This window comes from Carex rostrata, chromosome 5 (genome assembly GCF_964058835.1).
Source record: "Carex rostrata chromosome 5, lpCarRost1.2, whole genome shotgun sequence".
NCBI lineage: Eukaryota > Viridiplantae > Streptophyta > Magnoliopsida > Poales > Cyperaceae > Carex > Carex rostrata.
In genome coordinates, this window is record NC_135922.1 from 4,945,032 (window position 1) to 5,089,210 (window position 144,179).

At 32.4% G+C, this 144,179-nt stretch overlaps 8 protein-coding genes and 2 pseudogenes across 10 annotated transcripts; 4 read left to right on the plus strand and 6 right to left on the minus strand.

Annotated features, from left to right (window-relative positions):
* Positions 1–2,852: 2,852 nt before the first annotated feature.
* Positions 2,853–6,039, minus strand: LOC144553740 (protein FAR1-RELATED SEQUENCE 5-like). Its single transcript, XM_078301944.1, has 2 exons — positions 5,639–6,039; positions 2,853–4,989 (listed from the first exon to the last, which is right to left on the minus strand). The coding sequence occupies exon 2, from the start codon at positions 4,434–4,436 to the stop codon at positions 2,853–2,855; it is 1,584 nt and encodes a 527-aa protein (XP_078158070.1). The 5' UTR covers positions 4,437–4,989; positions 5,639–6,039.
* Positions 4,464–4,985, minus strand: LOC144553741 (protein FAR1-RELATED SEQUENCE 5-like). Its single transcript, XM_078301945.1, has one exon. The coding sequence runs from the start codon at positions 4,983–4,985 to the stop codon at positions 4,464–4,466; it is 522 nt and encodes a 173-aa protein (XP_078158071.1).
* A 9,644-nt stretch (positions 6,040–15,683) lies between the features above and the next one.
* LOC144553702 (putative beta-D-xylosidase 7) lies at positions 15,684–19,373 on the minus strand. Its single transcript, XM_078301911.1, has 6 exons — positions 19,053–19,373; positions 18,604–18,903; positions 17,897–18,066; positions 17,665–17,762; positions 16,466–17,233; positions 15,684–16,380 (listed from the first exon to the last, which is right to left on the minus strand). The coding sequence occupies exons 3-6, from the start codon at positions 17,986–17,988 to the stop codon at positions 15,770–15,772; spliced, it is 1,569 nt and encodes a 522-aa protein (XP_078158037.1). The 5' UTR covers positions 17,989–18,066; positions 18,604–18,903; positions 19,053–19,373; the 3' UTR covers positions 15,684–15,769.
* Positions 19,374–22,715: 3,342 nt separating this feature from the next.
* LOC144553742 (putative beta-D-xylosidase 7) lies at positions 22,716–25,892 on the minus strand (annotated as a pseudogene). Its single transcript, XR_013511451.1, has 5 exons — positions 25,838–25,892; positions 25,476–25,497; positions 24,932–25,023; positions 23,542–24,318; positions 22,716–23,435 (listed from the first exon to the last, which is right to left on the minus strand). The product of XR_013511451.1 is annotated as a putative beta-D-xylosidase 7 (transcript).
* Positions 25,893–34,073: 8,181 nt separating this feature from the next.
* On the plus strand, positions 34,074–46,978 carry LOC144554169 (putative disease resistance RPP13-like protein 3). The gene is made up of 4 exons (XM_078302439.1): positions 34,074–34,437; positions 34,703–35,076; positions 41,197–41,946; positions 45,542–46,978. The coding sequence occupies exons 1-4, from the start codon at positions 34,192–34,194 to the stop codon at positions 46,755–46,757; spliced, it is 2,586 nt and encodes an 861-aa protein (XP_078158565.1). The 5' UTR covers positions 34,074–34,191; the 3' UTR covers positions 46,758–46,978.
* An 11,246-nt stretch (positions 46,979–58,224) lies between these two features.
* LOC144553744 (disease resistance protein RPP13-like) lies at positions 58,225–64,792 on the plus strand. Its single transcript, XM_078301946.1, has 4 exons — positions 58,225–58,534; positions 58,821–59,194; positions 62,377–63,126; positions 63,580–64,792. Exons 1-4 carry the CDS (start codon positions 58,289–58,291, stop codon positions 64,790–64,792), a joined length of 2,583 nt encoding a protein of 860 aa, XP_078158072.1. The 5' UTR covers positions 58,225–58,288.
* Positions 64,793–70,677: 5,885 nt separating this feature from the next.
* Positions 70,678–71,431, plus strand: LOC144553745 (late embryogenesis abundant protein Lea5-D-like). Its single transcript, XM_078301947.1, has 2 exons — positions 70,678–70,751; positions 71,197–71,431. The coding sequence occupies exons 1-2, from the start codon at positions 70,678–70,680 to the stop codon at positions 71,429–71,431; spliced, it is 309 nt and encodes a 102-aa protein (XP_078158073.1).
* A 17,696-nt stretch (positions 71,432–89,127) lies between these two features.
* LOC144553746 (CASP-like protein 5B3 pseudogene) lies at positions 89,128–90,541 on the plus strand (annotated as a pseudogene). The gene is made up of 3 exons (XR_013511452.1): positions 89,128–89,258; positions 89,788–89,935; positions 90,341–90,541. The product of XR_013511452.1 is annotated as a CASP-like protein 5B3 pseudogene (transcript).
* Positions 90,542–129,112: 38,571 nt separating this feature from the next.
* On the minus strand, positions 129,113–129,839 carry LOC144554588 (uncharacterized protein At5g01610-like). The gene has a single exon (XM_078302898.1). It carries the CDS (start codon positions 129,777–129,779, stop codon positions 129,249–129,251), a length of 531 nt encoding a protein of 176 aa, XP_078159024.1. The 5' UTR covers positions 129,780–129,839; the 3' UTR covers positions 129,113–129,248.
* Positions 129,840–139,290: 9,451 nt separating this feature from the next.
* Positions 139,291–141,752, minus strand: LOC144553747 (protein neprosin-like). The gene is made up of 6 exons (XM_078301949.1): positions 141,663–141,752; positions 141,466–141,579; positions 140,779–140,943; positions 140,491–140,544; positions 139,829–139,972; positions 139,291–139,644 (listed from the first exon to the last, which is right to left on the minus strand). The coding sequence occupies exons 1-6, from the start codon at positions 141,750–141,752 to the stop codon at positions 139,291–139,293; spliced, it is 921 nt and encodes a 306-aa protein (XP_078158075.1).
* Between the last annotated feature and the right edge of the window lie 2,427 nt (positions 141,753–144,179).

Sequence of the window (144,179 nt, forward strand, 5' to 3'; positions counted from 1 at the left end):
TATCATGTTCAATGATTTGAATCGACTGTTTGGACTTTGAAAATGTATAGTGTAACCTGGTGTCACCAAAAAAGAGTGTAGACGTGGTTCTCTCCTCTCTCTCTCTCTCTCTATATATATATAGAGAGAGAGAGAGAAATAAGAGTTGGGCTATTATACTTCATGAAGTAAATGACATATTTTACTTCATGCTCATATTTTCGTTTTTGAAGTCCAGAAAATCAATTAAAATTGTTCAACATGATCTCTATAAAGCTTGGTGACAAAAGTTTACATGTTTTACAATTTTTTTACTATATATATATATTTTTTTTAATTTTTTTTTTCATAAAATTATGGATCATAAATAACAACAATTTAAAAATTTCTAAAGAAATAGTAAAAAAAATTCAAAATATGTAAAATTTGGTCCCAATCATAATTCAATATGGAGATTAACTTGAACGGTTTAGATTGACGTTTTAAATTTCAAAATCGCAGAATAAAATAAAACACTCGCTTTACTTCATGAAGCACCATAACCAACTATATATATATATATATATATAGATATGAGGTGGGCTACGGTGAGTTGCGAAGTAAAGCGACTATTTTACTTCACGCTCATATTTTGCCATTTTAAAGTTCAAAACGTCGATCCGAACCGTTCATCTTGTTTTCTATATTGAAATGTGCTTGGAGACCAAATTTTACATTTTTTGGAATTTTTTTACTATTTATTAAGCAATTTTGAAAGTCGCTGATCTAATGGTCCAGAAAATTGTACTGTTTTTTACTGTTCACAGCAAAACATCAATTTTCAAAAATGCTTAATAAATAGTAAAAAAATTCCAAAAAATGTAAAATTTGGTCTCCAAGCACATTTCAATATGGATTAAACATCTAACTGTTCGGATCGGTCGTTTGAACTTTCAAAATAAAAATACGGCGTGAAGTAGAAACGCGTTTTACTTCGCAACTCACCGTAGCCCATCTCATATATATATATATATATATAGAGTATGGCTAACATGCTTCCTCTAGAACTTCAGCAATATGCTTCTAACACTTTAAACCGTCGGATTCGTTATTAGATTCGTGCTGGATGATCTGAAAATGTGCGGAACGGAGAGCGCTAACAGACCCCGTTATCTTTGCAGCAAAATCCAAAATGGTCTTTTAGGTTTCTCCGCTTCTGTTTTTCTCCCTTGGGTTTCTCTCTCTTCTACTCCAGCTGCCGCTCTTGCTCTCCCTCCGCGGCTCTCTTTGCTCGTGCTCCCACCTGCACGGCTCCATCTCTCTCTGTGCGCGCACCCATCTCCTCTGCTCTTGAACCACTGAAGGTATATTTCGTCTCGCGAGCGTTCGACCGATTCCAGTCCGTGGACTCGCGTAGCCCTCGCTGTCCTCTCTCTCCATCCCTTGGTAAGGTCGTCGTCTCTCTCTCTCTATCTATCTGAGTAATCTACTGAAATGTGAAAACCTAGATATGGTTTTCCTCTTTAATTCAATTGCAAGCCAGATTAGTTGAAAATAGTAATAATTATGTGCATAATTGAGAGCTCATTTATTATTGCAAAATTAAGACCAATTTGGTCTCTATCTACAAAATTGGTTCGCACCTCACAGCCAAATTAAGAGTATTTTGGCCTTTATCTCAGTTTTGGTTCTTTCTTTAATTATTTGAAATATAGGGAACTTGGTTATTATTGAAAAATTGGGAGCTCAGTTTTACTCTTTCTATTCGAATTTTACTCACTGCTGTGTGACAGATTTGCACAAAATGGGTTAGCGTCTCTCTCTCTATGCCAATTTTGTGCATTTGAATACTTTAATTTTGTGTTAAAATGCTGGTTAAAATGGGCAATCATATTCCTAGTGCAAGGGTATTTATTGCATTTTTTGCATTGCTTTTTTTTAATTACTTTTTAGTAAATAGATGCTTATTCTGAAAATTAAGAGGTATAGCTAAAGTCATTTGTATAGTTTCGAGTAAAATTGGTTTTATGAAAATTTTGCTATGGGAAATTGGATGCTGCTGATATGTGTAACTGTATTTTTTTTACTCTTTTTTTGTTTCTTTTCCTTTTTATAATGAGACTAGGGTTGTAATTTTTTATATTGTTTATGCAAAGAAATAGAAACAGGTTACTGTGGTGTATGTTTTTCATGTATTGTTGTTATGCTTGATGAAAAAAGAAATTGGTGTTTGTTGTTTCAACTCTTGCTGCTTGTTGTTTATGCAAAGAAAAATCAAATGGATGCTTGTTAGAAGAGGCGCTAGGAAGAGGAGATGAGAGGCGCAAGGAAGAGGCAGAGCTTATTAGAACATCTTGTAATTTATTTGTACAAAAACTTGTAAATTAATTTATGCAATGGCTATATGTACAACTGGAAGCAAAGATGAAATAATAAATGCTTTTGACAGTATGTTTCTCTTCAATTGTAATTTTTATACATGGTACTAATTCTGCAGAACAACACCATTGAAAATTACAATAGCAAAACAACAAAAGTACCAATTATGCATCAATTCCATTATTTCAAAATATTAAAAGACATTATGTATTCTGATACAACAAATCAAAATACACAATTATGAAAGCCGATATTTGTACTCTTACTTGATCAAAGAATGAGTGCTCACATAAATTTCCAACATAAATTTCATATATATTTAACAAACGAGCTCGCCTTGATTCTTATTACACTTACCTATACGAGATCACCTAATTTTTCAGCAAAGCACATTTCAATTTAACCCAATTTCATTCAAACTAGTTTAAACGGACACCAGACAGTATAAATGAGCAAGTAACGTAAAGCCATTTCAGCACAAGGTATATGCATACAAAGTCTCACATTCAACAATTTCAACATAAATTGAACAAAACAATACATTTTCTTTGTGTAGGAGTATCTCGGGAAATTCTTTGATTGCTTTTTGTTGCATCACCTACGAGCTCATCCAATTTTGTGCAAACCATTTCATACGTCGCATGATCTTTGAGTGCCTCCTTAGAAAGTATTTGCCATCGTTGGGTTAGGGCATTAAGCATGACAGAATCTAGGTTTATGCCTTCTATGCTTCTATCATTTGTACCTCTCTTTACGCTTGCATTAGCATCACGGGTCCATCTTTTTAAGATGTAGTGTTTAGGAAGGAATGACTCTATTGATGTTAATCGCATCACCTCTAGTGCATGTGAACATAAAACACCCTTAAATAGAAACATTTTGCAATCGCAATCAGCCTTGCCATTTGCTTTGTCTATGCAAACCATGCGATTCGGTTTATACCATTTGTATTTTGCCTTTGCCTTTGCTGGACGTACTTCATATAGCTTGTCCTTCTCCACCTCATGAATTCGCAACCCTCCACATTTCTTTAATTCAGCCTTAAAATGAGAGAACATGTTGCGAGTGTACACTCGTCGCGCTTCAGCCTCTATTGGATCGGTAGTTGACAATTGTGGGATCTCATTCAATGTTCGAATGTCCTCATCACTCTCTCTCTCGTAGACACCTTGAACCATCTTTTCAAACTTTGTTGCAAAATCGTACAAAGAAGTATTGGAGTCCATCCAGATCTTTGTTACGACATTAATGCTCTCACTTCGTTGTGTAGTTGACATCCCAGCACAAAAAGTCTCACGAAAATAAGCAGGGGCCCATTCGGCACGTTTGTCGAACATCACTTTTAGGTGCTTGTTACCCTCCATTTTATATTTCTTAACAAAAGCAATCCAATTTGCTTCAAAGTCTTCAATCGACCAGCTATAAGTAATGAGATCAGAAAATTCATCTTTGAAGCCATTTACCACCCCATAGATCACCCCCAATTGCTCCTTAGCCTTAATCATCACATGCCACAAACAACACCTATGAATAGTGTCAACACCAAACACTTTCTCTATCGCTGCCTTCATCGATGGGCATTGGTCTGTGAATATGGACTTTGGCTTCCTACCACCCATCGCTTGCAACCATGTAGTAAACAACCAATAAAAAGTTGTCTTCTTCTCATCTCTAATTAGGGCACAACCAAAAAATATTGATTGCCGGTGATGGTTAACACCAATGAAAGGTCCCATGGGCATACTATACTTGTTGGTCTGGTAGGTTGTATCAAACACGATAACATCACCGAACTCTTGATATGCCCTTCTCGACCGACCATCTACCCAGAATATGTTTCTCACAGCCTTATCCTCATCGGGCTCTATATCGAATAAAAAATCGGGATCATCTTGTTGCCTTCGCCTGAAGTAGTCAATCAACGCATTCGCATCCACCCCTACCAATTTTTTCTTCGCCTTCCCAATTTGGTTGTTCACATCTTTTTTACTGTAATGAAGGTTCTCTCTGCCTCCTGCCTTCGCTGCTAGATACTCCCTAATTTTGGCAGTTCCAACATTTTGCTCATTTAGTAACTCAATATCTACCCTCTCTTTCATAGAAATTTGTTTGTGCGAACGAAGGTGTCACTTCTTCGAAGGAGTGTTTTGAACAAATGCATGGTTATGTTCCTTGTAGAAAGTTGATACCCTCCATTTCCCATCCTCATGCAACCTCACGGTGCACGAAGCCTTGCAACCACATCGATGAAGAGATGTTTGCTTTTCAGGTGTTTTCACAATTGTATCACTAACCGACTCCAATGGCTCTTCCATTTGCCTCTTTTTTCCTTTAGCAAACCCTTGTTTGGAACAAACCAGCCTAACTGAAGTTATTACCCCTTTCACATTCTTGTTGAAGGTATTCATACGGATACTAAATCCAGTTATGAAGCCATATGTGTTGTAAAAATCATAAGCCATTTGTTTACTAGAGAATTCCATGCCTACATAAGGTTCCATGCTTCCCTCTTCTAAAGGAACGACAGATTCCATAAGGTTACACACTTCTCGGTCTCCCCACTCATCCGCTTCAGGTACGACAGATTCTAATGTGTCCATTAAATGTTCTTCCAAATCAGTCATCTCATCTACCTCTAAAGCATCCATTTATCTACAAAAGAAGTGATCTAATAAGCATAATTAAACAATTATTTAATTGCTGCAAAAAGAACACCAGAAATTGGAAAAAATAAGAAAAATTGGACCAATTTAAATAGAAAGAATACAAATCTGTTTGTAAACAGCAAGCATAAAAACATACAAATAAATCTGTTCAAATTTTGGGAGAGCAACAAGTGAATTTTCAATTAATCAAAGGTTCAGCACATGAGGAAAATAATATCGTGAATTGGTTAATGGTTCCAATTTCAATGCATATGGTACATACCAATTTTAAATTTTAATTGAAGACCAAACTTAACCAAATTAGCATATCAGAAAGCTACAGCCACGAAATCTCATAACACATGGAAATTAATTTTAATAAAGAAAAGATAATTTAACTGAAATAGATTTTTTTTTGGTAGGATTGTACTGCTAAGTTTGTTTTTTTTTTTGGATCAATTTTTCCATCAATAACATAGTTCTCTGACTGATTGAATAAAAATGAATTAGAGATATTTATAATAAGAGGTGCGACTCTAAAAGAGGCATTTCGATTTTTGTAAAATTATGGCTTTATTCAGATTTTTCTAAACAAAATTGAGGTGCGATTCTTAAAGAGGCGTTAATAATTTGAAGAATTTCCAAAAAAAGGTTACCTTGATTTTGATTCAGAGGTGCGATTTGAGGAAGAGACGGCAGACAGGAGGCGGGCTGTGAGCGATTGAGGCGCGAGGAAGAGGATCGACGAGAGTAGTGCGAAGTGATGCTGAGGCTGTGTGCGGCAAGATTCCAGGGGAAGGTCGCCAGTTTGAACGAGAGAGAGAGAGATTTCGAACGACAGGGAGAGTCGAACGAAAAGACAAGGCGGGAGGAGGGAGTCAATTCACTGAACCAAACCTAGTTTATCTAACGGAGCGACTTTTTAATTTCCTCCGTTATATCAAATTTGATCAGCGCTTGATGAAAAAGTGAATCTAAAAGGAAATCCAACGATCCAGACAGTTAGAAGCATATTGCTGAAGTTCTAGAGGAAGCATGTTAGCCATACTCTATATATATATATATATATATATATATATATATATGTTTGCCGACATATAGAAAGAAATAATGAATAAAAGAAGTATACTTTTCTTCCGGTACATATATATGGAAGACAAATATATGAAGATCTGAACATATTTTATTATCCAAATGAAAAGGATTCTTTCGGAAAATGGGAAGATAAACAATAATTTAATTGCTGCACATGCCATCACGCTCTAGCAGATATATATATATATATATATATATGTTTGCCGACATATAGAAAGAAATAATGAATAAAAGAAGTATACTTTTCTTCCGGTACATATGGAAGACAAATATATGGAGATCTCAACATAATTTATTATCCAAATGAAAAGGATTCTTTCGGAAAATGGGAAGGAAAACAATAATTAATTGCTGCACATGCCATCACGCTCTAGCAGATGTTATGTTAGAGATCATCTATCACTCCATCCTTTTCAAGCACGCCTCCGCTGTGTCAGATCTATCACTTTCGACCGTCTCAAAATTAGTGCTAAATGGATCTAGTTCTACTAAGTTTGTCTCTCTTTCTCATAAAGTAGCGAATTATTTGCAAAGAACAAAGCGTCATTAATGGTGAATTAGGTCAGTGCGTACTAAGTACTAAAAATGACATTTAAAAAAAAAATAGAGGTATATGAATGAATATTTCAACGTGTATGAATGAATACTTTATATCTTAGATATAAATAATTGCGTGATGAGATATTAATACTTGTACAATGGACAACTTGAAAGTATGTCATTATGTATCTTATTTGAAAGATACAATTGTATACAAAATATTTGTGGTTTTAGATTTACAAAATTCCTCATGGATAGTCAGAAATATTGATTAGTTTGAACAGAGAAAAAAAATCACCTCTAAAAATGTGGAAACGATGGATGAGTGATGTGTCCAGTTTTTATTTTTATACGCTTACACAACGAGGATGAATATTTTTTCGATGAGGTATGAATACTTACGTGACAAGATATGAATATTTATGCAATAGACAACTCGAAAGTATGTCATCATGGATGTCATTTGAAAAAGAAAATATTTTAGAAGTCGTTCATGGTTTTAGATTTGCAAATTTTCTCACAGATAGTCAGAAATATTGATTCGATTGAACGGAGACACAAAAACACTTCTAAAATCGTGTACAAGATAGGTGAGTGATATGTCCAATTTTTTTTTGAAATACTTTATATCTTAGGTATGAATACTTGATGTGTTACAAATAAATACTTAATGTATTATATATAAATACTTGCGCACGCCAGTTGTAAAATCTTTGAAATATTAAGCGGTCCCCAAATAGTAAGTGGTCCCCTAGGCAATTAGTAGTTAATCAAGTAATTAAGGATTTGGAGAAGAAATAAGGGAAAGTTACGGGAGATAGCTAGGTGCTCTCTAATTTAAAATGCACATTGTCTATGCAAAACAAAAAAAAAACAATCTTTTAAAAGCAAGTGATTATTTTTTATATATTATTTTAATCAAACAAAAATTATATATTAGAAAAAAGAAAAATTTTATTATTCTTTTAAAAACTGTGTCTATATATATGGATATTTTAAATGCGAGTTCTAATGATTTACCAATGTGTCTATATATATGGATCTTTTAAATGCGAATTTTGTATGATTGAGGCAAAAAAAATTGACGAGGGTTTTGAATATTTTTTGGGATAGTTATTTTTCGTGTTTTATTATTTCATATTAATAAAATTGGTAGCCCTACATTACTCTTTTAAAATATATAGGATAATGGAGAATATTTCATTACTTCAAATTTATATAGGCTAATTGATTAGATTTTAACCTTTTGTATTTGTTTCTTAATTTTATAGATATCTAATATAGAGGTGGAAGCACCACTTCCAAATAAAGTTAAATAAAATAAAACAAAACATGCACATTCAATCGTAAAGATCAAGCAGCATTTTCAAGGAAAATAAGAAAAAAAATACAGAGACGAAAAAACGTACCTGACAATCATAACAAGTGAAATAATTAATATCGTCTAATATTGAATAGTGATTAAAAAAATAAGATTATCATTTCGCTCAAGTCTATTTTTTTTTTTTCAATGCGAGAATAGACAAACACTTGTAAACTTGAATAGACACTTTTGATGTCTATATCACTGAAATTAACCTAGAAGTTTAAACTCTTCATAAACAAAGTCTTCATAAATTTTTGTTATTAACCCCTTCAGGAAATAATACCATGTTCTGTTTAGTGCCTTAATACCGCCTATCATGCTTTGGCCTCGAAATCCGTATTTAATTACATACAGCTAGTGACAAAGTAAGATGCATCACATGAAAATTTGTCAATATGCGTGTATTATTATTTGTTAAATACAGTTTATGAGAAAGTAACATGCTATATATATATGTAACAGTTCTTTTTATACTGCAGAATAAATTATGTTTAGTGCTTTAAAATCGCCGGGTATCATGCATTATTGATCTCGTAATCAGTATTTACTATTTAATTACAAACAGCTGATGAGAAAGTAACATGCATGCACCACATGAAAATTTGTTTATGCATGATTGTATTGGTTGCCGAGCATCATTACTTGATGAAAGGGGAATGTGTAAAATTTATGAGAAAGTAACATCCATACCATGGATTTTGTCTATATAGTGTTTTCATGGTGTGTGGACAATTCATTATTGTGATCTTGCGGATGCCACCAATCATGCCTTATTGTCTTTCTTGTTGAAATATTTCTTGTCAAAACGAGAACAAAATAAAATTTAGAACAAAGTTTATTATTATATTATATTTTAATTAACATATTTGATATGTGAAATTTTAGAATCTAAATATTTTGTTCTAATTGTATAATAACAAAAATATGTTCTAATTTTACAATTTTTGTTTGCGTAAAACCGGATGTATTATTCGAAATTACACTACTAAAAGTTATTTGTTCAAGTATTATATAATATTTAAAGTATAATGGTCAATTTTGATGGTTGAATCACTTGAATATGACTAAACAATTAATGGAAAACATCAATTATGCACAGGGGTAGATCTAAGGCTTTGCCAAAGATGACAAAGTCACCCCTATAATTTTAAAATTTTAATTATATATATAAGAATTTAATTGAACTTATATTTTTTAAACTTTTTGTCAGTATTGTAAATAATTGTATGCGGTTGCCGGATGGATGGGGTACCGCCAAGCGATTAATCGGTATGCGGCCGATTAATTGGAATTCTGCGGACAATTTAATATTTTTATTAAATTTATGTATATATATCATAATTTAAAAATAATTTATTTAACTCATTAAACTTATCAAATAAACTTAATTTAACATAGTTCTATAAACTTATATATGGATCATAAAAAATAATGATTTAAAAAATTCTAAAAAAATAAAAAAAATTCAAAATATGTAAAATTTGGTCCCCAATCATAATTCAATAGGGAGAATAACTTGAATGGTTTGGATTGACATTTTAGACTTTGAAATTATAGAATATGAGTGTGAAATAAAACACTCGCTTTATTTCATGAAGCATTGTAGTCCAACTCTCTCTCTCTCTCTATATATATATAGAGAGAGAGAGAGATATATATGCTAATGTGCTTTTAGTAGCATATGGGTTGAAATGCACACGGTTCAAATTTGAAATTTTGAAATCCAAAAAGTCGATCTGAACAGTTCATCTTGTTCTCCATATTAATATGTGCTTGGATACCAAATTTTACATTTTTATGAATTGTTTTACTATTTATTAAGCCACTTTGAAAATCGCTGATCCAACGGTTTTACTGTTTTGTTAAGCCACCGTTGGATCAACAATTTTCAAAGTGGCTTAATAAATAGTAAAAAAATCAGAAAAATGTAAAATTTGGTCTCAAAGTACATATTAATATGGAGAACAAGTTGAACGGTTCAGATCGACTTTTTGGATTTTGAAATTTCAAATTTGGACCGTGTGTATATATAGACATTAGCCTATCTCTATATATACACACACGTATGTATATGTTTGCCGACATATAAAAATAATAATGATTAAAAGCAGTTTACATTTCTTAAGGTACATATGTAGGGGTGCACAAAAAATTCGAGATTCGTGATTCGATTCGAGTTCGATTCGAAAAAGTTCGAAAAAAAATTCGATTCGAAAGTAGTTCGGTTCGAAATTAATTCAAACCAGTTCGATTCGAAATTAATTCAATTCGAATTCGAACCATGACAGGTTCGAATTGGTTCGGTTCGAAAAAAAATTAGGTTCGAAATGTTCTGCTGATTCCTTCACGAAATGTTCGCAAAACAGGGAGGCCCATTCCTTCACGAAATGTTCTGTTGATTAAATAATGAAGGATGAGTTGTTGTCGTTGGCATAAAGCCCAAAACGGAGGCCCAAAACGGAAATAAATGAGTTAATACTCGGCGTGGGGCGCCTCAAAACTTAGAAACCGGAATTTAGTCCCACATCTATGAAAGAATAGTCAGTAGGCGCTGGAGTGCCTATAAAAGAAGACGGAAAGCAGTTGGTTTAGTCCCATGCACTTTTGAACTCAAATAATGGGTCTGGACTCAAATAGTGGGTTTGGATTGAAATATTTTTTGGATCTGAACTCAAATAATGGTTTGGATCCGACTCAATTTCGAATTAATTTCGAATCAAATCGAACTAGTTCGAATTATATCGAACCGAATTCGAATTGGTTGGTTAGGTTTGAAATCTATATCAATTTCGAACTAGATTCGGTTCGAAATAATTTCGAATTCGAATTCGAACTAGGCCTAATTCGATTTGGTTCGGTTCGTTTGCAGCCCTATACATATGGAAGACAAATATGTCGAGATCTGAACATATTTTATTATCCAAATGAAAAGGATTCTATCGGAAAAAGGGAAAATAAACAATAATTTAATTGCTGCACATGCCATCACGTTCACATATGGATTGGAGGATAATATATTAGAAACAGTTAATGGCTTCACTACGGTCAAGATTTATAAAAAAAAACAGCGGATTTGGACAACTGCTACGACGCAACAAGCAAATACAATAGCATAGGAATTAGGAAGACTAAAAAATTTATGTCAGAAGTTAATCTTTCAATAAGTTATATTTTTTTGTATTTTGTGGATAATTCGCTGCAATAAGTTATAAATACCGTGTCTTTATTGATCCGGATAGTCGAATTTGTCTGATTTTTCTAACGGAGAATAGATGATTGATCTGATTTGGTACTTTTGATTTTTAATCTGACGGACAGGAGAGAGTTTACGACTTTAAGATTATTATTAGTTATGACTTGTGATAGGAATTATGCTAGTCAAAGCGCATAAGAGTGCAAAAAATTAATCAGAGTAACACATTTGCCAAGAATTAATTATTTCATTCTACGTCGGAGTCAGACTAACAGTAAACAGTGGGCAGTAAAAGTTCAGAGTAATTTTGTAAATCGGGTTTGAGATCCGACAATTTTTCATTAATCATGCATAAATCAGGCTTGATGTCTGAATCAGGGGTAGAAGATCTGAATTGTCATCTTGATAAAGTGATTTTTCATTAGTTACTGCAAAAAAAAAATTATAAATCAAGCCCCAAGTCTGGTTAAGAGGAGTCCCGCATCGTCTGCATTAACTCGAAAGAATATTTTTTGAGTTAATACATATCGATCATTTGATTATAAACAGAGTTCATTTAACTTCCGCCTAAAATATAGATGGATCTTTAATATTAGTGCGAATTAAATTCGCACTAATTTTAAAATTAATTGGACAGTCCAGATACATTAACTTAAAAGATTTCTTTTTGAGTTAATGCAGAGGATGCAAATTCCGGTTAAGAGATCCAAATGAATTATGCAAGATTTTAAGGGGAGGTGATCGGTGGAGAGTTAGTTAAATTCAGGCTTGAGTACATATATATCTTCTTCTTGGTTTTTTTTTACAACTTGTTCGTAGGCTCAAGATTTTGATTAACAAATCGTTGAGATATAAAAAAAACATTACATCTTTGTAAACAAAGAGAAAGTAATACAAGAATAACTGAAGTTGCCGCATCTATTCTAATTTGACAACTTGTTCCTCGGAATACATAGTTATCTAGCTCTATTACACCGTGATTCTGCCACTGTTGTGAAGTCAAAAGACATAAAAACAAATAAAAATTTAAATGCCTTCAGCTTTTTTGTCTTTAATCTGTCTTTACTCTTTAACTTTTTAATAACAAAAATTTAAAAATTTTATATGTTAAAATAAAAATATTAAATATGATCTATATTATTTTAATTTACATGCATTGATGCATATGAAAAATTATCACTTTTAACTTGACTTTCATTGAATTAATAAATGACAAAATCAATAATTATCCACATTACAATATTTTGTATGTTCTTAATAATAATATAAATCACACTTCACAGTTTTATTTTAATATTTAAGTTTTAAATATGAGTATATCTAACAAGTTTATGTTAATATTTACATTTTATATTTTAAGTTATTATAAAATATTAAAAGGTAAAAAATGAAAGCATTTTAAATTTGATTTAAAAAAAAAACTCTGCGGTGGTAATTATAACCCTAGTTCCACTATTACTCTCCATTAGTGTGATCAGAAGTGATAAAGTTGGTCAACTAATTAGCCGTTTAATCGATGATAGTGACTTAACTATTACAAACAAGAGTGTGTGGAAGGTTATTTACGAATAAAAACATCAAATCAGTTGATTTATCCGATTAATCATCTCTTTTTCATTTATACGGTTGATTAATAAGTCTTTTTTTTTTTACGTTTATCCGTTATGTTTTGTTCATCTGTATCTTTTGTAAATGACATTTTTATAAAATTTCATTAATAAATAAGGAAATGAGTTAAAATAAATTTGATGAGTTATATTAAGAGAAATGTTCTGGTATCCCGAGCCATCATACCCGAATGTGTTCCCCAAAAGTTTAATATAAAAAACTTCCAATGTTATCTAACTTCTATTTCCAGCGCTAATATCAAAACATTTAAAATATTTTACAATGCTACTTGTAAGCATGTAAACCTATGTATGAAAGCATTAAAATTCTAAATCTGCATAGTTTTAACTCCTTACTGCTTTTGTTTTCAAGCCAAAAACGAAAAGATTCATTTCACCCACTTTTTTTTTTCTCTGATCATTATAATTTATTTTCCCGATGATCCGTGATGAATTTTACGAATCTAAAAATATGAATGTTTTCTATTCGATTTTATCTTTCAAATAAGATCCATGAAGAAATACTTTTGAGTAATTTTAAAGTCATTTATTTTTTTTGAAAGTAAAACTCATGAGCACTTTAAATTTTCAAGTTTTTAAATCTCAGTCTACAACCATTAGAATTTTTAAGGCTTTGTACATGAGGTTTATATGTTTTGTAAATGCAGTGTTATTGTTGAGGTTTTATGCTTTGAAATGTTATTGTTGAGGTTTTAGTTCTTTGTACATGAGGTTTATATGTTTTGTAGATGAGCTTTGTAAATGCAGTGTAATTGTTGAGGTTTATATGCTTTGAAATGTTATTGTTGATGTTTTAATTCTTTGTACATGATGCTTATATGTTTTATTCTAGAGATTTAAAGTATTATTAATGAGGTTTATATGCTTGTGAACGGAGGTTTAAATTATTTTGAAGCAAAATAAAAAAAAACTAAAAGTCACAAAGATTTAAAGTGGTAAAAAAAATTACGACACAAATATAACTCGAAAGTTATTCTTCATGGATCTCATTTGAAAGAGAAAATCGGATAAAATCGTTCATATTTTTGGATTTGCAAAATTCATCACGGATCGTCGAGAAAATGGATGAGAATGATCAGAGAAAAAATAAAAAAAAAGTGGGTGAAAGGAATCTTTCCGTTTTGGCTTGAAAATAAAAGTAGTTAGGAGTTAAAACTATACAGATTTATAATTTTAATGGTTACAGACAGAGGTTTAAATGCTTGCGAGTAGCATTGTAAAATGTTATAAACATAACTTTAAATGTTTGGATATTAGCGCTAAAAATGGAAGTTAGATAACATTGAAAGTTTTTTTTGTTAAACTACTTAGGGGGACACGCTCGGAAATTTTGTTTGGTTACAATTATCAGGCTCCTTATATTAATTACTTTTTAATAAATTATGGGGGAATTTCACGTATACCCCTCAAAAACTTCAAAATTACGTATTTCCCCCTCTAAAGTTTGAAATTACGTATTTCTCACTCTAAACTTCAAAAACTCACAAATTTACCCATTTTTATTGTATTTTATATTAAAACTCATTCTAAAATCTTAAAATACTCATTTTACCCTTTATTAAAAGCATATAAAGCCCATCAAACTCAAATTTAAATCTAAAGGGTTCCTCTACCATTTGATCCGTGTTGATCTATGCATAGTGCTTCAATTTCGTGTTGATCTAGCATGCACGGATCTTAAAGCAATATTGATTGGTGCCCATCGCATTAAGATCGGTGCACGTCACATCAATATACGTGTGTGTTCGCATCAAGATTCGTGCTGATCTTGCGCACGCATATTTAAAAGCAATTTGGATAGTAGAAAAATTGTTCAGATTCAATTTTGAGTTTGATGGGCTTTATATGCTTTTAATAAAGGGTAAAATGGGTATTTTAAGATTTTAGAATGAGTTTTAATATAAAATATAATAAAATGGGTAAATTTGTGAGTTTTTGAAGTTTAGAGGGGAAAATACGTAATTTCAAACTTTAGAGGGGGAAATACGTAATTTTGAAGTTTTTGAGGGGTATACGTGAAATTCCCCCTAAATTATGAGTGTATTTACATAATTTTAATAAAAATGTAAATTTTTATTAATGAGCGGAGTACAGATTAATCGTTAGGCGTAACTCGTAAGCCGTCCGCTCGTCGACGAGCGCATACCGTTTACAACACTGCTCCCCGTATCTCCCTCCCAAGACGTACACCCCGATCAATCCTTCCAATCTTCGTCGCCGATCGTCTGAGCATGGTGCAATGGGTATCTTTCCTTTTAATAATCCCCATTTTCTTCGCTCTCTTCGTGCTGGAAGAGCGACTCACGCTTCCCTTGCACAATCTCAGGTGAAACTGGAGCCTCCAGTTCTCACCTTTTTATGCACATCAGTAACAGGAACCGCCTGCAGCTCCTCTCACCTCACTCGGTTTGATCAGAATCGAACCTTAGTTGATTTCTGTTATCCTTTCTATCACTGGACTGATTATAGAACCAGCTGCTGCAAATCTCCTTATAGATGATGAAACAATGCAATTAGTGTTAGTCAGTGCATCTTGTCTCAGGAGCGGCAGGTACTACCGGTTGATTTTTTCCCCTTTTTTGCCTTTATTAGCAATTACACTTGAGATACATAGGGAAGCCTTTGGAAAATGAATTCTTGATAGGACTTCTCATTGGTTTGTCTTGTTTAATGTAAATAAATAGGTAGTGTCAAATTCCTTGCTAGCAGGATGATACTTATATTTGTTTTTGTTTTTCAATATCATCATTAACTTATTCTTAATGGATAGAATTTTTTTTGTCATAATAAAGATTTCTGATCTACAGTTCTCACATGCATGGCATGCTCAGGGAAAGAGATAGGTGTATCTCCTAGCTAGATAAAGGGGGGAAGATGATGGAGAATATTTTCATGGAAAACCACTATTCAGTTAGAAAATTACAGTGTTCATTCATGCTTCCAAGATAAACAAATAACAATTGTTTCAATCCGAGATGGTAATCTCGAGTTCATCTTCCTCTACCATCAAGAAATGAGATCCCTTATCTATTACCCACTTACCATCTTCGGTTGCTCTGCTCAAGTGTTTGCACGGGCTAAACTCAAACTTAACATGCACAACTTCCCCTGCCTTTAGGTACACATTTTTAAAGTGAATCAATTGTTTTACGGGCCTTCCGTTTGATTCCGTTGGCCATCGTATAAACATCAAAACCGGGTGCCTTCCATCCATTGGTCCATGATTATTGACTCTAACCACCACTGGAAATGTTGAATTTTCACTTGCTTCTGATCCAATTTCTTCGATGCGGTAGAGATTGTAGTTCTTATCTATGTTTATTGTATTGAGATTGATGGTAGTCTTTGTGTGTAGCGGGTTGTCAGATTGGGTAACAATTTCATGGGAGTAGTTTGAGTAGCTGAGGCCATAACCAAATGGGAAGACAGTATAGCCTTTGTAGAATCGATAGGTTCGGCCAGGATAGCGACGATCTTTCGGGTATGTGGAGTTAGGCAGGTCAGCCCGCATTTGCATTATGTTCATGGGAACCCGTGTGAAATCTTGTGGATACCAAGTCACCGGCAGTTTTCCCCCTGAAATGACAATGAAAGACAGAGATTTAGTTTCTATTGTAGCTAACGAGAAACTAATTAATGATAAATGAAAAATTAAAATTACCTGGATTGTGTTCACCAAAGAGGATATGGGCAATGGCAGTCCCACCAGCCTGACCAGGGTAGCCGGCCCACAAAACAGCCCCAATCTTTGGATCAGATTTTACGAAATCAACATCAACTGGACCACCACATAACAGAACCAAAATCACTGGCTTCTTGGCCACTTTTGCAATACTTGTAATCAGGTCAACTTGCATCCCTGGTAGAACTAAATCAATTCGATCATGTCCCTCGGTCTCTTGACTCTGATCTAACCCCATAAATAAGACCACATAATCAACCGACCTTGCCAAATGGACTGCTTCATCAATTGAGCTAGAGTTACACGCAACATCCTGACACCCGGCCAAGTACCTTGTATCTTTTACATAACTTTGCAACCCCATAAGAGGAGTTACAATTTTGCAAGGTGGTCCTGCGTAATCACCGAGAAGTACGGTAAAATTGTTGGCATTTGGGCCTATTATGGCAAGTGACGACACTTGTGATTTCGATAGAGGAAGGAGGCTTTTTGAGTTCTTAAGTAGAACTATGCCATCTAGTGCCGCCTGGAGTGCTAGATTTTGGTGGTCCCGTGAGCACACTTGGTCTGATCGGATGCTACTGTATGGTTGGTGTCTGGTTGGGTTGCCATTAAAGAGACCTAGCCGCATCCTGACTGAGAAAAGGTTTTGTAGAGCCCGGTCTATATCTGCTTCTGTTAATATCCCTTGTTGAGTAGCATTGCGTGCAAACTTTTGCACGTAGTTGCCACAATTAACATCCATTCCTGGAAATTAAAGTACAAAATAATTTATTTTGTATTTTCATAATTTTTGAATAATATTTGCAAGACGTAACTTTAATTTTGTTTATACAACAACAGCTGCCTGAAGTTTTTGTTCTATATTTTTTGTTACTGTCTTGAACTTTCAGGTGGTAGAAATTCTAATTGGCATTGACATGAAATGGTTTTCCCATTTATTAATTGGTAGCTTCTACCCACAATAAAAAAAAAGACATGAAATGGTTTTCCTGTCAATTACTCTCTAGAAAACGAGAATTCTAGAACTGTAACATTATGCAGATTATATAACTTTTGGGTGCGTAAACAAGGATTCTAGAACTTAAAACATAAAATGGGTGATATATCAGTGGATTCTGGTAATTTTCCTGTCAATTACACTCTAGTCTCTAATTTCTTGTAGACTGCATGTATACCAGCTTTTAGAACATATGCTACTGCTTCCTCTGGTGTCTTGGAGTAGTTTTGAGCCTCATATATGTCTGCAACAGCATCACAATCTGAGGTAATGTATCTGGTATATATCAATAGAAGAAGTATCATTCCGAGCAGACAATTAAAATCTTGTCACTGAAATATATTTTAAATCATAGAAGCAGTTTCCATTTCAATTTAAATTAGATGACCATAGTAAAATTGAGTTATTACCCATTGAACTTCCATTGTCCCCTAGCTGTTTGAGTTAATAGTGTGTAATTAGCACAATTAGGCACACCATTAACTTGATTATATGAGCACATTATTCCGCTCGCATGTCCATCTTCGACACAACTTTTGAAGGGCGGCTGGAATGTGTCTTCTAAATCCTGAGCAGAAACCTACATTTCGGATTCAGAGGACGAATAAAATCAATTTAAACTTCCAATATTGTACTATGTTCTCATAATGATTTGGTACAACAAAGTTATAAGCCTCATGGGAGTCCAGAGGCGTAGCCAGGATAATTAGCAAGGTGGGACAAAAATTTTGGGTGAGGCATAATATTGTTAATATTTTAAAATATATTAAGTAAATTTTTATAATTTATCTGAGATGACATAGAAATGGAAGCATATTTTGAAAAAAAAAAATTCAGCAGTAGGCAAAATTTTAGAATTTTTTTAAGCTTAAGTATGCTTAAATAATTTTTTTAGAAAAAGGCAAAAAATAGAAGTATATTCCTTCAAAAAAAATTGAGCCAGTGGTAGACAAGTGCCCACCCGTGACTCCACTTGACTCCGCCCCTGATGGGAGTAGGGTTGGTGCAAAATGCTAGATAGTATACTAGAGGCCGTAGCATGTCATACCCTACCGGTCAAAATTACACATTATGTACTAACTTTGGGTACTCTATTTTATCCGTGAATTTCACTTACTACAGCATTGAAGGAGTCCCGGACTATGCCCTCCCAGTTTTCCAAATCATATGCCGTGAAGTGCTTGCAACAAGCCGAAGCTTGAAGAACATGTGGTGAATGACCGCCTTGGTATGGTTCGCCTTGCAATCCCTTGACATATGTGGCTGCATACTTGCTAGTAGTAAGTGGGTCTTCACCAGGCGTCTCTTGGCCTCGACCCCATCTTGGGTCTCGAAATATGTTAATATTAGGTGACCAGAATGTCAGCCCCTCTGCCTGACCTGCATTATATAATGCCCGTGCCTCTATCCCTATAACCTTCAAATGTTAAAATGACAAAATTTGGTCAAAAATTTCCAAGAGGTTAGAAATTAGGTTAGGCAATTTACATGAATTTAAAGAAAAATTAACACAAAAATGTAAGTTTTCAGTAACCTAAGATATTGAGGAAATTTATATGACATCACCTGTCCAATTTGGTACCAGAGAAGTGGATTGAATGTGGCGGCTGTGAGAATGACTTGAGGGAAGCTTGCAGCAGCCTTTATCGGGCCATCAAAATGAATTCCCCTACCGCCACTTGAAACCCCGTGCAAAGACTCAGACCACCATTTATACCCCGGCACACCAAGCCTTTCAATTGGTGGGGCAACATCTACCAATTATGCAATTTTTTCGTCTAAGGTCAGACGAGACACGAGATCTTGTGTTCTCTGTTTGATGGAGAGAGTGGGTTTACAAAATGCATAGTTTTGGATTGACGGGTCTGACGGGTCACAAGCGAATGGTGGGTTGCCAGAAAAGACTAGCAATGGTGATTGAACAAACAGAGAGAAGAGAAGAATGAGTGGTGTGTGAAATCTCATGGCTAAATTCCTGTTGCAAAGGAAAGGTTTAGTGTGTAGATAAGTAATTATATTTATGTGTGCATGTGGGGGTGCTTATGCTAAAGGAAAGTGACAAAAGAGGAAGTTTTGATAAGGCTCAAGTTTCTAGTCATATACCCAATTTCTTTAATGAAATCATGGGCTGTCTGGTCATATACCCAATCAAGATTCTAGTCACATGCAATTTAGTGTGCTATGAGCAAATGGTTTTCTAGTGTATCGTCTTGGTTTTTACTACATTGGTTAGAAATTGGTGCAATTAAAGAAACTTCGTTTCCTGTCTTAATTCTTCTTTATAAGTTAAAGATTTAGTAGTCTTTAAATGTATAGGTTTCAAATTGAGTAATTAAATTAGAAAAGATTTACTAATTGAGTTTAAGAAAATATCTAACTTTGTGTATTTGTCGACGGCAAAACACATGGGTGGGTTGAATACCTCATCTCCAGTTTGTTACCTAATGTTGTAACTTCGAAGTGGTTATGTACTGTAGTTTAATTTGTCCATATATAATACCTGCTAAAGTGCCACGTCGTTTTGCCATCTACATTGTCTGTTACTGGAATAATGGAAGTATCAGATCAGAGAGCTGGTACTCTTGTAATAAATAAGAGGAATAATTGAACAAAAATTGGATAAAACAATATAATAAAAAATTGTAACAGTTCAGCGGAGAGTAGAGTGGAAAAAATGGCATGCCGCTCCGTCATGTAACAGCATGGTACGTGTGTCTTGCATTGTAACTATCTGCATGTTGTTCTATGGCACGTGTGTCCTGCATTGTAACTATCTGCATGTTGTGATCGGTTGTTGGTAAAAAAGACACAACATGAAAATTACTTTGATCACAATCAGTTATATTCTTAAAAACTCTAATCTATGTTACCCTGACACTCTTAGAAACCCATCGTACCCGTGTCCGACACGTATCCAACACCGACACGCCTCTGACACGGCCACGATACGTATCAAACACGCCAGCTGGCGTGTCGCCTTACGTGGCGTATCCTTAGTCCTTTGATACGGTCTCCGACACGCTTTGACTCGTCTGGATACGGCCTGGACACTGATCTGACACGGCCTGGTCTATAGCTACTCCCTGTGCACCGTGCCTGCTGTGGTCCATTGCTGTTCCTAGTGCTGCCAAAGTCATTAACCACTGCATTACTTTGCCTTTGATGTTATAATCTACTAGTGTTTATATTTAATGTATATCCAGGACTTTTGAAATTTAATTATATAATACAAGTGTTATTAAATTAATTATATAATATAATAGGCGTGTCGTGTCCTTAATTTTTGAAAATTCCTGTATCGCCGTACCAGTGTCGTATCCGACACGATATCCGGACCCGTATCCATGCAACATAGACTCTAATCAACTCTTTCCAACAGCCTAGTTTAGAATATCCATTTATAACACTAGTAAAGTGATAAGATTAGATGTGGCACCTTGATCAAGCATATCATACAATAGTTTCTCTACCCTGTCAGGTTCCCTCCTTTGCAAAGTGCATCCATAATTATATTGCAAGTCACTGTGTTAGACAATATTACCTTTGAAATCATCTCATTCAGCACCTTCTTAGGCTTTTCTATTTTGTTCATCTTGCAGAGCCATCTATAAGAGTAGAGTTGGACAGAATACGGCACGGAAAACGACATGTTTAGTCATGGCATGTGTTTTTTCCAAGGTTCTAAATAGCGTTTATTGCGTCATAGTGGGAAGTAAAAAAAAAAAGCTATAGCGAATAGCGTCGCTATAGCGAAAGCTATGCCACATAGCGTTTTTTTATTTTTATAAAAATTATATCATATATTTGTACTAAATATCAACATTATCTAAGTCTCATATAATAATAAATAACATCAAATTGATTAAAAAATTATAATATTCATATCGAACCAATACAAAGTCCAAATTGTGACTCAAAATATCCATAATAATACTAATATCATAAACTATCGATCTTTTTTCTATTCAAAATATATTCAGCATTATGACATAATCTATCTTTTTTCTATTTAAATTTCAAAATAACCTAGATATCATGGCATAATTAATTATCTTAATCTATTCAAAATATTCAAACTACCATATAGTAAGTATCATTTTATTACTTCAAGAAATATCTTAATATATTCAATCTGAGCCTTATTTAAAGCCCATATAAATTGAAAAGAAAAAAAAATAGCTCATGTTGCATAGCGCGCTGTAGTTTCCTTATTTAATTTCTTTTGATGGATCTCTCATTTAATAATTAATAGTTTACTATAAAACTTAGTACGTCAATTGCAAAAAAAAAAAATCATGGTTAAAATCCAATCTAAACCTTTATTTAAAAACCATATAAATTGAAAAAAAAAAAAAAAAACTCATGTTGCATAGCGCGCGCTATTTGCACTACACGCTATGCGCTATAGCGGACCGCTATTACCGCTATAGCGCCCGTAGCTCAAATAGCGCATTTTGATACCATAGCGTAGCGTTTAGGATCCAAAAACGCTATAGCGCGCTATTTTGAACACTGGTTTTTTCTAAGTTTCATTCTTCATTTTAATATTGCTAAGAATTATTCTACGTTTTGTTTTTAACTTTTCTGAATTTTTTTCAATATATAAATTTAAATTACAAAAAAAATAGTTAAATGTGATCAAATGTAGCTAATGTAGTTAATGTGAGTATGTGACCGGTAACGGCACGTTTGATCACAACATGTTTGATCACAATATGTTTAGTCACAACATAATTCACATGGCGTGACCATTCATGTGTTGTGACCATTCACGTGTCATGATCATCTCTCGACATTTTGTCACGACACGGGCACACGGCACAATACGTGAAAAATTAATTTGATCACGATACAACATGGCACGTGATCAAAGTTACAATATATTAGTCATGGCACAGTATGATTTCGACTCTAATGGAGAGGATGATTAAGAAAACGGATGGTCTTGTATTTTTTTTTTCTAAGAGCAGCGAAAGAACTAACCTCATGCTGTCATGCAGTTTCTTCAATGTGGATGTAGTTACTCACTATTATGTTAGTTTTGTTCGATAAATTATGGCAGGTTATCAACGGGAAAAAATAACATTTTTTCGTAAATTATCAATATTTAGGTGCGACTTAACTATCTGATGAGTGATATTCTTATTTTTTTAGACTTTATTTTCTCCGATGCTTTTCTTTCATTCGTGTGAAAGAATAATATCAAGTTGTAATTCAATGCTTGCAACTTTCAGAACAGTTTGAGGACAACATGTTAACGATTAGAAACAAAATTATCGTTTTATTGACATCATAAATAATTATTTGAATTACAGAATAATTTTCCACTTGGGGAATTTTTTTGAAAACCGTAAATGTTATCAGTAGTATACTCTGTAGCTATGTAGAATTGGGCTCTGTTCAAGCAACAGTGACCTCAACCTCATTTCCTTCAACCATCAAAAAATGTGATCCTTTGTCTATTACTCTCTTACCATCTGCAGTTGCTCTGCTCAAGTGATCGCACGGGCTAACTGCAAACTGGACTTGCGTTGTTTCCCCGGATTTGAGATGCACACTGTCGAACTCAATCAGTTGTTTCTTGGGTCTTCCCTCTGTTGCACTTGGCCAACGCATGAACAGCAAAACAGGGGTCCTTCCTTCCATTGGTCCATGATTTGTCACTTTTACAGCCGTGTTAAATTTCAACTTCTGGCATTCCGGTGACTTGTTATTAGCAGCTAGCTGATTGTAATCCCCCGAGGGTGACGGTGGTTTTTGCTTTGGAGGCAAACTCGTAAGAGTAGTTTGAGTAGCTGAGGCCATAACCAAATGGGAAAACTGTCTCACCTTGGTAGAATCGGTACGTTCTCCGAGGATATTTCGTAGCGGGGTTAGCTCGCATGTTCATGTTGGTCATTGGAATTGATGTGTAATCATGCGGATACCAAGTTACCGGCAATTTTCCTCCTGAAAATAAGAACACAAAAACAGAAAAAAAAAAAAAAAAAAATTTATGGAATTTGTGATTTTTCTTCCTTCCTTTATTGATGGAAATTAAATTTATAATGGCTACCTGGATTGTATTCTCCAAAGAGGATTTGAGCGATAGCTTGTGCACCGCCCTGACCAGGATAACCGGCCCACAATATAGCACCGATCTTTGGGTCCGTCTTTGCAAAAGAAATATCAACAGGGCCACCACAACAACAACACCAAGATGACCGGCTTCTTAGCCGCTTTTGCAACACTAGTGATCAACTCTTGTTGTGATCCCGGCAAAAGAAAATCAGTCCGGTCAAGATCTTCCCTCTCTTGTTCTAACGACAAAACCATGAATAAAACTACTTGATCGGCTGCGCTAGCTGCTTGCACTGCCTGATCAATCACTGCTGATTTGCATGCAGCACCATTGCACCCGGGCACATATTTTATGTCTTTTGCGTAGTTCTTAAGTGCATCTAAAGGGGTAGTGTTTATACACGGAGGGCCTTGGTAATTCCCAATGAGTACACTTGCATTTTTTGCATTAGGACCGATCACTGCAAGCGAGGTGACTTGCGTCTTAGAGAGGGGGAGGACTTTACCAGTGTTTTTCAGAAGAATGATGCCTTCCAATGCCGCTTGTAAGGCTAGGTCTTGGTGCGCTTGCGCACAAACATCATTTTTACCAAAGCTACCGTAATCTTTCTGTTTGAGTGGGTTACCATCAAAGAGACCCAGCCGCATCCTAGTCGCAAATTGGTTATGGATAGCGCGATCTATATCAGCTTCTGTTATCCTGTTATCATTTTCTTTGCCAAAGCCAATTTTGAAAAGTTCTGCAGATGGACCCCACAGTCGAGATCCATTCCTGCAAATTAATTCCAATCAATAAAACGGCAGGGGCACAGACTACAAAATTTTAAACTTAAAATGCATAACATGTGAGATTTTAAACTTAAAATGAGATTTGAACTCAAGTCTCCATAACCACAAAATAAAATATTAACCACTCAACTGCAAGTAAATATTTGACATTTCACGAGGAGGCCTTAAGCCCATAGTAGGAAAAATCGGTATCGGTATCGGGATCGGTCCCGGCCGATACCGATACGGGATCGGAGTATCGGATCGGGATCGGCTCAGGATCGGCTCAGAATCGGGTTTTTTTTTTCTTTTTTCTTTATGATTTGCTATGTGAGGATCGGCTCAGGATCGGATCGGGGCCGGCCGATACCGATACGGGATCGGAGTATCGGATCGGAATCGGCCGATTTTTCCTACTATGCTTAAGCCCTCAACCATATAAAATAAAATAATTTAAATTTCAGTATACATAATTAAAATTTTAAAATCATAAGGACTAAGCACTCCTATGAATGAACGTAGATCCGCCCATGTAAAACAGGGCTTCTCTCAAAAAAAAACTTTGCTGTCTGAAAATTGCTAAGGTGCATTATTTTTATTTTTCATTTAATTTATACCTGCTTTCAGAGCAACAGCAGTGGCATTTTCTGGTGTTTTAGCATACATTCGAGCCATAACCCCAATTGCATCACAATCCGAGGCAATGTATCTACACATAAATGGAAAATGAAATCACATATCGTAGTTAATAAACTTTTGAATATATATATATATATATATATGGGTCCGGCTAATTTGCTGCCGGCCCTTTTTCGTGTTTGTGATGTCCAAACAACAAATCTAAACTGTTAGATGTTTAATTTATATTATAATCTACTTGGAGACCAAATTTTACATTTTTTAAAATTTTTTTACTATTTATTAAGCTGGTTTGAAAATCGCTGATTTCAATGCTGCAGAAATTTACTAAAATCAACGGTTTTCAAACCAACTTAATAAATAGTAAAAAAATTCCAAACAATGTAAAATTTGGTCTCCAAGTAGATTATAATATAAATTAAATAACTAACGGTTTAGATTTGTTGTTTGGCCATCACAAACACAAAAAAGGGCCGGCAGCAAATTAGCCGGACCCTATATATATATATATATATATAGGACATTCCAATATCAGGAGCACTCCCTGAGAAACAAAACAAAAACAGAAAATGGACACTGCAATCAGTACAAACTAGTTATGTATAGATCCATCCAACTCAATTGATTTGAAGGTAACTATTTTCCTTTATGAAAAATTTACTGTCCTGAAAATTTATGAACGTCAATATTATAATATATAATTAGTCTTTTTTTTAGTACTTACCTTAAAAAATGTGAGCCTCAATTATTTAATTATGACATTTATGAGCTCTCCAAATCGAATGTGCTCGTTTGCTCAACATGATTTGTTTCGTTGTATAACAGGAGCATGGTTCAAGTAACATCTAGATTTATGGATGGTTCTATCGAATATTGCCGCATACATGATCTTCTACGGGATCTCGCTCTTAAAAAAGCCAAGGAGAACAACTTTCTCATGGTGTATTCACATCCAGATGATCAGCATAACTTGTGTATGGCGCGTCGTGTGGCAGTTCATAATTCAGATTGTGATGAACTCGTGATGAGCAAAAAAACTCCGCACTCTGTTGTGCTTCTGTGCTAAATGCATGCCAAATTGTTCCAAACAAAGGATGCTCAAAGTGGTAAGCATAGAAATCTTACCCCGTGCTACTAGCGAAATTAATTTCGAAATGTTTGAAGGATTGACTCAGTTAAGATACCTAGATTTACAAGGTAAAATGGTCAGTCGTGATAATAGATCCTCGGGGGAAATGATAGGCAACATGAAGTTTTTACAAACCGTTTCTACCAGGGCATGGGGAAATCATCAACTGCGGTTATCGTTATCAGGGCATAAAGCACTGAGGCATGTCACTGGATTTAGGGTCAAACTGAATTCGTCAGCAAAACTACCAAATTTGCAAACACTTGATCAGGTGATTTGCAACGAATCATGGGAAGGATCTTATGTACCCAATTTACGTACATTTGAATTAATACGCTATTCCTCTTCATGGGAGGCAGCTGATGCTTTCCTAATCACCTTAAAGAACCTGATCTCTCTCACACTCTATATAGATTTATCTTTTAATGGAAAATTAGATATGAGAGACTTCCCATTTTACTAGAATCTACAATCTCTCACTTTATGTTCTATTTCCGAAGAGTGGATTGACATGCCCATTGATATGCCTCCTCATCTCACTTATCTTTCCCTTTATTTCTTAAAATTCTGGCAAGACATAATGCCGGCACTGGAGAAGCTACAGTACCTCAAGGAGCTCTGGCTACGTGAGCTAGACACTAATGAAAAAATGTGTTGTTCGGCAAAAGGCTTCAGCCAGTTAGAACAACTGAGAATTGGTGATAATGACTCTCTAAAGGATTGGGAGATAGAGGAGGGGGCTATGCCCATCCTTAGAAAACTCGTTACTAAGTTGTCTAGAAATTGTTGTGTTCCTCAAGGACTACGTTACCTAACCAACCTTCAAGAATTGGTGTGGTGTGAGCAGCCCATTGACCCTGAACGTGCAAATGAGATCCGCAACTTACGCAAACATGTTCCTTCAATTGAGTTTCTATAGAATAGAGCCATGGACTCCAAGCGTCCAATTTCATATTTTTCATTGTTTTCTTGTAACTTTCTGTTTGTGTTCTTTATATTGTTAATTTAATTAGTGCAATTTTATGTATCGTTTGAGTACAATTTGTAAGTTGAGTTTTTATACAAAAACTTCTGCTCAAGCTTAAAGGAGTACATTAAAGCTGCTCAATTCATGTTCAAGATTCATCTTTCGATATTTCGTATGTTGTTCAACTTTTCCAGTAAAATGTCACATAATCAGTATGTTGTTAATTAATGCAACCTCATGAGTAATTAAATTGTATCAAGAAATTCTATCTGTCTTATCTCAAAAAAAAGCTATCTATGTCAATACAAAATTATATCTATTAATGAGGACAAAAACCCAGTACAAAAGGAAAATAAATATGCTGTTATTCCAAAAGAATAACAGGGACCTGTTATTCTGATCTCAAACTTGATCATAGTTGAGATTCGTGCATGCAAAACTTCTTCATTGAGATTTGAGCATGGAAAATTTTGAATGGTAGAGATCAGAATAAAATCAAATTTATTTCCATAAAGAAATTCCTAAGATGACTGTTTAAATTTCCATCACTTTTCATTCACTGACTGTTATAAAGGCATCAGTGATGTGGAATAAAGAGTCTTTTTGTTTCTTTGTGAGAGGTAACATATTTGAAATTAGATAAAAATATCTTCTGATATTAATATATAATTGAAGACTTGACCTTTAGTTTTTCTTATTGAAAGGATTCTAAATTAGGTTTGAAAAATTTGACATCCCTATTTCTGACATAACGCTTAGGTCTTGAGGAAAAAAAAAAAAACATTGAAATCGATTATTTATTGACAATTTATCAGAAAAAAAATTGATTACCAGAATAACCATTAATACTTGTAAAAATTTGATTATTTATTGACAATTTATCAGAAAAAAAATTAATTACCAGAATAACCATTAATACTTGTAAATTTGCCAATTATTTACAGTATAATCTTTTTCCCAACAAAATTAAATATTCTAATATTTATTCCATATATCCATTTAAATTTTTACGAGATTTTTATTAAAAAAGATTCACAGGACCCATTGTAAAGTATTGATGAACCTAATAAAATGTGATGATGGGTTGGTGAGCACACCTTCAAAAGATAATCAGATTAACTTCAAACTACAAATCCAAATCATTGAAATCTAAGTACTTCGTGAGTGATGTATGTACATATAAAAATTTTAAAGTTTCGAATTTTTTTAGCATATGGTCAAGTGGTCAAAACAATGAGCATTTTATAAATTAACTTTTTAATTGTTTTATATATTAATTTTTTATCATTTTTTTTACTACTTAACTATGTACTAAATGAATTCGAAACTTTAAAATTTTTACATGCATATACACCACTCACGAAGTACTTGAATTTCAACAGTTTGAATTTATAGTTTGAAGTCAATCCGATAGTTTTTTACAGATGTGCTCACTAATCTCTCTTCCTGAGCACATCACACCATAATTTTGCTCTTGCTAGCATATGATAAAAAGATTAGCTAAAAAATTAACATTAAATTTATAAAACAATCTCTAAAATATCATATTGCCACGATGTTCAAATTTTGTAGATCGCAACTTAGTTTGTTCTCACTTAGCTACAATTTTATCAAAATACAAAAAAAATCACTTGCCCATAACATTTTATTTATTTTTTTAGATAAGATAATTACTAATTTTGAATGGTCCAGAATCTTTTAAGTTAAATGCTTTTTAAATATTTAGAGATAATAAAAAACTTTTGATAAAATGTAAAATTTGACCTTCAAGTATATTTATATTGAAATTATGTTGAGCGGTTCAAATCAACAACATACACAGAGCGATTTTTCGTAGCGTGTTACTTATAATTAGCGACATGTATACTAAAGCTTCCAAAATATATCGGACATATTTCAATTGACGAATTTCAACTGTTGAAATCAATCTAATTCACAAGCGATGAATTATATGTAAACTTTACAAATTTTTGAATTTATTCAGTATGAAACTATGCAGTAAAAAATTAATGACAAAAAATCGTCAAATTGTGGTTAAAAATAAAAAAAAAACGGAGGGAAAAGATAATACATTTTAAATAACAGCGATATACTGGTTGAGATCGGTAGGTCGGCTAAAGAAATGACTATTTTATTAAGAGGCCCTTTGTAATTCAATTATCACAAATTACTTTACAAACTTTTAAAACTGAATAATTGTGGTTCATTGCTTGCAATTTCTATAATTCTAAGAAATGTATTTTTTTTATAGCAAAGATATGATGCAAAATTTTATTTTTATAGATCTTTGTATGTCTTTCAATTTTTTCTGATTTTAATTGTGAAGATTGCTCATATGTAAACTTTTCATATAAAAAGTCAATTTTAAAGTCTTAGACAACAAATTAAAGAGAAAATATTATTATTCAAAATAAAAGGAAACAATTCCTATCAAGTATATTAATTTACTCCGGGACTATGACTAATTTTGCTTTGGTTAAAGTGTGGTACAAATAATTATACATTTTGTAGGGGTTGATGCGAATGAATCCAAAAGAAAAAAAAAGAATGATCCAGATGGCGCCACATATAGAAGTAGAAAAATGGAGCTGTCCTGATCGACCTGGCATCCTAGTCGGCACTCTCCCTGCCACAAATAAACGGATGGATCCAGTTTATTTAATGTGAACAAAAAGTTTATTTTCCAATTATTTTAATAAAAATCAAAAGGACTAAATATAAATTGCTGCAATCAAATCATTCGCATGAACATATTTCAATCATTGAATGTGAACCAAAAGTTTGAAACGAAATGTTCATTCTACATGCTCATGAATAATATATTATAGCGTTGTAAATAACAGTATGCGCTATGGATAAGATATTGCCAAACAATTAATTAGAAATAATCAATGATAATTTCATTACTAAGTACTAAAAAATGACATATTTTTATTTTTAAAAAGTAGAGGTATATGAATGAATATTTGATGTCTTATGAATGAATATTTCAACGTGTATGAATGAATACTTTATATCTTAGATATAAATAATTGCGTAACGAGATATAAATACTTGTGCAACGGGCAACTCGAAAGTATGTCATCATATATCTCATTTGAAAGATAAAAGTGTATACAAAATATTCAAGGTTTTAGATTTTACAAAATTCCTCATGGATTGTCAGAAATATTGATTAGTTTGAACAGAGAAAAAAAATCACCTCTAAAAATGTGAAAATGATAGATGAGTGATGTGTCCAATTTTTATTTTTATACACTTGCATGACGAGGATAAATATTTTTTCGATAAGGTATGAATACTTGTGTGACAAGATATGTGCAACATCCCAAATTTTTTATATATTCTTATGAACTTATAATTTTTATTTATTTGTAATTATGAAAAATATGAGGGTTTAAAGTATAAAATTACCATCTTATTCTAAAAATGAGAAGAAGAGAGAACTAACGTGGCATTTTCTTTTACCACGTGGGCTCCATGCACAAGTAACCTCCATTTTTAACACCACCTCCATTTACTAAGTTGTTTAAATCTGTCCTCTTGTTAACGTAAAATAAAAATAAAACCGTAAAAAAAAAAAAAAAAAAGAAAGAGAGAAATATATTTTGAAAAAAAAATAATTTATTCGAGTGTTTGTTCGATTGGATTTCTGACTACGTTGCGTTGATTCTGAATAGTCGTTGCAGTTCGATTTAGATTTCTGGATTGATCACTATCAATCTATGTTTTCGTTTGTTTAGTTGAATTGAATTTTGAATTGGATGAGTGAACTGGGTATTAAATTATGATGCATATTTAACAGGATAGTGGGTCTGTTGTTTGAATTTGATTTGTGAAATGATATGATCGTGTGTTATGAGAATTTGAGAAATGATAAGATTGTGTGAAAGAAAATAATATAGATATTGTGTGACTTGTTTTATTGATAAACCAAACCCAGTGTTATCGCCGGTTAAATATGCATATATAATTTCATTTGAATTTGTGTAGATTAATCCAGTCTGTTTGAATGGTTATTTAATTAAGCTAGCTATAGAGAAGCGCGTCATTAAATAACCGGTTACTGAGCTTTGTAGCTTATTCTGTATTGTTTCTTTGTGTTTTTGTTTGTGACGTAAGTTGACGGAACGAATGATGGATGCGAGGGTGCCTCTCTTGTTGCGATCTCCAGCCCAACAGTGGGGTTGTGACAATATGAATATATGTGCAATGGACAACTTCAAAGTATGTTATTATGGATCTCATTTGAAGAAGAATTTTTTTTAGAAGTCGTTCGTGGTTTTAGATTTGCAAATTTCCTCACAGATAGTTGGAAATATTAATTAGCTAAAAACATGTACAAGATAGGTGAGTGATGTGTCTAGATTTTTTTTTTTTTAAATATTTTATATCTTAAGTATGAATACTTGATGTGTTATAGATAAATACTTAATACATTATATATGAATACTTGCGCACTCCAGTTGTAAAAATTTTTAAATATTAGATGGTCTCCAAATAGTAAGTGGTCCCTTAAGTAAGTAGTTAATCAAGTAATTAAGGACTTGGAGAAGAAATAAAGGAAAGTTACGGAGAGATAGCTAGGTGCTCCCTAATTTAAAATGCACATATGCAAAACAAAAAAAAAACAATCTTTTTAAAAGTAAGTGATTAATTTTTATATATTATTTTAATCAAACAGAAAATTACATATTAGAAAAAAGAAAATATTTATTATTCTTTTAAAAACTGTTCTATATGGATGTTTTAAATTCGAGTTTTAATGATTTACCAATGTGTCATCCTTTTAACTTTTAAGAATTTTAATCCTAAAAACAATTTTGTATGTTTGAGGCCAAAAATTTGACGAGGTTTTTGAATATTTTTTGGGATAGTTATTTTTCGTGTTTTATTATTTCATATTAATAAAATTGGTAGCCCTACGTTACTCTTTTAAAATATATAAGATAATGGAGAATATTTCATTACTTCAAAAATATATAGGCTAATTGATTAGATTTAAACCTTTTGTTTCTTAATTTTATAGATATCGATCTAATGTAGTGGTGGAAGCACAACTTCCAAATAAAGTTAAATAAAATAAAATAAAACATGCACATTCAATCGAAAAGATCAAGCAGCAAATCAGCTGGCCCATCAGTGCATTTTCCTTCCCAGCATTTTCAAGGAAAATAAGAAAAAAACAGATACGAAAAAAAGTACCTGACAATCATAACAAGTGAAATAATTAATATCGTCTAATATTGAACTAGTGATTAGAAAAATAATATTATCATTTCGCTCAACTCTATTTTTTTTTTCAATGCGAGAATATATAGAAAGACACTTATAAACTTGAATAGACACTTGTCTATATGACTGAAATTAAGCCTAAAGGTTTAAACTCTTCATAAATTTTTGTTATTAAGCCCTTCAGGAAATAATACCATCTTCTGTTTAGAGCCTTAATACCGCCTATCATGCTTAATTTGACCTCGAAATCCGTATTTAATTACATACAGCTAGTGAGAAAGTAACATGCATCACATGAAAATTTGTCAATATGCGTGTATTATTATTTGTTAAATACTAGTTTATGAGAAAGTAACATGCAATACCTGGAAGAGAGCATCTATGTAACAGTTATTTTTATATATACTGCAGAATAAATTATGTTTAGTGCCTTAAAATCGCCGGGTATCATGCATTATATATTGACCTCGTAATCAGTATTTAATTACAAACAGCTGATGAGAAAGTAACATGCATCACATGAAAATTTGTCTCTATACATGGTTGTATTGGTTCCCGAGATATCATTACTTGATGAAAGGTGATTGTGTAAAATTTATGAGAAAGTAGCATGCATCCCATTGATTTTGTCTATATAATGTTTTCGTGGTGTGTGGACAATTCATTATTGAGATCTTGCGGATGCCACCAATAATGCCTTATTGTCTTTCTTGTTGAAATATTTCTTGTCAAAACATGAACAAAATAAAATTTAGAACAAAGTTTATTATTATATTATATTTAACATATTTGATATGTGAAATTTTAGAATCTAAATATTTTGTTCTAATTGTATAATAACAAAAATATGTTAGAATTTTACAATTTTTGTTTGCGTAAAACCGGATGTATTATTCAAAATTACACTACTAAAAGTTATTTGTTCAAGTATTATATAATATTTAAAGTATAATGGTCAATTTTGATGGTTGAATCACTTGAATATGACTAAACAATTAACGGAAAACATCCATTATGCACAGGGGCAGATCTAAGGCTTTGCCAAAGGTGACAAAGCCACCCCAATGATTTTAAAAGACAAAGCAACCCCAATGATTTTAAAATTTTAATTATATATATAAGAATTTAATTGAACTTTATTTTTTTAAACTTTTTATCAGTGTTGTAAATAATGGTATGTGGTTGCCAGACGGATGAAGTACCGCCAAGTGAATAATTGGTATGCGGCCGATTAACCGGAATTATGCGGACATTTTAATATTTTTATTAAATTTATGTATATATATCATAATTTATTAAACTTATCAAAATAAATTAAGTTAACATAGTTCTATTACATAGCAATTTTAAATAAACTTATGGACCATAAAAAATAACGATTTAAAAAATTCTAAAAAAATAGTAAAAAAAAAATTCAAAATATGTAAAATTTGGCCCCCATTATAATTCAAAGTGGAGATTAATTTAAATGGTTTGGATCGACATTTTGAACTTTGAAATCGCAGAATATGAGTGTGAAATAAAACACTGGCTTTATTTCTTGAAGCACCGTAGTCCATCTCTCTTTATATAAATATATGTTTTCCGACATATAAAAAAAAATAATGATTAAAAGCAGTTTACATTTCTTAAGGTACATATGGAAGGCAAATATGTCGAGATCTGAACATATTTTATTATCCAAATGAAAAGGATTCTATCGGGAAAAGGGAAAATAAACAATAATTTAATTGGTGCACATGCCATCACGTTCACATATGGATTGGAGGATAATATATTAGAAACAGTTAATGGCTTCACTCACCCAGACCCGGCCTGATCCTCTTATCCTGCCTATCTTCAACTAATACACCAACATTTTATTTTCTCTAGCTAGTTTCAGCTGCCACATAGAATACAGAAACGGGATGGCTGAGACTATTGTAAAGTGTGTGCTGGAAAAGCTCTTTGATGTTGCAGTTAAGGAGCTTTTACTCATACATGGCATCGACGAGCAAGTGGAGAAAGTGAGGCGTGACCTCGAAAGAATTCAGGCTTTTCTCAAAGATGCTGATAAGAAGCATATCACAGATGAGAGACAAAAACACTGGGTCAAGGAAGTTAGAGATGTTGCCCACTTGATAGAAGATGTCATTGACACCTTTCTCTTGGAGGTCTGAAACTTTCTTACAAACTGAATTTTGTTTATTTATTGATTGGATTATCATATATATTACAATTTTTTTTAATTAAGAGCCATTGTAGTTGAAATGATGGTCAGTTGGCCTAGTACAATACACCAACGGTCCAGTAACTATAACAAGCTATAAAAATATACACGTCATGAAAAGAAAAGAAAAAAAGTGTTATTTGTAAAGTTCCACTAGGCTATGCTAAAATTCTCCGGCTTAATTTGCTCTCTCTAATATTTCTAACAAGGTCCCATCAAAATCCACCGGATCCACTGGCATAAGGAAGGCCATGAAAAAGTTCATAAAGAAAACTGAAAAACTCCCGGCTGTACGTAAACTTGCCGATGAGATAAATGAGATCCAGAAAAGGATGGAAGAGATCAAGGCGAGTAGAGAAACCTTTGGAATCAACAATCTGGGTGAGGGGACTGGAGTAATAACACTGCCTGTAAGGCCACCCGTGATACCGGACATTGATCCGAATGTTGTCGGTTTTAAGAAGGACCTAGACCATGTTGCGAACTTGTTGCTTGATGAGACCGTTAAGAGACGTTATGTGATTTCGATTTGGGGCGTTGGTGGACTTGGAAAGACAACCCTTGCACACAAAGTATACAACAGGTATGTTTTGAAAATCCATTGTTTGATTCAAGTTGGTTGAACTCTTTTTCTCAAAAAAATAAAAAAGTTGGTTGAACTCTTATTTTGCAACAATAGATTTGGTTCAATTTGGTTCTAACTTGACCAGTGATGATTTCAGCGTCAAGCTTTACAGAAATTATGAAATTATGATAGTATAAATTTAAGGAAAACATAAATTGATTTGCCAAATTGTCAAACCCTTTTACCGACATTTATCGAACAAATTGTCATGTGAATCAATGATTTATCGAACAAATTGATTCGCCTCTTGTAATTAGTTTTGTATGTCAAATCTTAATTTATTTTAGTAAATCAAGTCCATACATATGATTATGAAAAATGTATGTATAGACCTACACAATTTATTATATATAGACCTACACAATTTGATCCTAACGAACATAAATTGGCCAGGACGTACATATCAGAATTATTAGCAGATCGAAATATTAGTGAAATATGATATATTTTTGGAAATATAAAAAAATATTACTGTCTAATCTGATCTAACTATTTAAATCCTCATATTTTACAACAAACAATTAAATTCTAATAATATCTTATTAATTATTAAAGAAGCTTAGCTAATTTTTGAAAAACCAAAAATATGCATGAATAAAATTTTGTTTTGAAACACTTTATTCATGAATATTGTTGGTTTGTCAAAAAATTAGCCAATAATTTTCCAAATAAATTTTTTCTTTAAAATACATAAAAAGATAGTAATTTTTTTTTCCAAAAATGTAAAATTTGGTCTAAGTACATTTTAATATAGAAACATATTAAGCACTTCAGATTAACTATTTAAACTTTAAATAAAAACTACAAAAACGAATTGGTAGCACTAAAACTCATAAACTACTAATTTGATCTTAACCACACACTCTCACTCTCTCTCTCTCTACATATATATCTATAAACTGTACATTGGACCTTCCAAACCCTAGTTACATTTTCATGTCTGCGTAGATGTATCCGGCCTAATCCCCAAACTATAGCCCTTTATTGTCACACTCCAACAACAGGGCCGACAACCTGCCGCGCTGTCATCGCAAGGCGACTAAATTATCATGCACAATCTTATAAATATACATACATACACTACCAATGACATAGACAAGAGCCACGATACCTGTAAAAACTTAGCGGCATGTCCCGTAGTCTTCTAGTTCGACATCTCGTGTTCATGTCTTGCGCTTGGTACTTGGAACCCACCGAAGTGGAAAAATGTGAGACATTGAAAATCTCCCAGTGCGGTATTCAGTTCCAGTCGAGTTATCCTAAGATCTAACCAACAGAAACTAAACCAACACTGAGCACAAGTAAAATAAATCCACAATGATAATGTAAATCAAAGAAATAACTTGCAAAAATTAAAATCAAAATAGTAGCATGTAATCTGTTCATGAAGGAAATATGCAATTGTCTCATTTTCTTAAAATAACCATAAGTTTCCAAAGTGAAATTTTCACATATCCAATAGCATGATTAGAAATTATCCAATAGCATGATTAGAAATTCTCAACATGCTTGAAATACTAACATATGATATCACATGCATCCTGAATATGGCACCTACACAGCCCAACTATGCGCTACCCGAATATGGCGCCTACATAGCCTAGCTATGCGCTACCCGAATATGGCGCCTACATAGCCTAGCTATGCGCTACCCCGAATATGGCGCCTACATAGCCCAGGTATGCGCTACCCGAATATGGCGCCTAAACAGCCCTGCTATGCGCTACTCGAATATGGCGCCTACACAGCCCTGCTATGCGCTACCCGAATATTTCATAATCCACATATGTTTCAATTCAAATGCTTCCAATTAAATTATACCATAACTCAAGAAAATATAGTGATCTCTCGTATGCAACATTTTGCATATATCAAATAATTAAAAATCAAAACTAACATTTAACTATAATTCAACAAACAACAAGAATTCAGCAAGCAAAAATACTATGCATTCATGTTATGAAATTTCTAAGCAATCTAAATAATTTAATTACTAACTGATTGTTAACCGAGCAACAACCAAGCTACACTAATCAAACAAATAATCTCATGCAATCGTGTCATGCAAATTTCAATATGTAATAAAACATTTAACTAAGGAATATTTGCACTTACAAAATTTACTTAAGGTATGTCATCATATACCACGGTTTGATTCACAATCGAATGGTCCTAATTATTACATAGTTCACTCATTACCGTCTCAATTTATTATATCAAATTTATGGTTCAGTTCATGGGAAGTGGTTATTTTATATTGATATCAAGGCTCCTGTCATGTTAGGTATCATGCATGTAACAATTTGAGAATATAGAAGTTGTGGTATGTTCCATAATTAAATTATGTAAACAGTTGTACACCATGTAACTCCAAACTACTACCATAAATTAACCGTAATTAAGGTTACCAACATCCAAACACACAACCATGAATCTAATAGCAAAATTACCAACAGCCAAGCACACAAAGTCAAATTGTCGCTAACAATAGAAATTACTCATGAAACAGGCGACAATCAAGGAAATAGCAAACACGTAAATAAGCAACAATATAATTAAACAAGTTAAAAGGATCTGAGAATAACTCGAAACCCGCACCTTGGCAATGTCAAGATGATCTGTTCGCGGTGTCGTTGCGACACAAATTCGTTAGACACTTCTGTTGGATCCAAATATGCAGAGTCTCCACTCGATTCAAGTCACATGATAATAAAATAGAGCGAGAAAGAACTTGACAAGCTTCGGCAACCAATTGAACATCTGCTCCGTCTTACTTAGGCCTTCACGTCGACTGCACGATACCTCTCGATGTCAACAAGGACCACCTCCTTCTCCTCCTTTATCTCCTCTCTTTTCCTTCTTTTATTCTCCCTATGTTTCTATTTTGTATTTCCGATATTTTCAATGTGGTATGGACTTATTCCCAAAATCCCCTTCAAAAGCTCGGTGGAATAAATTAATAGAGATCATTAAGTGATTTCCTCTCCTCAAAATATAAAGCGGTTGTACCACTTTATTTCTGATATTTTATTTTTGTTTTCAAATTTTCTAAGTAAATTTTCGGCCAAGAGAATATTTGTGGTGTTAGGTGGGTCAAAAGCACTTGACAGGTGTCACCTTGCAAACTTGACACAAAATGAAATTCCATTTATATATTCTGTTAAAAGATTGAACTTGCATGTACAAAACCTATATACTTGTTTAAAGAATTAACTTTGATTAATAAATTATTAAGTATCTAATTCATATATTGTTAAGTAAATTTTAAAATATTCCTGGACTAAATTAAACCTATCTATTTACTTACAACCGTACAATCAAATAACTATGAAATAAGTCATAATTTTAATTCACAAAAATTAGAGATAAGTCTCAACATATTATAACTATGTTATAATATATCTTCAATTGTGAGTTTCACTTTAAGTCAAATAAAATATCCACGTGTTCAAAGATAGAGTTGCTTATAATTTTAAGTTGAATAAAATTTTCATGTATTCAATAATTGGTCTGTTACATTTGTATTCGTCACGAAAATTTATATAGTTACCATTTTAATATTTGAATATTTCTGATTTTAACATTGATTTTTTTTAAATTCAAACTATCATGCACGCAGTTTGAAATTGTGCCAATTTTTTATATAAAGGAAAATAATAAATATTGACAATAGAAAACAGTTTCACGAAGATTCAAAATTTAAGAAAAATGTTATGATTTATAACATCCCGCATAATGTCCGTACTGTAGCAATTAATTTTTTTTTTTCATTTTCATATATGTTAAAAAAAATCTATCATTATGAGTAGTATATATGTGATTTAGAGTGAGTCTATGGTACTATGCATATTACGATTTGTTACCGTGTTACGGCTCTATATTCGAGTTTTCAAATCTTAACGGTCGATCTCAACCGTTCATCTTGTTCTCCATATTAATATGTGTTTGGAAACCAAATTTTATATTTTTTGAAATTTTTTTACTATTTTTTTAGATTTATTGAAAATCACTGTTTTTGGATGGTCCAGAATTTTCAGATCAAGTGATTTTCTAAATATCTAAAAAAATAGTAAAAAATTTTCAAAAAATATAAAATTTGGTCTCCAAACACATATTAATATGGAGAACAAGGTGAACGGTTCGGATCGACCATTAGGATTTGAAAACTCGAATATAGAGCCGTAGCACGGTAACAACCCGTGATATGCATAGTACCATAGACTCAGTATGTGATTTATATAAAGTGTTTATAAAACAATCTATCATTTTTTGTAATTAATAGTTTTTTTTTGTGCATAATAAAAAAAATCTCATCCTGTATGATATTTGATTGGTAGACTATGTATATGACGAATAACTAATTTATAAATTTACCTTTTCATTTAATTTTCAATTGAATATATTTGAAAGACAAACATTAATTCCAATTTGAACACTTTCAATCTCATTTTAATTTCACTTTTGATTTCAAAATTTAAATGAAAAAATTGGAATTTATTTTCAACATATTTGAAAATGAAACAAAAAAAATTGCTACAGTAAGAATGTTAGGGGTCCATAATGTGTCTACTGTAACAAGTAATTTTTTTACTTTTATTCACGGAGCTGGAGTAAAATAAAATTTTTACTGAACAACGTTCTTCTTAGATTCCGAATTTCCTCAGAAATTTTCTCTATTCTCGATATATTTTTTTATTTATTTCTATATTAATAAAAAAAATCGGGAAATCATGTGCACCATCGATTTCCATGTGCGCAGGGACCCACATTATTTGTTTTTAGCCAAATATAATTGATTAATTGTTTTCAGGCTACATTTTAATATCTTCATTCTATTATTAAGCACGTTGGGTGTCTGATCCGCCAACAGCTACAATTGAAAGATGAAACTTCAGATTTGATCTGAGCTCTCCAATTACATAATTTGTCTTCTTTTGATTAAATGCATCTATTTTATGTATAAAAGTCTAAATTTAGTTAAAAGCATACTCATCACATGTGCTGCCACACGATATGTTACAATTAAAATTGAACAAATTCTGCAATTTAGCGATATATTTATTCATTTCCTTATTTTTTTGTTTCTATATTTCTCCTCTTCAATTGAGAAGACTCTACCTTCCATTTTCTTATTTCTTTGTTTCCTTACTTCTTCTTCGTTTCTATATGGATCATAATGGAAATCATTTTTTTTTATTTCCTTATTTCTCTTTCTTTGTTTCTATACATATTGGTGTGGGCAATTTAAAATATATTTTCAATATATAATATATTAATGTGTGTGTATTCTAAATTAGAAACAAAGAAGAAGAATACAAAATTGGAACATGTGTGTAAGTATATATTTCTCATATAATATGTGTGTATATATATATCATATACATACACATGATAACACTTTTTATTTATGTTTTTTATATCATATTATATGTCGATATTGAACTGTTGTATGATATTTGATATTAGATTCAAATCGAGCTATTATTTGTTATTATTGGTATTTAAAAATAAAGAATCATCACATCATCAAATGTTATTAGAGATCACGATTAAAGTTAATTAAAAATACAAAATCATATAAATTTTCTATTAACATGTGTTTTAATTTTTAGATGATTATTATTTTCTTTGATATATTTGTTTCTTATAATATATCCCCGTTGCAACGCACGGGTATGATACTAGTTATATATTATTTGGTGGGATCCACGTTATTTGTTTTTATCTTTTGACCTTACGATCGATCACAACACGTCCATCTTCTCTTGATTTCAATATTTACAATATTGACACGTCGTGTTGGTGGGACCTATAAAAAAGCTAGTTATTCAGTTAATTAAAATCAATGATTAAGGGATCATGCACAGGTTAGAGCTATGTGAAATGTGAGTGGTATGTTTCGAATTTTTTGATACCGATAGTAAAGTAAGAATTTTCAAATATTTAGATGGTACCTAAAAATTTTGGAATTGGTCATCAATTTACATTTGTATATTTTATTTATTCTTTGTTGATCAGTTTATCATATTACTTTTTTTATACTATAATTTAATTAGCACATTTTTTAATTTTTCACAGAGAAGATGTCAAAATGCAATTCGAACTTCGCATATGGATAGATATTTCTCAAAAGTTTGAATTAATTGATATTTTGAGAAAGATAGGGGAACAACTCGGGCAACCAAATAATGATGGTTCTCTTAGCAAGCTTCATCAGTCTCTCAGAGGCAAAAAATATCTCATAGTTCTTGATGACGTTTGGACAAACGATCTATGGACTCAAATTGGAGAAGCACTCCCAGAAGAAAATAATGGAAGTAGAGTACTTCTATCAACAAGGTCATTTAATGTTGCTAAGCATGCAGATCCCGCGTGTGATCCATATGAACTTGGGTTATTAACGAAGGAGTTAAGCTTAGAACTTTTGTTGAAAAGAGCTCTTCCTTGTCAGGATCCAACTAAAATTGCTAATTGCGGTCTTTCTGATATCATAGATCAATTTGTCCATAAATGTAATGGGTTACCTATCGCATTGGTGCTTTTAGGAAGCCTATTAGCAATGAAGCCACTCAACTATGCTACTTGGAGTAAGGTGTTACAAACAATGAGCTGGTTTGCCGATGGAAATAAAATTATAGGTACTAGTTACGAGGACCTACCATTTGGTCTTAAATCCTGTTTCATGTATTTTGCTGCGTTTCCCGAAGACTATGATATCGAAGCCATAACTCTACTTCGAATGTGGATTGCGGAGGGCTTCATTCCAAAAGAAGATAAAAGAACATTAGAAGAAACGGCAGAGAGTTTTTTGGAGGATCTTGTGCAGAGGTATTACTTCATTTAATGCATTACACATTTTAGTATAATGTGCTAATTTTGTGATGCAAATGCTCGTTATTTTTTCATAAAAGCCCTTGGTATATTATATATATATATATATAGAGAGAGAGAGAGAGAGAGAGAGAGAGAGATGGGCTATGGTGCATTGCAATGCATGGAGGGGTTTGTGCATTGGACCATAAATCTAAAATTCAAAATTCAAATGACCAATCCAAACCATTCATCTTGTTCTCCATATTAATATGTGCTTGGAGACCAAATTTTACATTTTTCTGAATTTTTTTACTATTTATTAAGTATTTTACAAAATTGTTGATCCAACGGTGGCTGCTGATTTTACTGTTTTGTTAAGCCACCATTGGATCAACAATTTTGTAAAATACTTAATAAATAGTAAAAAAATTCAGAAAAATGTAAAATTTGGTCTCCAAGCACATATTAATATGGAGAACAAGATGAACGGTTTGGATCGGCCATTTGAATTTTGAATTTTAGATTTATGGTCCAATGCACAAACCCCTCCATGCATTGCAATGCACCATAGCCCATCTCTCTCTCTCTCTCTCTCTCTCTCTCTCTTTATATATATATATATATATATATCAAGAGGAGGGTTCCAATGCCTCATGCCTTTCATACCTCATCATACCTCATATTATATATCTTCGTTTTCAAAATCAAAATTGTTGATCCAAACCGTTCAACATGATATCCATCCTAAAATATAGTTGAGGATGAAATTTTATAATTTTGAGAAATTTTTTACTATTTTCTAAGATGGGTAGAAAATCACTATTTTTGAACGGTCAAAAAATGGTAATTTTGTACATATCTATAAAAATAGTAAAAAAAATCTAAAAATTATAAAATTTCATTCCCAGACATATTTTAGTATAAATATTATGTTGAGTGGTTCGTATCGTCATTTTGGACTTTAAAAACAAAGATATAAAATATGAAGTATGATGAGGTATGAAGAACATGAGATATTGGAACCCTCCTCATATATATATAGGACATTCCAATATCAGCAGCACTCCATGAGAAAGAAATAAAAAAGTACGAAAAATATACAATGCAATCAGCACTCCATCCAACTCAGTTGATTTGAAGCTAACTATTTTCCTTTATGAAAAATTTACTGTCCTGAAAATTTACGAACGTCAATATTATAATACTAGTATCGTGCCCGTGCGTTGCAACAGAAATATATTATAAATTGAATAGAATATAAAAAAATATTTTTATTTGACATTCACACAAAATTAAAAAAATATATATTTAAATGAAAATAAAAGACACAATGAGAAAAAATAGATATCTAAATAATAAATAACAATAAAAGAAACAACAAAAAATGAAAAAAAAAAATCAAATATAATAGGGTTAATTTTCTATATACCCATCAACTCTAGTTAATTTTCTTATTTCTTCCTTGACACTTCAATTTTTACTATATTCCTCTCAACTCTCGAAAGCTTTTCTTATTTATCCTCCTATTAAAACATTTAAGTTAACCCTTGTATAATGACTGAAAAGCCCTTATTCCTCTTCTCTTTGTTCTCATGTAGAAAAGAGTAGTTCGGTGTAAATATCATAGGTTTGATTGGGCACTCATCTCTGATGATCACATACACACATGTTCTTGTTTAAAATCTCTCTTCGTCTCGCTCACTTTCTAATTTAACAATAAGTAATATCTAACTGTGCTTCATGGACATTATAAATGAAGCTTATTTAGTCTGAATCAGAAGCTCTCCCTCCCTCATCTAACCTGAATTACAACTTCACAAGCTTTCCCTCCATGTGAATCCCTTCAACCAGAATAGTAAAACTAAAATTTTATTTTCTGAAATGATATAGTACTTGAAATCTAGTATTTTTTTTTTAAGGTTAGTATTTCAAATCTAGTAATGAACCATAAATAATTAGGATAAATCCGGCACAGAGGACACCACAACAAAGAGAAGATTTTGCTAGTAATTTTAGTGCGATGATTGCTGTACTAATTAGTCGATAGGTCAATTGTAACTATTTTTTTCCTTTTCTCTTGATTTTTCTTCACATTATCCTAAATCAGAGTGATGAAAAAACTTCTTATTTTCCCTTCTGACCTTAAAAAATAAAATCTTAAAAAAAAGTATCAACCGATACTTTATGCACAAGTAAACTCCAATCTAATCACAATTTGCATCGGAAATTGTTGATTATTTGATTTGTATCCATATTTCATACATAATGAGCTTCAGTGATATAAAATACAAATTAATTTTTTTTGGGTAAAAATCAATTAATAAGTTCGTACAAGTAGGATGGACAAAAATGATGAAAGAGAAACTTATCTACAGCAAGGCTCACCAAAGGAATGGAGCTTGTGCAAATGAAGTGGTAAAGATAGTTCAAAACACATGCCTTTGAAGTCAAAATCAATGTTTGATCTGATGACAACAAAATAAAATAGAATCATAAGAGACAAGAGCGGAGATGAAATTCAAATAACAAGGAGAGGAGATGGGTATAATGGGGATTTTAAATTTACTTAGCTTGTAGTTAATAAAACGGATAAATAAGAAAGACTTTTAAGAGTTAAAGGGTAAATATGATAAATTAAAGTGTTGAGGGAGAAATAGGAAAATCGATTGCAGTTCAAGGGCATATAAGAAATTAAGCCAATATAATATAAAAAAATTTCTTGAAGTATCATTGCGATTTAATATCTAATTTTCTCCACAAGTAAGATAGGTTATTAAATGACTTACACTACAACAAAGTAGACATCTTTTGTGAGGAAAAAAGCTCATTTATGACGGTCGTCTATCGCAAAGAGTATCCTCGCAAAATAAAAAAGCTGAACAATGAGGGTAATCTGTCGCAAAAAATCACTTTTTTATCCTCTCAAAAAGTGTCTCATTCTTGTTGTGTTAGATAAGAAATAATATGTAAATAAACAAAATTGGAAACGATATGATTAAATGGTTCAAATAAGGATTTTCTCTACATATATGTTCAGATTGAAAAGATATGATTGTTTCCATTAGTACAAGATCTATTATTCATCTATTCACAAAGATATAGTAGTCCTAAATAAAATCCAAAAAGATATGATAGTTTTCATTTTCATTGTCGAAACAATGGAGGAAAAGGAGAAATGAAATAGAGAAAACAGAGAAATAAGAAAATAATTTAATTGTAGGAATTGGAGATAGTTGTAAAGAGAAACAAGGAAACGGATCGCTAGAAATTCATTCAATTTTAATTGTGACAAACAATGTAGCAGTTCTTGTGGCGAGTTTATTTTTAACTAAATTTAGACTTCTACACATAAAAAGATGTATTTAATCAAAAGAAGATAGATCATGTGATTGAAGGGCTAATATTCAATTTGAAAGTTCATATTTCAATCTCAGCCGTTGACGGATCATGACAACTACGTGCATAATATAAGAATTGAGATATAATTAGTCTTTTCTTTTAGTACTTACCTTAAAAAATGTGAGCCTCAATTATTAAATTATGACATTTATTAGCTCTCCAAATCGAATGTGCTTGTTTGCTCAAAATAATTTGTTTTGCTGTATTATAGGAGCTTGGTTCAAGTAACATCTAGATCTGCGGATGGTTCTATCGAATATTGCCGCATACATGATCTTCTACGGGATCTTGCTCTCCAAAAAGCCAAAGAGGACGACTTTCTCATAGTGTATTCACATCCAGATGATCAGCACAACTTGTGTATGGCGCGTCGGGTTGCAGTTCACAATTCAGATTGTGATGAACTTGTGATGAGCAAAAACCTCCGCACTCTGTTGTGCTTTGGTACTAAATGCATGCCAAATTGTTCCAAACAAAGGATGCTCAAACTGGTAAGCATAGAAAGATTACCCCGTGCTATGGAAATTAATTTAAAAAAGTTTGAAGGATTGACTCAGTTAAGATACCTAGATTTAGGAAATTACATTCGTGAGAATAGATCCTGGGGGGAAATGATAGGCAACATGAAGTTCTTACAAACCGTTTCTACCATGGGGGGAAATCATCAATTGCGGTTATCAGGGCATAAAGCACTGAGGCATGTCACTGGATTTCAGGTCGAACTGCATTCGTCAGCAAAACTACCAAATTTGCAAACACTTGTTGGGGTACAGATGAGGTGGGAATCATGGGAAGCACCTTATGTACCCAATTTACGTACATTTCAATTAACACGCTCTTTTTCTTCATGTGAGACAGCTGATGCTTTCCTAAGCACCTTAGAGAACCTGATCTCTCTCAGTCTCAACAGTCTCAATACATGTTTATCTTTTAATGGAAAATTAGATATGAGAGACTTCCCATTTTATCAGAATCTACAATCTCTCACTTTAATTTCTGATTCCAAAAAGTTGATTGACACGCCCATTGATATGCCTCCTCATCTCACCTATCTTTCCCTTTGGAAGTTAAAATTCCGGCAAGACATAATGCCGGCACTGGAGAAGCTACAGTACCTCAAGCAGCTCTGGCTAAATGGCATAGACACTAATGAAAAAATGTGTTGTTCGGCAAAAGGCTTCAGCCAGTTAGAACTTCTGAGTATTCGTGGTAATGACTCTCTAAAGGATTGGGAGATAGAGGAGGGGGCTATGCCCATTCTTAGAAAACTCGTTATTAGGTTGTCTAGAAATTTTTGTGTTCCTCAAGGGCTACGTTACCTAACCAACCTTCAAGAATTGGAGTGGCTTGAGTGGTCCAATGACCCTCAACGTGCAAATGAGATCCGCAACTTATGCAAACATGTTCCTTCAGTTTTTATACGGTAGAGCCATGGACTCCAGTCGATGTATATTTTACTCCAAGCGTCCAATTTCATATTTTTCATTGTTTTCTTGTAAGTTTATGGTTTGTGTGCTTTGCATTTTTAATTTAATTAGTGCAATTTTATGTATCGTTTAAGTACAATTTGTAAGTTGAGTTTTTATACAAAAACTTCTGCTCAAGCTTGAAGGAGTACATTAAAGCTGCTCAATTCATGTTCGATATTTCGTATGTTGTCCAGATTTTCCAGTAAAATGTCACATAATCACTATGTTGTTAATTAAAAACGTGCTTAATTCATCTGAATTTGCTGTAATGCAACTCATAAGTTCTTGTAATTAAATTGCAACAAGAAATTCTATATGTCTTATCTCAAGAAAAATCTACCTATGTCAATACAAAATTATATCTATTAATGAGGACAAAAAACCAGTACAAATGCAAAATAAATATGTTGTTATTCCAAAGGAATAACAAGAACCTGTTATTCTAATCTCAACCGTTGATCATAGTTGAGATTTGTGCATTAAAAAACATCTTCATTAAGATTTGAGCATGGTAAATTTTGAATGGTTGAGATCAAAATAACATCAAATTTATTTCCATAAAAAAAAAACCTATGACGACTGTTTAAATTTCCATCACTTTTCATTCACTGACTGTTATAGAGGCATCATTGATGTGGAATGAAGAGTCTTTTTGTTTCTTTGTGAGAGATAACACGTTTGAAATTAGATAAAAATATCTTCTGATATTAATATATAATTGAAGACTTGACCTTTAGTTTTTCTTTATAGAAAGGATTCAAAATTACGTTTGAAAATTTTGACATCCCTATTTCTGACAGAACGTTTAGGTCTTTAGAAAATAAAAAAAATAAAAATAACACATCTTAATCGATTGTTTATTGACAATTTATCAAAAAAAATAATTACCAGAATAACCATTAATACTTGTAAATTTGCCAAAAAATTTTAGGTATAACCTTATTCCTAACAAAATTAAATATTCTATATTTATTCCATATATCCATTTAATTTTTTATGAGACTTTTATTAAAAAAGATTGATGGGACCCATTGTAAAGTATTGATGAACCTAATAAAGTACCTAACAAGGCATGGTATATCAAAGTACACAGTTTTATGAATGATCACATCTTATCTATTTTAATTATGTACTATTTTTTTTCATTTGAGATAGAAAGATAGAGGTCTAGCATATCAACTTCTATAATTAATTGTTTGTAAAGGACCTGTCATCTGAATTTTGAACTCGTGACCTCTTATGCACACAAAGATCGGTTGATTCTTATTCATGTAGTATTAATTAATTTTCAATGAAATTTGTTTAAATTGGATGGCCTACATAAATTTAACTCTTTTTTCATATTAGCACAGAAAAGAAAAAAAAATTAGAAATATGAGGAAGTTTTCATCATAATTTAATATCTGAGCATGATGTCAATATTTGCTAGCATATGGTACAAAGATTAGCTAAAAGATTAACATTAAATTCAGAAAACAATCTCTAAAATATCATATTGCCACGATGTTCAAATTTTGTAGATCGAAACTTAGTTTGTTCTCATGACTTATCTACAATTTTATCAAACTACAAAATAAATTGTCAAATTGTGCTTAAAAATAAAAATAAAAATAAAAAAAAACAGAGGGAAAAGATAATGCATTTTAAATAACAGCGGTATACTGGTTGAGATCGGTAGGTCGGCTAAAGAAATGACCCTTTCATTAAGAGGCCCTTTGTTATTCAATTATCACAAATTACTTTACAAACTTTTAAAACGAAATAATTATGGTTTATTGCTTGCAATTTCTATAATTCTAAGAAATGTATTTTTTTATAGCAAAGATCTGATGCAAATTATATTTTTATAGATCTTTGTATGTCTTTCATTTTTTCTGATTTTAATTGTGAAAATTGCTTATATGTAAACTTTTCAGATAAAAAGTAAACTTTAAAGTCTTAGCTAACAAATTAAAGAGAAAATATTATTATTCAATACTAGAAAACAATTCCTATCAATTATATTAATTTACTCCGGGACTATGACTAATTTTGCTGTGGTAAAAGTGTAGGACAAATAATTAAACATTTTATAGGGGTTGATGCGAATGAATCAAGGGAAAAAAATGAAAGATCCGGCCGATTTTTTTATTAATAAAAAATAAAATAACAAAAATATCAGAAAAGGGTATCGTTTTGCTGGAAAATCGAAATCTAGAAAAAACGGAATGGTTTTTATTGCTGTGAATTTTCTTCTGTGATGCCACAAGGATGCTGCTCCTTGTCCCTTGTGCCGGCAGCTCTGTGCAATGATTGTGTTGTTTTTTTAGCCATCCTATATAGGTCGGACCTCTCGAGGATTATTTATTATATGATTCATTTGACGCAATTATACTCCATCAAATTCCTTGACAATTGAATTTGATACAACATACTTGGATTCCCAAACAGAGATCTATAACACCCCTCATCAGCTAACCTTAGTAATCCTTCCCCTTCCCTTTCATTTCTAACCAAATTGTCAATTTCTTCCTCCACAATTGTTAGGCCAGTTTGCTATCTGGGCCCATTTCTTCATTTGCCTACTGGGCTAACGCTATTTTTGGGCTATGTTGTGGCCGAAGACCCTTGCACCAGAAAAAAATTGATTTTGAATAATTAATTAATTAGCATATAAACTGATATACTAATATTAATAAATTAGTGAGTCTTCTTCTCCTCATGACAACCAAAACAAAAACTAGCTGTCTAGCTAGAAAGTTCATTTATTTATTTTTCTCACATGAATGTTTCAACCATGTCTACAGCGAAACAACCATGTTAAAGAACGTTGTGTAGATTCTCATTTTAATTCTCAATTTTTACAATTTATTATTTGGTCCATGAGAAATTTATATCTTCAATAAAACTAATTAAGTTCAAGTAATTAACTCTTAAAAAGTTCGGGTCAAATTTTTTATTTCCAAGTTTCACAAGGGGCCGGAATGAATTGGCTCGTTTCTTTCTTCTATGGGCTGAGAGAGTTGACAAGGAGATGGTCAACCTAGCGCCTTCTAAACTCAAAAGGAAAGCCCAAGAGATCTTAGCATTGACAGAAAGATTTGAGGTTGGATCAAATTAATATCAAATGGGCCAGAGGAAGGGGCCTCAGTCTCACGTCGGAATTGAAATCGACCTTGGCACCGCCTGTGCACGCGTCGCTGTCTTCGACAGTAGCCAACGCCGAATTATCCCGATGACCATGGAAATTCTGCCATACCATCCTACGTGGCTTTCACTGACTCGGGGGTGCTTGTCGGCGAAGCTGCCAGAAAGCAGGCTCTAGAGAATCCAACTAACACCATTTTTGGTCAGTCATTCTTTTTGTTTTTCAAGTACCTTAATTTTTATTATATGCATTATATCTATTTTACTTGTGTCTCTCTCTGTTTTCGAATACCCATTTCAAGTGTATGAATGGAAGCATAAGCAAAGAAGAAAAATCTACGGTGTGTGGGTCGAGTCACCTCAAACTGAAAACTATATATATTGATTGGATAATAGATCCAGACATTAGGAAGTTACTAATTAACTTCATTTCTTATCCAATGAGATAATATATTCATACATTTCCTGTTTAATTACAATTGCAACATGACTTTAATCAATGAGATAATATATTCGTACATGACTTTAATAAGAATGTTTGATTGTTTCAAGACTCCTAGAAGACCATAACATTTAATTGTTTCTTAGAAGGCTGCTCATGTCATTATGGAGGATTAAATTTAAATTTATACATATAAATCTTTGATCGGCGTGGATCTGGTGTGGCTATTATTTATGTTCGAGTCTGAATTAGATATGTGTTCAATACGCACCGCGTCACTTTACATCCACATGTTGCATACTGGTACAAGATCAAATACTAATTTACAATTTTTCCAACATATTACAAGTGAAATAGATCCAATTAGCTTTAGAATTACTTCGAGACTGGCCGATGACTAAATTCGTAATAAATATGACCAAATTAAATATCAAGGAGTTACATATTGAAATGCGAGTATCACTCAAAGCGACAGTATATAATGGTCACAAGTCACAACTTGTCAATTTTGAAGCCCATTTCAATAAAAAACGAGTTGCCAAGTTAAATTAGAATCCTGGTCACAAACAAGAAACACAATTCACGGAGAATAATAAAGGAAATAGGATCAACAACTCATCATCAGATTGATGATTTCTTAATTTTGTGCAGAATAAAAGAAATTGGTATGTAATCCTAGGAAAATGATTAAGAGACAAAAGAGAGAGTTCCAGTTGGGCAATCGTGGATGCACAACAGCACAGTCAAATATTATTTCCAGCAAGAGAGAGAATACTCGGAGAGCTGAGTTCTCAGCCTAGGGGAATCGCAAGAGAAGTAGAGAGCCCCAAAATCATGAGAGGAGGAGGCCGGGTAGGATAGTAGTACGGTAGGGCTCATCTTTGCTCTCACCTCTCCAACAATCAGAGATGGAGGACAGCAAGGCAAAACAAGATAAAAAAAAAAAAGAGAAAGAAATGAAATCAATATTGTCAATTTAAAATTTAAAATGTCCATTCTTATATTAAACATGTAGATATTATGATCCGCCAACGGTTGTGATTAAAAGATAAAATTTGTATAGAATATCAACCAATTAAATAATCTGCCTTTTTTTTCTATGCATTTCTTTATATTTTTCTACGTACTTGTCACATGCAAATTGTATCATTTTTCTGATTGGTCTTGACTTCTTTTCTTTTTTTAAATGTCATTCAAGGATCTTTTTGATTGATTGGTCATGTCTTTATTTTTTTTTCTCCTTTTTTATATCTTTTAAGAAATATCATTTGCCATTTTAGATATCAATTTGCATGATATTTTTGTATTAAAATATGTTAAAAAATAAGTAGGCTATTTGTAATATGTCATCTAAGGAATGTTATTTATATGTAGATGTTATCTAATATGTTATTTAGAAATGCTATTTCTCATTTTATCTAAATTTTTTGATAAAAATATGTCATTTTGTTTGAAAATTTTCAGCTTTCTTATAATATATTTTCGTGACAAAAGGGGAAATACAAAAAAATGTTTTATGAAGATATTAGATATTATAGTAGTTGTATAGATAAATTAACTATTTTAAAAGTTTGTATGTGAACACCACAAAATTTCCCTTAATTTAAATAATAAATTTAGATAAACCATTAGGAGGAACAACTTTCAATGATAAATGCCCAACCACCACATGATGTCAGTCGAGATAATCCGACTCCTGTATACCATATAAACTAATGTGAATTATTGTCCTTGGGGTCATAGTTCTGATTCTTCTGAAGTCCAACTTTTGATCTCATGTTTGTCGCTAAGTCTAACAATAACATATAATTTCTTTTTAGACTAAGTGCTTGTGTTCTTTGGAACTTGTGCTTGTATTCTTAAACTCACCGGTTCTTAAGTTCAATAGTGAACTTAATTTAAAAATATGTGACTTTCAATGATAAATCTAAATCATTGAAACTGATGTAATTTACAAGTGCTGCGCTGCATTTACATGTCAAATTTATAAATAAATTTATTTAATATATAAATACAAGCCTTTAAATAATGATGAAAAAATGAACACATTAAAATTTAACTTATAATTTTTCAATTATACTTCTATAATCATTTTAAAGGAATTACATAATTTCGGAAGGCTTAATTTTAAATTATGAAAGTACGGCTCATCTTCTAAGTGCGAATTTAAAATTTCAGCTTTTCTAAATCTCAAAATTCATTTATTATTTTTATAAAAAAATATTTAAAATATTGATCTAATTCCAACTTCTATGGATTCTTTTAGTGTTTTAATCCTTTCCTTGCTTCTATCATTATCTTTTCCTTTTAATTTATTTGTATTTTATTGTTTAGTTTTATTCTGGAGTTATAATATTATGCTTCCAAAACGTATTATGCCTCCATCAATGGCTTAATTCGGGGTCCTCTCTCTTGCTATGTATTTCCAAGACAAGACAAAACTATTACGAAGACAACAGACTATGTACCATGGTGGTAGGTGAGTTGATTAGCTTCTAACTGTATAAAACTATTTTAATTTAGGAAAATTTGGTATGTAACCCTGATAAACTTTGAAATTTTATATTTCTCACAACAACAAAGTAGGTACTTTTCGTGAGAGAAAAAACGCATTTATGACTGAACTTCATTGCAAAAAATACCGTCACGAATAGAAAAATCACATTTATAACAGTACTCCGTCGCAAAAAGCCACTTTTTACCCTCGCGAAAAGTGCCTTCCTTTTGTAGAGTCTCCCACTAAATTTCATAGTATCAAAATTAATTAATTACCCTTCTAAATTTAAAAAAGCACACAAATTTATTGTGTTTTGTGGTACAATTCACTTTAAATTCATAGTGTCCATTTTACTACTAAAATATAAAAACACTAAGGAGCATGTTTAAGAAAAATGTCAGTCTTTTAATTTATGTTTTTGAGGGCAAATGATTCATTTATCTAGTTCTGACGCATACACAAGTGTATACCTGAATGTCAATGTATATACGTTAGCAATAAAGAAATTAACCATTTGCGATCTTAGAAGTTGATAATTTAAGACTGATATTTTTCTTAAGAATGCTACTTATTTTTCATATTTAAATGAAAAGGATAATTGTAGCGTACGTTCAACTTTTATATACATATATTTAAAAAAGATTAGAGTGTGACTATGGTAATTAATATGCATAATGTTATACGACTAAACATATATATGAGATAACTAATAACTTTCCTTCTTCCTTATTTCATGAATAATTAATCTGTGCCTTTTTCTGTCCTTTCAAAGTAAAACATGAAAACTTAATTAATTAGTTTCAGTTAATTTCCTCATAATTGTTTTATTAGAACTCATGTAATTTTTGTTTTCCTTAATTAGCGAATTTGATCGATCTGGGGTTATATCGTTATCATGCAATAACTCAAATTTAGAGTTAATGCAGAAAGAATTCAGATCCGGAGTATATTAAATACAAAATTTACACAATAAAATGGGGGCGTAAACCAAATATACACAATAATTTGGGGGCAGTTGATAATTCTCCATCTAAACCTATTGGTTGGTCTCATGATTAAATTAAATACATAATTTTCATATATAATTAAACCATTGTAGGAACAACCTTGAATGATTAAATGTCATTTCATACCTACCACATGCTGTCAGTCAAGATAAGTTAATTTTAGAGAAGGTTGTTCGACGAATGATTGGTATGCAAAGGCTTGTAATCATTGAAGTTTGTTACACTAATAGTTTATTTAAATTTATTATTTTAAATTAGAACAAAATTAGCACATGTTGTGCTTCTAAAAAAGATTTGATGAGCACAATTCTGAAACTCAGAAATTTCTTATTTGCCTTTTCTATTAAAAATTATTGAAAATTTTCTAATATTCATTTGACACTTTATTTAAAAAATGAAAAATAAGTAGTAGATTTAAGAAAAATATATAAATCTTCTAAATAATCTGCTTGCAAGGGAAAATGGTTAAATTGTTTACTTTTGACGTATATAAGACAATAATCACGCATGTGTACACCTATGTATAGGTCATAAAGTAGATAAATGAATCATTTGTTCTTGAAAATTAAAATTAGAAGATTGACATTTTTCTTAAACATGCTACATATTTTATTTATTTTTAAGTAAGTTATAATGTAAAACACAATAATTAAAATAGATAATTTGTGAGTTTTTAAAATTTAGAAGGATAATTAAATATGATACTATGACCTTTAGAGGGGAAAATAGATGCATAATTTCCAGCTTTCTTAGGGTTGTACATGAAATTTCCCAATATTTTTTTTATACAGTTAGAATTACATCGACTCACTTCCCCACCATGATACATAAGTCGTTTGTCTTCTTAGTAGTGTTGTCTTTTGTCATGGAAATACATTAGCTAGAGAGAGGACCCGAGTAAAATATGTGCAGCACACAACCGAAACAATTTAAATCATTGATGGAGGCAAAAATGTGACGTTTTGGAAGCATAGTATTCAACAAATCAACAATAAAACTAAACAACAAATACAGATAAATTAGAAGGAAAAGAAAATTATAGCACTACGGAAATGATCAAAACACTAAAAGAGATCGATGGAATCTGCCTTAGAACAATATAAAAAAGCTGAAATTTTAAATTCTCATTCATTATATGCATGAACAGGACTTTCAAATTTAAAAATTGAGCTAGCCTTCCACAATTTTAGATTTCGTTTAATATGTTTATAGAAATATAATTCAAAAATTATATAGAAGAGATCGTGAAAAATAGTCATGATTTCGTTTAATATGTTTATAGAAATATAATTCATGACTTATCATTTTGCCTCTTTGAGACATCCGGTGATAATTCTCAACCGCTCTCCTTGCGCTACCGTTTCTAACTCTGCCGCATCTCAGCCTCTCCTATGCTTCCTCAAGCAAATGGTGTATGACACTTCTAGGTATAGAGTTAGAGATTTTATCTCCTCTTCAACGATGGAAGAAAGAGCGGGATTACTCGTCCACTCCACCTCTCCAATAATTTTGTTTTGTATTCTTTTGTTATAATTAATGTTTTGTCGTTGGTGATGTAGTCTACCCCTTCCTCTCATTGTATCTTTCTGGCCCCGTTCCTTTCATCTATGTTTTCTACATTTTGTTTTTGTTTTCTTGTTTTTTCGTTCTTTTAGATAATAAAGCAGAAAAATGAGCAGCCTTCTTTGGATATTCCTATCTCGCTTTGATTTTCAGCCAGCGCGTTCGTGCTGAGGGTAAGGATGACTAATGACTCAATACATTCTATGTTTTTCCTTGTTTGTTTTGGAAGCATAATTTTACAAGTCCACAATAAAACTAAACAACAAAATACATACAAATTATAATGAAAAGATAATGATAGCAGCAAAGAAAGGATTAAAACATTAAAAGAATCCATAGAAGCTGGCCCTACATCAATATTTTAAATAAAATTTGTAAAAATAGTAAACGAATTTTGAGTTTAGAAAAGCTGAAATTTTTTTAATTCTCATTTAGAAGATGAACCGTACTGTCAAAACTTAAAATTAAGCCTTTCTAAATTACATAATTCCTTTAAAATGTTTATACATGTATAGTTGAAAAATTGTAAGTTAATTTTAATGTGTTTATTTTTATCATTATTTGAAAGTTTGTATTTATATATTAAATTAATTAATTTATAAATTTGATCATTATTTGAAAGCTTGTAAATTGCACCAGTTCAATGATTTAAATTTGTCATTGAAAGTCATTCAGATAGATTTTTAAATTATGTTCACTAAGAACCGGCCGGTGAGTTTAAGAAAACTCTACTTCTACTGTATATCGAGTATATTAAAAAAGAATATAGACAAGCATTTAGTCTAAAAAAGAATTGTGACCCCAAGGACAATAATTCACATTAGTTTATATGGTAGAGGAGTCGGATTATTGAATTTTAAATTACTGGGTACTTTTCAAAAATTAACTTATCTTTATTGACATCATGTGGTGCGTGGGCATTTAATCATTGATGGCTGTTCCTCCCAATGGTTTATCTAAATTTATTATTTAAATTAAGGGAAATTTTGTGGTGTGCCCATAGAAACTTCTAAAATAATTAATTTATCCATAAAACTATTATAATATTCAATATCTCTATAAAAACATAATTATTTGGTATTTCCTCTTTTATGTAATTAAGTGTTTTTAAGGTTACTAGTATTATGTCCGTGCTGCTTTGTAACGGAAATTATTAGCAGCTAAGTAACATTGAATTGGTTCAGTACGTAGCAAGCCCCTTATGCCTTACCTCAAAATAAATATAAACATATTTAATTTATTAGCCTCATTTATCGTACCTCTCGTTCACACCGACTATATTGAACTACCAGTTGTTAATTATTTAGAATAAAACAATCATTAAATTAATAAAACTACCAGTTGTTAAATATTTATAATAGAATAATTATATTGATCCCCTCACCTCTGTCCTCCCATTTAACCCCGCACTCTCTCTCTCCAAATTAACTCCCTTAACTGCCTTTTATCTCCGCATTAATTCCTCTAAGAATTTCCATTTATCCCCGCATTAATTACAGCCCTTTAATAACAATCCCCACATTAATTATACTGTTCTGTAATAACAATCCCCACATTAATTATACTATCATTTAATAACAATTCCCGCTAATAAATATTTATCTGTTTCTCAAAAAAAGAAAGTATTTATTATTGTTCTGACAAGCATTTATCCTTATGTCTGAGAAGTATTTATCATTGTCCCTGACATGATAATACTTTGATTTGATTAAACATTACTTATTGACAAGTTCAAGAACAAAGTTCAACAAAAGTATTTATCGTTGTTCTGACAAGTATTTACAATTATATATGGGAAGTATTTATCATTGTCACAGATGTTTTACTGTAAGTTGCAATTATGTCTGAGAAGTATTTATCCATGTAACATAAAATATTTATTCATGTAACATAAAATATTTATCATTATGTCTGAGAAATATTTATAATTGATATTTTATTGAAAGTTGCAATTATGTCTGATAAGTATTAATCCGTGTAACATATAGTATTTATCAATGTATCATAAAGTATTTATCCTTATGTCTGAGAAGTATTTATCATTGATATTGTACTAAAAGTTACAATTATGTCTGATAAGTATTTATCCATGTAACATATAATATTTATCAATGTATCATAAAGTATTTATCCTTATGTCTGAGAAGTATTTATCATTGATATTGTACTGAAAGTTGCAATTATGTCTGATAAATTTTATCCATGTAACATAAAGTTTTTATCAATGTATCATAAAGTATTTATCCTTATGTCTGAGAAGTATTTATCATTGGGTGAGGGGATAGTTTATTTAATGGTCCCCAGTTGTGCAGGGACAATCCAGAAAAAAAGAAAAATTTGTGTGGGGATAAATGACAAGTATTTATGAGGGGATTGTTTATTTAATGGTCCCCAGTTGTGCGGGGATGATTAAAAAAAAATGAAATTTTGTGCGGGGACAACTAATGGATTAATTTATTCTTTCCTAAATAAAGATCATTGCATAGTGATTAACACTTTGCAAATTCACGATAAATACTTTGATGCTTCAAGTTAAATACTAACAGTTTCTGCGGAGTATTAATTATTGAGCGGTCCCCCCCATGATATTTTTGGCAGTTTGTGCGGGGTTTTTTGCGGGGATAGACCTATGGGGATTGTTATCAGGATCCTTTAGAATATTGTGTCATTAACCACCAATATCAATTAATTAATTAATTAACCATTTAAATAATGCATCTTTCATCGTCCTATTGAGGCATTTAAATTCCAGATCCGATCCTCTTATCCTGCCTATCTATATTGAACTAATACACCATTTTTTTGTTGTCTCTAGCTATATAGTTTCAGCTGCCAAGTAGAATACAGAAACGGGATGGCTGAGACTATTGTAAAATTTGTGCTGGAAAAGCTTGTTGATGTTGCAGTTAAGGAGGTTTTACTCATACACGGTGTCGATGAACAAGTGGAGAAAGTGAGGCGTGACCTTGAAAGAATTCAGGCTTTTCTCAAAGATGCTGACAAGAAGCATCTCACAGATGAGAGACAAAAACACTGGGTCAAGGAAGTTAGGGATGTTGCCCACTTGATTGAAGATGTCATTGACACCTTTCTCTTGGAGGTCTGAAACTTTCTTATCAACTGAATTTTGTTTATTTATTGATTGGATTATCATACATATTACAATTGATTTTATACCTATCTAAAGCTTAATTAAGAACCATTGTAGTTTAAATGATGGCCAGTTGGCCTAGTACAATACACCAACGGTCCAGTACCTATAACAAGCTATAAAATACACTAGTCATGAAAAGAAAAAGAAAAAAAGTGTTATTTGTAAAGTTCCACTAGCTAGGCTATGCTAAAAATCTCCGGTTTAATTTGATCTCTCTAATATTTCTAACAAGGTCCCAACAAAATCCACCGGATCCACTGGCATAAGGCAGGCCATGAAAAGGTTGATAAAGAAAACTAAAAAACTCCCAGCTGTACACAAACTTGACGATGAGATAAAAAAGATCCAGACAAGATTGGAAGAGATCAAGGCGAGCAAAGAAACCTTTGGAATCAATAATCTGGGTGAGGGCACTGGAGTAATAACACTGCCTGTTAGGCCACCCGTGATTCCGGACATTGATCCCAATGTTGTCGGTTTTAAGAAGGACCTAGACCATGTTGCCAACTTGTTGCTCGATGAGACAGTTAAGAGACGTTCTGTGATTTCGATTTGGGGTGTTGGTGGACTCGGAAAGACAACCCTCGCTCGAAAACTATACAACAGGTATGTGTATAACACCTGTATATTTTAATTGTGGAAAACTAGGTAGTTTAGAAAATCCATTTATTGTTTGATTTAAGTTGATTAAACTCTTATTTTGTAAAAATAGACTTGGTTCAATTTGGTTCTAACTTGACTAGGGATCATGATTTCAACGACAAGCTTTACAGAAATTATGAAATTATTCAATTATAAATTTAAGGAAAACATAAATTGAATTCATTTTCCAAATTGTAAAACCCATTTAACGACATTTATCGAACAAATTGCCGTGTGAATCAATGATTTACGAGACATTCAACTGCCTCTTGTAGTTAGTTTTGGATCTCAAATCTTAATTTTTATTACTAAATCAAGTCCATATATATGATTATGAAAATAGTATGTATTAAGACGTTTAATTGGTAAATCTGACAATATCGCCTTAGCAAATGGGTCATATAGACCTACACAATTTAATCCTAACGAACATAAATTGGTCGCGGTCAGGTCGGAATTATTAGCATTTGATCGAGTCTGTGAAGGGTGAATTGGTTAGATAGGTGGTTTGTGACGTGACCTTCTATATGAAATATGATATATGATATATTTTAGGAAAAGGAGGGGTCTTTCAATGCCATCGGTTTGTTATCCAGAACAAACGATAAAAAGTTCAACGTAATTACAGCGCTGCCACTTGTGACGAGCGTCATCTGTGCAGAAGCACATCCGATGGTAAAAGAGTAATAGAAAAAATATTTTTTGTAGTAGTGCCAATCTTATCTAACTCTTGAAATCCGATCATATTTTTACAACAAAAAAATAGATGCTAATAATATCTTATTAATTATTAAGAAAGCTTAGCCAATTTTTTAGAAACCAACAATATTGTTCAAGGAAGTTTTTCAAAACAAAATTAGAATGTATGAATTCTGACTGGTATGGCAGGCAACAAATTGAAACGTAATATGTTAATGGAAATCATAACCAAACATATCAATATCAGGCTGATGACATGTCAGATTTGATCAAATTAAAATGCGTCATATCGTGATTAACACACTGTAATTTTAGTTGTGTGCTGTGTCGTGATCAAAATGTCCAAGGGTGGTCACGACACGTGAATGGTCACACCACGTGAGTCACTTTGTGCTCAAACGTGCCGTGACCAAACATGATTGGTCACGTTGAGTCACGTTTAACTATTTTTTTATAATTTAAGTTAATTTGTACAAGATTCACCATTTTATCAAGATATAACATTATACGTGATTCGCGTGACGTTTCATGACATGCCAAATTTTCAAAAGATAATAATAGCAATGGAACACGCGAGTCACGACACATTACCGACACGTATGTCGTATTGTTTTGTACTATCACTGTGTCATTTCGTGACAGAGCGAGCTCCACCGTACTATTTTTTTTTCAATGTAAACTCAACCCAGCACTTTATTAAGTGGTGGACTGAGTATGTGGAAACTTTTGTAAAAAAATATTAAAAAATTTCACAAACATTATTTCCTTTGAATTAATGAACTATTTTATAATTTCTAAAAATTAATGAACTATTTTATAATTCCTAAAAATTAATTACATGACATGATATGTTTTTTGTTCCTTCTGTTTTTTTTATAATTTCATTTGTTTATATTTTTTTATTTTCTGATGTTTAAATTGTTTGAACTATTTTAGTAATTTTTTACACAATTCTAGACTATTCTGGTAATTTCAATAAATTATTATAATATTTATATTTTCGTATATTTGTAGACTATTCTGGTAATTTTGAACATCATTATGGACAATTTTGAAATTTTTTAGACAATTCTGATATTTTCTGGACTATTTTAGTAATTTTGTACACCATTCTAGACCATTACGGTAATTTTTAACAATTCTGATATTTTCTAAAGTATTATGGGAATTTTTTAGACACTTTTGGTATTGTCTAGACATTTCTAGTAATTTTTTAGACAATTGGATAATTTTTTTGACTATTTTCGTAATTTTCTACACCATTCTTAACTATTATCATAATTTTTGGACAATTCTAGTATTTTCTAAACTATTTTGATAAGACCATTTTAGTATGATAATGTTCCAATACCTCATCATACCTCATATTTTATATCTTCGTATTCAAAGTCCAAACTATTGATCTGAACTGCTCAACATGATATTTATACTAAAATATGCCTAGGGATGAAATTTTATATTTTTTGAAATTTTTTTACTATTTCTTAAGATAGGTACAAAATCATTGTTTTTGCACCGTTCAAAAAATAATGATTTTCTACCCATCTTAAATAATAGTAAAAAAGTTCCAAAAATTATAAAATTCATCCCCAACCATATTTTAGTATGGGTATCATGTTGAATGGTTCGGATTGACAATTTAGACTTTGAATATGAAGAAAATGAAGATATAAAATATGAGCTATAATGAGGTATAAAAAAATGAGGCATTGGAATCCTCATCTTTTAGTATTTCCTAACCATTTTTTTTAATAAAATATTAAATTAGATTAACTGAACACTCAAACAGTTCAATCGGACGATTTTCCTGAAAAAGAAGAGAGGGAGGAGTGTGGATTGCGAGTAACAAATATAGCGGAACTGAGCGGAATGGGTTGTGATTCTGCTTGATTATCCAGTGAAAATAAGATTTCAAATTTAGCAGAATTGGCCATGCATTCTGTCAAATTATCGAGCAGAAATTTTGTTTCTGAATTTTTTTCTGACGTCATTTTCAGTTATTTGATTTTTTTTTTAATGTTATTAATAAATATTTTTGCTGAATATGGTTGTCGTTCTACTTGGTGCCAGACTGGGTATTAGCTACTAATGTTTTATATTGCATTGTACATATTGATATTGCACAAATCTAAACAAGATCAACGGCTAGATATAAAAAAACCGGTTAAATTGTGCGGCAAAATTTTATTGATATATATTCCGCCAATATATGTGTGTGCGGTAAAATTTCCAGAAACTGATGTCACACACAGGTTAGAGTTCTGTGGTTGGTAAAATTAGATTTTTTATTTTTTTTCAAACTGATAATAACGTCAGAAGTTTCAAATATTTGGATGGTAACAAAAAAAGTTCGGACTTGGCCATCAATTTACACAAGTATTTGTTGATCAATTTATCATATTATTTTTTTTTATACTAGAATTTAATACATCTTTTATTTTTCACAGGGAAGATGCCAAGACGCAATTTGAACGTCGCATTTGGATAGATATTTCTCAAAAGTTTGAAGTAATTGATATTTTGAGAAAGATAGGGGAACAACTCGAGCAATCAAATACAAATGGTTCTCTAGGCAAGCTTCATGAGTCTCTTAGAGGCAAAAAATATCTCATTGTTCTTGATGATGTTTGGACAAACAATTTATGGACTCAAATTGGAGAGGCACTCCCAGATGAAAATAATGGAAGTAGAATACTTCTATCCACAAGGTCCTTTAATATTGCTAAGCATGCGGATCCCACGTGTGATCCATATGAACTTGGGTTATTAACGAAGGAGTTAAGCTTAGAGCTTTTGTTGAAAAGAGCTCTTCCTTATCAGGATCCAACTAAAATTGCTAATTGCGATCTTTCTAATATCATAGATCAATTTGTCCATAAATGTAATGGGTTACCTATCGCATTAGTGCTTTTAGGAAGCCTATTAGCAACGAAGCCACTCAACTATGCTACTTGGAGTAAGGTGTTACAAACAATGAGTTGGTTTGCCGATGGAAATAAAATTATAGGTACTAGTTATGAGGACCTACCATTTGGTCTTAAATCCTGTTTCATGTACTTCGCTGCATTTCCCGAAGACTATTTAATCGATGCCAAAACTCTACTTCGACTGTGGGTTGCGGAGGGCTTCATATCAAAAGAAAACAAAAGAACATTGGAAGAAACGGCGGAGAGTTTTTTGGAAGATCTTGTGCAGAGGTATTACTTCATTTAATGCATTACACAATTTAGTATAATGTGCTGATTTCTTGATGCAAATGCTCATTGTAATATTTATTTTTTATAAAAAACCTTTGGGATTATATATATATATATATAAATAGGACATTCCAATATCGGGAGCACTCCCTGAGAAACAAAACAAAACAAAAACAAAAACAAAAAAAAACGAAAAATGCACAATGCAATCAGCACAAACTTGTTCTGTATAGATCCATCCAAGTTAATTGATTTGAAGGTAACCATTTTCCTTTATGAAAAATTCACTGTCCTAAAAATTTATGAACGTCAATATTATAATATATAATTAGTCTTTTCTTTTAGTGCTTACCTTAAAAAATGTGAGCCCCAATTATTTAGTTATGACATTTATGAGGTCTCCAAATCGAATGTGCTTGTTTGCTCAAAATAATTTGTTTTGCTGTACAACAGGAGCATGGTTCAAGTAACATTTAGATCTGCGGATGGTTCTGTCGAATTTTGCCGCATACACGATCTTCTACGGGATCTCGCTCTCCAAAAAGCCAAGGAGGACAACTTTCTTATAGTGTATTCACATCCAGATGATCAGCAAAACTTGTGTATGGCGCGTCGGGTGGCAGTTCACAATTCAGATTGTGATGAACTCGTGATGAGCAAAAAACTCCGCACTCTGTTGTGCTTCCGTACTAAATGCATGCCAAATTGTTTCAAACAAAGGATGCTCAAAGTGGTCAGCATACAAAGCTTATCTGATGCAACTATGGGAATTAATTTAGAAATGTTTGAAGGATTGACTCAGTTAAGATACCTAGATTTAGGAGGTAATAAAATAGTCAGTCGTGATAATAGATCCTGGGGGGAAATGATAGGCAACATGAAGTTTTTACAAACCATTTCTACATGGGAAAATAAAAAACTGCGGTTATCAGGGCATAAAGCACTGAGGCATGTCACTGGATTTCAGGTTGAACTGTCATCGTCAGCAAAACTACCAAATTTGCAAACACTTGATGAGGTGATTTGCGATGAATCACGGGAAGCACCTGATGTACCCAATTTACGTACATTTGAATTAACACACTCTTCTTCTTCATGGGAGGCAGCTGATGCTTTCCTAAGCACCTTAAAGAACCTGATCTCTCTCACGCTCAACACACGTTTATCTTTTAATGGAAAATTAGATATGAGAGACTTCCCTTTTTATCAGAATCTACGATCTCTTGTTTTAATTTCTGATTCCACAGAGTTGATTGACACGCCCATTGATATGCCTCCTCATCTCACCTATCTTTCCCTTGAGAAGTTAAAATTCTGGCAAGACATAATGTCGGCACTGGAGAAGCTACAGTACCTCAAGGAGCTCTGGCTATTTGGCGTAGACACTAATGAAAAAATGTGTTGTTCGGCAAAAGGCTTCAGCCAGTTAGAACTTCTGAGTATTCGTGGTAATGACTCTCTAAAGGATTGGGAGATAGAGGAGGGGGCCATGCCCATTCTTAGAGAACTCTTTATTGGTTTGTCGAGAAATTTTTGTGTTCCTCAAGGACTACGTTACCTAACCAACCTTCAAGGATTGGTGTGGTGGGAGCGGCCCATTGACCCTGAACGTGCAATTGAGATCTACGACTTATGCAAACATGTTCCTTCAATTGAGTTTCTATAGAACAGAGCCATGGACTCCAAGCGTCCAATTTCATATTTTTCATTGTTTTCTTTTAAGTTTCTGGTTTGTGTGCTTTGCATTTTTAATTTAATTAGTGCAATTTTATGTATCGTTTGAGTACAATTTGTAAGTTGAGTTTTTATACAAAAACTTCTGATCAAGCTTGGAGGAGTACATTAAAGCTGCTCAATTCATGTTCAATATTCATCTTTCGATATTTCGTATGTTGTCCAACTTTTCCATCACTTTTTCCATCACTGACTGTTATATATAGAGGTATCAGTGATGCAGGCTAAAGAGTCTTTTTGTTTCTTTGTGAGAGGTAACACGTATAAACTAGATAAAAATCTCTTCTGATATTAATATTTAATTGAAGACTTTACCTAGTTTTTCTTTATAAAAAGGTTTCTCAATCAGATTTGAAAATTTTCACATCCCTATTTTTCGACAGAACGCTTATGTAATGAGAAAATCAGAAAATAAAAAATAACACATGTTAATCGATTGTTTATTGACAATTCAGAGAAAAAATAATTACCAAAATAACAATTAATACTTGTAAATTTGCCAAAAAATTCAGTATAACATTTTTTTCCAACAAAATTAAATATTGTATATTTATTCCATTTAACCATTTATTTTTTTATGAAATTTTTATTAAAAAGTTTGACGGGACCATTGTAAAGTATTCATGAACCTAACCATGCATGGTATACGTATATCAAAGTACACAGTTTTCCGAATGATCACATCTTATATTATTTTTAGTATTTTTTTTTTTTGAAAAATAAATAGGAAGATGGACCTGTCATCTGTATTTCGAACTCGAGATCTCTAATGCACACGGAGAGTGTTTCCTTTTGCCACTAGACTAATAGTTAATTCTTATTTATGCAGTATTAATTAATTTTCAAAGAAATTTGTTCAAATTGGAAGGGCTACATGAATTAATGTAAATCTTTTTTATATTAGAACAGAAAAGAAAAAAGAAAATTAGAAATACGAGGAAGTTTTCATCGTATATAATGGAAAATAAATTCATCAAGTTGTGCTTAAAAATAAAATAAACGGAACAGAATTAATTTAAATAACAGCGATACAGGTTGAGATTGGCAGGTCGGCTAAAGAAATGACCCTTTTATTAAAAAGCCCTTTGTTATTCAATTATCACAAATTACTTTAGAAACTTTTAAAACTGAATAATTATGGTTGATTTCTTGCAATTTCTATAATTCTAAGAAATTTAATTTTGTATAGCGATGATCTGATGTAAATTATATTTTTATAGATCTTTGTGTCTTTCAATTTTTTTTTTCTGATTTTAATTGTGAAGATTGCATATATGTAAACTTTTCAGATAAAAAGTCAACTTTAAAGTCTTAGATAACAAATTAAAGAGAAAATATTACTATTCAAAATAAAAGGAAACAATTCCTATCGAGAATATTAATTTACTCCGGGACTATGACTAATTTTGCTTTGGTAAAAGTGTGGGACAAATAATTAAACATTTTGTAGGGTTTGATACGAATGAATCCAAAAGATCCATATGGCGCCACCTATACAAGTAGAAAAATGTAGCTGTCCTGATCCACCTGGCATCCTAGTCGGCAACCCCCCGGCCACAAAAATAAAAGGATGGATCCAGTTTATTTAACGTGAACCAAAAGTTTATTTTCCCATTTTTTTAATAAAAATCAAAAGGACTAAATATAATTTGTTGCAATCAACTCATTTGCATGAACCTGTTTCAATCATTAAATGTGAACCAAAAGTTTGAAACGAAATGTTCATTCTACATGCTCTTGAAGAGTACATCACAGTGTTGATGTAAATAACAGTATACTTTCGTTGGATGAACATGTTATCGTGAAGCAATTAATTGGAAATAATCAACCGATTAGTTAGGAAAATATATGATAATTTGTTTACTGCCAACACCTAATCGATCAATTAATCGACCTAAACAACCATTTTTTACAATGTTGGTACATCCCAATTAAATATCAATTTTGCATTATTTATTGTACAAAGGTAAGTATTGTTAATTTAGGGTAAATTTCGCTCAAGGTCACTAAACTTTGTCATGAATTGGTCAAGTTGATTTGTATCTCTATAATCAATGAATGTTTTATTTGTCTCAATTAAGTCACTCTGTAATTTTTCCATCAAAAAAATTAATGAAATATGCTCATTCCGTCCAAATACTAACCAAATATTCTCATTAAATCCAAAATTTTAACGGAATATACTAATTTTGTTCAAAATATTAACACAAAAATTATATTTATTTGGATGAAAAAGTTATATATTGACTTGATTGGAACAAATTAAAAATTTAGTGGTTACAGATAGACAAATCGAACTTGGAATGACCAATTTATGACAAATGACAAAGTTTAGTGACCTTCAGGGCGCTTTTTCCCGTTAATTATCAAGAAAGCTTATTCAATGAAATAGGCAAGTTGCTACATTAGTGCAGGTATGCAATTACTAGAGTAGAACAAGGGTGTTACTAAGTTCACCAAGCCTTTTGGTGAACTCAAGTCTAAAACTCATTGAATTAGCTTTAAACGATAAATCCGAACAGTTGAAATCCGCCTACTTTACGAGCGATGCGTCTACATGTAAAAGAATTTAAAATTTAAATTAATTTTGCATAGAGTCAAGTGGTAAAAAACATTCAAAAAATGAATGCATTAAAATTAATTTGTTGACCTTCTAATTTTGACCGCTTGACTTTATACTAAATTAATTTGAATGTTTAAAATTTTCACATATAAATGCATCACTCATAAGATAGGTGGGTTTCAACGATTCGGATATGTCATTTGAAGCCGATTTGATGGGTTTTAGAATTAGTTCACTAAGAAATCTTGGTGAACATAAGAACACTCTAGTTCTACTCCAATTAGTAATAAAGGAATGTAACAAAATATATATATATATATATAATAGTATCGTGCCCGTGCGTTGCAACGGAAACATATTATAAGATTGAATAGAATATGAAGAGACTTTTTTATTTGACATTCACACAAAATTTAAAAAATAAAAATTAAAAAAAAAATTAAAAAAAAAAGCGGAAATCCAAATAATAAATAACAATAAAAGAAACAACAACAAATAAAAAAGATCAAATATAACATGAATTTTTTTTTAAATATCATTGCGATTCAATATCTAATTTTCTCTACAAGCGAGACAGGTCATTAAACAATTTAGAGGAGATGATATATAAAGAAACAAATTTGAAAAATATATAATTAAATGATGCAAATAAGGATTTTCTTTACATATATATTCTTCATGAAAATTATTTTAATAGTAGAAATTTATGTACATATCATTTATGTACACGAAAGTTCTAGATATTATTTATTTTCTTTTCATATCAGAAAGATTTATTATTTTTGTCAGCATAAGATCTAATATTCATCTATTCACAAAAATACAATAGCCATAAACAAAATACGAAAAAATATGATTGTTTCCATTTTCATTGTTGAAACTATAGAGGAAGAGGAGAAATGAAGGAATCAAATCCTCTACCCACTGGTGGGCAATATTTTCTTGCCATCTATGAACACAAACTAATCCTGGTCTGCCACGTTTCAGACCTCTCAATGATGGTTTTTACAATAATTAAATACTTGATCCGTCATTAATATTTCTAAACATAGAAAAATTGACTCAGTCAACAAAAATAAAAAAATAATCCAGTTTGTCTTTATGAAATCTCCATTCTTATATTATGATACCACAAGTAAAATAAATTTATAACAAATTACCAGAAGATTTTTTTCTATGGAAAAAAATGTAAGTTATATAGAAGAGAGTTGCAATATAATAAATTTTATGTCAATTTGAGTTATAAATTTTCAAATATAAATGAAAATGTAAATTTTGAACATTTCATAGCACAAAAATTTTGTCAGATAATTTTTAATTTTAAAATTATTATTAAATAATATAGGAAAATTGATTGAGTACGTTAGATTTTCAAAGATCTAGAAGGCTCTGAGTTAGTGGTTTGAATTAAAACTTTTGAACCAAGTTAGTAGTTCAGATTCAAACTTTGAAGCTGAATTAGTGGTTCCGGCTTAAACTTTGAACCCAAACTACAAACTCAATTCCAAAATTTAAATCCAAGTTACCCACTCAGCGCCTGCTATGCCATAAAAAAATTCACGTACTGAATCTATATTCTTATATTATTTAATAATAATTTCTAAAAATAAAAAATTATCTATAATGCTACGACATTTTGTAGCAATTTTTTTTTGTTTATATTCGAATTTTTTTAACCCAAATTGCACATTAAATTTGTTATATTGAAACTCTCCTCTGAATAACTTCACATAAAGAATACCTTGTGATATTCTTATTATTAATTTTTTATATTCATTGTAATGATTATTCTCTAGATAAATTATGGTATTATTTATTATTTCATAAAAGACATTGGATTGTATTTTTCTATCTTTGTTCATTATGTGAGTTAATTTTTCTGCATTTAAAAAACTTTCTATATAAGTTAGTCTACACATATGAATGACAATTAATTATTGTAAAAACTTTTATTGAGAATTAACAAAATGAGGCATACACAGATTCATTAGTTTTTATAGATGGCAGGGAAATGAAACAGAGAAAATGAAGAAATAAGAAAATAATTTAATTGGTAGAATAAAAGATAGCTGTAAGAAGAAATAAGGAAACAAATTGCTAAGGATTTATTCAATTTTAATGTGATAAACCATGTAGTAGTCTGTGTGGCGAGCATGTTTTTAACTAAATTTAAACTTCTACACATAAAATAGATGTATATAATCAAAAGAAGACAAATTATGTGATTGGAGGGTTGATATTCAATTCGAAAATTCATCTTTCAATCTCAGCCGTTGAAGGATCAGGATAACTACGTGCATAATATAAGAATGGATATATATATATATATATATATATATATATATATATATATATATTGAATGAGTGAAAAAAGTTTAAATTTGGCATGAATTACAGATATGAAGATCAAATTAATATTATCTTGATAGATAATTGTTAAGACTGTTGATTCTGCAAAAGAAGACTGTGTTTTACAAGTATAGAAATATAAATAGAATGGCAACATTCTTAAATAATAGTTGGTATTCATTGATAATAAGTAGAAAAACCGTAACATTATTTATCAAATCAGAACGACGAAATTTTCAAAATTAGGAGAAAAGTTAATACACAGATTGCTAAACTTATTAATATTCATCAATTGTTATTAAAATATGTACACATCAGTGTAAATCTTACATCAAATAATATCATTTTCGGATGCATGCATGATATAGATGTAATATAGATTATCTTTAAAATTAATGTACGTTTTAAGCAATAAATTAAAAATATTACAATTTTTATGGTTGTCAATTTAATCTATTGTTAATGAAATTCGATTCATTAGATAATTACATTAATGTTTGTTAATAAAATTTTAGTTTTTTTATGCATTCTTTTTCCAAATTATGTTGTGTTCAAATTGTCTTGTTATAATTTTCAAAAATAATTTATCAAGAATAATTGTTCATTTAGTTACTTATAACATGAAAAATTCAATAAAGATATTGGTGAATCATATAAAATCCTTTGATTAGTTCAATAGTGATTAGTATTAAATTTTAGCTGCTTATGACTTCTATTGGTTTTCCTTTAATTAATTATCATACAACATGTCCAATAAGCAAAACTTTTTCAAAAAAATGCTCACATGCACCTTTCCCTAAGCTTATAAATATCTTCTCTCCACCTCTTAATTTTCCTCAAAAGGAGAAACAAAAACCACCCCAAATAACAGAAACAAAATATCTGAGGCTTTCAATCCTGATCGGATGGCTCGTGCGACCTCCAATTGTACTTCAATCTATTTCTTTCTCTTTGATGGAATCTCCGCTCATATCCAACGGTAACAACTAAATTTAGTAGTTTCTTTTTGTTTCCTTTTATTGTTACAACCAAAAGGGATTGGGTTTTGTACGTCCAACCGGCTAAGGACAAATTTTATCCAAAATCCAGATCAAATCCGTCCAATTCGCATAAAGATTAGTGTGAAGATTTAGAAATTAATAAATTTGAACGATCTCATGAATTCAAAACCGTTCATACGAATGTTGATACCGATTGAACAAGTCATGCCCGATTATGAATAAGATTTTTGTCCAAAAGAGCCCTTAATTGTCTAGTCAGAATATCAGTTAAGTTTTTATATTGTAGCAAAGATTTAAGTTGAAACATAAATTAAATAATCAATCATATAATCTTTTGTCTAAGTAATTGTGCATTAAAGTATTTTTTTATTTGTGCATCATGTACTTGAAAATATAATTTTTTTTTTTAATTAATTGATGTAGGAAGGTATATACTACAGCAGCAACAACAACAGAGGCAGTGAGACAAAGCAGCAAAGTGGAAGAAAAGGTCGCTGATATATCGGCTTCTTCGGGTGGAAAACAGGTTACGAGATCTGATACAAAGAAAGAATCAGCGGGGACGTGGATTCCCGATCCGATAACCGGATACTACCGACCGGTGCACTATGTTGCCAATGTTGATGCAGCTGAACTTAGAAAGACTCATCAGTGCTGAGATGTCCAAAATAGTCTTAGGACGAAAGTGTTAAAGAGAGAAAAGGGAGGGCTTCTTTGGAAGATTGTTTTATCTGATTTTGATTTATTACGTATTTGTTCATGAAAAGAAAGTATCCAGAGTGAAAATATCAAATCAAAATTTAGCGTGTGTGATAAAACTATAAAAGCAAGAAATATCTGCATGCGTGCACATGCTAATGAATTAAATCATGATTTTTTTTTATATTTTCTCCGAACAAATAATTGCTTGCATGATTAGTTCTACTTGCAGTTCTTATAAATCGACATTTGTTCTTTGGGATTTCATTCATCCGTGAAGAAGGGGCCATACACTCTGATGAAATAGAACTTGGATGCATGGAGATTGTTTTGAAATAGAATTTTGATTGACTGATGATATCTGACTTCGGTTTTTATTGCTGTGAACTGTTGAAAGTTTCTACCACATGTCTGTGAAATGATTGTGTTGCTCATGTCGGATAGCTTAGTTTCTTGTGGCCATATTAGGTCGGACCTCTCGAGGATTGTCTATTGTATGATTCATTTGACGCAATTGAATTCCTTGACAATTGAATTTGGTACAAGATACTTGGATTCCCAAACATAGATCCATAACACCCCTCATCAGCTAACCATACTAATCCTTCCCCTTCCCTTTCATATCTAACCAAATTGTCAATTTCTTCATCCACAATTGTTAGGCCCAGTTTGCTATCTGGGCCCATTTCTTCGTTTGTTTACTGGGCCGACGCTATTTTGTGTATGTTGTGGCCGAAGACCCTTGCACCAGAAAAAATTTGAATCATTATGTGAACATGAAATGGCAAAATATGAATAATTAATTAATTAGCATATAAACTCAATTTTTTATTTTTATTTCTAAGTTTCACAAGGGGCCGGAATGAATTGGCTCGTTTATTTCTTCTAGAAAGCAGGCTCTAGAGAATCCAACTAACACAACTTTTGGTCAATCGTTTTGTTTGTTTATGATGTACCTTTATTTTTATTATATGCATTATTTATAACTATTTTACTTGTGTCTCTCTCTGGTTTCCAATAAGCATAAACAAAGGAGAAAACTCAATGAAGGAATTGATTTGCCATGGCATTTAGAAATTCCAATCTTAAATGTGTGGATCGAGCCACCTGAAACTGAAAACTATATGCAGAAAATCGGTAAAATTGAAGCGAAATCGAAACAATTGACCAAATTTTCACTCATTCGCTTCTTTCTGGATCAACATTACATTGTTTCGGTGATTCAATCGGACCAATTTTGGATTTTTTGCAACAACAGTTGAAATGATTTGGGGGAAATCGCGACTCAGAACGAATAAGAAGGTTAAATTCTTATAGAATATTGTATAGACTTGGTGTATGAATGTTGTACTGTTTTGTTTTGAAAATATAACATGGTATATAGTGAACCATGTCCAAATTGATTATAAAAATGGAGGACCGGAATCAGCGGATGTACAATGTCAAAATATCATATGAGGCATTGATCCCTAATGCTATTTTTTCGTTTATACAAAACTTAGCTATTAATAAATGCTGTCCTATTTAATTCAATATTGATTAATGATTATGTTATTAAATACACAATGATTTATTTTATTATTATTTTTTTATTTGACTAAAGTAAACGGTGCATGTAGTTGTTGACAATAGTAATTTTATTTATTTTATTTTATAAATTAAGTTTTTATTTTATTTTATTTTAACTTAAGAAAAATAAAATATTAATTGTTTATGAAATAAAATATTTTCTTTGAAGATAAATTAATGAATACAAAATAAAATATGAAAATTTAAATGTTAAAATTAAACATTAAGTAATATACTGTAAATTTAATTGTTATCCGTTCAAATTTAATTATTATGAGTGATGGAGTGGGTTATTTGACAAATTTAGTACAAAACGTACTTCTGCTAAAAAAAATCCGAGTTTCCGATCCGATTCGTCCGATTCCAACTGATTCACCCGATTCCGATTCTACGGTCAAATAAGCAATTCCGATTCTAATTCCGATTTTCAGAACCGTGGTATTGCCCACTAATATGGTTTATGAATTGTCATATTTTATTTTTTCTTCTTTCGATTAACTGAAGAAAACAATGAGCCACCAGTTTCAAATAGTCAATATGAACCATTTAGCATAATCAGCATATGAAAATGTATTTGCAGATTAAATTTTATATTCTTTAAAATTTTATTATTTTTTTAGATAGAAAATCACTTTATCTAAAAATGTAAGTAAATTTTCATACGTAGGTCTTGTTGAATGGTACAATATTTCAAAAACATCTACTGCCCACAGCCCGCAGAAGATGAGTTACAACAGGAGGAACTTTTGGACCAAATTACTAATGTACCTATCCAAAAAATCCCAGAGTCGGCACATGGCTTGCTCACACGGCCGCCGGATATGGAGGAAGTCAGAACTACACTCTTTCTCATGGGACCCGATAAAGCACCGGGTCCAGATGGTGTCACAGCAAGGTTGCTACAGAAACACTGGCCACTCTTTGCATGTGATTTGACGAACGCGATTAAGGAAGTCTTTCAAACCCAAAGAACCCCAGCCAACTGGCTCAACAGCCGCATAGTACTGATCCCAAAAATAGAGGAACCAAAGACCCCAAAGGATTACAGGCCGATTACTGTTGGTAATATAATCTACCGTTTGCTAATGAAGATTATAGCCAATAGATTGCAACCGCATATGACCGCTTTGATCTCAAATAACCAAACAGCATTTATTCGAAACAGAAACATCGCGGACAATACAATACTGGTAAGAGAAATACTACATTCTTTCCAATCTAGAAGTTACAAGGAAAATGCTTTTATGTTGAAAGCAGATATTACGAAGGCATTTGACACGGTCAAATGGCCCTTTGTGGTACAGGCTATGAGAATGGCGAATTTCCCTCCACAATTAATTAGCCTAATTCAATCCTGTTGGAGGCAAGCAAGGGTCACGATTTTAGTAAATGGCAGCGGACAAGGCTTCATCACTCCAACACGAGGGTTGAGGCAGGGATGCCCACTGTCACCTTACCTCTTTATCCTTGCGATGGAACTTCTAACAATGCAATTTCAAATCAGTCTACAAGCAGGCAACATTAAGGGTATTAGGTTGGCGAGAAGTGCACCTCCAATAACACACATCCTATACGCAGATGACCTCATGGTCATGGGCCGAGCAGAAGAAGGTGAAGTGCAAACAATCAAACGGATTTTTCATGAGTTTGAAAGGCAATCGGGTCTGGCAATACACCCGGAAAAATCAATAATATGGTATAGTGCGAGGTGTGATGAGGAGTGCACGGAATTGCTCACAAGGCAGTTTAATGCAAAAGCGGCTGAGGATCAAGAAAAGTATTTGGGGGTTGTTGTCACAGATTCAAACCGACAAAATGACCTTACTCACAACCTACTAGTAGACAAGCTATATTCCAAGTTATCGGGTTGGAAAATCAATATGCTTTCACTAGCGGGTCGGGTAGCATTAATCAAGTCCGTTCTAGTTTCAATACCTGTCTACTACATGTCGGTTGCGGCACTGCCGACTAAGACGGTTAAAGAAATTAATTCAGTGCTTAGAAGGTTTTTGTGGGGAAAAACGGGTACAGAGAGATATATTGCTTTTATCTCATGGCAGAAAATCTGTGGGAGCATGGAAACAGGAGGGTTGGCGATAAGAGATATTAAAACCTTCAATCAGGCCTTACTCTTGAAGTTAGTATGGCAACTGGCTTCAGGAGCTGACAAACTATGGGTTCAGATTTTCCGCGCCAAGTATTTCACTAAAATTGGTTTCTGGGCTGTTAAGAGAAGGTCGGATGCAAGCCCGTTATGGCGAGCGATCCAGGACCTAAAAGGAGTTTTCAGTGGCCAATTGCAGTGGCATGTGGGGCACGGAGGAGATATACGAATAATGAATGAGCCATGGTATGAAGGGTGGGAAGTTCAGAGCATCGCCTCAAATGCTCAAAGGGATACAAAAATTGCGGATGTGTTTGATCCCAATCATAACTCTTGGGACTCACAAAAAATAGAGGGACTGATGGGGACACAAGCACTCCAATCCATAATCGCAACAGCTCCAATGCCATCACGAGACCCGTTAATACGTGACAGGCTCCTCTGGACGACGAGCAAATCCGGAAGGTACTCAACCAAGGAGGGGTACCAGTTCCTGATAAATAGGAGTGACAACCATCGGCAGGTATGCCAACACAAAGCGCGAGCGTGGCAGCGTCTATGGGCTTGGAAAGAAGTCATACCTCGAGTGAAAACCTTCATCTGGCGGGCAATTCATGGTGGTCTGGCAACGGCAACCGAAGTGCATAGACGGATCCAATCCGTTAACCCGATTTGTCCGAGATGTGCGGAGGAAAATGAATTTATAACTCACACTCTATTTTTTTGCAGCTTGTCTAGGGCCACATGGTACGCTTCTCACTTTGCTCTCAGGACTTCCGATTTACCACTGGATTTTACTATGGCCTTTCTAGCTATTACAGATCACATGGAGATGGCAGAAATCACAAGGCTGTGTAATATTATGTGGTGCCTTTGGAAGGGAAGAAACGAAGCAATTTTTCAAGGAAAGAAGCACACGCCACAACAAATCCTAGCAAGGGCAAAACAAATGGACATGTCAACCACTTCATAAGGCATCACACAAGGCAGGTTGGCTCCGCGCATAACTCAGACGGTGGCTATTCCGATGGACACACAGGTACTCTTAATTGATGCATCATGGGAAGTAAGCAAGAAGGCAGGGTGGGGGGCAACCTTATATGATACAAATGGGGTACTTAAAGAGGTGGGTTTTAGTAACATGACGGTGACAGACCCGTTTCATGCAGAGGCAACTGCACTCTTGCAGGTGCTACAGGCTGGTCTTGCAAGAATGGGAAGTAGTGCAACACAACAAGTGCACATCTTCTCTGATTGTAGGATACTGGTAATGGCAGTCAATAGCAAAAACTCTGACTCTTTACCATCATGGGAGGCGACTCAAACTGTGGCTGGTTGTGTGAGACTAGCCCAACAATTGCAAGGTATGGTCAAGATACAACACATTCAGAGGGAGGCGTTACAGGGACCCCACCTGCTGGCAAATTGGGCAAGAAAAAACGGGCAGCAAGGATGTAATACGAATATAGATGAGATTCTTTCTAAGTTTCAAATCCCACGAAACATCCAACATGAATTCTTCAACATACAGAGCCTACGGTAATTGGATAGCTCTCAAGGATCGTTTGATATTATGTAGCTTTTCTTAGGCCGGGCTACAGGGGTATTTGTTTACATACCGACATTAGGCCATAGTGTTTCTTTACTTTGCTGTTATTTTAGTATTGCTATTTCTACTTTTCAATTGTTGAACTTAGTTTGTAATCGTTGTTTAAGTTTCAATAAAATCATACCAACGGGTTTCTCATCAAAAAAAAAAGGTCTTGTTGAATGATTCATATTGACTATTTGAAACTAGAAAACTAAGATATTAATCCATAATTCGGACCAATCTGTGCTATGCATAGTACCACTGCATTGCGAGATACCCATTCCAGTCACAGACAATCAAAAATATTTTGGCAATAGTGCTTAGCACTTAGAAGGATTAGAGAAGACCTCCACATTTTTCATTTGTCTCCTTCTTAGCAAATAAAATAATAATTAAAAATAAAAGAGAGAGACAAATGTTTTTCTTTTCCCACCTACCTGTCAAATAGTGTGTTTTGAAGCAAGGATCGTGATTATTTGTGGCACAGCTGTCTTTTTTTTGAAAGGCTTGAGGGGCTGTCAAGTATTACCAACTGGAATGAAGATTACAACCGTCTCTTCTACTAACAGTATTTGACCCCAAAACAACCGGTATCATAACTCCAGGTATAATTAAACTATTACAGACTATGATTTTAAAACAACTGGTATCATACTAACTATTACAATGCATTCAAACTTAAACATAAGAAGAACTGTATCAACTATTACAGACCAAAGATATAACAAAACAGTATTTCAAAGCAAATATCAGTTTCAAAGGAAGATATAAGTAGAAGAGCAAATAAAGTCCTTTTAACCAGTTGCTTCACAGAGGTCTAGTGCAAACCCAAGATCCGGTATTGGAAGGTGTATCTGTACCCTCCTGTAAGGGTAATTCTGTCATATCATGTTACAAGATAAGAGTTAATTTATAAAAAGAATCATCACTTTTGGATTTACTCCAAAATGAGAATAAGGAAATAATAGAGCTCCCCAAGTTCACATCCAAATTACATGAAAATAGTCACCAAATGGATGCTTCTCTTTTCTCATACACCCCACTGAAATGTGATATGTTACATGTGTTTCAATACTTATGGCAATACAAAAAATGATGGAATTGGAATTTTTTTTTTTGTCACAGTCGCGACATGATAACTTTGGAAGGAGCAAAAATTAAAATCCATAGATATATAATTGTTAAATTCCCTACAAGATTGCTACATCCATGAAACTTCAGTTACTAGTAATTTTTTTCTGTTTAGTGGAAAATATAATAGGTGCTTTACCCATTACTTAAAAAAAAAAAAAAAGTTAACATTTATAATGACTGTGTATAGTAACTGATATCAGAAAATATTTACCGCACTTAAAATTATTGCAATGAAACAATAATTAAACTATGGACCATTTGCCGACGAAAATGAAAACAAGATATATATATCCCTGTTTTCTTAGATTGAAAAATAAATTGTCCTTTTGTCCCATTGTGAACTTCTTTTTAAATCTAATATGGAGTTTAATTGCCACATGTAGTAGTGGAGAATGGTACTAATATTTTACAAGTATTAAAATATCAAAACAACAAATATATAAGCATTAAATAAAAAAAATAAAAAACAATCCGCACTTCTTTTCATTTTTTTGCCATCCCAAAGCAAGTGAGTCTTGATTTTGGATCGTTTAGCATGATAACCAGACCAAACAGAATTATGGAAATTGAAGAAATACTAACTCAGAAATGGCAGATTAGCCACAATAATATAATCTATACAATGTTCCAAGTAACTTTGAATTCAATAAAACAAGAAAGTTTTGAACTTATCTATATACGTACCTAATTGCTAGACAACGACATATCAAGAGATGCTAATCGATCCACCCCACGCCAAGCCTTCTGATGAACTACATCAGTGGAGAAAAAGGAATAGATTAGTAACATTATATGAAACTTAGCAGAGCTTGTTTAGCTTCTTTTTGTTATCATTAGAAAGTTCATTTGTTCAAGGCCTGGTTTCTTATTAGTGTCAAAAGTCTAAAACAATGTGAATAATTATGTCAAAGGGAATAAATTCCAAAATGACCTATAGGTGATTAAGCAACAAGGGGCATATGAAGAAGCCGAGAAGCAAGAAAAATGGACAAAGGCGATGAAGAAAAAATGCAAATGATTGAGAAGAACAACACTCGGAAGATTGTAGATCGACCAAATGACCATGAAGTCATTGGTGATAAACGCATCTACAAGACAAAGTTAAATCTTAGCTGTAATGTTAAAAAATGCAAAACAAGATTGATGACAAAAGGTTCCGAACAACAACCCGACATCAACTATTGAAAGACATATATTCAGATGAGAAAGCTTGCAGCTTCCAAGAAGTAGCGATCATATCAATCTGATGTTAAATTGGTATTACAAAATAACTACCTATAAAGAAAATTATTATGTGAAGAAGCCACACGGGATTTTAGCTCAAGGGGGAGAGTATAAAGGATACAGAAAATCGATCGACAAATTAAAATTTAAAGAGAATAATGAAGTCGAGGCTGAGAGGGAGTGTTGAATTAAACAACACCCAAGACCCAAAAGGCCCATATATATTCTATAAAATTCAAGAATCATCTTTGACCAACTAATATGGTCCGGTGATAAAATGAATGTCCTAGAAATCACGTGTATAATCCTAGAAGCCTCTATATATATATATATATAAGGGTGCGTTTGGATGCTCAGAGAATAGAGCTATTCTCAGAAGAGGGTCATCCAAACGTGAAACGAAGATTAAGAATAGCTCCGGATTAGCTCTATTCCGCTATTCCGTGAAAATGTTGGGTTAGCGATTTAGCACCCGCAAGAATAGCGATTTAGCACCCGCTGGCCTTTGTTATTCCTAACATACAATCCAAACAACATTTCTACTAATCCGGAATAGCCAAAGTTAGTGCTATTCTTGAATCTCTTGGGTTAGCACTATTCTCAATCACTAACCCAAAAATCGCTATTCTTGCACTAATCCTTGCACGATCCAAACGCACCCATAGTGTCTTATGTATTTTCTAGAATAGTCAAAACCAAGTCATTGTATCACGAAGAATAGTCAAAGTCGGTAGAAGATTAATGTATCCGGTATTATCTAGAGGTTAAAATACTTTGCTTATGTCACTAGGAACAAATGAATTATGTAGCAGATTCTAACCGACATATATATATACTACTATAAATATGAGAGCTAGTCATATAGTATAGGCGTGTGAAAATACATCAAAAGGCTTTGTATTCCAATCTCTTGTACTCTTCTTTCAAGTAATAAAAAGAAATTCAAAAGTATACTCCTCTCTTATTTCAATACCACAATCCGAATTATATTTCCAACATGCCCATGCTGATTTAAGGCTAAAATTGTGATTCCAAGATATCACACATCCACCCGAGGAGCCTATAGCCCGAATGTAAACACAGTGCCTCTCATAGAAGGAAGGCAAAGTTGTCGCAACATGTGAATACTCCCATTCGTTCCACTTTGTTTCTTGCAGAAAAACAACGTCAGCTCTTGATGTTCTAATATAATTTCTTGCCACCAAACACTTCTCCAAGTTGCCTAAACCTCTGCAGTTCCATGATAGCAGTTTAATCTTTTTGAGATTCATAATTAAACTAGTTTTAACTGCAAACAATCAGCTTGGTGCACTATCCAATCAAAATCCGAGTCCAACTCATCGTCTGAGTCTGGATCGAAATCAGTGATGTGATCTCCCTGGTCCAATGTTATAAAATGCGGTTTCTATGCGGTATGCGGAAGGCCACCGCATACCGCATATACGGTATACGGCCGCATATGCGGATTTTTATGCGGATTAAAAAGAGTGATAAAATAAAATATAACATAATATCTCATAATATTATAGATATAATAGAAAATACAAAAATATATAAGCCTGCAAATGTGAAAATTATACAAAATCCTTGAAGTATTTTATTTGAGTGAAGTGCTCTGTTAGCTTTATGTGAAAAACACTCAAAATTATTAGTGGGGTATTTTGAAGTTTGGCCCAAAACTTTATTAAATCAAATAGAATTGCATTCGTTGGCCCAAAATACTAATATGTGTCCTCTTGGGCCTGACGTCACTAAGCAAAAAAGCAACACAGGCACAGCCACGTGAAAGAAAGAAAAAAGCGCATCCGGTACACTTATAATCAATGAATATTTTAGTCCCAACTCTCTGAAACAAGAAAAATAAAGCGCTCTAGAGCCTATTAATAGATGGGAACAACTTGCAACATTACTTAATTGGGCAGTCCGCATCAACTGGGCAGCCCGGATCCGATTTTATATGGGTTTGGTTTTGGTGAATACTGAAACCTATAAAATCCGCATATTGAAACCGCATAGCCGGATTTTATGCGGTTCTGGACTGCATACGCATATGTGCCGCATTTTATTACACTGCCCTGGTCTAAATCATCTTCCTGGTTGTCTTTATGTGGTGGCGGTTGGAACTGCTCAGGCCGAGTGGTTCTGTCTGAGTTATCTTCACGCAAGACCTCAATGACTTGCTGCGTGTTTAGTGTGCATGCCCCTGCTATGTTTGCCATATGGTTATAATCAACTCTTACTTCAAAAAAGCCCTCTGAATTAAGGTCAAGTTTGGCATGCTTCCTCTTTTTAGATGACTCCCCTTGGTATTTTGTATTTTGGGCTTGGGCCTGAAATTTCTTCTTGAACCTTGATGATTTTCTAGTCCCAGTTAGAGGAATTATAGCCTTACCGCGCGTTGCTCTCACTGGTTGCTGGGGATTAAAGTTGTTTCCACCTATAGAATCAACCGATATAGAAATATGAGGTATGGGCATAATTGGCGCAGTATTGCACATAAATGTCAGATAGCACAGTATCTATTAGGCGCGGATTTGGAGGAGGATTTTTGGAATGTTCTCCAACATCCAAGGAAATGACCGTTTGTAGAGATTATATTTTCATAAAAGCTAGGATTCTGTAGAGAATCAATATATTATTATTTTATAATTAATATGAGATATTATTTAGATATAATTTCCTAAAATATTAGATTACGGTATTAATTTTTAGACTATGGCATTAACACAATATATTACATAGATATTCTCTGAACAACTATAGGGTTCTTGTCAAATTCAAGATGAACACCAAGCTGCGCATTTTAGTTTTTCTTTTTCTCATTACTTGTCTCCTGTCAATGACTAAAGGTAATGTTTGTTGTACAAATTAAATTCCTCTAAATAATATATATATATATATATATATATATATATATATATATATATATATATATATATATATATATATATATATATATATGACATTTAAGCTCACATGCATTTAGCTTTTTATTTGGGATTGATATATATATATAGGTCGGAATTTGCATTTGGAAGGACTTCGCGGTGAGGAAATGATAGAGGCAAGAGGAGAAAGAAACGCTAGCAAGATCAATATTCCAGCACCGTGTTACAAGTCCCTATATATGTACTGGTTTTGGACGGTGTTATTGTTGCGGCGGATATGAACCAGAACCTTGTTATGCTACACAGGCAGAGTGCATAGCCAAGTGCCGTTGATTCTTAGTTATTCATTTTAAATTTCATGGATGTTGTTTTCTTTATCATGGTTGTTAAGCAACTAATAAATGAAATAAAATAGTGAGATGTATTCTAAAAGGAGAGGAGTGCTGTACACTCATCTCAATATCTTAATCAATAATTAATGGCACAACTTTTTGTTTTCATTATTTTTGGCTCCTCCCTAATGAATTAGATATCATATTATAAATTCAAAACTCAGATTTTAAACCATTTATTAAAATAAATGGATAGATCATGTTAATAAAATTGATCATTGGTTCCTCACTTAATTATTTCATTGATAATTGAAATATTTGATATATTTGTGCGGATTAATCTAGTTTTTTTGAATATTTCCATATTTTAATTAAACTGATTTTAGGAAAGAAAATTGTTAAAAAATAATTATGTATGGAGCCTAAATAGCTAACTTTTATTCATAATCCTATTGGTTCATATATTGAAGGAATAAATATAGATGTGAATGATGTTAATTATAGTAGTTACGCTCGGATTCGAATTAGAAATTCTCTAAAATATTATGCAATTTACATGTCATACATTTATTTGAATAATGTCTAAGAATAAGTATAATAAAGGACCAAAAAAAATTACTAAGTAAAAACTTAATCATAAACTTCAATTCTCAAAATTAATTCATATTTTGAGGTTCTTCCTTGACTGAAAAATGCGGTTTAGTGATATATGCAAGTTGCTACATTAGAGTATATATGCAATTACTAATTCAAGAATGTAACAAAATATATATAAAAATATTGAATCAGTCTCACAAGTTGAAATTTCAGATGAATTACATATATGAAGATAAATTAATAGTATTTTGATTGATAATTGTTAAGACTTTTAATTAATTCAGCAGAAAGAGACCGTCTTTTACAAGTGTAGAGATATAAATAAAATGACATCATGCTTAGACAATCGTGACATTATTTCTCAAATTATGAGACGAAATGTTTCAATATTAGAAAAAAAAAAAGTTAACAACAGATTGCTAACTTTAATATGTAGTTTTTATCAAGGAAAAATGTTTTGAAAATTTAAATAACTTAAGGATAACATGAAAAATTGAGTAAAGTTATTGGTGAACCATATGAAAACCTTGATAAGTTCAATGATATTTAGTATTTAATTTTAGCTGCTTTTGACTTTCATTGGTTTTCCCTTAATTATCATAGAACATGTCCAATAAAAGCAAAACTCTTTTAAAAATGCTCACATGCTAATTCAAAACCTTTCTCTAGCTAAGGTTATAAATCTTCTCTTGATCTCTTATTTTTCCTCAAGGAGAAACAACAAACCAGTACTCCAAATATTAAACGATTTTGAAACATCTGAGGCATTCATTCTTGTTCGAATGGCTCGTGCTCTCTCCAATTGTACTTCAATCTCTTCCTTTCTCTTTGATGGAATCTCCGTTCATATCCAACGGTAACAACTTAATTTAGTACTTTCTTTTGTTTCCTTTTTGGGTTAAAACAAAATAATTGGATTTTGCTGAATCGGTTTTAGATAAATTTTATCCAAATACAATCAAATCCATCCAATTAGCTTTAAGATTTATGTGAAGATTTACAGATTTATAAATTTGAACAGTCCTATAAATCTAAACTGTTTGTATGAATGTTGACAACAATCGAACAGTTTATGACCTGTTTTGAATAAGATTTTTGTCCAAAGCCCATTGGACCCCAAATTAAAGCCCACCCAAAACCAAAATACTGTCCTTAATTGTCTAGTCAGAATATCATTTAAGATTTTATATTGTAACAAATTTAGTAGAAATACAAAATAAATAGGCAAACATTTAATCATTTATCTTAATAATTGTGCATTAAATCATATTATTGCATCTTAAAGATTTTAATTTGTGCACCATGTATCTGAATATATTTTTTTAAACTGATACAGGAGAGTATATGCTACAACAACAGCAATAGCAACAACATAAGCGGTGAAACAAAGCCACAAGTATCTAAATTAGTAATTTATTTTTAATGTTATTCTTTACTAGAATGTATATTAGTAATTTATTTTTAATTATCTAAATTATATTCATATCCATATTCGTATCCGTTTGATATTTGATCTGTATTATATACGTTTGTTATCCAATCCGTATCTATATCCAAGACTATATGTATTAGTATTTGTATTCGAAAAATAAAAACATATAAGAATACGGTTTGATCACTATCAAACCGTATCCGATCTGTATCCGATCATTTATACCTCTAACAATTTTGCACAACTTTAAACTCATAATTTATGATAGCGAGTGGATCGAATATTTAAAGAACAAATCAAACAATTCACAATATGAGAGTGTAACGTCCCGTCCCGTCACGTCAATTTTTTTTAGTTATTGTCGTAAATCATCTCGAGAGGACATAACGACTACGATAAGTATAAATGTAACACTTCATTATGATTGGGTACATTTTAAAGCTTATTTAAAATACATTAATTTTTGTACAAATCAATACTAGAAAGTTTAAACACTTTATAAAAGAAGAGTCCAAACAAGAAACCGATAATATACACACATCTTGAGATAGGATCACATGCACAATTATCCATATAAAAAAAAAAACATCGTAAGAAAATTTGTAGAAAAATACAAATAATTCGGAAATAAATGTCTCTTTACCTGGCCATCAACTTATAATTTATTTAATTAGAACCCAAACAAGAATTCAATTAGATTTAATCATAATTAGTATAATTGTTATATAGCTAGGACCCAAGTAAAGTATTAATAAACACATTTTGTTAATCGTGGCAATATTTTGGTTAATAATGTAATAACTTAATGATCCTCAAACCAAAATATATAAAAACTGTAAATAATGTAACATTTAATCATAATTAGTAAAAAGATTATAGCAATTTAATATTTGAATTTTGGGGACAAAATTCATTTTCAAGAGGGGAAGAATGTAACAATTTGTCACGATTAGTATATGTATATTTTTAATGTTGTTGAATATGACAGTTTTTTCTTCCTAATAATTAAATCGATTAGTAGGTCACAGTATATTAATTGCAAGACAAAAAGAGGCTAACTTAGTACAATTACATTACTCTATGTTATCACATCTCTAGTTAATTTATCATAATTATCGAATTTTGTAACACTGCATAATTTAATTAGAGAAACGATTCAATTTAATTCTATTTAATTTCATATATTAAAAAAAAAATGCCAACTTGTCGAGTTCAATTTATTTTCATTCATTTTCGGGCAGAGTCCAGTTTTGACCAACTCAGTTTGTGCTTTATTTTTAATTTTCTGGATCAGGTCCGAAGACTTAGCTTGAGCCATACTTTATTTTTCCATTTCAAATTTATGAAACAAGTTCAAAAGAGCTCAAGCCCAATTTTCTATTTAATATACAATCAAGCCCCGAAGGCCCATAATTCAATTCCAAGTTACGTTTATAATTTCCAGCTAGTTTATATATACATTTATATATAGATGTAACTTTGCATCAAGGCCCCTCTGACAGGTACTAATTACTAATTCCTTAAAATTTTGCAAATTCAACCTTATACTTTATATTTCTTTTACAACAAGCCCTTGGTATTTTAAGTAGGGAAATTTTACATTTAGTCATTCTTTTTCAAAACATAGAACAAAATACTCTCTTCTCAAAAATCATAACAAAATATTCTTGTAGACCCCACTTTTCTCCTCTCTTACCCTCCCTCTCACTCCTCTCATTTTACTCATCTTTAAATTTTTTAGAAAAGAGCAACTTTAAAATATTTGGTAACAGGGAAGCGTGACAAGCATGAATTGCAATATAAATTAATATTCTGTTGTGATTACTCAATAGTTTTCTGTGTGGTCTCTGTTTGGATCGCTGGTTTTTATTGTTTCAACCCGCTGCATGTGTGGGTACACAGTCAAGGCTGCATAGCAGGAAATTCTTAAAGAATGCATTTAATGACTTAATCCCTGGAAATTTGGAACAATCAATACAACTCTGGTGGAATTCAACTTCAATTTTTTTAATCCATCTCTGAGTTTGATCAAATTTGGTCTATCAGGGGTATTTTGTTAAGATGAAGGTTTGATAAAGACTCCCAATGTTTAGCTCTGTGGAGGCTTGAAATACCCTCATTTTTCTAAGTATTTATCTTCTTTTTTTTTTTTTTTGAATGCTTGACTGATGCAGTCAATGTATTAGAAAAATAGAAAGTTTGACCACATCTCAAGATCAAGCTCATAACGGCTTGAGCCTCCTACCAGCATCTCAATTACAATTGAAAACTAAAGTATACTTAGTGCTGTTAAAATCAAAACCTCTGAACCATCACATTCTGGATCTGTTTTTTCCTGCGCCTATCACCCATATTTGTCCCAAAGGCCACTCTTCAATATAAAAAAAATTTTGTTTGCTGAAATGCTGGTGCTATTTATAAATTTGCTTTGAGTGTAATGTAACAGATAATGCTGGTGCTATTTATAAATTTGCTTTGAGTGTAATGTAACATATAATGCTGGTGCTATTTATAAATTTGCTTTGAGTGTAATGTAACAAATGTTGTATTCTCTATTCAAAATAGATCCAATAACAGTTCTAATGACATAAAACAAAGCTAATGAGTGAGAAAGCATTTCAGCAAAGTGTCACTGACAGCAAATTTATAAATAGCACCACTACATAAAACAAAGCTAAAAGGCTGCAGGGAAATTATAGCAGATAGCACCAGCATTTCAGCAAATTTATAAACAAGCCCCTAGATAAATTAGTATGCATAATTCAATAACAAATTAAACTATGAATTATATGACTGATTGGGACAATTAGTTTGTAAGTTTTAAATTAATCTGTCTCAATTATAAATAAAAGAGAGGAAAGGAGATAAAATAAATCATGTGATTTTATGCCCATAAAGCATTGCCTAATTAAAGAAATAGATAGGAAAGTGGACAACGTGTTGTGGCCCACCATGCAGAATTCTTATTTAATTATGGCCTGAATTAACGTGTAGCTTTGAAGATAACTCCATCTCCATGCGTATATATAGTATATGATCGATTGACTTAGGCACTAATTAGCTTTTCATTTATTTCATTTCATTGTTCTAGTCTACTACCCGAATAAAAACGATCATTTGATAGGACCACACAACAACTGCAATATTCCATCATTTCGTCACTTGTTCTAAAAAAGAAACCGTCAAATATGACATATATATTATTTTATATGTGCACATTAATTTACATATTAATAAAAGTGCATAAAAATATATAACAGAAAAATTATTAGAGTTGTACATTTTTCAATATTCAAATCATAAAACAAAAAATAAAAAAAACCTTTCAACCAAATCCATAGTATATTTACTTTCTTACACAAGCGCCACAATATATACATCTCTATCTATATCTTACACAAGCACCACAACCTAAGTTTTGGTGACAAACCTAACCGAACAATCCTTGTACGTACAACACACACACAACAGGCGCCTACTACATTTGATGAAAACACAAACATAAAACAATATGTCCGCATCAGGTATCTGCAACGCTATAGCAACAATTTAAGAATGGTATATATTAATGCATGGTATCCATAGATAGATAGGAGTAATTAATGCATGCTTGTTGTTATCAGGAAAAATATTTATTCCGGTTCATGGCAATTGGCATTGGGTTGGTGATGGGTTTAGTTTGGGTTAGGGTTAGGATTTGAGAATCAAGACTTGTCACGTGGACCTGTCCCTCTAGCTACGTACACTCTTTCATGTATAATGAAATGAACGTATAGCATCATAGGTATTAGGTACTACTACTACTACTACTGTGAGCAAGTGTACATCAGGACCAATACTTTAGTTATCTCTTTGTCTCTTTGTCTCCCTCTTTCATTCTCTCTCTCTCTCTCTCCTCCATTTTCTCTCCTTTCGTACAAGAAACTTGCAATTGTGAAGAAAAGGCAACGGATTCCGCCTCTGGTGGTGTTTGGTGGCTTATTAGGTAAAATCTGCACTTAGATTTGTCAATTTCAATTCAAAAACTCTAGATACGGAAATGTCTTTAATTTCTATCTACCATAATTCTTCAAAGCACTTGCTTTCAAATTAGTTGCGATCATGGGAATTTGATGATGGTTACTGTTGTGGGTTTCCAAAAATGGATTGACTAACTATCTCCCAATTGAAATCTCTCATTCATCCTCCAGTCAATAACTACTTGCAGGACTGTTCATTAACTGGGAGATCATTAATTACTTGAGAAACTATCTAATATTTAATAGATTTTACAACTGACGCGAACAAATATGGATACATGTATGCGAAAGTATTAATATATAACATATCAAGTATTCATACTTGAGATATCAAGTATTTCGAAAAAAAACTGGACACATCACACATCAATTTTTCACACGTTTTTAGAGGTGAGATTTTTTTTTCATTCAATTTCACCACTATTTTTGACGATCTGTGAAAATTTTTGCAAATCTAGAACCAAGAATGTCTTCTATTTAATTTTCTTTTTCAAATGAGATTCATGATAATATACTTTTAGGTTGTCCGTCACGTAAGTATTCATAACTCATCATGTAAATATTCATACCTCGTCATGTAAATATTCATACCTCGTCGTAAATATCTTGTTGTGTAAGTATTCATATCTCGTTGAACAAGTATCCATATCTCAAGAAGAGGTAGGTATGATAAATTTAAGTAGTTACTAGGGATTAATTTAGGTATGTGGTAATTTTTAATTTTTCTATTTTACTCTACTTGTCTTGTAGGATATGACAGAGAACATGAAGGATTTCTTAGGGAGCCCTGGTACATGGAGCGGGTTTGCTTTGAGGAGCGTGCAATGTGGGTTTGCGGTTGCATCAGTTGTAGTTATGGCATCCACTAATAGTTTCACTAATTTCAGTCCCTTTTGGTACTTTTTTCATTTATTTATTTATTCCTTTATTAGCTTTTATTTGTCACAGTTTCTATTTGCTATAGATATTATGGTATAGAGTGAAGCTAGGGTACAATCTATTTGAACAAATTATGGATCAATATCTCTCCATTTTCAATTTGTACAATCTATTTGAACTGTTTAACATGATCTTCATATGAAACTGTACATGTTGAACAAATTTTACATTTTTTTTAAATTTTATAATTATTTTTTAGATATGTAGTAAATCACTTCATTCTGTGCGAATATTTAGACTTTGAAAATGAAAAATCACGTTGAACAATTCATAGCAAATATTGAGACTTTGAAAATGAAAAATTGATCCATAGCACGGATCAATCTGTGCTATGCACAGTACCATAGTCTCAGTATATATGTTCTGGATGTATAATGTTGGCTATAGAGGCTATTATTTTATGACATCTCATAATTGATTTTGTATTTGTTTTTGCATGGAGGTTTGAATTGTAACTGATTTTGTATTTTTTTTTTTTTGTTTATTGCTGAAATATTGTAGTTTTTTAATAGCAACAATGGGGCTACAATCAATTTGGAGTTTGGGTCTTGCATGTCTCGATATTTACGCGCTCAAAACCAAAAGAGACCTCCGCAATCCCGTGCTTTTTAGGTTGTTTGTGGTGGGCGATTGGGTAATTTCTCTATCCCTTTTAACAATCCATAGGTTTGTTCATTTGATCCGGTTTAGTTGGTTTTCAACCGAACCAACAAAATGGTCCGGTTCGGTTGAATTTTTGAATTACTTCGGGTTTTTTATATTCAGCTCGGTTTGATCTCTCTTATTTCGATTCAATCAAACAAATCGAAATTTACTTTATATTTACTTGAATTTCTTAGGGGTTTTATATTTGGTTCAGTTTAATCTCTATTATTTCGGTTCGACTGATATATATATCTTGATATTTATTTTTATGATTATTTAATATACTTCTGTATGTATTGAGTTTTGACTATTTGAAATTTAATCTCTCTTATTTGTTTCAACCAAACAAACCAAAGTCATTTTTTAACATTAGACCTTTGCTGCTCTTGTTTAGGCTATGGCGATCTTATCACTTGCAGCTGCATGCTCTTCTGCTGGCGTGATGCTATTATTGGAAAAAGATTGGCATTATTGCAAAATGTTCCCTCAAATAGCGTGCCGTCGGTATGCTCTATCGGTATTATTGGCCTTCATAACATGGACTTTCACGGCTACCTCCTCTGTTTCTATGTTTTTGGCCCTTGCTTCTCTCTGATTGAAATGTGAAGGTTACATGCATGATGTGTTTTGTTAGTTCATTTTTCTGTTGAGCTTTGTTTTTTGTGTAATGAGTATGCTAAACATTTTCTGGTATGGTTATATTGTCTAACTTAACCTGATACATTGATAATTGGTTCCTACCAGAAAACTTTATAACATGTTATGTTCACTGTAGCTGACATGTTAATTTGTCAAAACATCACTGGTACTCAACTGATACGATATTTCATATTATTTACAGTTCACACTAAACTATTTTTGCTTCCTAGAGACAAAAAATTATATGAATAAATTATTATAAAGGTGCAATTTGCTGGGTTTTCAAAAGGAACATTACGGGCCTGTTCGGCTATAAAGTCTCCCAAAAGGAGTTGGATAACTAATGATTTTTTGAAGTCCGTCAAGGTGGCGAGTTCATTGTTATATAAATGACGAGTCATGTATACTTTTTCAAATTTTATTTGTTTATCAAGGTATTCAAAATTATCGAAGAATGAGCATATATAAATAATTTAATTTTGAGTATTGTGACAATAAATAATTAGAATCGTAATTAAACACATGGTTCGTCAAGCATATGAAAATTAATATTTTAAATTTAGAAAAATTCTTTCAAGCCAAATTATAAAACTAAATAAGCTAACATAAATTGTTAATTCATTTTCATATTTGAATTTTGTTAATTAGTATTTGTATCTTAAAGTTCATATGACTCAATTATCTTAGCTACAATTATTTGTTTCATATATGTATTCGTAGATTATCCATTCTGTATCCGTATTCATTTAAGGTGAATTTATTTTTGAATTTTGATATCCATATATTTGTATTCGTATTTGTATCTGCTTATTGAAAAATGAATATGGATTTGATATCAGCATTATCCGCTCCGAATCCACTCTGTTTACACCCTACTTTTATTGTTTAAATTGGTGCATGAAATTGGAGGTGAGAAGGAATTTTGGAAAACGACTTGTATTGTTATATTGTATTAATATAGCACTGTCATTTCTTTCTTTTTTTCAAGTTTTATTGTTTCCAATTGTAAATCGGCCACATGTATATATTTTTCTTGTAAGTGTCAGTGTAGCCAAATGAAACATAAAAAATAATGCACTCAATCTTTTGACGAAGTATTTGCATATCAAAAGAAATATGTGCCAATATTTACTTTTTAAATGAAACAATAACTTCGGTAATGATTGTGCTTTCACATTTTTATTATTTAAAATAATCTTCTGTTTTATACTATCACATCAAAACTTGGTCGGAATTAAACTGAAAATGTAATCTATAATTTTCAATGAGACTACGGTACTATATATAAATAGTGCAGATTGGTCTGTACACTATGAATTAATATTTTTGTTTTTTTATTTTATTTTAAAGTTCAACTAGTTAATCTAAATTATTCAACGTGATCTTTATATTAAAATATACTTACAGACTAAATTTTAAATTTTAGAATATTTTTACTATTTTTTACATATGTTGAAAATCACTATTATATTTTTGAAAGATCTAGAATATTTTAGATCAAGTAATTTAGTACAAAAATTCTAACAAAAATATGAAATTTGATCTACAAGTTTATTTTCATATTACATTAATTGATTGTTTAGATTTAACTGTTCGTACTTTAAAAATAAAAAAATAAAAAAAATTATCCCCGCTATATATGCACAATAGCATAGCCTCACTCCCACTTTGACCACCAAACAGAGGCAATGTGTGACACGTTGGCTAGGGATTCATAAATATTTATTAGCCTTGGTACTACTCAAGATTCAAATCACAGTAATAAATTACTGTATGCCATGCTCATGTTCTACCTTTGGGCAACTTTTTTTGTTAATAGAAATTATTTGATAATAATATAGGACAATAGATAGCCTGCTTTGATATTTTAATTCCATAGAAAGAGTTAGATCTTCACAGTAGGTTAACTCATGGGATACACGCAGAGTTGAAATTAATAGGTGGCGTAACTCATGGGATACACGAACTGAATTTGACGATTTGTATTCTTGCATTAACTCAAAAGGGAATCTTCATCCTCTAAGTACTATATATATGTTTTTGAGAATAAATTAACAAACTAGAATAACTAGACATCTATCTTTATGCTACGAAGGACAATTTCCTTACAAGACATATAATAAGTCCATTGACTGTTGCTATTGACTTAAAATTTGATCTCTAAGAACCTTTTAATATGAAGAGGGATCCAAATACATTTTTTTTGTGACACCAAATTACACTCTCAATTTTTGAAGTTTTCAAAGTTCAAATAGTCGATCCAAACTATTTAACATAATGGATATATTAAAATGTTCTTGCAGATCAAATTTTACATTTTTTGGAAAACTTTTTACTATTTATTAAGTATTTAACAAAATCGCTATATTCAGACCATTGAATTTTTATACCAACCTTTAATAAATAGTAAAAAAATTCAAAAAAATGTAAAATTTGATCTGCAAGCACATTTTAACATATCCATCATGTTGAACGGTTTGGATCAACTGTTTGGACTTTAAAAATATAGAGTGTAATCCGGTGTCACCAAAAAAGTGTGTAATTGGATCCCTCCTCAAAATAAAAAGAAAATATGTGCAAAAATGTTCAAAAAAATAAAATAAAATAATAGCTACGCTAATCATACATACCACCAGTTGATTATGTATAATTAATGTCATAGCTTTCTTATTTAAGCAGCTTAGTTAAAACAAATTATAATAAACAAATAAGGAAGTGCACATAGATTTCATGGATTTGAAAGACATAAATAATTATATTATTTTAATTCTAAAGAGAGCCGTGCACCTTAAATAACGTCTTAAACATTAATTTTCTGAATGATCAGTGTTTAATTTCTAATCTCCAAATTTATTTATAACTTCATAAATCTTAATCATAATCATGCCGTATGTTTTATCTTCTATATTACAAAATTAATATTTGTTTCGAAACAGACGTCTCGATTATATTTAACAATTTATGAAATTAATTCATGTTAGATAATCAGTTAGTACATCGATCGATCATTATTTAATTAACGAAAATTTTTAATTAGGCGTAATTTTATAAATCATTCTTTAATTATTAGTTTAACTTTTTGGATTATAACAGTTATTACTCTTCTCTCCTTTCTGTGATTTAATCCCTTTCTCCTCTGTCTGTAATGAAGGCCTAAAAGAAAAGGCATAACAGATTGTATCATAGGATTTTACTCTTTGAAATAACAAATTGTATCCATTTTAGGTGTACATATAAATTTCCATCTTTACTATGATCTGAAAGTTTCTTAACATGACTTTTATAGTCTATGATAATAGATTACAATTTATGTTAAGATAAAAAAACACATATTAATTTTAGAATTTTAGTTATTATATTTTCATACTAATAATTAGTTAAGGGTTTTTTTTTTCTGACATAGTCGTAAATTAGTTACTATAACTAATAACTCCTCAATTACTTGATTAAAATAAAGAAAATATAATTTCAGGTTTTAATTGGTGCGGATCTTGGGTATAATTTTATAATCTGAAATTTATTAATAGATCAAGGAAAAAAAATTCAATTTATTAAATATTCACTTCAGTTTTTTTTAGTGCTTATCTATTAAAATTTAATTAAAAGTATTCACTGTCAGAAAACACACTTTGAAAAATTCTAAAAGCGGAAGCCGAAGCTGAAGCCGAAGCGGTGTGAATTTGTATCCTCTGCATTAACTCAAAAGGGAATCTTTTGAGTTAATGAATATTGTTCATCCGATTTGCTTCAAGATTTGTGCATACTTAATCCGCACTAATATTAAAGTGCTCCCTATATCATAAGCAGTGGCCAGATTGGCTTCGTTTAAAGTCAGACGGTTCGGATTCATTAACTCAAAAATTTACTTTTTGAGTTAATGCAGAGGATATGCATTGCTAAAAATGATGGACGTGCATGGGTTGACCCAGGCCCGGCCCTGACCCAGGGCACCCAGGGCAATGGCCCCGGCCCCAAAATCCAAAAGAGCCCAAAACAAAAAATTAGTTGTGTAAAAGGGCCCAAAATAATATAACATCTATCGGCGTATTAACTGAGGCTCAACTGTAAAACTGGGGATCGATACTCATGTGATGCTTAACTGGGCTTGTTGGGCTTGTAGCACATTAGAGGGGAGAAACCGCTCATCTGAACTTCAACCGAAAATTATCCTGGACCTGACCTAGGCTTAATTGCCGAAGTGTATTCATAATTTATGTCCATTTAGGTCTATCTATTTAGCAACCAGAGATAACTATAAATGGTAATACTAATTGATGCGCTGCCTGAAGTCAAATAGTCAAAGAGCTCACCTTGTACGCCTCTTTGGTTTTTTCTTCATTATTAAAATAACCCATTGTCACACATTCATTCAAATAGTCAATGAGCTCACCTTGCATTTTGTTATTTACTGATATAGTTACGAATACATTCATTGTATTATATATGTGATATGTCGAGTAAAAAGGTTAAGAATCACGTATTTGGAATTAAAAGGATCTAATTATTATTCTTGATTTTTTCCGAATCCAAATCTGCTGCGATCCTTCACGTGTGAACAGTACTATGAAATTCTTGTTTTTCCAAATCTAACTGTCAAATTGTTTCGATATACTTGCACAGAAAAAATTAAACGGCTGGATTCGAAAAAACATGAATTTCCGAGTTACTGTTCCCGATCTTTGGATCGCAGCAGATTTATTTCCCCTTTTTTTTCTCTAAAGAGTTCCATACATGACTACATCTTATATATATTTAATGTGGGGGTTGTTAATGGCACCCGATAACAATATCAAGGTAGCAAGGTTTTAGTATAATGACGCAATATCGTTGAAAAAGTGCTTTTATTTTTCATATTTTTCATATTAATTTTCTATTGATTAATTTAGAACTTGCTTAATTATTAGTCTACAAATTTAATAATCGATTAACATATTAATAAAAAAGTTGAAAACATAAGGGTCCAAATTTTTCTTCCGCCCCAGATCCCAAAATCTTCAGAACTGGCCCTGGGACGTTGACCACTTGACCTGTACCATGTGCCAGGTTCTGTGTACCATGTACCCGGTTGAAAACTCAATTCCCAAACATAGCTTTTTACTCTCTTTTTTTTTATCGAGCATCACATATCGTCAACAAATTATTTTTTTTGCATTTTATGTTTACATATTCACAGCTAGTAGGTGAAACAAAAGAAAGATGATGAATAAGAGGGAATGAATGGAAACATATTGAAAAAAAAAATGTCATTTTCATTTTTTCTCTTGTTTGGACGTTGTTGTTGTTGTTTTAATTCTATTGAACTCTAAATTGAAGAGTAACAAACTATAATTTTTAGAATGTTACATAAGATTTAAAAAAAAATACGCATATTACATTTTATTGTTGTTTTATCATTAACTTTACATTCATATTAAAATATTCAACCATATATGTTGGAAATTTATTTTAAAACTCAAAATTTATTTAAACTAATACATACCTATTTTTATATTAACATTTTTAAACTTTATGAATTATGGAGCTATTAATTTCTTTGTTCCCATTCCATTCACTCACAAAATAATTGTCATTCATGCACAATTAAGTGTCATTCATTTTCTTTAATATATTGATACACTAATATATATTATTTTTCATTATAAATTATAGTCAACACCATGTGAATGTAAGTCACCGCAAATCAAATTTGTCCATAACAATTTACTTCTATAAAAAGAGGGACCTAATTAAACCGCTAGCATGCAGGTATGATCCTTTGATCCTATTAGATAGTTATCTTTGTAAATAATCAATTAATTAAGTTTAGAATAAAAAAAATGAAGGTATTAATTAAGTTTAGAAGCCTAATAGATCTCTGATTGTCTGGGGCTGAAATTGGTACATCTCACAATAAGGCGGGTTTGTCAAATGTTAAGATCAATGCATATTATTTTGGATTCAAAGTAAATCTCAACGAGCACCAACTGTACAATATTCATAAAGAGTTGACATGCCCACTCTTTAGAAATATTTAATATATTATATATCAATACTTGCACATATCAGTTTACATTTACCAGCAACTTTCTAGAAAGTAGTTCTGGTAAATTATGCAGTTTAATTTTAGTGTTGAGTAAAATATGCGAACAAAGATGCAGTTATTTTTTGCGCTAAGCGACAAAACAGATTGATAGCCATACATTTATTTGATTTCGTACGAATGAAAATATACGGACAAAAATGCAATTTTTAGAAAATTTTCTAATTCATGTATTTAAATACAGCCAATAACTAATAATTTTGTCAGCTATAAAATTAGCATGATAATCTTGAATTTTGTCAGCTATAACTTTGTTAATTTTGGTTAATCAAAATCGAAATCAGCATATAATTAATTAAGTTAGTTTAATATTCTTCCAGTTTTACATATTAGACAAAAATAGGCTCAGTAGTAAGTAAAGGAAAAAAAAAAAACAGCATCACTTGCTAGAGTGTACTTTTCCATTCAAATATTCAACGGCTGACTCCCGTTGCATGAATGAGAAATGCCAGATGTTGTTTGTAAAAATTTAAAATACATTGCACTTACAAAAAAATAAAATAAATATTTTCTTTACAGTGATAATCAAATGCTGTGTTTCTTAGAATTTTGCTAGGATAACACTTCGTGCATCTCCATTTCAGAGGTTGAAATGAATTTTTAAATAACTATCAATTACTGTTTAGAAATTAAAAAAAATTAAAATTTCTAAATTCATATTTTTAAAATTAATTTTAAAATTTCTAAATAGACCACATTAACAACAAATTAAAAATAGACTTATTTGAACGAATTATTTAACTAGTGTAGTAATTAGAAATAGTTCTTTAATAAGAAATTAATTTTGTTAAATAATTTCTAAATAAGAAATAAGAATAGAAATTACTACTGTCAGATTAGAAATAAATCTAAATTGTTTTTATATGGAGGCGCTCTTAAATTTGGATCCAACGAGGTAGCGTATCCTCTGCATTAACTCAAAAGGGAATCTTTATACTCTTTAGTATACGCATTGAAATTGATATGGGTATATGTTGACAACATATCCTATACTACTTTACTATATATTGACAAAATATTCAAACTAAAAGACTAAATATTCTTATGTATGAAATACTATGTTAAGAAGTGTTCCTTGATAGCTACTATCAAGTTTATCAAAAAAAAAAAAAGTGTAGTAACAGTATTCGACTATAATGTTTGAATTAACTTTATTTTGACTAGAGGTCTTCAATTAACAGTATTCCACTTTAAATGACACTAAATGTTACGTTACGAAATTTTTACAATTAAATTGAAATGATTTAAAAGGAAGAACCGATAAATTGTGTTAATAAAATGGAAGTTTAAACCTTAATTAAGGTTTCCCTAAATAAGTAAGTTAATTGTGAATTGAAACCGCGTCGAAATTTCGAGATTTCGGAACCTTATGGGCTCAGTGCGGATTAGATTGACCGCAGTGCGGATCAACCTCATCCGCAGTGGCTCAGGATTTTTCTGGAATTTTGACAAAAATATGACTAAGTAGTGAGTGCGGGTGAGGGATCCGCAGTGCGGATTAGTTTAGCCGCACTCATGAATTTCTGTATTGCACTGAATTTTCCTGAAATCGGCTAAGTAGTGAGTGCGGATGAGGTTGAACCGCAGTGCGGATCAGGTTCATCCGCAGTAGGCTCGGACTTTTCCTGGATTCGGCTGACAACCGACTAAGTCTCGAGTGCGGATTAGGTAACCCGCAGTGCGGATTGGCTAATCCGCATTCAGGGTAATTTTAACCCTAAAACCCAAATTAAACCTTCTCTCTCTCTCACTTCACCATTATCCCCATTTCTAAGTTATTTTCGGTTAAGAGAGAAGGAAAAGATCCCGTGAGTTTCCGGTTCTTCCAGACTCCCGATTGTTGCGAGAAATCGAGTTTGAAACCGAGAAAGCAGCCGAGGATCTCTCAGAACCCTTCTATTTGGTATTTCTTTCTCTCCTTTTTACTTTCGAAACCTCGAATTTTCTCGATTTCTCGGATTCTCGTTTTAAACCCGAGATTTGTGCTCGAATTGCTCGAGGACTAGTTCCTCTACACTTCTTACTAGTTTGTTTGTCATTCTTTTTCCCGATTTCTTCCGATTTATGAAATCTGATTTCTAGGGTTTCGTGCCAAAATTGAAAGTTGGCCTAATCGTGATTTGATTTGCTTAACTCGACCAATTAGACTTGTAATCGGTAGGGTTGCCTCCTGATTGTGAATTTCTAGAACATTTAACGACTGATTTGAGATTTTGACCAAATTAGGGTTAACCAAACGGTAAATTGAAATGAACCGAGAACCAAAGTAGTAAAGCGGTGATTGATGGTTACCAAAGTGACATAGTATAAGGCTAGAGGGCCTAGAAGGAATTGTGTACCGTTTGGTGAGATTTTGGTAAGAAAGAAGGAACCGAAAAGAATCGATACCAAACCATGAGAACTGATTTAGGACTGTACAAGCCCTAAGTAAACGTATAGACCACTGAACCCGAATTAAACCAAGTATACGTATGATATAGGTGTAGGCTCGGTCGAGCAAGAACTTGCGAGACCATACGAGACGTCCGATCCTTAGCTTAAGCGGTACGCTCGTCAAACAGGTGCGGGATTCTTGGACTTGTTTGATACTTTATTTTCAGGAATTAAACTGTTTATTCGTTTGTCATGTTGAATGATTAATTGTTGCATACTTTGGAATTCATACTGCATATTGATTCTTGCATAAATGAGAATGATTGAATTGTTTTAGTTAAGGTTGATTTGCATGTTGGTACGGTTATTAATTGTTTAGTTCTATGAATTGTGCTTGTTGTGAATGAATCTGCCAGGCCGACCTGTTTAGGTGGCTGGATAAGGTAACGGTGACCTATCCGTTGACCTGTGTTTATGAATTTGCCAGGCCGACCTGTTTAGGTGGCTGGATAAGGTGACGCTGCTGACTTATGCGTTGACCTGTGAGAATTTGCCAGACCGACCTGTTTAGGTGGCTGGATAAGGTGACGTTGCTGACTTATGCGTTGACCTGTTAGAATTTTCCAGACCGACCTGTTTAGGTGGCTGGATAAGGTGACGCTGCTGACTTATGCGTTGACCTGTTATGATTTTGCGAGACTGACCTATATGTGTGGCTTTGATAAATATATTTGTTGAGATTAAGCAAAGTTGACCTGTATAGGTAACTTTGATTTCCGTGTGTTGCATTGTGTCAAGTTGACCTGTATTGGTGACTTGTAACCGGACCTTAGGAAATGGTTAAGCCAAACAGCAATTGCAGATGGGTGTCTGATAAAGGGTCCAGCGGTTGGCCATCTGTAGGCGTCTGTAACCCTACAGATGTGGGTTTGATAACGGTTCAGCTCGAGAGAACATTTGTAATTGCTACAAGCCCAATTGAACTGAGTTAGGAATCGAGTTAAGCCAAAATATATGTTGTGTTTGAAATCCATATTGTAAATTCCGTAAACTGTGTTTCAGGTTGATTAACTGTTGTCGAGTAGTGGCATTCTGTTATTTATGTTTCTTATATAACTGTTGCATTGTTATTGTTTGGGTTTCATCTTTGAATATAGAGTTTGATTGCAAGTCCAATAATTCAAATGTGGCAAATTTTCGCACTGAGAATTTATTCTCACCCCCACCTTCCCCGTTATGTTACAGGTACTGGTGCGACGGATTCCGGAGAGGCACGAGAGTAGTAGGCCTTAGTAGCTTACCAGTATACGACCCTAGATGTGTTTTTGTTGTATAGATTTAGGGTAGGCCTCGTGGTTGGTATCCGGAGGAGATACTTATATTGTACTATTTACTGTCCAGACTGTGTACTCTGATTTTATATTAGAAACTCGTTTTGAATTGCGTGTTGTTTGGTTTAAATTGTGATTAGCCTTGTAAGCATACACGGCGTTGTATGCTTACGGCGGGGGACTGTTACTACCCGTGGCCGCGGGGTGTGACACTAAATATTCGGTGGTATCAGAGCTCAAGGTTTAAACCCTAACCGGACTGATAGGATACGTGAGTGGGGTACGTTATACTTGGGGTCGCACGGCTAACGACTCGTTCGTTCTATGAGATAAGTATATGCAAATCTAATGACTATTTTCTTCTTATTTAAGAACTATGGAAGGACGCCGAGGTAGGGGACGACCTAGAACTAGGAACCCACTGAACGAACCGATCGTTCATGCGAGCGAGGCCGGATCTGCAGGGCCTGAGGTCCAGAGAGTTGATCTTGGACCTGTAGGTGCGCAGAACCGGGATCGAGATTTAGACGAGAGGTTGATCGCGGCTTACGAGAGAGGTCGCCAAGCAGAAATACGTGAGGTGGCACCGGAGGCTCCCCGAGGAGGTCCGGAAGATTTTAGGAGGTTGTACGACTCCTTCATGCGCCTTAATCCACCTCGGTTTAATGGCACTGGTGAGTATGCTGCTGCTGAAGAATGGCTCGCGAGCGTGAGTGCGAAGCTAGTTCTATGTAGAGCACCAGAACAAGATATGGTGGAGCTGGCAGAGCAACAGTTGGAAGAGGGTGCTAGGTTCTGGTGGGATGGAGCCCGACGTAGCTATGTCGGGGAGGAGGCCAAGATTCCGTGGGAGTGGTTTGAATTGCAGTTCACTCGACGGTTTCTGAGTAACATCCAGCGAAAGGCGCTGCGGAGGAAGTTCCTAGACTTAAAGCAAAGTGGGCGAGCAGTGGCGGAGTATAACAACGAGTTCCTTGCCTTGTCCAGGTACGCGATTGATATACAGACTGATGTGGTGAGATACCATAGGCAGTACCTGGATGGACTGGATGGGGGGATATCGATGATTGTAGATACCCCTATGGCTACTGAGTTGCAGGCCATGATGGATCACGCTGAGCAAGTGGAGTTGCATAGCAAGAGAAGGAGGTCGGAGATGACAGAGAGGAATGTCAAGCAGAGGGAGGGCCAAAACTGACAATTTAGGTCAAGGGGAGGACCGTCGACAGTTAGACCACCCCTGAGACAGTTCATGGCACCTAGACCCCCTCCGAGACAGATAGCAGCACCGGTACTCCGGCCGGGTTTTGTTTCTGTGTGGTGCCGTTCATGCAACCAGGCACACTCTGAGAGCGATTGCAGACGCCACAACCAAGCGTGTTACACCTGCGGCAGCATGGAGCATTGGGCAAGAGAGTGCCCGAATGCGGCACTAGGGTTCCAGAGGAACGGCGGTGGCAGAGGGCCCATGGGACGTGGATCTGGTAGACCACCATTCCGTGGTCGAGGTGCGTCACAGACCAGCGGAGGCAGGATTGGAGGTCGAGTGGCTGCCCACGCACTCGGCATAGCAGATGTTGCATATGACGCAACGAGGGCTCTGGAGGAAGGTGAAGGCTCGCAACCATCTGATTCTCGAGCTGATGTGATGACAGGTATACTTTCTATCTCGGATGAGAGTGCCTATTGTTTGATAGATACTGGGTGTAGCCATTCCATTGTATCGAAGGCTTGGGTAGAAAAGTATAACTGGTCAACTGAAACCAATAACCAAGTCCTGAGTGTCCAAACCCCTTTCGGTTCGACTGACCGAAAAATAACCATATGCCGAAACCGAAAAGTCAGAGTTGATGGAAGGGATCTCGAGATAGACCTGTTGGTTATGGAGATCACGGGTTACGATGTTCTATTGGGGATGGATTGGTTAACAAGACATGCCGCAACGATCGACTGTCCGCACCGCAGGATTTGTTTTGTGACCGCAAAAGGTGGTATGTCGTGCATGCTGAACTGTAGGAAGGTTGGAGGGTTGATACCGTGCATCTCGGCTGTGGAAGTTAGGCACCTGATCGATTCAGGGTGTACTGCATATCTGGCAGCAATAGTGTACACTGATACGGAAGTTCCTGAGATGAATACGATTCCAGTGGTGTCGGAGTTCGTGGATGTGTTTCCGGAAGAAATAGTCGGATTACCACCGGAACGAGAAGTGGAGTTTGGCATAGAAGTGGTACCAGGTACGACACCAATTTCAAAGAGTCCGTATCGTATGGCTCCTGCAGAATTGAAGGAACTCAAGGCCCAATTAGAAGAGATGCTGGAAAGCGGGTTTATTAGACCGAGCACATCTCCATGGGGTGCTTCGGTGCTGTTTGTGAAGAAGAAGGATGGTACCTTGCGGTTATGTATCGACTACCGTGAATTGAACAAGGTGACCGTCAAGAATAGATACCCGTTACCCCGAATCGATGACTTGTTTGATCAGCTGCAAGGATCTTCGATCTACTCCAAGATAGACTTGAGAACGGGGTACCACCAGCTGAGAATACGTCCGACTGACGTGGAAAAGACAGCCTTCCGAACGCGCTATGGGCATTACGAATATATGGTGATGCCGTTCGGGCTAACGAACGCTCCGGCTGCATTTATGGACATGATGCAGCGAGTGTTTCACGACCTATTGGATTCAACGGTGGTGGTGTTCATCGATGACATCCTGATATATTCAAGGTCACGTGAGGAGCATGAGGTACATCTGCGGATAGTGCTGCAGAGATTGAGAGATCATCAACTATTCGCGAAGTTTTTGAAGTGTGAGTTCTGGCTTGAGAGAGTGGCCTTCCTGGGGCACGTGATATCAGGTGAAGGGTTGGCCGTGGATTCAGAAAAGATTCGGGCGGTGACCGATTGGAAGAGGCCGGAAACAGTTACGGAGATTCGCAGTTTTCTGGGGCTAGCCGGATATTATAGAAGGTTCGTACTGGGATTCTCACAGTTAGCTGCTCCCCTTACGAAGCTTTTGCATAAAGGTGTGAAGTTCGAGTGGGGTGCCACTCAAGATCAAAGCTTTGAGGAGTTGAAGAATCGGTTGGTAACTGCACCGGTTCTTGCCATGCCCATCACCGACGAGGAGTATACCGTTTACACCGACGCATCCGGATCTGGTTTGGGAGGTGTACTGATGCAGAAGGACCATGTTATAGCATATGCTTCTCGGCAGTTACGGTCGCACGAACAAAATTATCCGACCCATGATCTGGAGCTAGCTGCAGTGATCTTCGCTTTAAAAATTTGGCGGCATTACCTGTATGGAGTGAAGTGCCGTATCTTCACGGATCACCAAAGTTTGAAGTATATCTTCACTCAAAGGGAGTTAAATTTGAGGCAGAGGAGATGGTTGGAACTGATGAAGGACTACGATCTGGATATCCAGTATCATGCCGGAAAGGCAAACGTGGTAGCAGATGCGCTAAGCCGGAAGAGTCAGATCAATCTGGCATCGATTATCACCAGCGAGACACACATTCTCGAAGAAATGAGAAGAATGAATCTGCACGTGGGTGCATCCCGTGAGTTTGCATTGGAAACCTCATCTCGATTGATTGGAGCGAGCAATAGTGCAGGTACAGCTACAGTTGCCTCGATTATCTTGGCCGCGGTCGAGGTTCGACCAGAGTTACACGAACAGATTCGAGCAGCACAACAAGGGGACCCAAAGTGCCAGAAGTTCCGACAACATTTCGAGTCAAATGCAGACTCGCCATTTCAACTCCACGAAGATGGTATTCTGCGGTTCCATAACCGCATATGCGTTCCGAATGACTCAGAACTGAAGAATCTGATTCTGTCAGAAGCACATGACTCGGGGTATACCATTCACCCTGGTGAAGTCAAGATGTATCAAGATCTAAAGCGATATTTCTGGTGGCCAAAGATGAAAAGGAACGTACAAGGCTATGTTGAGAAATGTCAGATCTGTCAGCAAGTCAAAGCGGATAGACGAAAGAGGGCGGGACTGCTAAGACCTTTGGAGATACCCATGCGGAAATTCGAGTCTATCACTATGGACTTCGTGACTGAATTTCCGAGAACCGTTGGACGATATGATGCCATATGGGTGATAGTGGATCGGCTGACGAAGATTGCACACTTCATTCCACTCCGGATCGAGACATCCGGAAGAGAGTTGGCTGACCTGTTCTTGCAATACCAATTTAAATACCATGGATGTTCACGGCACATTGTCTCTGACCGAGACACTCGATTTACGTCTCACTTTTGGGGAAGCTTTCAAGAAGCCATGGGCACGAAACTGAGATTCAGTACAGCCCATCATCCGCAAACCGACGGTCAATCCGAACGAACAATCCAAACATTGGAGGACATGCTTCGATCCTGTGCTTTAAGTTTCCGAGAATCTTGGATCAACCACTTGTACTTGGTAGAGTTTGCGTACAACAATAGCTACCATTCGAGTATCGGAATGTCACCACAAGAGGCACTTACAGGACAGCAGTGTCGCACACCGCTGTGGTGGGGACCCGCAGGTACGTATTCACCTACCGGGCCTCAGATGTTAGAAGAGATTGCTGAAACGACGAAAGTCGTTTTGAGTCGGCTTAAGTCGGCCCAAGAGCGACAAAAGAAATATGCGGATGTGCATAGAAGACCGTTGGAGTTTCAAGAAGGGGATCACGTGTGGCTTCGAGTTTCACCCGTCAGGGGTGTACACCGATTTGGCGTATCAGGCAAGTTAAGTCCTAGATATATTGGACCGTTTCAGATTTTGAGGCGAATGGGACCGGTGGCATATGAGCTTGCATTGCCACCAGCATTGGACCGGGTTCATCCGGTGTTTCATGTGTCACAATTGCGCCGATACGTACGAGATCCGTCTCATTGCATTGATCACTCGGACCTGCATGTCCAAGGTGACTTGTCCTATCAAGAAGAGCCAATGCAGATATTGGACCGAAAAGAACAGCAACTTCGGAGCAAGACGATTAAACTTGTCCTGGTTAAATGGGGACGCCATTCGACTAAAGAAGCAACATGGGAACATGAGGAAACCATTCGTGAGAAGTACCCGGAACTATTCAACAAATCAGGTACGCAATTTAGTTCAGAGGACTGAACTTTATTCTAAGGGGGGGAGAAATGTTACGTTACGAAATTTTTACAATTAAATTGAAATGATTTAAAAGGAAGAACCGATAAATTGTGTTAATAAAATGGAAGTTTAAACCTTAATTAAGGTTTCCCTAAATAAGTAAGTTAATTGTGAATTGAAACCGCGTCGAAATTTCGAGATTTCGGAACCTTATGGGCTCAGTGCGGATTAGATTGACCGCAGTGCGGATCAACCTCATCCGCAGTGGCTCAGGATTTTTCTGGAATTTTGACAAAAATATGACTAAGTAGTGAGTGCGGGTGAGGGATCCGCAGTGCGGATTAGTTTAGCCGCACTCATGAATTTCTGTATTGCACTGAATTTTCCTGAAATCGGCTAAGTAGTGAGTGCGGATGAGGTTGAACCGCAGTGCGGATCAGGTTCATCCGCAGTAGGCTCGGACTTTTCCTGGATTCGGTTGACAACCGACTAAGTCTCGAGTGCGGATTAGGTAACCCGCAGTGCGGATTGGCTAATCCGCATTCAGGGTAATTTTAACCCTAAAACCCAAATTAAACCTTCTCTCTCTCTCACTTCACCATTATCCCCATTTCTAAGTTATTTTCGGTTAAGAGAGAAGGAAAAGATCCCGTGAGTTTCCGGTTCTTCCAGACTCCCGATTGTTGCGAGAAATCGAGTTTGAAACCGAGAAAGCAGCCGAGGATCTCTCAGAACCCTTCTATTTGGTATTTCTTTCTCTCCTTTTTACTTTCGAAACCTCGAATTTTCTCGATTTCTCGGATTCTCGTTTTAAACCCGAGATTTGTGCTCGAATTGCTCGAGGACTAGTTCCTCTACACTTCTTACTAGTTTGTTTGTCATTCTTTTTCCCGATTTCTTCCGATTTATGAAATCTGATTTCTAGGGTTTCGTGCCAAAATTGAAAGTTGGCCTAATCGTGATTTGATTTGCTTAACCCGACCAATTAGACTTGTAATCGGTAGGGTTGCCTCCTGATTGTGAATTTCTAGAACATTTAACGACTGATTTGAGATTTTGACCAAATTAGGGTTAACCAAACGGTAAATTGAAATGAACCGAGAACCAAAGTAGTAAAGCGGTGATTGATGGTTACCAAAGTGACATAGTATAAGGCTAGAGGGCCTAGAAGGAATTGTGTACCGTTTGGTGAGATTTTGGTAAGAAAGAAGGAACCGAAAAGAATCGATACCAAACCATGAGAACTGATTTAGGACTGTACAAGCCCTAAGTAAACGTATAGACCACTGAACCCGAATTAAACCAAGTATACGTATGATATAGGTGTAGGCTCGGTCGAGCAAGAACTTGCGAGACCATACGAGACGTCCGATCCTTAGCTTAAGCGGTACGCTCGTCAAACAGGTGCGGGATTCTTGGACTTGTTTGATACTTTATTTTCAGGAATTAAACTGTTTATTCGTTTGTCATGTTGAATGATTAATTGTTGCATACTTTGGAATTCATACTGCATATTGATTCTTGCATAAATGAGAATGATTGAATTGTTTTAGTTAAGGTTGATTTGCATGTTGGTACGGTTATTAATTGTTTAGTTCTATGAATTGTGCTTGTTGTGAATGAATCTGCCAGGCCGACCTGTTTAGGTGGCTGGATAAGGTAACGGTGACCTATCCGTTGACCTGTGTTTATGAATTTGCCAGGCCGACCTGTTTAGGTGGCTGGATAAGGTGACGCTGCTGACTTATGCGTTGACCTGTGAGAATTTGCCAGACCGACCTGTTTAGGTGGCTGGATAAGGTGACGCTGCTGACTTATGCGTTGACCTGTTAGAATTTGCCAGACCGACCTGTTTAGGTGGCTGGATAAGGTGACGCTGCTGACTTATGCGTTGACCTGTTATGATTTTGCGAGACTGACCTATATGTGTGGCTTTGATAAATATATTTGTTGAGATTAAGCAAAGTTGACCTGTATAGGTAACTTTGATTTCCGTGTGTTGCATTGTGTCAAGTTGACCTGTATTGGTGACTTGTAACCGGACCTTAGGAAATGGTTAAGCCAAACAGCAATTGCAGATGGGTGTCTGATAAAGGGTCCAGCGGTTGGCCATCTGTAGGCGTCTGTAACCCTACAGATGTGGGTTTGATAACGGTTCAGCTCGAGAGAACATTTGTAATTGCTACAAGCCCAATTGAACTGAGTTAGGAATCGAGTTAAGCCAAAATATATGTTGTGTTTGAAATCCATATTGTAAATTCCGTAAACTGTGTTTCAGGTTGATTAACTGTTGTCGAGTAGTGGCATTCTGTTATTTATGTTTCTTATATAACTGTTGCATTGTTATTGTTTGGGTTTCATCTTTGAATATAGAGTTTGATTGCAAGTCCAATAATTCAAATGTGGCAAATTTTCGCACTGAGAATTTATTCTCACCCCCACCTTCCCCGTTATGTTACAGGTACTGGTGCGACGGATTCCGGAGAGGCACGAGAGTAGTAGGCCTTAGTAGCTTACCAGTATACGACCCTAGATGTGTTTTTGTTGTATAGATTTAGGGTAGGCCTCGTGGTTGGTATCCGGAGGAGATACTTATATTGTACTATTTACTGTCCAGACTGTGTACTCTGATTTTATATTAGAAACTCGTTTTGAATTGCGTGTTGTTTGGTTTAAATTGTGATTAGCCTTGTAAGCATACACGGCGTTGTATGCTTACGGCGGGGGACTGTTACTACCCGTGGCCGCGGGGTGTGACACTAAATAGCATTGATGAAGGCGTAGTGCTATCTAAGCCAAATTATAAAAGTAGCACCTCTATTTATGCCCATAAAGCATTGCCTAATTAAAGAAATAGATAGTCTCAGAGCATCAATACGTACACATTCCATTTTAGGAAAGTTCACAACGCGTTGTGGCCCCACCATGCAGAATTCTTATTTAATTATGGCCTGAACGTGCTAGCTTTGAAAATAGTCTGGTAGCTAAGCTAATGCAGAATTCTTATTTAATTATCGATTGACTTAGGCACTTAGCTTTTCATTTATTTAATTTCATTATTCTAGTCTACTACCCGAATAAAAACGATCATTAATTTGAGGATGTTTTTTAGAGATCTTGTTAATGGCGCCAGATAACAATATCAAGGTAGCAAGGTTTTAGTATGATGACGCAATATCGTTGAAAAAGTGCATTTATTTTTCATATTTTTCATATTAATTTTCTATTGATTAATTTAGGACTTGCTTAATTATTAGTCTACAAATTTAATAATCGATTAACATATTAATAAAAAAGTTGTGTACATAAGGGTCTAAATTTTTTTTCCGCCCCAGACCCCAAAATCTTCAGAACTGGCCCTGAGTTGACTACTTGACCTGTACCATGTGTCAGGTTCTCTGTACCATGTACCCGGTTGGAAACTCAATTCTCAAACATAGCTTTTTACTCTCTCTTTTTTTTTTATTGAGCATCACATATCGTCAACAAATTATTTTTTTTGCATTTTATATTTACATATTCACAGCTAGCAGGTGAAACAAAAGAAAGATGATGAATAAGAGGGAATGAATGGAAACATATTGAAAAAAAAATGTCATTTTCATTTTTTTCTCTTGTTTGGACGTTGTTGTTGTTTTTTTTAATTCTATTGAACTCTAAATTGAAGAGTAACAAACTATAATTTTTAGAATGTTACATAAGATTTTAAAAAAAAAACGCAGATTACATTTTATTGTTGTTTTATCATTAACTTTACATTCATATTAAAATATTCAACCATATATGTTGGAAATTTATTTTAAAACTGAAAATTTATTTAAACTAATACATACCTATTTTTATATTAACGTTTTTAAACTTTATGAATTATGGAGCTATTAATTTCTTTGTTCCCATTCCATTCACTCACAAAATAATTGTCATTCATGCACAATTAAGTGTCATTCATTTTCTTTAATATATTGATACACTAATATATATTATTTTTCATTATAAATTATAGTCAACACCATGTGAATGTAAGTCACCGCAAATCAAATTTGTCCATAAAAATTTACTTCTATAAAAAGAGGGACCTAATTAAACCGCTAGCATGCAGGTATGATCCTTTGATCCTATTAGATAGTTATCTTTGTAAATAATCAATTAATTAAGTTTAGAATAAAAAAAAGGAAGGTATTAATTGATTGTATTATAAAAGTAAAAGAATTGATTGTGCACTGAATATTTGAAAGTAAGCCCTCAATTCAGAAGTAGCCTCTAACTATTGAGTGTGAATTGGACGATTCGTATCCTCTGCATTAACTCAAGCAAAATTCAGAAGCACTAGGCACTTTGGCCAAAATATCCAGGTTGTTAGCTCTAGCTTTTTTCTATTTTGGCACGTATGAGAATAGAAGCCTAATAGATCTCTGATTGTCTGTGGCTGAAATTGGTACATCTCACAATAAGGCGGGTTTGTCAAATGTTGAGATCAATGCATATTATTTTGGATTCAAGGTAAATCTCAACGAGCACCAACTGTACAATATTCATAAAGAGTTGATATGCCCACTATTAGAAATATTTAATATATTATATATCAATACTTGCACATATCAGTTTAAATTTACCAGCAACTTTCTAAAAAAGTAGTTCTGGTAAATTATGCAATTTAATTTTAGTGTTGAGTAAAATATGCGGACAAAGATGCAGTTATTTTTGGCGTGAACCAACAAAACAGATTTATAGCCATACATTTATTTGATTTCGTACGAATTAAAATATACGGACAAAAATGCAATTTTTAGAAAATTTTCTAATTCATGTATTTAAATACAGCCTATAACTAATAATTTTGTCAGCTATAACTTTGTTAATTTTGGTTAATCAAAATCGAAATCGACATAATAATTTATTAAGTTAATTTAATATTCTTCCAGTTTTACATATTAGACAAAAATAGGCTCATTAGTAAGTAAAGAAAAAAAAAACAGCATCACTTGCTAGCGTGTACACTTTTCCATTCAAATATTCAACGGTTGACTCCCGTTGCATGAATGAGAAATGCCAGATGTTGTTTGTAAAAATTTAAAATACATTGCACTTACAAAAAAATAAAATAAATATTTTCTTTACAGTGATAATCAGATGCTGTGTTTCTTAGAATTTGGCTAGGATAACACTTCGTGCATCTCCATTTTCAGAGGTTGAAATGAATTTTCAAATAACTATCAATTACTGTTTAGAAATTAAAATTTCTAAATTCATATTTTTAAAATTAATTTTAAAATTTCTAAATAGACCACATTAACGACAAATTAAAAATAGTCTTATTTGAACGAATTATTTAACTATTGTAGTAATTAGAAATAGTTCTTTAATAAGAAATTAATTTTGTTAAATAATTTCTAAATAAGAAATTAGAATAGAAATTACTACTGTCAGATTAGAAATAAATCTAAATTGTTTTTATATGGAGGTGCTCTTAGAATTTGGATCCAACGAGGTAGCATATCCTCTGCATTAACTCAAAAGGGAATCTTTATACTCTTTAGTATACGCATTGAAATTGATATGGGTATATGTTGACCACATATCCTATACTACTTTACTATATATTGACAAAATATTCAAACTAAAAGACTAAATATTCTTATGTATGAAATACTATGTTAAGAAGTGTTCCTTGATAGCTACTATCAAGTTTATCAAAAAAAAAAAAAAGTGTAGTAACAGTATTCAACTATTATGTTTGAATTAACTTTATTTTGACTAGAGGTCTTCAATTAACAGTATTCCACTTTAAATGACACTAAATAGCATTGATGAAGGCGTAGTGCTATCTAAGCCAAATTATAAAAGTAGCACCTCTATTTATGCCCATAAAGCATTGCCTAATTAAAGAAATAGATAGTCTCAGAGCATCAATACGTACACATTCCATTTTAGGAAAGTTCACAACGCGTTGTGGCCCCACCATGCAGAATTCTTATTTAATTATGGCCTGAACGTGCTAGCTTTGAAAATAGTCTGGTAGCTAAGCTAATGCAGAATTCTTATTTAATTATCGATTGACTTAGGCACTTAGCTTTTCATTTATTTAATTTCGTTATTCTAGTCTACTACCCGAATAAAAACGATCAATAATTTGAGGATGTTTTTTAGAGATCTTGTTAATGGCGCCAGATAACAATATCAAGGTAGCAAGGTTTTAGTATGATGACGCAATATCGTTGAAAAAGTGCATTTATTTTTCATATTTTGAATATTAATTTTCTATTGATTAATTTAGAACTTGCTTAATTATTAGTCTACAAATTTAATAATCGATTAACATATTAATAAAAAAGTTGTGTACATAAGGGTCTGAATTTTTTTTCCACCCCAGACCCCAAAATCTTCAGAACTGGCCCTGAGTTGACCACTTGACCTGTACCATGTGTCAGGTTCTCTGTACCATGTACCCGGTTGGAAACTCAATTCTCAAACATAGCTTTTTACTCTCTCTTTTTTTTATCGAGCATCACATATCGTCAACAAATTACTTTTTTTGCATTTTATGTTTACATATTCACAGCTAGTAGGTGAAACAAAAGAAAGATGATGAATAAGAGGGAATGAATGCAAAATATTGAAAAAAAATGTGATTTTCATTTTTTTCTCTTGTTTCGACGTTGTTGTTGTTTTTTTAATTCTATTGAACTCTAAATTGAAGAGTAACAAACTATAATTTTTAGAATGTTACATAAGATTTTTAAAAAAAAACGCAGATTACATTTTATTGTTGTTTTATCATTAACTTTACATTCATATTAAAATATTCAACCATATATGTTGGAAATTTATTTTAAAACTCAAAATTTATTTAAACTAATACATACCTATTTTTATATTAACGTTTTTCAACTTTATGAATTATGGAGCTATTAATTTCTTTGGTCCCATTCCATTCACTCACAAAATAATTGTCATTCATGCACAATTAAGTGTCATTCATTTTCTTTAATATATTGATACACTAATATATATTATTTTTCATTATAAATTATAGTCAACATCATGTGAATGTAAGTCACCGCAAATCAAATTTGTCCATAACAATTTACTTCTATAAAAAGAGGGACCTAATTAAACCGCTAGCATGCAGGTATGATCCTTTGATCCTATTACATAGTTATCTTTGTAAATAATCAATTAATTAAGTTTAGAATAAAAAAAAAAGGAAGGTATTAATTGATTGTATTATAAAAGTAAAAGAATTGATTGTGCACTGAATATTTGAAAGTAAGCCCTCAATTCAGAAGTAGCCTCTAACTATTGAGTGTGAATTGGACGATTCGTATCCTCTGCATTAACTCAAGCAAAATTCAGAAGCACTAAGCACTTTGGCCATAATATCCAGGTTGTTAGCTCTAGCTTTTTTCTATTTTGGCACGTATGAGAATAGAAGCCTAATAGATCTCTGATTGTCTGTGGCTGAAATTGGTACATCACACAATAAGGCGGGTTTGTCAAATGTTGAGATCAATGCATATTATTTTGGATTCAAGGTAAATCTCAACGAGCACCAACTGTACAATATTCATAAAGAGTTGATATGCCCACTCTTTAGAAATATTTAATATATTATATATCAATACTTGCACATATCAGTTTACATTTACCAGCAACTTTCTAGAAGGTAGTTTTGGTAAATTATGCAGTTTAATTTTAGTGTTGAGTAAAATATGCGGACAAAGATGCAGTTATTTTTTGCGCTAAGCGGCAAAACAGATTGATAGCCATACATTTATTTGATTTCGTACGAATGAAAATATACGGACAAAAATGCAATTTTTAGAAAATTTTCTAATTCATGTATTTAAATACAGCCTATAACTAATAATTTTGTCAGCTATAAAATTAGCATGATAATCTTGAATTTTGTCAGCTATAACTTTGTTAATTTTGGTTGATCAAAATCGAAATCAGCATATAATTAATTAAGTTAGTTTAATATTCTTCCAGTTTTACATATTAGACAAAAATAGGCTCAGTAGTAAGTAAAGGAAAAAAAAAAAAAAAACAGCATCACTTGCTAGCGTGTACTTTTCCATTCAAATATTCAACGGCTGACTCCCGTTGCATGAATGAGAAATGCCAGATGTTGTTTGTAAAAATTTAAAATACATTGCACTTACAAAAAAATAAAATAAATATTTTCTTTACAGTGATAATCAAATGCTGTGTTTCTTAGAATTTTGCTAGGATAACACTTCGTGCATCTCCATTTCAGAGGTTGAAATGAATTTTTAAATAACTATCAATTACTGTTTAGAAATTAAAAAAATTAAAATTTCTAAATAGACCACATTAACAACAAATTAAAAATAGACTTATTTGAACGAATTATTTAACTAGTGTAGTAATTAGAAATAGTTCTTTAATAAGAAATTAATTTTGTTAAATAATTTCTAAATAAGAAATTAGAATAGAAATTACTACTGTCATATTACAAATAAAATTAAAATTGTTTTTATATGGAGGTGCTCTTAAAATTTGGTTCCAACGAGGTAGCGTATCCTCTGCATTAACTCAAAAGGGAATCTTTATACTCTTTAGTATACGCATTGAAATTGATATGGGTATATGTTGACGACATATCCTATACTACTTTACTATATATTGACAAAATATTCAAACTAAAAGACTAAATATTCTTATGTATGAAATACTATGTTAAGAAGTGTTCCTTGATAGCTACTATCAAGTTTATCAAAAAAAAAAAAAAAGTGTAGTAACAGTATTGCACTATAATGTTTGAATTAACTTTATTTTGACTAGAGGTCTTCAATTAACATTATTCCACTTTAAATGACACTAAATAGCATTGATGAAGGCGTAGTGCTATCTAAGCCAAATTATAAAAGTAGCACCTCTATTTATGCCCATAAAGCATTGCCTAATTAAAGAAATAGATAGTCTCAGAGCATCAATACGTACACATTCCATTTTAGGAAATTCACAACGCGTTGTGGCCCCACCATGCAGAATTCTTATTTAATTATGGCCTGAACGTGCTAGCTTTGAAAATAGTATGGTAGCTAAGCTAATGCAGAATTCTTATTTAATTATCGATTGACTTAGGCACTTGGCTTTTCATTTATTTAATTTCATTATTCTAGTCTACTACCCGAATAAAAACGATCATTAATTTGAGGATGTTTTTTAGACATCTTGTTAATGGCGCCAGATAACAATATCAAGGTAGCAAGGTTTTAGTATGATGACGCAATATCGTTGAAAAAGTGCATTTATTTTTCATATTTTTCATATTAATTTTCTATTGATTAATTTAGGACTTGCTTAATTATTAGTCTACAAATTTAATAATCGATTAACATATTAATAAAAAAAGTGGTGTACATAAGGGTCTAAATTTTTTTTCCGCCCCAGACCCCAAAATCTTCAGAACTGGCCCTGAGTTGACCACTTGACCTGTACCATGTGTCAGGTTCTCTGTACCATGTACCCGGTTGGAAACTCAATTCTCAAACATAGCTTTTTACTCTCTTTTTTTTTATCGAGCATCACATATCGTCAACAAATTATTTTTTTTGCATTTTATGTTTACATATTCACAGCTAGCAGGTGAAACAAAAGAAAGATGATGAATAAGAGGGAATGAATGGAAACATATTGAAAAAAAAAATGTGATTTTCATTTTTTTCTCTTTTTTGGACGTTGTTGTTGTTTTTTTAATTCTATTGAACTCTAAATTGAAGAGAAACAAACTATAATTTTTAGAATGTTACATAAGATTTTAAAAAAAAAAACGCAGATTACATTTTATTGTTGTTTTATCATTAACTTTACATTCATATTAAAATATTCAACCATATATGTTGGAAATTTATTTTAAAACTGAAAATTTATTTCAACTAATACATACCTATTTTTATATTAACGTTTTTAAACTTTATGAAATATGGAGCTATTAATTTCTTTGTTCCCATTCCATTCACTCAAAAAATAATTGTCATTCATGCACAATTAAGTGTCATTCATTTTCTTTAATATATTGATACACTAATATATATTATTTTTTATTATAAATTATAGTCAACACCATGTGAATGTAAGTCACCGCAAATCAAATTTGTCCATAACAATTTACTTCTATAAAAAGAGGGACCTAATTAAACCGCTAGCATGCAGGTATGATCCTTTGATCCTATTAGATAGTTATCTTTGTAAATAATCAATTAATTAAGTTTAGAATAAAAAAAAAGGAAGGTATTAATTGATTGTATTATAAAAGTAAAAGAATTGATTGTGCACTGAATATTTGAAAGTAAGCCCTCAATTCAGAAGTAGCCTCTAACTATTGAGTGTGAATTGGACGATTCGTATCCTCTGCATTAACTCAAGCAAAATTCAGAAGCACTAAGCACTTTGGCCAAAATATCCAGGTTGTTAGCTCTAGCTCTTTTCTATTTTGGCACGTATGAGAATAGAAGCCTAATAGATCTCTCATTGTCTGTGGCTGAAATTGGTACATCTCACAATAAGGCGGGTTTGTCAAATGTTAAGATCAATGCATATTATTTTGGATTCAAGGTAAATCTCAACGAGCACCAACTGTACAATATTCATAAAGAGTTGATATGCCCACTCTTTAGAAATATTTAATATATTATATATCAATACTTGCACATATCAGTTTAAATTTACCAGCAACTTTCTAAAAAACTAGTTCTGGTAAATTATGCAATTTAATTTTAGTGTTGAGTAAAATATGCGGACAAAGATGCAGTTATTTTTGGCGCTAAGCAACAAAACAGATTGATAGCCATACATTTATTTGATTTCGTACGAATGAAAATATACGGACAAAAATGCAATTTTTAGAAAATTTTCTAATTCATGTATTTAAATACAGCCTATAACTAATAATTTTGTCGGCTATAAAATTAGCATGATAATCTTGAATTTTGTCAGCTATAACTTTGTTAATTTTGGTTAATCAAAATCGAAATCAGCATAATAATTAATTAAGTTAATTTAATATTCTTCCAGTTTTACATATTAGACAAAAATAGGCTTAGTAGTAAGTAAAGAAAAAAAAAAACAACATCACTTGCTAGCGTGTACACTTTTCCATTCAAATATTCAACGGTTGACTCCCGTTGCATGAATGAGAAATGCCAGATGTTGTTTGTAAAAATTTAAAATACATTGCACTTACAAAAAAATAAAATAAATATTTTCTTTACAGTGATAATCAGATGCTGTGTTTCTTAGAATTTGGCTAGGATAACACTTCGTGCATCTCCATTTTCAGAGGTTGAAATGAATTTTTAAATAACTATCAATTACTGTTTAGAAATTAAAAAAATTAAAATTTCTAAATTCATATTTTTAAAATTAATTTTAAAATTTCTAAATAGACCACATTAACGACAAATTAAAAATAGACTTATTTGAACGAATTATTTAACTAGTGTAGTAATTAGAAATAGTTCTTTAATAAGAAATTAATTTTGTTAAATAATTTCTAAATAATAAATTAGAATAGAAATTACTACTGTCAGATTAGAAATAAATCTAAATTGTTTTTATATGAAGGTGCTCTTAGAATTTGGATCCAACGAGGTAGCGTATCCTCTGCATTAACTCAAAAGGGAATCTTTATACTCTTTAGTATACGCATTGAAATTGATATGGGTATATGTTGACAACATATCCTATACTACTTTACTATATATTGACAAAATATTCAAACTAAAAGACTAAATTCTTATGTATGAATTAAATACTATGTTAAGAAGTGTTCCTTGATAGCTACTATCAAGTTTATCAAAAAAATAAAAAAAAGTGTAGTAACAGTATTCCACTATAATGTTTGAATTAACTTTATTTTGACTAGATGTCTTCAATTAACAGTATTCCACTTTAAATGACACTAAATAGCATTGATGAAGGCGTAGTGCTATCTAAGCGAAATTATAAAAGTAGCACCTCTATTTATGCCCATAAAGCATTGCCTAATTAAAGAAATAGATAGTCTCAGAGCATCAATACGTACACATTCTATTTTAGGAAAGTTCACAACGCGTTGTGGCCCCACCATGCAGAATTCTTATTTAATTATGGCCTGAATGTGCTAGCTTTGAAAATAGTCTGGTAGCTAAGCTAATGCAGAATTCTTATTTAATTATCGATTGACTTAGGCACTTAGCTTTTCATTTATTTAATTTCATTATTCTAGTGTACTACCCGAATAAAAACGATCATTTCGTCACTTGTTCTAAAAAAGAAACCGTCAAATATGACATATATATTATTTTATATATATGTGAACATTAATTTACATATTAATAAAAGTACGTGCATAAACATACATAACAGAAAAATTATTAGAGTTGTAAATTTTTCTATATTCAAATCATAAAACAAGAAGTCTTTGAACCAAATCCATAGTATAGTTACTTTCTTACAGAAGCGCCACAATATATAAATCTCTATCTATCTATATCTGTTAGGCTGTTAGTGACTGCAAGTATGTAATAAATAAATGTTTTCACCATGCATGTTGTATTGTTGTATATTTATCTATCTACTAAGTACCTAATGTTATGCTAGCTATTGATGTATCCATCTATCGTTAATTTCTATCTGTCCATCTATCGATCATGCATTCATACTTTAATTTCTTTCCATCAATTCAAAGTTCCAAATTAATCCTCTCTACCTACGCCTTAATCTGCACGCAAAACCCCCCACCCCAACTCCCCTACGCGCTTGTCCCTTTGCAACCAAAGAATAGAGGGATTCAATAATTATATGATTTTATAGTGACACATGTTGACACAAAGAACAGATGCGGGATTTTCACCAGGATAGGACAAGATATTATCGAATAGGGTTTAAATAGTTAGTGGAATTTTAACTCATTAAATAATCAAGTACTGATAATCGGATTATAAAACTTAATAATTTTATATTCAATCTACCAATTAATTAGGATTCTAAGACCAAATAATTTAATATTACTGGTTACTAATCATCCTTTGTATTAGAAAGTAGGAAAAAAATATAAAAATAATTTGTCCAAAATTAATGATAAGGAAAAATGCTTCAACATTTTTTATTCTTATTTTTTATATGGAGAGGAGTAATCTTGTTGGGTAAAATGAAGGTCTAATAAATTAAAATTGAACTTCAAATTCCTCACATTTCACATAACAAATATTCCATAACATGTGCTATACAGTCGTTACGAATATATTTGTCCAAAAAATGCTTGAACATCTGAGAGTATCAATCAAGCAATTTAAAGTTACATTTATTGTGAAAGAATTATCAATAAGAATTTTATTTATCAAAATACATACATTATGCATTCATAGTACTAATGAAATTAATTTCAACAGCATTTAAAATTATGCTATATGACATGACATTTGACATTAAAAAAACAGTTCATTATAGTGACATTCTTATCACCAATTTGCAAGGTACGTAACAGCGACTGTTTAATATAATCCAAATTATTAAAGATATATTTGCTCCTTAAATGGTCACATGTCATGAACAGATCATAGTAGTATATAATATAGCAAAATTCAGAAGTAGCCTCTAACCATTGAATCTGAATTCGACGATTCGTATACTCTACATAACTCAAAAGGGAATCTTTATGCTCTTTATTCTACGCTGATTTATTGTGCCTTTTGAACAAGAGGTCTTTTGTATGTCTAGTTCAACATTTTGTATTGTAGAGATTAGAGAGAAGATTTTATGATCAAACAAAATAAATTAATTTCACTGTTGAATATATAATATATTATTATTATTAAGAATAAATAATTTGAGTATTATCTCATATAGTTATAAATGGATTCTTTAAATGATGCAAAACTCACAACTTCTATATATTTGATATATGATAAATGGGCTATATTCATATATAAAATGCGAAAGGTTATTGCTTAAACGTGTTTTAAACGAATTTTTAAATTATATCAAATGTTTCCAACAAAATTAAGAACTCTTTTGTTGTTTTTAACAGTAGAGATTTAGTGTTTACATAATTTCAATTATTTTTTAAAATTGACATTCATTTTTTAAAATTGACAAAAAAATGTTTCTAAGGGTAAGAGTTTTCTGATGAGATGTTAATGAGATGTTTGATGCGGGTTTTAAACCCAAAATTATACATTACAAGTTCTTGAATATTTAGCGTAAGTGTATGATTAGTTTTTTGCAATAATTGTTGCTTTCATGGTGAAATGAGATCTGATAATTCTTATATATACTGGTACGTTAACTTGCATGCATATCCAAATTTCTTTTCTTTTTCTTTTTTTTCTATTCTTTTTTTTATATTTATCTCATAACACAGTAAATTTTTGGACCTCCTCCATACCTGACCTGTGCTAACTGTAACATGTCATACAAAGCAATAATTATTTGAGTTACAGGTTTCTTTGTATCTTTCATTTTTTTTTCTCGTCTTTTATTTGTAAAAGAAATAACCTGTTACTAGGTTACTATTTTACATTAATCACATAAACACAGTTTTACAAATAAAAGTTACAATTTTTAAATGATTCATTTTCTTTTCAAAAGCTTAAAGTGGTTAACTGAAAATATTATGTTTTTAACAGTAGAGATTTAGTGTTTACATAATTTCAATTATTTTTTAAAATTGACATTCATTGTTGTAAGCTTATAGTAATTTTGAATCTAATGTCTCCTACTCTCAGAAAAAAAAAACAATTTATTTTATGTTAAAATTTTATTAAATTTATTTTTTCATGAGATATTTTTAGAATATTTTTTAGAGATCTTTTTAAAAAAAATTAGTAAAGATATTTTTAGAATTGTTACTTACGACTAGAAGGATGCGTCAACTTTTAGAATATCCAAAAACACATATGTAGTTTTTCAAATTTTAATAATCATATTAATTTTAGATAAATATATATATATATATATATATATATATATATATATATATATATATAGGCTGTGGCTAAATTGCTGCTGGCAGCAGTTCTGCCCAGGTGCTGCCGGGGCTATTTTTAGCCGTGTGATGTCCAAACAATAAATCCAAACCGTTAGATGTTTAATCTATATTATAATATACTTGGAGACCAAATTTTATATTTTTTGGAATTTTTTTACTATTTATTAAGCTGGTTTGAAAACCGCTGATTTCAATGCTGCAGAAAATTACTGAAATCAGCGGTTTTCAAACCAGCTTAATAAATAGTAAAAAAATTCCAAAAAATATAAAATTTGGTCTCCAAGTAGATTATAATATAGATTAAACATCTAATGGTTTGGATTTGTTGTTTGGACATCACACGGCTAAAAATAGCCCCCGCAGCACCTGGGCAGAACTGCTGCTAGCAGCAATTTAGACAGACCCTATATATATATATACACACACACATATAGAATTAATATAAAAAATCGGAGAAAATTTTATAATAATTTATTTTATAATAATCATAATTACGTTTTTAGTCACCTTCAGGCGCTACAACAAAAATCATATAATTTTACACATTTTCATGCTCCATATTATATTCACTCGGTGGTTATAGTTCTTTGCTTGGTCACCTTATTGCACCATATTATGTCTCTTGCTAACTAGACATCTACTTAGCAACGTAGAATAAAGAACTATGTTATACAGATGGAGCACAAAATGTCAAGGAGAGGAGGTATTAATTCAGTCCCAACTACTCTGTTTGTTTATTCTCAACTCATTGATCATGCTCTTTATTAGCGTACTAAAAATATCTTTACTCAAATAAATCAGTGTACAAAAGACGCACATTTTGTGCTCCATTGAATTAATTACTTTACAAATTAGGAAATGTTGACTGCACAGTGAGGTGTTTATATATATTTTGTTTGTTAGCATTCAACGGAGGCATGGTTGGGAATTGACAGTTGATAAAATTTATTTGGGTACTGTAAATTACATAAATAGTCCTTAAAATATTAGTATTTATCATTTGAATATTTTATTTTTCAAATTAACATTCGGTCCTCGAAGTTATCAACTTGTCCCAAATCAATCATAGTGTTAATATATGTTTGAATAATAAATAAATTATGTGGTTCTAAGATTACAAGAATGTTAATAATAATATTTATATCACAAATAGCAATAGTTGGTGATTAATACGTTCACATAATTGGTAACCCCACTGTTCACATAAATACACAATTTATTTTTATTGGTAATCTCAATAAGTACCCTATTGTATATCACATAAATATATAATTAATTTTATTGGAATCTATATTATCAAATAAGGATGCGTCAACTTTTAGAATATCCAAAAACACATATATAGTACTTCCAATTTTAATAATCATATTCATTTTAGATAAATATATAGAATTAATATAAAAAATCATATAAAATTTTATAAGAATTTATTTTTATAATAACCATAATTATGTTTTCAGTCACCTTCAGGCGCTACACTAAAAATCATATAATTTTACACATTTTCATGCTCCATATTATATTCACTCGGTGGTTATAGTTCTTTGCTTTGTCACCTTATTGCACCATATTATGTCTACTGCTAATTACTAGACATCTAGTTAGCAGCGTAGAATAAAGAACTATAACAGATGGAGCTCAAAATGTCAAGGCCAGAGAGGAGGCATTAATTTGAGTATTATCTCATATACATAGTTAGAAATGGATACTTTAAATGATGCAAAACTCACAACTTCTGTATTAAGTTCTCCTGCTAACTAGAGTTGAGAAATGTCAAGGAGAGCATGATCAATGAGTTGAGAATAAACCAACAGAGTAGTTGGGAGGCATTAATTTGAGTATTATCTCATATGTATAGTTAGAAATGGATACTTTAAATGATGCAAAACTCACAAATTCTATATATAGTTCTCCAGCTAACTTGAGTTGAGAAATGTCAAGGAGAGCATGATCAATGGGTCCCTTTTGAGTTATTCTACTCGGTTCATTTATTCTGAAAAACACATATATAGTACTTAGAGGATAAATATTCTCTTTTGAGTTAATGCAAGGATACAAATCGTCAAATTCAGTTTGAGGCTACATGAGGATACGAATAGTCAATGAGAATTTTGCTATTTAAGGAGTAATACGCCTTTAATAATTTGAACTAAAAAAAAAAAAAAAATCAATTTCCTTCGATTATATAAGGTACTGCATGTGGAATTGGATGCTCAATACTCAATACCATCTCTATTGCTCCAGAAGCAAACCAATAACAAAACCTCAAATGGCTTTCAGTTATTCCCTTGCCTTCGTTGCACTTCTCATGTGCTTCTTTGTCCCGGTTAATTCACGACCTGATATCCGTTACATTGCTATCCCTTCACCATATTCTACCCCTTCACCATATTCTACCCCTTCACCATTCAATACTTCCACTAATCGGCTAGCAATAATATTACTATTCGTAATCCCATTAGTAGTTATGGTCATTGTGCTCACCTTAGGTGGTATTTGGTTAATGCGTTTTTTAAGACGTCAAGAAGCGCAAGATGAGGATATCATCGAACAATTACCAGGGATGCCAACCAGGTTCACTATCGATGAACTACAAGTGGCCACTGAAAACTTTGCTAGCATACCTAGCATAGAGGATCAGTCAGATTCCCATCCATCTTCAGTGTTGTCAAGTCCCCGTTCAAGTTCAGTGTTGTCAGGTCCTCGATAAAATTCTATGATCATTTATTCTAAGCATTTAGAGTCTCAGCTGAAAGAGTTCTTGTAGTAGTCATTGAACTGCATTGATAAGAAGTGTGTTTCAGTACTTAGCATTTAATTGTTAGATTGTTTTCTATTTTATGCATCTATATTTGAAGGTAATACTATTGTAATGTATGGGTGATTTTATGCTTATATGTTTGTAGGTATAACTATTGTTATGTATGGGTGATTTTATGCATGTCTCAATATCTTAATCAATAATCACCAAAACTGACTCTATTACGTACACATATCTCAATATCTTAATCAATAATCAATTGCACAACTTTTTTGTTTTCATTATTTTTGTATTTTGTTGCAATTGGCTCTTCTCTAATGAAATAGAGATCATATTATATATTCAAAACTCAGATAGTAAACCATTAAAAAAAATGGATAGATTATATATGTTAATAAAATTGATCATTTTCTCCTCTCTTAATTATTTCATTGATAATTAAAATATTTGATATATTTGTGCGGATTAATCTAGTTTTTTAATTAAATTTTAATTAAACTAATTGTAGGAAAGAAAATTGTTATAAAATAATTATATATGTAACTTAAATAGCTAACTTTTTTTTCTTGATTATATTGGTATATATATTGACGGGATAACCATAGATTTGAACGATGTTATTTTAATTACTCTCGGATTCAAACTAGAAACTCTCTCAAATATTATGCAATTTACATGAAACTTCATACATTTACATGAATAATTTCTAAGAAAAAGTATGATAAATGACCCCAAAAAATTTAGAAAGTAAAGCTTAATCCTAAACTTCATTTCAACATAATGGGGTTATATAGTGATATAGACAAGTTGCTACATTAGAGTATGCAATTACTAATTCAAGAACGTAACAATATATATATATATATATATGAGGAGGGTTCAAATGCATCCAAATTTTTGTGCACCCAAATGCACCCTATCCTTTTTCTCCGTTTTTAAAGTCCGAATAGTCAATCCGAACCGTTAGATGCGATCTATATATTAAGATGTGCTTGGAAACCAAATTTTATATTTTTTTTGAAATTTTTTTACTATTTATTAAGCCACTTTGAAAAATCGCTGATCCAATGGTCCAGAAAATGTAAAATCAACAATTTTCAAAGTGGCTTAATAAATAGTAAAAAAAATTCCAAAAATGTAAAATTTGGTCTCCAAGCACATCTTAATATATAGATCGCATCTAACGGTTCGGATTAACTATTCGGACTTTGAAAACGGAGAAAAATGATTTGAAAAATAGGGTATATTTGGGTGCACAAAAATTTGGATGCATTTGAACCCTCCTCATATTTATATATATATTGAATGAGAGTCAAAGTTGAAATTTGAGATAAATTAATAGTATTTTGATAGATAATTGTTAAGACTGTTGATTCAACAGAAAGAGACCGTCTTTTACAAGTGTAGAGATATAAATAAAATGGCATCTTGCTTAGACAATCGTGACATTAAATTTCTCAAATCATGACGACGAAATTTTTCAATATTACAGACTAAAGTTAACAACAGATTGCTAACTTTATTGATATTCATCAATTATCATCAAAATATATATACATAAGTAGGAGTGTGCAACGGACGGGTTGGTGATATTTTATTAAAATTTGAATTCAATCCGATTACACTGGGTTAAAAAAAATCTTTACTTGACCCACCCATAATCCAACCCAACCCATTTATTTTTTTATATACGGGTTATACAGGTTAGACGGGTTAAACGGGTTATAATTTTGATCGAAAATTTATTATATATCTTTTTACTATTTTTATTAAAACTAGATACAAATAAAAGTGACAAACATAAATAAAATAGAAATGTATTAGCACTAAACGGTTCATAATTTTTGGCCAATTGATATTCCTATTTTTTTTATGCATAAAAATCTGAAATAAATGAGAAGGAATAAATAGCAGAACGGTTCTACTGTTTATGCCAGATAAATGTATTAGCACTAAACTATTTACAAAACCATGCCCAAAGATATAATTAGGGCTGTTATTTTCAATTGCAATTATCTGCTTTTCCAAGTAATCACCAAAACTGATCCCAGACCAATATCAAAAAAAAAAAAAAAATTTAGGTTTCCTATTTTACAATAATAACTGAGTCTGTGTAATAGAAACCCAAGTTTTTGGGGTCAACATTAGGAGAAACAATCAATACTTGTTAAACTAAGCAGGGTCAAAAATCTATGTAAAGATGGCTATTCACACAAGGATCAAGGTGCATCTGAAATTTTGACAGATTCAAATAAACTGGATCAGAGGGTTGAGAAAATCACAAGAATAGAAGGTGACAAAAACAGCGAACTTTACAATGCAACACCCGAGATAGCAGATAATTTGTCAATGAGAGACATTTACAACTGTACACCAACAAATAGGCCGGGTCCGGGTATAAACGGGTTATTAAGAGCAAATTTATAACCCGACCCAGTAACATCTCAACCCAGTAAAATACGGGTCGGATCGGACGGGTCAGACGGGTCGGGTGGGTCGACAGTATTTTTGTACACCCCTATACATAAGTACGGGTACATCTGAATCAAATTAATTTCATTGTTTCGGATGCATGATATTATATTTAAAATTAATGTAGGTTTTAGAAAATAAAAAACTATTACAAATTTTGTAGTTGTCGAGTTAATCTATTGTTAATGAAATTCGATTCATTAGATAATTACATTAGTTTTTGTTAATATATAATTTTAGTTTAATATATATTCTTTTTCCAAATTATGTTGTGTTGATATTGTCTTGTTAGAATTTTCAAAAATATTTTATCAAGGAAAAATATGCTCTGGAAAGGCCGACACAGATTGGTCCAGAAACTAGGGCCGAAACACTTTCTCGTTTGTATTCTGCTGTTTTGTATCGTTACTACAATAATCTCTAGTATGCCTACAGGAGAACCAACGCGCTGGTATTGTTACAAAGCAGGAATTTATGTAATCTGACTATCTTATAAATCAAATGCCCATGGGCTTTCACCAAAAAAAAAATAATAAATAAATAAATAAGGAACCATTTAATCGTTTGCTTTAATAATTGTGCAGTAAATCGTATTATTGGATCATAAAGATTTAAATTTGTGCACCATGTATATGATATATATATATATATATATTAGCATCGTACCCGTGCGTTACAACAGAAACATATTATTTCATTATAAAATATTATAAAATGAAGAAGATCAATCGTTTCATTATTTCATTATCTTTGTGACCTTTTTGAAAATCAATCGTTCAAATACGTGCTGCACAAATCTCAAAGCAATAATAATACTGATACGATACGGATACGGCGATACGGCAATTTTCAAAAATGAAGGATACGATACGGCTATTAATATATATATATATATAGAGAGAGAGAGAGAGAGAGAGAGTACGGCTAACGCGCTTCCTCTAGCATATGGGCTAAAATGCTTCCGGTGGAAATTTGAAATTTCAAAATCCAAAAAGTCGATCTGAACCGTTCATCTTCTTCTCCATATTAATATCTGCTTGGAGACCAAATTTTACATTTTTCTGAAAATTTTTACTATTTATTAAGCCATTTTGAAAATCGCTCATCCAACGGTAGCTTCTGATTTTTACTGTTTGGTAAGCCACCGTTGGATCAGCAATTTTCAAAGTGGCTTAATAAATAGTAAAAAATTTCAGAAAAATGTAAAATTTGGTCTCCAAGCAGATATTAATATGGAGAAGAAGATGAACGGTTCAGATCGACTTTTTGGATTTTGAAATTTCAAATTTCCACCGGAAGCATTTCGGCCCATATGCTAGAGGAAGCGCGTTAGCCGTACTCTATATATATATATATTTATTATTTTATATATGATATTTATATAATTATAATTTAAATCAAATTTGTAGAGAAAAATAGTTAAATACTATATTTATCTACAAGATAACACATATGAATTCTAGTGTAGTGGTAAGAATTTTGGCACCAACAGAAACCAACTGGGTTCGAATCCCGCCTTCAGCAAAAAAAAAAAAAAAGTGTGCGCGGTGCACAAGCTCAGTCCGCAGGCGCCATGCGTGGTTCAGAGGCACGGTCCACGGGTGCGGCGCGCGGTCTACGGGCGCAGGGATCATATGCGGCGCGATCAGTGCATGCTTAAGTGTTGAAGCGCATAATTTGAAAAATTCGTCTATGTGCGATCTGAAAATTCAACGGCTGAGCATCCTTCCGAAAAAAAAAAATCAGGACGCTTGCTACCTATTGTTATTGTTATGTATGGGTGATTTTATGCATGTTTACTATTGTTATGTCAATTTGTTTTATTATCCAGAAAGATTAAGTGGTTCGGTTTTTCTTGTTAAATGGACCGGTTTAGTTCATTATTTAAAGCTAGCTTAGTTGTTCAGCTTGGTTTATAAATTTTTTAAACCGATTAGACCATATCGATTGAAAATTTTGAACCCATCTCCCATCCGAACTAATTACAATATAATGTATATTGCTTGGTACAGTTTAAAGCCGATTAGACCGAACCAAACAAAATACTTAAATCTATCGTTAAAAAAAAACAAAAATTAATTTGATTAGTTCGGATAGGTTTAAGTTCATTTCAATCAGTACAGATATATTTTAAAAAACCAAAAAGAAAAATTAGTTTATCTATTTTATTTTGATTTTAATTGAACCGAACCCATAAACACCCCTATTCGCACTAATTTTGGTTCCACAGAGAAAAAGAGATAAGATTCAGTGTAAAGATAACGTAAAAATATTGACATCTGATGGCGTGACATAATTAGAAATTTCAGAGGAAGAATATGGACCTAATATAGACAGTAATTAGTTTTGTCTGTTATGGAAAAACGCTCAATTTTTTTCTCATTTAAAAAAAAAATAAATAAATAGATGCCGTAGTTGATTGGATAAGCTTTCCGCCAATCGTTTGGTTTGATTTGATATATATAATGTTATGTGTAATTTAATTTTGTTATTTTTTTTCCTACTCTTCAGATTATATTATTTTCATTTAAAATCATAGACAGAGTCTGAAATTTAAGATAAAAGATGTTGAATAAATAAATATCATGTAATTTCATTTTAGAGACATACTATTAATTTTGCAAAAATTAAAAAAATTAATAAATTATCAGGACTTGGTCCTTTTTCACCTTATTCATCTCAGCCTCTGTTTAATACAAACAGATTTAATCGTGATAAAGATATTCATAAAATTCATAAAATCAAGATGGTATGATAAAAAGATATAAGAAATAAAAAAAATAGATTTTGTATTTTAAATCAGCATCCAAAAACATTTCAATTTTCAGTTGTAAGATAGTATTTTCTTTTATAACCAATTAAATGCGATTTTGTACACAGAAAGCCAATAATGAATTAGGCTCCACCTTAAATTCCTTTTTTTCAAAATGAACTACCATCAAAACTTCCACCTAATTTTGATGAAGAGAACAGTTCTATTTGTTTTTGTTTTTTTTTTTTGACAAAAAACAAAATTATTAAGCAAAAAAATATAAATAGTCTGGTAGCTAAGCTAATTATTTGTTCATTAATATGAAAAAAAAAAATCTTGGTTATTGCATAAATACACGGCCTAAGAGTACTAAGAAATAAGGAAAAAAAAGAAAGAACAAATGGACACCACTACATATATAAAACAAAACTAAAAGGCTGCAGGGAAATTATAGCAGATGACACCAGCATTTCAGCAAATTTATAAACAAGCCCCTAGATAAATTAATACTCCAACTATATCAGGACAGATGTCACTGACAACCAATCAGCAATAATGTAAAATAAACCTTACAAAAAAAAAAACCCAAATAATCATAGATTCAATTTTGTCTATTTGCATGATTGCTAATTATATTCCAAGCAAAAAAGTATATCCAAATGATAATAAAAAATTTATTCTCATCCATAATTTTTGCCAAAAGAAAGACCAACAATACATTGTGCAGAATGATACACTTCCCTACGAATTATTGTACATATAAAGGACGAAATTGCAAAAAAAAAACCTCTCAAAAAGCCAGTCTCAATTTTGCACTTCCACCCCCAATCTTTTGCTTAATTCTAACATCATCACAATCAAACCCGCAACCACACTGCGGCGACTCGAAGAAATTATCGATTCCGAAACTAGCAGATGCAATCCCAACAGAGAAGTAGAGTTCATCGCCATTTCTAGAAACCTCAACAATGTTAAGCCAAAAGAAGAGAATTTTGACACTTACTCCTTTGAGGTCAGAGAGGTGGTCTTTCCTGATCTTGCCTGAGATCTCCTTCTGGTATTTCAACTGGTACGAGTCCTGGATCGAGAATTCGCATGATCCATTGAGGTAAGCCTTGAATGCACCAGTCGATCGATCGAGTTCGTAGCCGAGTGCGCCTTTTGGAAGAATCCCCACTGGGAAATCGTAGGTCTGGAGTGCTTGGTAGGCGGTGAGGTCCGAATCGGAGGGAGAGGAGACTGCGGCGATGGTGGTGGTGGCGGCGGAGGGAAGAACTAGGGTTAGGGTTAGGGTTACGAAGGAGAGGAGAAAAATTTTCATCTTTGTTGAATTTTGTGAGAAATGAGAAGTTGGGATTTGAGAAGGGAAGATTTTTCTTTTTCTTTGTCTTGAGAGAACGAGAGAGGAAGAAATGGAACTCTGCGGAACCCCTGAAGTAACACAAATTTTATGTTTCGATCTGGACCGTTTGATGTTTTTTGGGATTGAGTCTTATTATGATCGGACGGTTTGGATTGAAAATATAAATATGGGATGCCTTGGGGAATCTGGACACGGAATGAATGCAGAGAAGGGGATATATTGTTTAGACCGAGTATATTCTAACAGATCTGTTTTGACTTCATGCACCGCACTGACTGTAGAATCAAAGCAGCACTTAATATGGTTTATGTGCTGCATGAAGCGAAACTATTTCTGTTACAATCTTTAACTGGAAGAAAAGAGAATTCGCGACCCTAAAGCAACATAAATTTTGTAGTTTGATCGGAACTGTCAAATTTGCTTTGTGATTGACCCTAATTATGATCGGACGATTCAGATTGAAAATAAAGTTTTGGGTTACTTATGGAGAACTGGAGAGATAGGGATATACTGTTTAGACCGAGTGTATACAGCTAATGCTTAGTGGGACCAAACCGTGGCGGTTGACTAATCTAAGAGTTTCAGGTTGTAGGTGGCATTTTTTGTCTCTATTTAATTGTTATAGAATATATAATCAGATATTACATTTGACAAGCTGGAAATAATTACATGTGATAATGATTGTTAAACAATTTGTAGTCATCATTTTTAGAATAATTAATGGAAAATGTATGATGTAATATTTAAATCAATGAAATGGATCATAAAAAATAGCTAAATTTTCTACAAACATGAAAAGTATCATATATTTTATTTATTTTTTGTAAATTTGATTTATCAAAATTTATTTTCCTCCTCTCAACCCCTTTCTCTAATAAAAAAGGAGTAAAACAATAAAATGCATTTGAACTCAGCCAAACAAAAACTAAAACACAAATTATTTCCATATTCTCATTTTTCTTTATTTAATTAAGAGAGAAGATAATTGTAGTTAGGATTCACTAACTTTATCATTATGTTTCTGTTGGAGATCAAAATTATTATTTTCTGAACAGTAAAGATAACTAAAAATAGGATATCCACTTTCTCCAAAACTATAACTGTAAATTATCTCCAACAAATATCCCCAAAAAGTTAGCCAAAAGCTCTCTAGCAAAAAGAGAAGAGAATCTACTTCTTTTCTTCCAAATTTATCCTTTCATTTATTTTGAGATTTGTGCACAGAAAATTACTAATTTTGAGATTTGTACATTTCATAAAATAAAGGGTTGGATTTGGAATAGCAGAGTCCTGTGATTCCGCAATCCAATTTTATTACATATTTCCGTTCGCATATTCATAGAGCTTGTTCGTCAAGAATTTTTGGCTTAAGTTGTAAGCTACACCGAGGATAACAACCTCGGTAATAGAGTTAAAAAGTAATTTTCTTAAGCTTCATAAAGTAGAGTTTGTTCGACAAGTTAGATAGTTACGAATAGTTAAAAATCTAACTGTATCTTTATCCGCTATAATTTTTTGGATACAAATACAGATATTGATACAAATACAGATATGAATCGAATAATTTAAATAATTCTTTGTATTCGGATTTGGACGAAATCGAATAATATCCGATCCGTTTACACCCCTACAACTGAGCCCATTGATCATTTTATTTCGTGGAATATCGTGGTTGATCAATTAATTCGAGCAACAGAGGGACCGTATCTCTACCAACCAAATGTTATGTCACATCATGCATGTCTTTTTTCTCTCGGTGATCGTATGTTTAGAATGGTTTAATTTTATAATTGTATGAATCTTATTGCAAAAGTTTTAGACAAACTTAAAAAGATTTCATTTCTAAGTCGAAATTTTAATTAGGTTAAACTTAACTCTATATATATATTTGTTTTTTTTATGTATCCATTTCGACTCTAGCGTTTCTCAATTTTTTAATTTTTAATAACAAAAATTATATAATTTATATGTCAAAATAGAACTGTTAGATGTAATATATATCATGCACATAAAAAATAACTTTTTTAATTTGGTTTATAATAATCAATCATTAAAAAAAAAAATCAACGTCCATAATTTATTTATATCAATGAATTTTTACAAGTTCATGAGACTAATCAGAACAAAATGAAAAATATCATGATTTTTTAAGCATGTACAGAGAAAATGATGTAAATCATATCTAACTATTTAATATTGACATCTGTGTTTTAAATTTGAAGTTGTTGTAGTTCTAAAATTGAAGACATAACGAAGACAAGAAAAATAAAATTAAAACAGATGAGTGTTTGAATAACTTTGAAACAGATGGTTTACTTTAGAAAAAAAAATATACTTGTCAATTTGATTTTTAAAATAACTAAATAATATGTTAAATAAATAAAAGAGTATAGAAGAAATAATTTCAACTGTTGATGAGATATTGGATATTATAGTATTTTTATGAAGATATTGGCTATTTTGAAAGTTTATATGGACACACAAAATTCTCCTATATTGGAAAATCTATAACTTAAATGCACATGAAATTTGTTGTATTGAAACTCTATCTTGTGGTATTTTTTTTATAAAATTTATTTTGATTTATATTCATTATAAAAATGTGGTATTATTAATTATTTCATAAAAGACAAATTATACTTTTTTTTAATATTTTTATTCCTATGTAAGTTAATCTTTTTATGATTAGAAAAGTTACCAATTACTCTACAAATAATTATTGTGAGACGAATTTGTAAACAAAAAAATATTGTTGTTAAAACCTTCATTCAAAGTTACCAACGCGTACGGTGCCTATTCGGGGATAGCGCAGGGGACTAGTATTATTGTGCTTTGTGATTCGTGCAGAACTTATTTGATCGGTATAGATTTTTCAGAAAAACACACAAAAGTTGAGATATCTCAGAGGATGTGAATTTGTTTTTATGTGCATTAACTGAAAAGGACATTTATTTCAGATTCCAAAGGACCATCTGATTAGAATTGGAACCATCCGGCCCACACTTATAATAATTAACCACACCTATAATATAAAGTACGAGACCCTTTAATTAATATTAATGCGAATCTCAATCGGACGGTCCACATCTGTTAACGTACGTTCCATTAATGCAGTCGGCTTTGAGATTTGTGCTGTCCTTGTATATTTCCTTAATAGTTCTCGATATGGACACATGGCAATAATATATGCAGTTGTACCAAGCATCTAATGCAAATATGTGGACCGCGCAATGTGATTCACATTTCAGACACATAATAGGGTTAATAGTTAATACAATTTACGCTGGCACATGACAGTACGTACACGTGTATATATGACTAGTTCTTATTAGTATTAGGTAGCGTGGGAAAAATGGCACGGCGGAGCCGGCTCCGTTACGAAACAGCACGACACGTGTTACTTTTTCATATTGTGACTCGCGTGTCGTGTGCCGTGATCACCCCTTAACATTTTGATCACGGCACGTCATGCGTAATTAGGACCGTTAGGTCTTAATCAAATAGTGACTCTTGAAAAAACAAACTTAAATTATGAAAAAATAGTTAAACGTGAGAAACGTGATCAGTTACGTTTGGACACGGCACGTGAGTCACGGCGTGACTTGCGTGCCGTAACCACCCCTTGACATTTTGGTCACGGCACGGTATGGGTCACTGTTCACTTGGTCATGGCACGGCACGGGTCACTGTTCACTTAATCATAACACGGGTCACTGTTCACTTAGTCACAGCACGAGGTCAAAGTCACGGCGTGTTAATCACATCACGGAACGTTATGTTTTTTCCACTCTATTATTAGGTATCCAAGTGGAACTTTATTATCTCTCTAAAAAAAAGTTGGATAGTTTGTGCGCTGCAGATCAGCAAGGCTTAATATGATAATGATAATGATAATCTATGTGGGTCTAAAACGTGTTACGCACCGATTAAGCACTTATAGAATTCTCATTGGAAATTTTTGAAGTAGAACCAGATTGCTTTTATGCTCATTAATTTTTTTTATAAGTTTAAGTTTCAAATTTATTAGATTGATTTTAAATAACAAATTTAATATATTAAAGACAATCTTATTTCGCAATTGCGTATTTGTATCACAATAACTTTTTTGGGTCTTAAAAGCTATAACGCTATTAGCTGTTTTCATAATTATAATATTATTTTAGTCTCTGTAATAATGTGATTTTCGCTATTTAGAATATTGAATTATAATTATTTTCATAAAATTGTATATAAATACCGCCATTATTAAAATGAGACCAGTTATATATACTGCACCACTCTCCAAATTAAATTACAGCATTAATTATTATTAGACTGGTTATAATTTTATTTCATTTTTACAAAAATGACATCCACTATTCGAGTGAGGCAAATTAAATTCCACCGTCATTACGCTGTGCGAATGGAATTAAATTTTACAAAAATGCCACCATCACTGGAGTTCAAATATATTAATTGTTATCCAGATGGGATGGGATAACAGGAACATGTTATTTCAAATTTAGCCGTTGTACTTCATTGAGATTCGTGCATAAAAAAAATCCAACAATTAGATTTGAAAGATTTTTGTGAATTGATGACGAATCTAATTAGAATTTCAATGCCAAATAGCGCACCTGGAGGTTGAGAATAGGCTCAATTCAGACCTCTCTCTCACCTAATTTTGTGTTCTGGAACAAAAAGGGACTCAGAGAGACGGGACGGAGGCTTCCTAACATTTACTGGTACAAAACAAGGTGTCAGAAGAGAAAAGAAGATGTTACAGTGAGGTCCCCATAAGTTAAGTATTTGCGAAAGAGAGAAGCGAACACGCTTTATATTTCAGTATTTAAATTAGACCTTTTATTTTCGCCTATCTGTCTAGATTTAAATGTACTATTTTTTGGGCCAGTCGCTTAGACCCATGTAATATTTAGATCTTTTATTAATATCAAAAACCTACGAGATTCTCCTTCAAAAAAGAAAAGAAAAAAGAATGTACTCGATAATCAAGAACGTAAAGGAAGAGGACCTTCGTTGGGTTAGCATGAATTCTCTTCGACGGTGCATCATGCTCTCCTCGCTGAATCTCATCGAAGTTGAGGTAAGATTGTGCTAGATTGCATCGGATCTCCTCGCCGAATCTCGACGGTGCACCACGTGAAAGTCAAGAAGAGACGAAGGCCATGAAGAGCGTGCACCTGATTTTGTTTTTTGCTGATCGAGAGAAAAAGAGGATCAAGACAGTTAGAACCATAAAACAGTTGGGATGGTGAGGGGGGAGGGGACTATTAGAGGACTAGAAGTAAGGAATAATATCTTTACTCTAAAATGAATATTTCATGAATACAAACTTGAATATAGATATAAGACATATAATTAATTAAATTACTATAAAAATGCAAAAATAACAAATATTTTATTTAAAATAATATCACTATAATAATAATAATAATAATAATAATAATAAGCTTTTTATAATGATATTGCTGCGATAAAATACTACAATATAATATAAATTACAAACTTCCATTTACAATGTAATATATATAATAGATAACAAATATACAAATATGAGAGTTCTTAATAAAAGAAAAGGAGAAGAAATTTGGATATATGTGTATTATAAGTGACGAAATTATTTATGTTCATATATTCGTTGTTATATCTTATCCACTAATAATTCCTTTTCTTATTCACGAACACATAATTACATAATTTGTCTACAAAAGTCATGCGACAAACAACCACAAATTCTTATTAATTGCATAGTTTAATACTAATGTAGATGAAATTTGTGACAGAAAATTTGGCGAAAGTTAATTAATAAAACTGGAGATGACTTGCCACTTCCCAGTGTGCAATTATTTGGGCTTGGAAACAAAGAAGAAGCCTTTCAAAATAAACAACAGGCCTAAAGTGTGAGCTCTGCATCTTACTAATAAACAACAGGCCTAAAGCCTTTTTAGCACAATAGGACACATTATCGGCATCATATTTAGAATTTATCTTATTAATTATTCTGGCCTGTTTAAACAAGAGAGGGTGAAATACTGTACAAAATTAGTAGTAGTACACAAACTTTGCGTGATTTTATGAAAAATCTCAACCGTTTAAAGACGTTCTACACGAATCTCAAAGCACACAAAATACTGACCCTACATCACCCACGAATAAGCACCGGACACGTCGGTCACGCAAAAGTTGAGATATATATCTCAGAGGATACGCAAAAGTTGAAAAATCTCAACAGTTAATTACAGCAGCATACACAGTCAAGCGACTGAGATAAGGTACCAAAACTTTTGCTTATAATTAAGACCATTGCAGCTAAACCCGTAACAACACTTCGGCGACTTGCAAAAGTTTTCAATCCCGAATGCAGTTCTAAACCCAGCATAGAACTTGAGATCATCGACATGTCGATCTCGAGACCTCAATAACACTATGCCCAATGAGTTGATCTCTGACACTTAGGCCAGAGATATTATAGAGGCGGCCGGTCCTTGGTGATCATGCCAGAGATAGTGTTCTTGTAATGGAGTTGGTACCAGCTTAGGATCGGGATCTTGCCTGAGGCGTCATTGAGGTAAACCTTGAATTTACCAGTCGAAATGGTCGAGTTCATAGCGAGTAATGCCTAATGGAAGGATCCCGACTGGGAAACCGTACATCTACAGGACTTGGTAAGCTGTGAGGTTCGAGTCAGAGAGGGAGGACACAGCGGCGGAGGTGATAGAAGCAAGAACTAAGGTTAGGGTTAGGATTAAGGAGGAGAAGAGAGAAGATTGCATATTTGTTTATTTTTCTTTTGGGGTTTATGAGAAGTGAGAACTTCTGGTTTTGGTTATAGATTATGAGAAGTGAGAAGTACGTGTGGGGCACTTTTCTTCTTGATTTGATATTTGATATGATTTTCACTGTTCACAATTTGATATGGTTGGTGGTTGTTTTCTTTATTTTTAATTAATTGTTATAGAATATATATTGTCACATGTGTTGCACAATGACAATATAAGAAACATTTACTTTGTTTATAAACAATGTTACATGTGATAGCTTATTCTTAAATAATGTTTCAGTCATCATGTTGAGCATAATTCATGAAAATGTATATATGATGTAATATATTAATCAATGAAAAGGATCATGCTCAATTTTAAAAACATATCCCGAAACAATACTATAGTCTCCAAATTAACCTACTTAAGTTAAATGTAACATAGTTTGAATAGTCCAATTAACCTTTACTAAAAAAATGTAACATACTATATATATTATTGCAAAAGTTATTGCTGAATAGTCCAAATAATTATTCATTTAATTTATTTTATATAAAACTTAATAATAAGAGTGTTCTTTAAAATATCTCTACGTCAAAAAAAAACACTTAAATAAAATTAACCACGCTTTTATTGGGCCATCAGTTTGCCAAAAGGATAAAATAAAGGATAAGAAAAAATACATGTAAGGTGACAAGAAATCGTTTGTTATTCCTATATTTGTATTACTCTCCTAATATCTCCATTCTATTATTAAGCACGTTGGGTGTCCGATCCGCCAACGGCTACGATTGAGAGATGAAATTTCGGATTTGATCTCAACTCTCCAATTACATATTTTGTCTTCTTTTGATTAAATGCATCTGTTTTATGTATAGAAGTCTAAATTTAGTTAAAAACATACCCACCACATATACTGCCACACGATACGTTACAATTAAAATTGAATAAATTCTAAAATTTAGTGATATATTTATCCGTTTCCTTTTTTTTTTGTTTCCATATTTCTCCTCTTCAATTGAGAAGACTCCACCTTCCATTTTCTTATTTATTGTTTTCTTCTTCGTTTCTATACGGATCATAATGAAAATCATTTTTTTTTATTTCCTTATTTCTCTTTCTTTGTTTCTATACATATTGGTGTGGGCAATTTAGAATATATTTCCGATATAGAATATAACAATGTGTGTGTGTGTGTGTGTTCTAAATTGAAAACAAAGAAGAATATAAATTGGAGCGTGTGTGTAAATATATATTTTTCTTATATTATGTGTGTGTGTATATATATCCTATACATACACACGATAACACTTTTTATTTATGTTTTTTGATATCATATTATATGTTGATATTGAATTGTTGTATGATATTTGATATTAGATTCGAATCGAGCTATTATTTGATAACATTGGTACTTAAAAATAAAAAAATCATCACATCATCAAATTATTATCAGAGATCACGATTAAAGTTAATTAAAAATACATAATCATATAATTTTTTTATTAACATGTGTTTTAATTTTTAGATAATTATTATTTTCATTGATATATTTGTTTCTTATAATATATCCCGTTGCAACGCACGGGTATGATACTAGTAGCTATATATATATATATATATATATATATATATATATATATATATATATATAGAGAGAGAGAGAGAGAGAGAGAGTAAAGGAGAATTGAGGAAGGATCAAGTTATTTTTGTGTCTTTATTTTTTAACTGAACAATTTAAATTTAAAATTCAAATGTTAAAATTAAACTGTTGGATTTGATTATATCATTTTCTCTATTCCCATATAAAAGATCAGAATAAATTCTCACTAAACTTCGTTCTTTATTATGAATTGGTCACTCAATTTTGGACGGAATGAGTATATTTTATTAGTGACCAATTCGTGATAAAGGAAAAATATAGTAACCTTCGGCGAAATTTATCTAAAAGATTACGACATTTCGATTTTGTGATTATCGTTAGCAAAAGTTTCAAAAAAAATACCCCGAGATATATGGACAAATTATGGATGTTGATTTTTTTAACTTATTGATTAATATAAAAATAATACTAAAAAATGATAAATTTTTATGTGCATGTAAAGAAAATAATAAAAATCATATCTAAATGGTTTTAATTTGACATACAAGTTTTTGCTTTTAAAAAATTAAAAAGTAAAGGTACCATGAATGCAAAAAAAAATAAAGGAGCAAATATATTATCTATCTAAATAATATTTTCAGTCTTCACGGTTCTACTATATATATATACCGATTACCAGAACTTCTCTGCTCTTTATATTTAATTTTTTGTTTGGTAAGTGATACCTCATTTGCTTGTTTATGAAGAACACCATATTTTATCAAAATTTATTTTCCTCCTCTCAACCCCCTTTTTTAAATAAAAAGGAGAAAAAAAAAAGAAAATGAAATGAAACTCGACCAATTACAAAAAACTAAAAACTATAAAAAAAAAACATTTTTCATATTCTTCTTCTTCTTTATTTAATCAAGAGAGAAGGTAATTTTAGACTTGTAGTTAAGAACTAACTTTATCATTATGTTTCTGTTGATCAAAATTATGCTTTTTAAAATCACGAGAGAAGAAAAGATGTCATTAGACGCTCAAGAATTATTAAATCAATGATTTATTATTGCTCCGATATATATATAACAAAAACCAAAAATACTGACAGCAAATATATGTCTCATCTTCTAAGACAGCCACCAGGTCCACCATAGCTAAACTGCGCATCTTTCATGTCACCTACATCATAACAATTCTTGTTGGTGACAACTGAAGGCAAAATGCCGGCAATTTTACGACCGAATTGATCGACATACTCGACATTCGCAAAGTATGCAGCACTCCCTTCATTTGGAAAATGCCCGCTGCCCATAGGTGGACTCGGTGAGCCCTCTATCGCTTGTACAAGGCCACCGAAATTGATGTCAGTAGCATTCTGCGCTAATCTAGTGAAGAGCGACTTCGGCCAGTAGCCGATTTGACCACTACCGGTGCTCTCAGTCGATGCATACAACCACCAGTCTTCTGTGTGATCCTGACATCCACAATTACAACACTGTTATCATCGCTCAAAATTCTGCAACAAAGTCTCTCTTTTTCAGATGTGATGTGTTATCAATTAGAGATTCTTTTTCAGATGCTAATCATGCATCACTTTGATTTCAATTAGACCCATTTATTAGTAAGTATTTAGATTGCATCAATTATGTAAAATGTACCTTCTCAATCCATATTCGCAAGTCGTGATGTTCATCGGGTGTTGAAATGGGAAGAACTTGTCCTGGAGATAGAGGTGCATTTGCAACCTTGACAAAGCCTTCACACAAAGTGTTGTAACAGCCCGTTCGAACATACCCATCAGCCTATAATTTTAACAAAAGGATGATGATAACACATGTAAAATATTATGAGTGAGGCTATGGTGCTATGCATAGTATAAATTGCTCCATACTATAGATTAATATCTTTGCTTTTAAAATTCAAACAATCAATCTGAACCGTTAAATATGATCTCCATATGATGGTACTTGTCGACTAAATTTTACATTCTTTAGAATTTTTACTATTTATTTAGATAAGTAGAAAATCAATTGATCTAAAAAAACATAGTAAAAATGTTCTAGAAAATGTAAAATTTAACATACAAGTATTATTTCATATGAAGATCATGACTGCTTGAAATTTAAATTTAAATATATTGATCCATAGTACAGATCACTATATTATTCTTGATATAGCAAGTGATAGATTTCAATTGTTGAGGTACTAAAATGTTCTTTCGGGTGTTATGATTTCAAATAGTCATAAGTAAATTTTTGATGCAGAATTTGTGAGACTTTTTCATTAAATAAAATAAAAATCAACATAAATTAGTTTATACCGTCCATCTGGTAAAGAATCTTGTTCCTGAATCACCATATAGAGCTTGATTTACCTAGATATTAAAAAACCAAAACATTAATATCTCAATGAAATAATTAGTTTAATAAAATTACAAAAATAACATCATTCAATCAAATAAATCTTACATGACACCACAACTCTACTGAAATGATCAAATACTTGTAATTTGACTAAAAGGTAAAAAACCACTCAAAATTTAAGCATCTCCTGTGATTATTACACAAATAAAAAAGAGAAGAAAAAGAAAAATGTTGAATGAACATACATGCCATCCTGCTTGGATTACTTCTAAGTTTGCATCATTAACACCGGAAATCCAGACTGCGGTTGAGACGATTACATCTGCTGTCAAATTCTGATAGCCATAGATATCAAATCTCCCCCCTGCCCCGAAGTAAACTCCGTTACCCGGTAACTCATATATAGCAGACTACATTCAAACATGATACATATGCAATCAGTAATTAAGATTCAATAAAGCGTCTAAGTTCTGAGAAGGCACTTGTACTACTTTGTGTATGTATCAAGACACAGCAATGCTGTACCTTGTAACAGTATATATCATATGAAGTAGCAAACTCAGGAAAAGGGTAGGTCTGATGTCCATCAGATTCAAATTTGGATTCAATAGGCAGCGCTTCCACCCAATTCGCTTCAAGATGCGTACGTGTTTTATCCACACAAATATTGAAACGGGTGCGCACGGATCTTCAAGCAAATTGGACGGAAGCAAAATTAGAGCCCAAAAGAATCCAATACCAGGACAAAAGAGCCCAATACCTCTGATTGTAGTCTAGATACAATGATATAGGCAATAACGGTCGATATTATTTATTAATCAAGAGTTCTACTACTGATAAACTATAAAGACCAGTCTAACAAATAAACAAAAGCATTTTACAAATTAAATCAGACAATCAGATGACTATGAAATACTAATCAAGTGGCTTACATAGGAAACCACATTATAGCCAATTTTGGACCCCAAAATGGCATTATGAGATGAGCAGTTATCAACAGATCCTCGCGCATTTGCCGATGCCATCCGGTTTTCTTCTGACTCAACCTGCAAGAGGAAGGAAATGAAAAAACAATTTTTTTTTCTTTGTGAAAATAGAAAGTTTATATCCAGATATAGTCTATGATTACCTTGTGATTGTGCTCATTTTGAGACCCAACACCTTCTGATTCAATGCAGAGTAATGAAATCAGTAGAAACAAAAAATTTACTGTCTCCATCCATGATCTCATCCTTAATTTTTTTTTCTTGAACAAAGATAAATGGGGGTAATGATAGGTTTTTAGGTTTTCCATTAATGTAGAGCTATTTCTTTAATGGAGGGTGATTTCCAGTAAGGATGAGATCATGGATTCACTGTATATAGAGGCTAGCTGGAAAACAAAGATAGATTCAGCCAGAAATTAAATCACCCGGAAAACAAAGGATGAAATTATCACTAGATTCACTGTATCTTTCCTTTTGTTTTCCAGTAAATCTTTTCACAATAAATTTTGGCCAGGTGATTTAATTTCTTGCTGCATGTGCTAGTTACTATTAATTAGGAAAAGATTTACAAGTAAAATCGTATTGATTTTTTAATTATAAGATAACTATTACTGTTTACATTTCATCCAAGTTTATGTTCCAATACGAGGCCATGGTACTATACATAAAATATATTGGTCCGTATTTTGAATCAATGTCTTCATTTTTTAAATTTGAACCGTTCAACATAATCTCTATATAATTGACACACCTTGTGTTTTTAATTAATGGATTATATGAGCATAACTCCTATGTTTCTACTTCAAAAAAATAACATAATATCTATATATATGACATACTTACATATCAAATTTATTATATATTTGACCTATCTAGAAAGTATAGTAAAAAAAATTCTAAAAGAATATAAAATTTAGTCTTCAAGTAATTTTCCATATTGTGATCATTTTGAACGATATATATTGACTATTTTAATTTTGTAAACTGAAATATTAGTCCAAAGTACAAACCAATGTGCACTATGCATAATAGCATAGCATCATTCCATTTTCTAATACCGGGTTAAGGTATTCCATTTTGTGATCATAGCACTGTGGTCAAATTTGTGCGGTAAAGATCTGCATATTCATGACATTGACATTTATTGGTCATGTTTGGTTATCAAGTAAGTGGTTTAAGTTACTAGATCTCTCTTTTCGGATAGAGTAGCTTTCTCTATTTGTGGGTCTAGTTAGGGTAACATTTATCTTATAATTTCTTTCTATTCATCACCTTAGTACACCAAAAGCTCCAGCAGGCCAAATATGATAAATTGCAAACCAAACATGCACATTAATTAGAATATCTTTACTTACAACCAAACATGCACATTAATTAATTAGCCTCAAATATTACGACGGATTTAAGAGTGGACGTATTATTCGGATATGTCCATTTTTTTAGACTAATCAACTCGTCTCGAAGATAATTAGGTCGAGATTAAGATCACGTGACTTGATATTATTTCAAGTTTTTTATTGCTTGGTTTAAGTATTTTAATTTTCGAGTTTCAAATCAGATTTTAGTTCGTTCGATTTTAGATTATTTTTTGGGGTCGGGCTGAGTTGACTTTTGGGTCATTCGATTCTGATCGTTTTCAAATTCCGAGCAAATGTTTGAATTTAAATTCCGAGCAAAGGTTTGGATGATGTACGACAGGTTGCTTTGTTTAAGATATTGTATTCTTGTTGTTATTTTTTATGATGTAAATAAAAATGTTGTAACCACCTGATAGTCCTTATCAGGCTTTCGAAAAAAAATAAAAATAAATAAACAATAAGAAATAAATTAATCTTCATTCTTATATTATGCATGTAGATGTTTTCATCCGCCAACAACTATGATTGAAAGATAAAACTTTGAATTTAATATTAGCCCCCCAATCAAATAATCTGTCTTCTTTTGATTAATTGCATATTTTTTACGTGTAGAAGTCTAAATTTAGTTAGAAACGTACTTGTCACACATACTACTATACAATATGTTACAATTAAAATTGAATAGAGAACAAAATTGGAGAGAAAATCAATTTATTCATTTTCTTATTTCTCCTCTCCAGCTATCTCCCATTCCTTATTTTCTTATTTAAGAATCACGATTGACAATCAATTTATTTTTAAGAATATCAATTTGCTGACATCTTTTAAAAATATTTTATCAACATTTAATATCTTATCAATTATTTGATATCTCCAAATTTTATGCATTACTCAATTTAAGCTATATTGAATCTTTTTACAATTTTACTTCTTCAATTTTGATAAGATAACATATTATTTTTTATTAGTATGTTCAGTTTCGTTCTTAGTTTCACTTGTTAATTATATATAAAAAAAAATTGAAGAGGAATGTTAGTGACATTAACTATAATTTGTGTCACAAAATGGAGCAACTAATTTATTAATACGAATCCACTTTCACTAAATATTTTTTGTCCTTTAGGCTTTTGCCTATGGAATGTATATATTTCTACAAGTCATTTGTCTTTTTTTTTAATCAAATCTATTTTGTTGCATCAAAGTTTGAAATTCAAATTGTAAATCAAACTCTTGATCTTCATCATTTTATAATATGTTTCCGTTGCAACACACGGGTTTGATACTAGTAAGAGAAAATGTGTC

What these genes read in the sequence shown, in the direction of transcription:
- LOC144553741 (XM_078301945.1), bottom strand. Translation starts at nt 4,985, where the DNA reads ATGGATGCTTTAGAGGTAGATGAGATGACTGATTTGGAAGAACATTTA.
- LOC144553744 (XM_078301946.1), top strand. Translation starts at nt 58,289, where the DNA reads ATGGCTGAGACTATTGTAAAATTTGTGCTGGAAAAGCTTGTTGATGTT. An exon ending in TTGACACCTTTCTCTTGGAG is followed by an intron (nt 58,535 to 58,820) that starts GTCTGAAACTTT and finishes ATTTCTAACAAG; the next exon opens with GTCCCAACAAAATCCACCGG. An exon ending in TTGGAAGATCTTGTGCAGAG is followed by an intron (nt 63,127 to 63,579) that starts GTATTACTTCAT and finishes GCTGTACAACAG; the next exon opens with GAGCATGGTTCAAGTAACAT.
- LOC144553747 (XM_078301949.1), bottom strand. Translation starts at nt 141,752, where the DNA reads ATGGAGACAGTAAATTTTTTGTTTCTACTGATTTCATTACTCTGCATT. An exon ending in AAAATGAGCACAATCACAAG is followed by an intron (nt 141,580 to 141,662) that starts GTAATCATAGAC and finishes TTCCTCTTGCAG; the next exon opens with GTTGAGTCAGAAGAAAACCG. An exon ending in GCTATAATGTGGTTTCCTAT is followed by an intron (nt 140,944 to 141,465) that starts GTAAGCCACTTG and finishes GTTTGAATGTAG; the next exon opens with TCTGCTATATATGAGTTACC.
- LOC144554169 (XM_078302439.1), top strand. Translation starts at nt 34,192, where the DNA reads ATGGCTGAGACTATTGTAAAGTGTGTGCTGGAAAAGCTCTTTGATGTT. An exon ending in TTGACACCTTTCTCTTGGAG is followed by an intron (nt 34,438 to 34,702) that starts GTCTGAAACTTT and finishes ATTTCTAACAAG; the next exon opens with GTCCCATCAAAATCCACCGG. An exon ending in GCACACAAAGTATACAACAG is followed by an intron (nt 35,077 to 41,196) that starts GTATGTTTTGAA and finishes AATTTTTCACAG; the next exon opens with AGAAGATGTCAAAATGCAAT.
- LOC144553745 (XM_078301947.1), top strand. Translation starts at nt 70,678, where the DNA reads ATGGCTCGTGCGACCTCCAATTGTACTTCAATCTATTTCTTTCTCTTT. An exon ending in ATCTCCGCTCATATCCAACG is followed by an intron (nt 70,752 to 71,196) that starts GTAACAACTAAA and finishes TAATTGATGTAG; the next exon opens with GAAGGTATATACTACAGCAG.
- LOC144553702 (XM_078301911.1), bottom strand. Translation starts at nt 17,988, where the DNA reads ATGTGCTCATATAATCAAGTTAATGGTGTGCCTAATTGTGCTAATTAC. An exon ending in GGACAATGGAAGTTCAATGG is followed by an intron (nt 17,763 to 17,896) that starts GTAATAACTCAA and finishes GATATATACCAG; the next exon opens with ATACATTACCTCAGATTGTG. An exon ending in AGCATATGTTCTAAAAGCTG is followed by an intron (nt 17,234 to 17,664) that starts GTATACATGCAG and finishes TTTAATTTCCAG; the next exon opens with GAATGGATGTTAATTGTGGC.
- LOC144554588 (XM_078302898.1), bottom strand. Translation starts at nt 129,779, where the DNA reads ATGAAAATTTTTCTCCTCTCCTTCGTAACCCTAACCCTAACCCTAGTT.
- LOC144553740 (XM_078301944.1), bottom strand. Translation starts at nt 4,436, where the DNA reads ATGAAAGAGAGGGTAGATATTGAGTTACTAAATGAGCAAAATGTTGGA.